Below are 132,358 nucleotides of genomic sequence, written 5' to 3' on the forward strand. Positions count from 1 at the left end.
GTTGATTTTATATTAAAATGCAACCAAATAACTTAATTTTCACAGTAGCTGAAGTTTAAATATTACCGCGTCGAATCACAGCGTTGAATCAATACTACGCGCGCCAGGGTCGTGTGAGCACGTGCTCAAAGTGGGTCCCGGGCGTTTTTTACCCCACGTTGTATGGGACGTTGTCAAAAAAGTATGTACCTACTTCTGTATTTTTTTGTTATTTACTGCTACAATTAGTGTTTTATTTATACTTTTTTATTTTTATTGTAGGTATAGATAGTCAATATGAATAATAATATGCAGGATGATCGTATTGCGGCGGCCTTATTGGATGAAAATAAAACTTCGTCGGACGACGAAAACTTTGGGCCAAGAAGTTCCAGGACCACCGCAAAACCAACCAAGAAGGTCTCAGCGATGTTCTTTCTGTCCAAGACACAACAACACAAAGATAGGAAGACTCTGAACGGATGTTTCAAATGTAACGCCGCCATATGTAAGGAACATATGCGAATTTGATGTGTCAAAATTGTACTATTTTAGATAACGAATAATTTCGCTCAAATAGTCATAAAGAGCCAATTATTGTTATTTTTTTATAAAGCCTTATTGTCTTATTTTATATAAGAAGTAAAATAATTAAGTTAAAAAAGAATAAATATTTTTGTTGATTTTTTATTTCGATTTAATAACATTTTGTTGAATGCACGGAAAGGTTACGTGATTTTTAAGTTTTTTTTAATAATAAATGTTTAATTTGATACTTTTTGTTTTTTATTCATTAGCTTATTAATGTACGTAACAAAAAAACCCATTCAAACTTATTGCACATGATGCACACATAAAGTAGAGACAATCTCTAATGGGGTTAGTTTAACCCCACGTTGTATAGGTGAGGAGTTTTTTTCACCTTGTATGCCGAAGGTTAATAACATATGTATCTAGTTCAATCACCCGAAATACGACTTTATTCAACCACGTTACAGTCCACATTTGCTCGAATCGTAAACCGTATTTCTCACCTGAATGCCCACGCTAATTTAAGCCTATCTCGAGTCCACTACGGACACTCTTCATTCAATACTTTAAATGAGATTCTTATCGCGCGTCCTTAAATAGATTAGTAGATTAATGATGTCTGTAATAATTAATAATGGATCGTGAATTTTACAACAACAATAAAAGCAGTTCGGTCGCCGTCGTAAAATGTACCTTGCATTTTGCGTTGTTCTGAATCCTTTAAGTTTACGATGCGTCAATATGTTCCATATATTTACTCCGTCTTAATTACAATCACGTTATCGTCTTCGCTTTATGATGGTACAGTTTTTTTCGTATTATCAAATTGTTCATTGGTGGTACGATGTTCATTTATGGATACGATAATGCTGTAATTTTAAGGTTGTTCGTGTAGTGTTTGTTTTTCAATTTATTATTATATTGATTGTAAAACTGTGATCTTGATGCGAGACTTGATAATGTTTCTGTCGGCGTCGCGGTCGTAATAGTTTTTTTTTATATATTCATACGAATTCCCTACGACGTCCTTTTACCAACAAATGTAAATTATATTAATGAAACATGATTTCTAAAATAAGTAGAGTAAAGCTTGAAAGGTGATGTTTGCACCCATTTATCTTTTTATCGACTTAATTGAAATCCATACAAGAACCATTGAGATTGATCTAATCAGACGAGTCAGTAAAAAATAACGAACGGACCCGAGCGCATCTCGGTCAACGTACAAGCTTTAAAAACTTAAGCCCTTTTTCGAAAAGAAGGAAAAAAGAGCGCCCCTAATTGATGCGTCGTCTTTGTTTAGTTTAATTCTAACATGCTTTTCCCATTAAAGTGGTCAGGAATCGAGCTCGTGTTGAAGATAAGACGGACTCTTTTACTCCTTACACGTTATAATATTATAAGGTCGGGGCAAATCCCCAATGCTTTTAACCCTAGTTTAACTGGCGTTCTACAATGCCCGCTCGCCGCACAAGACACCAAATAAGTGAATCAGCGTTCAGCTCCATCGCGTTTTTACATTGTCACAGCGTCCCTGGGGTGCTGAGTGAGTATTGAGAATCGATATGTTTGCGCTAAGTGCTTAAGTGCTTGCAAGGGATTGCGTTTCACTGATGAATAAGCAATGCAAATTTATTGGTACGCACATTTGTGTACTTTTAAAGTCGTAAGCCACTTTGTCCTGGTTGTTAATATTGTATAAATTTGCAATTCAAATTAAACAATAGTTTTGATTGAAACCATTACAATGTAGCTTAATGTAACTGTGATTTTTTTGCTAAACACATAATTGGAAGTTATCGTTTTCTTGGGCACGTTAGCCTTCGTTTAAGTGACTGATAAGCGGCAGTTAATGAGTCGGTGTGACCCGCTCGGCGTGGTCCGTAAAGACGGCTCGGCATCTTTTGTGCTTTGCTGAGTTTTATGGATAATCTTCGTTTTACGTGTATTAACATGGGGACCTGTGTCCGGTCGCACGTTCGATTCCCGATCCACACCCACTCACATTTTATCAGTTCCACGGTCAATGTTCGATAATTTTATTACAGAAGTTTTGTCAAATTACTTGAGTCTTCAAATTAAATTAAACGATACTTGTCCTTCGGTGATATGAAGAATTAATTTATATGGGGATTTGGTTTTAACTTGTTACGGTGTAAGGGAGTGCTATAACTGATAGGATAGCTCGAATGCTGTTATTTAGGAGATTTCGTATCAAAATGAAAGACGGATGAGTGCTTTTATAATTTAATTGTTGGAATTATTGAATATTTAAGAATGTCCGACAACATCCGGTGGCATAAAACGAGACTTACAATACAAACAGTTTATTTAAACCTCACTTTTATGACTACCTTTCATTCCGTCCATTCATGGCGTAATAAAAGGTCTCGTATTCTTAATGAAACATGGATTGAACATATACTCGACTTTGTTTATTTGAACTACCCGAATTTGTTGTTCGGTATAACATTTATTTTAAATTTATTATATGTATTGATTAAAATAATTGCATTACATTTTGTTTGAATACTTACTTCAGACTTAATTAACATTTTGGATGTAGTAGTTGCGTGTAAAATATTACCGAATTTTAATATGTACTTTCTAACAGTCAGTATTGCAATAATACGTATAAATATTTTCGGATATTTTACGTAAACTATAATTACATCCTCGTTTCCTATATTCACTTGCGTTGTTGCTTAATTAAAACATTTACAATGACGTTTGTATTTGTATGTAAACAATACGAATAGGATAAACACAAACTTAGGAAATATAGTAGGTATAACTTGACAAGAAGTGGCCTGTGTCTCTCCAAATGTACTCTATTAAAACGCTATTGAGGCCATAGTAAAACAGCCCCGATTTCCTTACAAAATCTCCCGCGTTTCAGGAGTGACACTGCAAACAAAAGTATCATATAAGTTTATTAATTACACGGCCCCTCCGACTCGAGCCTCCATGAATATTAATTACTGGATACCGAAAAGCTTTAGAAAGCTCAAGGAGGGAAACTTTTACAAAGAGCTTTTATTATTTAAGATGTAGCGTCTATGCGTTGAAATGAATTATGCTCGCTTGGTGTGTTACATCGATTTCGACTTTATTGTGTATGCACAGGGTCTCTTTTGTGTTGCAGGGAGTACAATTTATCATAACTCAATAAGAATGTGGCGGAAGAAAGTCAATAGTAGGTAGGGTAGGCTTCACTTCGCTTGCCACGCCTCTATGAACAAATAACACAGCTCGGAATTATACTTTCATAAAAACAAAGTGTTATAGCTGTAGTTATTATACTTCAGAAGGCTGGGGTGGACATTTTTTAAGAAGTATGTTAGCCTAATTTAGGTGGTTGTGATTTTAACTGTTATGCGCCACTGGTAATTTTCTATTCAAGGAAATTTTTCGTTTGATTGTAGGTAAATGCTTTTTGGATGGGCGGGATTGTTTTTAGTTTATTTCTATTTTCTACTTTTTTGCGTTTGTAGTTATACTTAGTGGAAAATTAACTATGCTTTATTTTAAACCCTTAAACAAGAATTCAATAGATACCAAAAATAGTAAAATGCTCATATGATATGGATAATAGATAATAATTGATCTTTTCAAATACCTAATGTATATAAAAAAGTGTTTAGGTATTGCCCGGCGAGATCGATTATTTAACACTTTAAAATTAGCGAGTGAGAAACCGATTAGCACTTTTTATTCATATATCAATCATAATTTATCGATATTCTGTACTAAAAGGAACATGAGCTCAAAACTTTAAAATAAAATTCATCTTGAACCATCTTGACCATAATTTCTTTTGGTTCTGGACATAGGTACATATACAATAATTAAATTAAAAAAAATAGCATCTATTCTAAAATGTATATTTAAAAAAAATTTACATAAAGTTACTATAATGTAAAAAAAACCTTGAATCATCTTTACTCCTTTTAATATTTAAACGATTCATCCTAAACAGAACTCATAATATCTGAAAACCAAACATCACCTACCAATTTTCCAAACAGAAAAATGAACAAACCTGATTCAAAGTTCATATTAATATCGCCTTACAAAGCACTACAGTGTGTCTAAGAGTTATTATATAAAGTAATTATTTAATTAACACGCTGTAGCACTGTTACCCTCTTAAGCGAGTCAGGACAACAAGGAATTAAGTATGGGGCTAATGTTAACACGAACGTACGTAGCCGTTATTGTTCCGACGCTAAGGCCCCCTGTGGCGGTATTTATGGCTCCTATACCAAAGTTTTGGCAAACACACCCGAACCCCTACTACGATACCCAAAGTGATTATAGTACAGCAACGACTTCCATTGACTATGCGTCCATCGCGGGCTGTTTACTACTGTTAATGTAAATAGATCGAACTCAGAACGCAATGTATGTAAATCTATACAATGTTGTGTACGCAATTGTATCGCTTTATTCTCGTAGTATATCAGTCGAACTATGACTGTTAACAACGTTACTCTTACCCTCGCTTTTAACGTCATTAGTTGTGCGAGATTTCGTACGAACGCATAATGTATTTGTTTTCATAACTGTATGTAGTACGCCATTTTCAGCCCTTTGTATAGCGAATCAGCTTAATCGCTGTGGGAACGTAATATTTTAATATCCTAACTTATTTTATTAATTTTTAAAGGGTATTTTTAATGCTTCGTATGAATAAAATAGAAAACAAATTCCAAGTTGTGAAAATCGTTAAACGCAACTCTAACTCTATTTTACGTATATATAATACCTATTCTATTTAATTTTTAATGTCCTTAATAACAATCTATCTCATTACGTTCAACATAAAATATAATTAATATTAGTAGCCACATCTACACCATACACTTATTTCATAAAAATGACGTTCACAATAATTATGATAGGTATTTTAATTCTATGTCGTTATCACATATTAGGCTAATAAACCTTGTTTGTAAATTAAATAGTCCATAATACGTCGCCATGAAGCGTCGCACATAAGAAGCGCAATAAGTATTTTATCTCCTCATTAACAGTAAGCAGCGTTACCATAAATAACAAACAATAAAAGAAATTCATTACATTCAAAACGGCTCAGAGTCGGACGGCGAACGTCAAAGCCGTGTTAAGCTTTACTCACAAATTCATAACTTTTAATTAACTCAAACGCTTACACAATTACAGGGTTTATGGACGTATCAAAATTCTACGGACTGTACGATGTCGTAAATTGTTAGAATGATTACAAATTTTATAAAACAAAGCATTGTAATGTTGAATTTAGTGGTGCGAGCAGCTGGCGTACCGTAGGAAGCTTTGGGGCGCGTTTGAACTGGAGAATGGTTGCTTGCAATGATTCAGCTTTCTTGAGACGGTGTTAATTTTGTCACGATGGTAGGAACAGATGTTCGGAGCGCTACGCCTCGCTCGTTGCTGGTATGCCTTCGACATGCCCTGGGAAATAATCGACATTTCGCTCCACTACGCGTTACATTGCTCTCTGTACCAGCATTGTAGAGTCTGGGCCCCAATACGTGCAGCGATGAATTGTATATAATCCTTTTGTGCAAATATTTTATAAGACATAAGATTCAGATTTTAGGTTACGGTAGAATGAACTTTGTTTGTATTCACCGTTTATATTTAATATATTATGTTGTCTCTATGGAAATACCTACGTCAAATTAGAAAATGCATTTATTGAACAAATAACATTTACTACTAAGGATGCTTTTAAACTAATTCAATATTAAAAATATAAAATTCATTTATTTATATTGTAGAATAATTAAACAATGATATAAACACATATATTGATACTTATAATATAATACTTATTAATACTTAATATAATGCATCGATTGTAAAAAGAGTATCTATTTAATAAGCTTTTCCAATTGTATGTATACTACAAGAACTTTTCAATAACAGTCTAAACAATAATTAATTTAAACCGCAAACGCAAAGCCAAATTGCAAACTGCAAGATCGGTAAGCCAAACAAAATAAAAACAGCAAAGCGAGCTTTTAATTCGAACGTTAAAAATGTGAAAGACATGCAACGCATAATCCGCGAAAATTGAAACGTACCTTCACCTAAATCCCATTTTGTCTTTTATTTCAGCGAGGCGTTCAGAAAGGCTCGGATCAGGAATGGCGCCCCTGAATTTCCGACAGTAATCCGCCGGTCCGAGGGTTTGTTCAATCAAATAAGTTCTTGCTTTATAATTTAATTCCCATTTACATTCGAACTAGAGTCGGCTCGGCGTCGACGCCAAAAATTTTAATAACAAAATAACTTCACAACTCCGTCTCGTCAAATATAATAGCGAAGTTGGAAGTAATAAGACAAAATTTTATGCATAACAAGGGGACTCGTCGAGGGGTGTGAGGTGGTACCACTTGTCGGCCTGCCTAGACAGAATTGAAACGTCAAGCCTTATGAAGACGAACAACTTCGTAACAAATATAAATCTCTCTTTTCATCCCGCGTATTTTTTCTTACACTGGTAAGGGTGACGCCAATTTACGGTCTATTTTGTTTAAAATTATTTACAAGTTTGATGTTCTTGTGAAAACAGTGTGAAAGGTCGGTGAAAGATATTTATATTTCATTCCTATATCTACTGATGGCTTCTTAACCACAGTTCTTAACAAACCCGTGAAGGTAATTTATCGTGTGACAACCATTACTTCATATAATATGTTTAAGTTCAAACAAGTAAGCTTTATGCTTCACTCATTTGACACCCAAGCAATAATGCATTTCCCAAGAAACCTTTGCAATATGAATGACAATTCCAACTCGCAATATAAAATTTACCGTCACGTATCCCGATTCGCAGATTGCGTTACAAATCGCGTGGCGTGTCACGCATAGCTCAATACAGCAGCTGCATAGCGATTTACATACGACACCGAAATATATTAAAATGCTGTCATCGTGCGCTGAAGCGACGAGATGTCAGCTACACCAGGCGCGGGCGGTGATTAGCGGGGGAGACAAGGAAAAAGGGCTACCCAAGCAATAATTACGCAACGTACCTACTCCCTGTTAATAATTACCCCGGCAGATCAATTAGGAAACCCTACTTAAATTATTTAATGAGCCGGCAAATTTTTATTTCGCCAATGCAGCTTAAATCGCTTTAGAACCCCTCTATTGCGGTGATTTCGAATAATGAAATGTTTTACTAATCCCGACATGTCAAGATTCATGAAATAAACTATATGTGTAAGATCATTATGGACTCTTCGTATAATTGAAGCAACATCAGTGCCTCGTTCATTCAATGAGTGCATTTATCAATTGGCCTTTTTTCGCGCTTCACAAAAAATGGAACGCATTTAGATCGCAGGATGGCATACGGGAATGGATCGGTTTGTCATAGTTACTCTCACAAGTCGTAAAACATTTTTTCCACTTCCTACTCGAAACGATGTAACGACTTAACATATGGTGAACTAAATTATGTTACCTACGTCTAAACGACAACAAAATAAAAATGTCCAAACATTTGTATACATTAAATAAATTTATCATCCCCGTGTCGTCTATAGGAGCGTCAAAAGGAAGCTGCCGTGCGCACATGGGGGCCGTCAAAATCCCAAACGTATTATTTTTTCAATATCACCTCACGGGCTAATGTGAGATAACGAAATTCGCGACAATCGCATGAATGTTCGCGCCGCGTGAAATCAGTTCCTTTGTGCGAGCTGACGAGCAGTCGAGATCACTATGAGAACGCACGAACACTTGTATGTGGGCAGACGAGGGTGCGGACGAGCGACTGTACGTGTCAAAATATGACGATTCTCGTTCAACTACAGATGTCACTATTGTCATCGGTTTTAATCTAATTTTGTGATGTTGAGCGTAAAAGTGCACGTTAGATTAACACATTTCGTAACGAATTATTGGGAGGCTGTCAGTTTTGCGTAAGCCGTGACAGGAGATTGGCAGTGAGGGCGACGGGCTGACTTCTGAGCGCCCATGCGTGGCCTGGCTGCAGATTGCTAGTCTGACATAGTGGCCGGTGGCCGGCGACGCAACATGGTCTCTTGTCACTTCGGTACTACGCAGCTTGTGCAATGTTTTATGAACATCTATGCAAATTTTCTTGATTTGAAATGAATGCAATCTTACAAGTTACAAAGATGATTTATTTTAAAGTACATATTATGCGACTTTAAATAAAAAGTCGTCTATCAGTAGTATTCTGTATTAGGCAAATTAAATAGTTGCGTACCCTATGTAACAATGTTGAACGAATTAATTCGATCATATTATTTTATTGCTATTTAGTATGTGAATTTTCATTCGTTTTGCATACAAATTAATACATAATATTAAAATAAATATGTAGTAGTTTAACATTATACTTACCCAGTGGAAGTAGGTACTAGGTAGTATACTAGGAAATATATTATGTTACTTATACCTAATTATAAGTTCTACATACGCTAAAATCTTTAGGGTATATGGTACAAAATCGATAGGTATACCTATGCATGAATGAAGCTATTTCTGGAGCGTCATCACTATAACCTTTATTTGATGTTACCTCATCACCTTCACGATTCAATAATATTGAATTGTAATAAATTAAGTACCTACTTAAAATAATATATCTACCTAATCATTCGAAATATTATATCAATAAACCTCATAAATTATTATTTACTTACGTAATTTCATTATAATGGTGATTTCATAGAGATTTTATTTCAATTTAGAATATAATATTATTTAATTCATAACTAATATTATATTGTAAATGATCAATTATTGGTTGTCTTAAAAGCAATGGATGACTAGGTATATATTGGTTGCATATGGTTATTTTTTTCATTATTTTTTCATTATCAAGCTTTCAGGGCATAGTAATGACTAATGAGAAACCAGTAAAAAAACTGCACGTAATTTCCAACATAGGTACTATAATCAGGTATTGTGATATAAAACAAAAAGATTTTACAAAATTGTCAAAAACAAAAGAGCGTAATGTAACATCGCAATTCAATATCAGTAGGTACTATCCCACAAAATAACACTATAGTCGAGCCAATTTAATAGGCAACATTTGACGTCTATCAATTTTATCTTCGAAGAGAGGTAACCTGCTTAAAAACATCGATTAAAATGTATTAATCGATACGGATTTGAAACATTTGTCAATCGAATTTATTAATTTATGATGATTTTTATTCACAAGTAATCAATGCATTCGATTCTAGATGTCAGATTTCGATTTTTAGAGTAACGTCTCTAGTATTTAAAAAGAAAAAAGGTTTATTGACACAAAATTGTAGCGACGTCAGTTTTTCAATTCAGAAATTGTTTATTATGTTTAGGATGGTTTATCAGTAAAATGAAATCTTAAAATTACTTGTATCGGTCATTATTATTATAAAATTAATATGTAATCGTAATTGAAAAAAGTTAAGCAAATGTGCAGTTCTAACAAAACGAAATATCATGTTATTCTATGTCGTCGTTACTAGGTTACGTTGTTGAATTTTGTTGAACTGTCAAATGTTGCCTATTAAAATGGCTCTACTATAAATGAATACATCCCTCAATTAATCCCCTTATTAACATTCAACTTAACCCAATTTGAATTTATAAATTTAATTTGAAGATTGTAATGATACAGCGAGCGGTGAAATGATCACATCAATCGGAGTAAACAAAATCGGTACTGGGGTCCCTCCGAGTGCAGATAACGCTACTTAGTAAAATTAGAGGGAAGGGGAGAAGTGTCACACAAAAGTTATTTAGATGTTTACGTGTGCATCGTTGCATTAAATAAGCAACGAATCGTTGTGGGGGCGAATAGACCTGGCACAATGGATCTGACACCCGGCCTGCGTAATATGATTAACTTTTATATATTACAATCGCGCTCGGTGACGCACAACATTTTCCCAGTTCGATAAAAACTCTTTTAATAAGCGTTGCTCTCTTCACAAGATTATGTGGCATATCACAGAATTCCAGCTTCAATTCAACACGCATTTTGAATCGCATTCAATTGTCATTCAACACTCTGAATAACACCGAGCTTAAGGGAAACGCAATCACAAATATACCTACTCAGCGATACAAATACATGTGGATTCTGTTACGAGGTCTGCGATCTAATGGCAAGATAATGCTCAGACAGGAGTTAATTGTGAGCACTGCACCACATTGAGGCGTTAGGGTCCTCACACGCTCCCTCGAGACTTCTCCGTTCCCCGCACGAGCCCCTTTATAGACGCAAGCAGACAGTCTACCTCTTAATCATTCACTCCTAATGGAAGCCCATACGACGTCTATCGCGTCGCTAAAATACGCATGAAATTTAAATGATTCACTCGAGAGAAATCGCATGCTAAAAAAATTGTCGCCCGAGTAATGTTTGGCGAAATGTGTCTACGATGAACAAAGGCGAAGCCACCAACGCCGTAAGTTAGCTCCCCACGGCGAGCCTTATGAATAGCATAATGCGAGACAGCACAAAACCCGAGCGAGCGAGTGTCATCAATCAATGTATTCCGAAATGTTTCATTAGTAAACATTAAGATGTTTGCTTACATGTCCGAATGTTGTCCGCTGCGATACGGCCGGGTTCCGTGAAATGAGCGTCGGTGTATGAAATATTGTATGTGAATACGTCGCTGTTCGACAATGGCCGAAGGTAAATAATCTCATGGTGAGAAATAATTGTGCCGGTCGTCGCGGTAGGTGTCTTGACCACTGGCGAGGTGAGAATCATACAAATACAGTTCAAACATTTCATTCGAGGCGCTCCAAATGTGCCACGCTATTGTGTGAAATACGACTGGAAAGAAGACATCAGTTATAAAATGAGCGTCTATACAAATGTAATTTTTTGCGCGTTATTGTTGCAAATGATCTGTTTATTTTCGTCGATTTCACGGTTGGAGTGTAACGGGAGGTTGAAGCTTCCCACAAATTACGCCCATAACTGCGTTTGTGGAGATGTTTTTATAATAAAAAATAGTCTTTTCGTGTATCAGATTTCTCACCTAATCAATTCAAATGTTTCGAAGTTCTTGGTTGTTTTGCGTAGCTGCTCTATCGGACGGGGACTTTTTTCATATCTGCGTTTGTTTTTTCGCAAAACACAGGTAGGTGTTATAATGGCATTTAAAGGCTGATTTTTATTTTTTTCATCGTGGGACAGACCAAGATTGTTGAATTCCTATACCTACGTCCATCTATAAGATACCTTCAGACACGATGGAAACAAAAGGCGCGTCAAAATATCTGAAGTTGGACCAAATAAAAATAATTTCAACACAATTTTGATACGTCAAATTATTTATAACAGCAATAAATAAAGAATACTACCATATTTGTATCTCATTATATTAAACATTTAATGAATTCTTATTTCCAAAACGTTCGGAATGGAGAATTTCTATAAGAAAGAACCTAAACCTACCTATCGTTAATATGCAAGGGAATTTTAATTGTGAACGCCATAAAAATGCCTCGCATATTACACTGGATTTTGACATGAAAACCGTTTCACTGGGCTGTATCCAAATGTTCCAAAACGATGACCGAAAAAAAAAAACACTTTACGACGTTAAACGAGCGAACCAATTCTAATTTGAATAAAATGCTTACTTTACCTACGTACGTATATTTTTTATGATTTTTCGTTGAAAGTAAATGATAGCGTACATAGGGGAAGTGGGCCCAAAGAGGGCACCTTACCGGAAAATTAAAAAAAATGAAGTTTGAAAAGAAGTTAAACCATTTATTTTTTTGCAAAAAGTTCCATTAATAAATACTTTTGAGTGCTAAGTGGTTAAACTTGTCAAAAGTTAAAGTATATAATAATTATTAACAGTTTACTAAAAGCCTACGATTGCCTGCTTTGCCCGAAGGGGAGGCCTAAAGCGGGCTTTCGTTTAGGGCAAAACGGGCAGTAGTTGGGTAAAGTGGGCAGGCCTGGATTTAAACAGCAGATTTCAAAATATACAGCCACAAATAATATATATATCTAATAAATAGAGTAAAAGACAAAAATATTTTATAAGTTATGTACTTATTTCAAACAATCACACAATTATTTTTAAATTTAAATATGAAACAAAGGAACTTAAAAAAATAAAAGTCTCATAAAGTCTCATAACAAAATTAAAAATAAATTTATAATTGTCATTAATGATGAAACATATTATAAAGGTCAGCATAACATGTGAACGACAAGTATTTAAACAAAATAAATCCTAAAATAATGTAGGTAATAGGTAGGTATACAAGTTCCATAAATTCTTGTTTAGACAGCCCGTAAAATAAAGAGTCCACGTATTCCAAAAGCTCCATACCTTGTTCCGTAGAAAAGACAGTAGTAAACCTAACAATTAGCTCATTACACGAACCCGATTTAAGATGTCTTTGCAATGTCGTTCTTGGAATCCCATATTTAGTTGCTACTTTTTTGACAGGTTTTCCTAACTCTTGCACTTCACGCATTGCTTGCTGCATAGTTGAGCATTGCCATGAGGCTTGTGATGTTTTACGCTTATATTTACTAACCATCTGAAAGGAAAAAGCAAATTCTAAAGCAAAAAATTAACAAAAGAATGTAACATTTTAGCGGACGGGGCAAAGCGGGCGCGTGCCCGCTTTACCCTGCCCGCTATGCCTTTTTCGACATTTGAAAGGTTCAGACGAAATTCTAGCCTCAAGATTTTTAGACATGTGGATTTTTATGGAACCAAAATACAGCCAGATAGCCACTTAATAACTAACAAATTTTGGTTAAAGGATTGTAAAGACCAAAATAAAAAGAACACATATTACATACCTTGCAATATTTTTCAAAAATCATCGAAAAACATTTATTTGTTGCAGCTTGTAAATGCATGCTCGCAAGCGAATCGAACGAATGCCGCGAGGTGGGCTAGGGGTTCGGGGATCGTGCTCATGTGTCGCGCGCGCGCCATTATTTAAAATTTCTATACTATACTGAGTGCCTGCTTTAGGCTCTATGCCCACTTTAGGCCTCCTTCCCCTACTCCACGCTTATAATTAAGTCAGTGTAAATTAACATGATAATATGTAATATTATATTAGAAAGTTCTACGCATGCGCACCGCCTGTTAGGAAAAGGTCGTCACAAGTTGTAAACTATAAAGTTGCTCCGAACATTTTGTGAGGCGTTTAAATTTTCAACAAATTATTGATAAGTTCTGATGAAATAAATGGCAGTTTTGTATATTTATAAGTACTTTACGATTTATAGAACATACAAAAGAATAATATTGAACATCATATTAATAAAAAAATTATTCATGTCATAGAAATTAAGATGTGTGGACATGAAGAATACACCGATACCTACTCTCCATGAAAAAGACTGATGATGATGACACAAAAATTTACACATACTTTTCGTTCGCTATACTTATGCTATATTATGCGCTAAGTGGTTTTAAATCTTATATAAATACTTATGTGTTTATGACCTAAATCGGTAACCTACATATTGATAAACACATCACAAGAAGTTTCATTATAAAAATTTGCCGTGCAAGAGTTGAAAAGAGTTGCTAATATAGACAAGCACTATATTACACGCATTGTTACGGTCAAGCAAAAGAGTGTAAAATTAGTCTATTTGCCCACACTGTGACATTTTACGTGCAGTGTCAACAACATAAATGATCGATCGGGGACGTAGGACACCCACGAAATCCTGCGCAGATGTTACTTTAACTGATGAGATAATTATCCCAATAGAAAAACAAACAAACGAACATTTTGAACTCGATATTCGTTGTAAATTGAAATTAGTATATGTACATATTTAATTTCGAATATTAGTATAGGTACATATTTAATAATATTCTGGTATTTGTGATCTCTGGTATAGGTACGAAATGTTTTGCAGAATCTCCTTTTATACCTATTAATTAATAGTGTCTAGGTAATAATTATCAAAAGATAATTAAAAAATAATAAGTACCTATATAATTTTTTATATATTTTAAATAACTTAAAACAGACTGAGAAAAGTTAGGTAGGTATTAAATTAATTAGAAAATTAAGTTTTTAAACATTATATAATTAATAACTATATTACGTAGGTACTTATTATAATGTTATTAAAAAAAGATAGTACATCTTTAATTGAAATGTTAAATGTATGTGTTTATGATTTAATGTAGAAAAATAATTAATAATAAAACTAAGGTTTTACAGCTGGTCCAACCCCTTTAATGTTATCTTATTCTTATGCCTTATATTAAGTTTTATTAAGACGTAATACATCCTGAACATGTCCTAATAGTTATAAAAATCGTATTATGATGTAGGTAATTAAAAACTATAATAGTTTAATATTAGTTATACTAAACAACAAAATAAAGTTCTCTGCAATCGGTATCTAAGGTTTCCAAGAAAGGAAATTGTTTTATTTCTATGATCTCATTATAATTTTTGTTGCAATGCATCTACTAAAGGCAATATAAATTGAACATCAAAGGAAATAAAGTTCAATTGAGAAAAATTCATTTAAATGTCTTACAATATCTAGACTCTATCTCAGTATATCAGCTGTTAAATATGACTGAGGAAATGGGTTTTTATAAATGGATGAAGTTATCTAATTTCTGTGTTTAGATAGTAGAGTATGGAATTTTTTAGATAGTAAAATATTTAGTCACTGCTTCTTTCTTAAAATAATTCATCTACTTATATCATTATTCAAGATATATGCGAATTGAAACTATTGATAATAACATTTTCATAATTTTTTTTTTTCATACAAGATGAAATTTTAGGTTAATCTTTGTTGTCATTAATTATGAACATCTGTTCCATTTTAGAATTATTCTATCTAAAGATATTGCAATAAATAAAAAAGAATCTAGTTATGTACCGAACATCATTATAAAAATAAATACTGTCCTAAAAACTACGAATAAACATCCCAAACTGTTCCAAGTTCTAATAAACAACAACTTCTTACAACTTTCTTCACCCACATTCATAAAAATAAACACATTAATAATGATATCTAACAAGAATTGATAGTTAGGTACGTTTAATTCTATTTGTATAATATTTAATCATGGCCGAACATAACATGCATTCCTCGGATTCAAATATACACAGCGTCCTCACGACAATTATTATTAATATTAATAATTATAACAACTTATGGTCATTAATCTCGAGATAAATTATAATTTATATCTCCGAGCGGCGCATTTATAAAGCCGTATTGAAAAAGCCTATAATAAATACATGGTGGAAGGCAAAGCAAACAAACATTAAGATCTCCCGGTGATCGGGTCGCGTGCTCCGGATTAGATATTTTCATAACAAAAGCTTCGCTTAGTTTTTATAAATTATTTATTCAACCCCCGCCCAACGTCTCTCTGTTCTAAGCCTGGACACTCGCGTGGGACATTTTTACCACTAGACTTCATTAGCTATATCTCAATTCACGCACTCATCAGCGATTTACATAACGTTTTAATGTTTCAAACTTAACATATAAATGGATACACTTTTAACGTAACCTTTTAAAAAGTTATTAAATGCGTTCGGGTATGTCGTAGCTATAAATCGTTATTATTTTATTAAAGCTGAGCGGTGTTTATTTTAAAAAATTTTATTACCATCAGATTATGTTTTGAACTTATCAAAAACCAGTTTTATCGATGCTTTTATCTCTGAAACGATTTTGACCAGCCGGTATTGGCAATGATTCTTTTAACGACCGAATTATTGTTTTGATTGTGTATTGCGGCCATCCCTCGCCCGCTCCTAATGTTCTTTACGTTTATAACAGCCGTTACTTATGATGATGAATTGATGCATTGTATTCATTTAGTATTAAAAAAGGAAATTGCAAGCGTAGAATTACGAGTGTATTTATATAATATAATAAAAATAATAATTGTAGTTATAAGTAGTTATTAGTTACAACAGTGATGCAGTTTATATATCCTGTACCTATAATAAACGTACTGAAATGAATTAAATGCTTATTTCAATTCACGTTACTGGACCATAATTTATAACGTATGTAAGAAAAATACCATTATACAAAACTTTTGTTGCCAAAATGTGTTTAATCGTAACATTTTTCATACCATCCCTTAGTGTAGTGACAGTGACTATTCAGTAAATGGCGTTAATAAAAAAATCTTTCACTAATACGACACTGGTAAATGATAATTCTATACGTGGCTATTATTTAACATTAAAGTGAGTTATGAATATACTGGGGTACTTTTAGCCACAAAGGGCAAGGGAGGGTTATTCGGGCAATAGAATACTTTGTTTGTAGACAATTCTATCAACGTTACACAAATTTGTTTAAATTTGTTTTTTGTGTGTTCAATGTTTAAGTTATTGATAGATTATTAGTACGTACTAATTAATGGAAGATTTAAATAATGGAAATTAATTGCTTCTAAGCCTTGAAAATAGTTTTTTTTTTGTATTGGGTATCAAAATAATAGCACCATGGAAAAATTGAGATTTACCAATTTTTTTTTATTTTGTTTCTTAGAACTATCCTGCTGAATGAATGTTCGTATCTAAATTTCACAGTTTTCATTAAAAAGTTAGAACAGAATATTATACCAACGTATCAATCACGTTCACGAGGAACTAAGTTTATTTACGTACCTACCTAGTAATACGTGGTAATGTCATGTGTTACCAATATCTGGTTTAATAACAATCTTGGGTCAGTTAACAATCTACACACTATATATGTAGATACCTACCTATAGTGTGTAGTTGTCAATGTACCTACATTGAAATACAGAGTAGACAAAGCAATAGATTGAAATGACAAAAGAAAGCGAACAACTGTACCTAATTCGATTAAAAATAATTGTTAACAAGCAATGTAAGAAAAGCTAACGGAACAAAAAAACACAAATACGAACACCGCCTACAACAGTCATAACAACGATCGATAAAAATATATAATCATACAAAAACACGTGACGCGATTATAAAATCTATTTAACACTCATCAAGAATGTTATTAGTGGTGTCAACATGAAGTTTTGTTCCGATCAAAATTCCCCAACACCTCTTGTAATGATGAATTTATTTATTAACGTCGAGACGGTATGAGACAAGTTGACAACACATGTAAATGTTATCTACGGAATCGCATCGGACTCCCCGTCGAGTTGAGGAGCATTACTCACAGTGACCTGAGTGGTTGAGAATAAATCACGTAAAAACAGTTAAAAAAAATACGGCTATTGAATAAACAAAATTCATGGAAATGAGAACAAATATGACAATGCTCGGTGCCGGTGGTCCGGCTCGCGAACGCAGTAAGATGTTTCAATAGTCGCGGAATTCCGAGACGCAAAAAGTTAGACATCGTAATCGAGCGTATTTGTAATTGCGTATGCAGTTTTAACTGTTACTTATTGTGGACCAGTTAATCAAGATAAAGTATATAGTAATGACGTGATGAATATTAACGTAAAACTAATATAAATTTAATAAAGCAATTTAACAATAATTTCAATGTGAATATAATATCACGACTCTATGTATGCCCATCTATGATATATTTATAGTTTGTTTGATCTGTCAGAAATTATTGTTTGTAGCCATATTTACCAAATACAAAAAATACACATTTCTCATCATAAAAAAAAAACAAATTTAAAATCGCCTGAGGGAATCGGAGAAAGGAGTTTATAAAGATTTAGGTCTCTTTCTCCCATTCAAGCTTTATCAGACTGAACCAAGTCATACTAAACAAGTCAGGTAATTGTATTTTTTATTTAATTATGCGTGTTTTTATTATGTAGCTCTATGACTCTACCGAAGATAATAAAATACCTATATTGTTCTCCAATAATGTAAAGTTTCACATAGTCCTTATATTATCTGGTCTATTCCCTGTTTGAGACTATAATATTGATGTCTTCATGAAACAAATCCATATCTAACAGCTGATTTTCATGGATGAGGATTCCTTAAGGTCATCTTATCAGCCTATCAAAATATTAAGTTTAATTATTCTGATTTAGTCGTTAACGACATTGTTGCTACCTTTAATAACAAACATATATGAATGATTTTAAATTAAAGGTAACATGAGATTACTTTTCAGAATCAGTATTATAATATGCTTCGATTAAAACACAATAATAATTAACAATTAGCACGCGTGTCAATAAAAACGCATCGGTACAAATCACGAGACCTCGTCTCACACGTCCTAACCTCCAACCCCATACAAATTCAATAACTTACACAAACACGCGGACAAACCGCAAGTCATCAGGTGTAGGAACATTCATAAACAACAAACAAATCAACGTATATCATAAACAAAGACCACTTGTCACCCAGAGTAAGCGTTTTTGTTGTTCTTGCATTTTTATTCGAGACTATGTAGGAAGGAAACCTCCGCGGGCGGTCGTAGCCCCCTGGGGCTTACGTACACAAAACATTTCGTGATCCATAAAGACAAAAGAAAAATTAAAATCTCCGTCTCCGAGCGCATGCGCCATGATAGCATTTACTAGATGACAATAATCAGATCTACGTTGCTGCGTCGCTACTCAATTCCGAGTGTCAAATGTTCTATATCCTTCGTTCTACTTACTTTCAATGCTAGGCAAATAACAGTTATCAGTAGCAAAGGTTAAACCTGAATAATAAGCACTACATTTAACATAATATCCGTACTAAGATAGATCACAGCGAACTACAATAAAATTTGTAAACCGTTTAATGTTGCACCATGTTACCTAATCATTTTCTAGTAACCTCCACATTCATCTAGGGATATCAATCTTGTTGAGACTTACAAATAAAGTGAGTAATTCCGAGCGAAAAAAAGCCTACAAATTGAGGGATCATTTCTGAGAATCTACAACGGCTGAACCATTAATCGAATCGACATAACGTATGCTAAATATTCACTCATCTATTTTAAATTCATGAACAATATAATAATTAATAGATACAAGAAAAGACAATATTAGAAAGCGAACAAAACACGAATGATAATAAAAAATGTTTCATTGTGACCAGTATTAACAATAATTTAACTTCTATTTTTATCTGTTCCGACAACGTTCGCCAAATATTACAAACACAGGAAAGCGAGTGGAGTGCACTCGTGTTTATAATAAAGCATTTACATATTATTATTCATGGAAACAAATGTCCTCTGAATGGTTTTTGGATTTGTTGACTTAATACAAAGTGCTTATAGGGAGGTGGCCGATGTCGGCGACATCGTATAATGGATGGCCAGACGTTCGCATTTTGCACAAATGTTCCTCTTATTTAGAGGATCGTGAAATTTATTATCATCGAATCAAATGTTGTATTGTCTTTATGGAATTATTAGTCTCGATGCCCGCTCGTATGTATGTTTTGACTGCTACGACATGAAAAATTATTATGTTGTATCTTTGCTTATTCATTAATTGATGGATATTCTAAACGGTCAGTCGGAAGACGAGCTACGGTTTTTATGAACAGATAAATATTCAGCGTGCTCCTTCAGTGAGCGGCGCTACGTTTATTGCTATAGTTTACGATAACATATAATCTAAATACAACGAGCCCTCGGTTTTTAAGAGTACAGAGATGTAAACTGCGTCCGGAAATCGTAGTAGTAATAAAGAGCTAAGGTAGAAAGCGGCCACTCGCTGCGTGATCGATGCTGTGCTCGAACGACAAAAAAATAACAAAATCGACTTAGCGAACATGTTTAATAAAATGAATGACTCCCCCGTATATCTTCACCTGCTTAGTATGACATAAATTATAATAACATTATGTTGTACACGTTCAAGAACTCCCAACAAATTCTCATTCACTAGGAAATAAGACATTTAACAAAAAATATTGTCCGAGTTATTAAGATGAGACGAAAATAGAAAAAGTCCAATTCTAACGTCCCGCTGGACGCCGGTCGGATGTCTTTTGTGTTTGTTTACTTGACTAATATCATATGAATTTGGATTAAGAATGGAATAACGTTTTAATATATCAGTGCCTGGACCAATGCGTCACAGCGAGTTATCTGGGCCCGATGGGTATTGATTGGGATCGAACGGAAATTTCTTTAATATTTTAGGAGCGCTTAGCGGTCGGCATAAAGCTTCAGTCACGAGATTATTCAACATTCAGTTTTGTGCGTAGGTAGTTAGCTTTTTGAAACGTATCCACTAATGTAATTGCGTTAATTATTTCGGCGCACGAACCCTCATTGCAGAGGACACCGCATCCCTATTTCAATTAGCACTGTTCCTCAATCGATGCAAGATGTCGTAAAAATCGATTAACAACTCTCATGATATGTAACCGCACGCTTTCGAATTCCTTTTATTATCAATTAGATGGGTTTATGTGTGGAGTAGGTGAGATTAGGCCGTGTGGTCGTGCGTGTCTCCATCTGAGGTCAGGGGCTTAGTCCCGAGGGACGAAGACCCTTTAGCGAGCGATGACAGCTGCCTTTGTCATGTCCGAAAAGGAATTTTATACCGCGAAATTGACAGCAACGTAACACCGTAACTCATCTCAGCGTGTAGTTGTGATTCTCAATAAAGTATTCTTTCGTACGAACACAAGGCGTAAGGCCGAGCGTTCTCGCGGCGGGATCCGATTTATGTTTTATATGAGCTTGTTCATTTTTGTTAATGTGAAAATTAAATAAGGGCTGGCGTTTGTTTCGTGAGAAGAAACAGCGACACGGCGCCGTCTTAATGTTGCAACCGGCGAGTCTATAAAATCAGTTCACAGTTGACGTGTGAATTCAGGTACATTCGAGTTTCACGTTTTAAATTTTATAAGTTTACTGTTTATGGTTATAGTTTCAGATCTTTATTATTTATTTAATTCACGGGCCAATTTCAAAACGATTTGCATAATCACGGTGGATATTCAGAATTAATAAACACGAAGTTCTAGATTCTAAACTCGTGCAGATGGAATCTTCATTCCACGTTGGAGTCGTGAAAGTATTTGGAACTTGGATATTTGATTCGGGAAAATATTAATGAGGCAAATCTTGGATGTGGATTCTCTGAGCCCTGGTGTGAATAACCTATGACTTGACGTTCCATTAAATATGTAGACACGTGGACCTGCCGGCCGCGAAGGATTTTAAGTGACGGGTGTACCAGAATAGAGAATTAAACCTGTGTATAATTTAAGGAATATTTTTACTGAGAGCGGTCGATGTATAAAATTTACGTTTGGTTTAAGCCGTTGTGTTTTAAACCGTTACATATTAATAGATAAGCTTTTACTGCACTGACATATCAACTTTGGCACCAAAACACGATGATAAAACAATGAAATTTAAATCAGTGTAAATTTTTGGGTAAAATATTCAGCGGGCACCGGTAAGCGCTGCGAAATCTGTTAGAAGTAATAAATAACTAAGAGGATATCGATGCATACAAAGGCGTTATTACGCAATAGTTGATTTATCGGTTTCGCAAGGTGCAAAAGGTCAGCCCTCCCTTACGTGATGGAATTCCTCGTCGGCAATTTTCTCTACCCCCAACTTTGAATATTTGAAATATGGGAGCGTTTTGTTTTTATACGTGTCCAAAATATTGGCTAGTGGAGGCTCTTGATTGATTAAGTATTTAAATACATCACAACTCACAAGACGTGTGTCTTTAGTAAGAAATGGCAAGTCGATATGAATTCGAGCTACAGTTGATATTTGAAAGCCTAATATGGCATCATTAAACATCAAGGTTTTAGGGAATTAAAAAACTTTACTTCTCAATTATAAAGGCGAAACTTCCAAAATTGGAAAACATTGTGATCTAGGTATTAGATTTCCTTAATCTGTTGAAATATTTAGAGCAGTAATGCTTTATTTCTGTTCACCTATTCCTAACTAACCATCAACTTTTGTTTTATATTGAAAATGATAATACCTAATACCTATGTAACTGTATAAAAATTGGATATAGTACTTAATTACACCTTTCCTTTACGCTTCTCAATTAAAAAGGGACGCGAAATTTCCCTGATTGGACTAAACATTCTAATCTATGAGGTATCCCAGGGAATAGTGAAAATTTAGTTCAAGTAATACATATTTATTTATACTAGCAGTAAGCTCCGGCTTCGCCCGTGGTACTTATAAAACAAGCTAGAACACTCATCGATGGCGATTATTATCATAATAATTATATCAGTAAAAGAATCTTTGAAATCAGTTTAGTAGTTCCTCAGATTAACGCGTTTAACTCAGCTCTATAGTAAAGAATACCTACATGTAAAATACAGCGAAACGTTTAATTTAAAACAAAACAGAATATAATAAAAGGTATTAGACAATAAATGTCCAAAACGTATCTCAAACTAGCTGAACAAAATCCCAAAATCGCACATCCATTTACAGCAATCCTATTTCAGATTCACGAGCGTGATTTTTTTATATATTACTTTCAATTGGATTCGTTTTAGAGTAATTACTAGCGAATGCATTCGGTTTAGTTCGTTATTTTTGAAACGTACGTGGTTCAATCGTTTCTTACTTCCTCACTTTTTCTTTACCTACTTATAAAAGCTAAAATGTGTTTGTTTATCTTTCCTTCACGTTGTTTTCGTGATATAATGATTTTGTCTAGCGATAGTTTATAGCCGTCTAAAGAGAGATATATACATATAGGTAGGTTAGTTTTTTTTTTTGCGGTGCAAAACGTCATAAGGTTTTAAGTATTCATTTAAAAAATACATTGTTACAAAACTTTTATACCTGTCTAGGTATCATTATATTATGTACCTACAATTATCTATATTTCCCAAATATAGTCGTATAAAAATGTAAAATCGCTGTCTGCAACAATATTTTCTTAATTTACTCATAAATTGTACCAGAAAAAAAAAACACTATTGATGGCTTGAATTATATGTAAGCTGTTTCTTTATTTCCAACATACCTTACCTTATCCAGAGCCAGTCATTAATTTCTTCCGGTATTATAATCTTTGAATAAAAGGACATTAAATGCAAATTTAATTTTCCAACGTTTTACATAGCATGATTAGAAGTTCCTAAGGCAAAACAGGTGATTTCTGTTACACGTTGCAACTAATGTGTAATAAATTTATTCCCGTATAGAGCTTGATATAAATTATTAATACGATAAAATGTTAAATGATAAACAGTGAAAAGGTTTAAACTTAATATAAAGTTTAAACTATATAAAAAACATTGCACTAGTAGGTATTTCAGAAAACTCTATATCGTCGATTGTTTTAAAGTGTATTTATCTATACTTAATATTATAAAGAGGAACGGTTTGTAATTATGTATGTATGTATGGTTTTCACGCATAAACTACTGGACCGATTTCAGAAATTCATTCACCATTAGCTGCATCTTCACTGAGCAATATGCTAATAATAATATCATATTTTATAAACATAAATGCATACTTAATATCTATTTGGCGAATATTCCCTAAAAACGGAATAATTCGTTCCCGTAAACGGTGTAGGAAGATCCAAATATTTATTTAAATAGCTCCAAGTGGGAGGGTAATTCGCAACCCTTTACCCTTCGGTTCAACCGCGAAGTTGAGGCTGGACGAGGTCAGAATTAACCCAAAATTATATTTTATTACTTAACCCAATGAAAAAGGTGTTTAAATGCGTTATCCAGCCATAAAATGTTTGATCAAAACCCTATAGACTACAGTTTTATGATCTCTTTTTTTGATATAAAATTGTATTTAAAGTGATTATCATTAATACAATTTAAAAATTAATAACATAATTTAATGATTCAAACTTAATGACATCTCACCACGCAACTCGTATTCGTTATAAAATAATATAACGAATAAATATCATAACATTTAGCGAGCGTAAAAAATATATTTTATTCACCAACCCTTTTAATGATGCGTCCTTTTTTAAGGCGAACACAAAAATCGTGACAAACTGCGGCGATTATCCAAACGAAGCCAGCGTCGCCATCTGGTGCACTACAGCGGTAACCTGTTTAGTTGATGATAAACCAACTTTCACGGTGTACCTGCCTCCTTACGAAATAAATCAGATGGTGTGAACTATCCTACAGCTTAACACTGAGAAATAATGACATTATGATAAGCGATCAGTTGAATACGTTGCATTTTTATTATTAAATTGAGAACGATGATTTAAAAGCGCTTGTTAATATTGCGTTGTCTCGATATATGCTTTGTACAGCTGAAATTAATTAAGAACTGTAACAGCAAACAATTTTATTGCGGCAATCATGTGCAATGCTATCTTCCCATAAAGGTGAACTATAAAATATATTCGGATTGGCCCCACTCTGATTGGTCCTGTGGATTATTAGGCTCTATTTGAGTTGTCAATGTTTATGACCATTTTATGAGTACTGGCGGTTTTATTACATATTCAATTGCTACAGACAGAGATTTGTTTAAGTAAACCGTGTATTTGTTTATTCTATTTATTGGTTATATTCCTATTAATTTAGTTTTAAGACTATTTGTATAGACTAAAGAGTATCCTTTTTAGCATGCACCTACTTACGTAAAACTTAATTGCCTCTTTATTTCTTTTTATCTAATCTTCTCTATTTATATTTATTAAGAGAAAATAAATAATTATAATTTTTAAAACGTATCTAACATCGTTCTTAAAGTTCGACAAATTCTGTCTTCTATTTTTAAATAATTTTGATATTATTTTATTAGCAGCCAGTCTATTTATTAGTCCATAGAGCGAAATATCGCATAATAAAAGAAAAGGTTTTACGGCAACTTTAATTTTGTTCACTTTAATTACATTTCGTAACCAGATTGTAGAGAACAACTTCATTCTTACTTCCTTAAAGATTTCCAATGGGTTCATTAATTAAGCTCCTTTTAATTAATCCAAATTACTAAACTCTTAACTCAGTGGGGTCCGTATCTAATGCGGCTCTTAAAAGTTGAAAAAAGCGGTTCTTTTATTAGCCTTTAAGCATTGTTTAAGAGTTAAGAGGTAAAGGGAGGCACCCTCTTACAAGTGACGACTTTTACTGACTCGTTATCGACCCTTTCAACAATTTATACCCACATTTTCAACCTTTGTACATTAATTTCTTAATTTTATATACTTTTTGCGTCATTCTACGGTTTTCTTTATACTTCTGAATGCTAAAGAAGAGTAGGACTTTACATTGTGGAAACCAGTTATCAACGATTGCCTAACTCATCATAATATCTTGTTAGAACCAATGTTAGAACTCGATTATTTAAAGGATTTAAAGATAAAATAAAATAAACAAATTTCAAATAAAGATTTAATTACAATCGTTACATAATTTTAATCATAATAATTAATAGGTACATTATTTAGAAATATCTATATAGGACATTTAATATTAAGCAAATGTATTCGATTTGGTCACAATTATTTTACATACCGAGTCTTATAATTTTACAAGCCTCAAAATATTGCAATTAAAAACGTGTGACCTATACTTTACATAATATTATTATATATAATTACAAGTGGTGTGTTAAGACAGATATTAAATTATCTTAAAAATCTATCAATCAACCCTATTTGAACGCCCTCTAGGCAGTTGTGACGATAGCGAAATGTTGTGTCCAAGTAGTTTACACAGTGCAAGCAAACGTAACAATATGAGGCCCATTTCAAACAAACATCGGTTTAACCAACTCTTATACTCTTACTTATTTCAATTTGAAGAAGGAAAGGTAATCGATATAATATATTTTTCGATGTATTGTTATGTAATTGACACATTGCAATTTGGAAACTTTATAATTCATTTATTTACCCTAGGGCCATAATATACGCATATATTTAGACTCGTTGCATTCGCTACCGCCAAACATAATCGAACATAGTCTGGTACTGTGGTTTAAGTACATTTAAAATATAATATTAGTTATGTACAATTAACTGAACTTTCATATATTCTATATAATATGACAACTTTTGGTCATAAATAATTTAAAAGCGAAATTATATGTAGTTTACAATAAAATCAAAATGTAGTAAACGAAAATTGCACTAAGTAATTAACTAAGGAGATATTATGTGTGTACTTAACTAAATTTATAAATATTAAAATTTAGGCTGATTACGTTTAAATGCACATTTAACCTGAATTAAACTGACTCGATATAGTATGTAGTGGTGACAAATATAGATACTTATTTTACTATTGCATTTAACATGAAATAATCCATCGTGAATTCATCGATAATATACGAAATAAAATCGATTTTATATTTTATTTAATTATTTAACACTCGACGGAAAACAACACCGAAGGCATGCGCTATTCGTATCGGAACATATTATTAGGATTGCGATCGATTTTAATAAAATATTATTCAGTATATACATGTACTCTAATAATACTTTTAAAACAATATTTATAAAATTCGTTCAGATGCTTCAAAATTTGCATCAAAGTGGAAAAAGCACTAATTACTTTGTACATTTGATGTGAAACTAAAATAGAAAATCTACAAAACTTTACTTATATACAAAGACAACAACAATAAACGAATCGACGATTGCCAATCACTTATCTGCGAGACCTTTCAACAAAATAAACAATGCGCCTACTGCGGACCCCATCTCGTCGATGGGCCCATAAAATTATACACCTTAAAATATATTATGATCAAAATCAAATGGAAGAACTGATGAAATAATAGGAAAATAGTTTAGTTTAGTCACAAACGTTTCTTTGTTTTTCACTAATTAATAATTTACAACAATTCACTAATCCAATGGCTAGTTTACGTTTCACATGACCTTCCAATTTCGATTTCTATAAATAATTTGGATAACAATACATCCGCAATATTCTTAAATCTATAAAAAAATACTGAGCAATGTTGATTTTCGTACATTTTTACTAATAACAACCGTCGACACTCTAAGCCAAGTGAAAATTAAAGTTAACAATGTACTTTTTACATTATAATAAAACGTGCCATAATTTATTATTTCAAAAATTATTATACTACAAGATAAACAAAAGTATGAAATTAATTTAATACATATTAATTCGTGTTCGAGGCGCCCGCTTCACGTTCAGTTAACTTATGTATGTACGTAAAATAATATGAATTATTAGTGTAATAATCACACTGCGCTCTGTGTCAAAAGTATTTACTAAAACGGTGACAATTATCTATAGTAAACAAACTAATCTTAAGTAATTGCTTTATTATTTCAGTACTCCGTGAAGCAGGCGGTGTATTCTTTCGGCAAAGTGTCGCCTCTACGTTGTTTGCAGTTTGTATCAAATCATGTAAGCACTGTGCCACTGTAAGTTAAATTGTCCCCTAATGGTTGACGGGCGAAGCAGCGACCCAGCTTCCACATGCTTTATCTGTAACAACAACGATTCATTTATTACTAAACAGTTCATTAATGCACAATAGCTATCTTAACCCGCGGTCCCGAAGCGATTCCCCCAAATCCCATTCATCCATTTAAAAGAATAGCTCGAGTAAATTATCGAAAAATAAACAAAATTAGTTTCGATAGCCGCTTCGATTCTATCGTTGCCCTCCGCCGCGCTCACACATAACGGCCGAAAAAAAAAGATTAAACCAATCGAGACGAGGTGACGAAACGTTCAGTCTCATTATCTGAGAATTTATTAACGAATCGGCCCGACCGGAAAACCGAAATGTGAAAGAAATAAAAATTCGACCTCGCCCGCGGTCATCTAAACTTTGTACGGCGTCAATGAAAAAAAAAAAATATAATCGAACAGGTTAGCTGGACTCGCGACTGAATGAAACAGAGAAGGACCCGGGGATCGAAAGATAAGAGGAAAGATTAGAGACTCGAAAAAAAGCGGTTTTAATGCGGAGGTAGTGTTGTGAATGAAGTCCCATTGAGGTCGCGCCCACGCATGTTCAACTTATCTGACTAAGGGCTCAGGGCTCGGAGCGCAGGAGCGTCGCCGGCCGACTGCTGGCCACTCGGCGAACTACTACGAACAATGCTTCTTTTACATTCATAAACTTTTTGTCTTAAGAACAATTCCTTTTAGTAGGTATTATTCAAATGAGACGGTCTGAATGGAATTAGAGCTAGGTGTGCCCGGATTACAAAGCATTGATGATTTTTACTAGATTTTTATGAATCATGAATTATGCATCGGTGCGTAATGGTATTGTGTCGGGGACAGTTTTCGTGTTTGTTTTATTGAGTAATGTTTATCTTAGTTTGCTTTTGAATATAAAAATAATATATTGAAGCGCCACTGAAAGTTTATCCGTTGTAATATACTTAATTCTGATTAAATTTTGAAAATTTATGAGGGAGAATCGATTTGGTAGCGACATTATTTGGCTAAATAAAAACGACACAGGTATGTTATTTAAGCCGAAAACAAGAACTGTCGGATTCGAAGCATTCTTTTTGGGACTCCTTTAAAGGAATGCCGCGATAAGGAGTTATTTTCGCGTCAAGGAATTCACTGGGCAAAAAGGCGTGAAAACGAAAATAATACAAAAAGTTATAGATGTGAATTTGTGAGCGTTTGGTTAAAACAGAATTCTTCGCGAAGCCACCGTGTGGGGCGATGTCGACCTCGCAATTTATTGTAATGAGACCAAGATACCGCGGTTAGTTCTAAGAAATCCTTTGTCGACTCTTAGAAAAATGCGACTAGACGTATCATCGGAAATTTTTATAGAACCCGTCTTCGCATGGTGTATCCACTTCTCAATTAATAGTACATGTGAATGTGTGTAGGTATGTTCAAGTAGGTATTAGCTATGCGCTCTGATTGAAAACAGGATTCGTTTTATTTCAAATCAGTATGTAAGGTAAACTTAGCACAAGAAGAAGTCAATTAGTTATTCGTAATAATTAAGATATTTCTAGGGATTTTTAAACGGGTATTTATTTAAGAGTAGATACGTAAAATTATAATGATAAAACGAATATTATGTACCCACCTAATCACATTAATGTTATTTGAGAGTGATATTTCAACCATCAATACAGACAAATAATATCTTATTGGAATTATCCTCTATGAAATATTGTTATCGGAAATGAAATGTGTGAGTCTAAAATGGGGTTTAGGGGTTTAGGTATAAACGAGTGTACTTTTTCAAATCATGGAGACGTCTAATTTTGGCAGGTCAGCTCACGTAGCCAGGTTGGTAGCGCTGACACTGACAAATGACACAAGATTGCAATCTCCCGCCCTCTCCCCTCGACGCGCCTCCATTGTTTTCAATTACCAACATGACACATCGGTGCGAGCCTCCACTATGAAACCGCAACTCTGTTTATGGCCCTCTCGATATCTCTACTACAATCATCCATTTGTTAAATTTTATTTGCATGCGAAATCCTATCACGGCACTCCATTTGAGATGAGGCTTTCAACACTGTGCGGATGAGATTAATGAAAGTTAGACGTTGGATACTATAGGGGTGGGCACAGGTGACACATTGCAGATGTTTTGCTAACGTTTGTTGCTTTGTAAGGTAAACACTATAAATAATACAACAAAAAACAATTACCTTTTATAGAACGGTTTGAAGGCAGCTGATCCCTCGTTATGGTGTTGATTAGGTTGATGGTTGTTTCCGTGATGAGGGTTGTGGTACGGGTCTCGTTGCGGCGACTGTTGGTGTCTGGGAAAGCAGTAGCCGGACCCGCCGCTGCCGAGAGGGTTGGCAACACTGTGCACCTTCATGTTTGGAGGCGTTTGGGGCGGAGTATCGGTTTGGACGTCGGGGAAGGCGGCCGGGTGTATACAAGGATGCTGGCCGCTATACTGTCCTCCAGGGAAGCCACCGTAGCGCCCGTAAGACCCACTGGCGGGACTCGCTGCGGCGGTCGCTGGCAATACGAAGCCATTGGAACTCCCGTCAGCGGCAGAGGCTCTTTCGGGGCCGGCGCCGTAGCCGTGCTGCGGCCACGGTTGGGCGGCGGGTGGCGGTGTTTTGCAAGCGGCCGTGTCGGCTAATGACCATATCTTAGGCTTCGACGCTGGGATTGGCACGCCGCATTCCGACGTACCGCGCTTCGACTCCTCCTTTATTCCATAACCGAGCAGCTGATTGTGCATACCCTGTAGCAGATCGTCACCCTTCCGCTCTTCATCTGTAAAGATAATGAAATTCACGTTCATATTCCGCGTTCGAAGCGTGTGTGTGAAACATAACATACAGATTTATCGCAATAGCCAATACCGTTACTAACACTATGACTATAAAAAAGAGCTTAAAGTATTTATGTTCCCGAACCGATACGATTCACATTGTATCCGACGTGACCGTTACACCGGGGACGTAAGTTTCAGCTCGTAAGATGTAGTTGTATCTCGTGCTCCCTTCGGGAAAGTCGTGTGAAAATACGTTTGGCGTGCAGTGACCCATTCGTTAAGTGGTTATCCGATTAGCGAAGTGAAAATACCACTTTAGGGCGCGACTCCCCCGCCGCGGGCGCTGGCCGATCCCTTTCATATTGAGCTGAGCATTTATTTCGCATTTCCCGGCTCGCCCCGCGGCTCCGCACTCCTCCGCGGAATGTGCGCTCGACCCACACAATTAATGGTCAACCTCGCTCCTCGTCCTTTCTATTTCGCCCTTTGTGGGAAATTTTCTACATTTCTTTTTTACAAAGAACGGCCCGGAACGTAAATTTTTCCAGTGTAAATTTTGAAATTTATTACGGCGATATCGTTGAATCGAATCGAGTCTCATATTTGGCGGTGAATACATTAGTGTTTTACAATTAAGCCGAAATATTTATTCAGCGAAATTTTATAAAGCTCCAAGTATTATCATAATACCATTTGCCGTTGTAAAGTGGCTTTCGGGGGCGTGAAGGGCTCGGGGAGTCTAATGAAATTCAGGGACCGTGCGCGGGGCACGGGAGGGGGGGGGGGGACGACCGCTCGACTTCATTCGCTTTATTCCATTTAATGCTGACTGCTCCTAGCTTTTAAGAGGGGTTATCCGCATTGCCCTTCACTAGGGATAAATGGGGATGCCACTGATACTGCGCGCGAAGATATTTATCCGGCAAATTGTTTTAATTTTCATTGTATTAATCTAATATAGACCCACAATGCCGAGAGATAAGCGGGAATTTGATTATTTTGTAATGTTTGTGCCATCGCAATACGTTTAACGTGTTCATTATGGCAATTGCTTTACAAATTGTAATGGCTGTTTTATAAACACTATTTATTAGTTATGAATTGTTTGTTTTCATTTCATTTTTATTATTTTGAAATTGTTTCAGTTTAGAATATTTATATTTAGGCAAGAATAAAAACTGTTTAATACAGTATTTATGAATAACGTTAATGCTTGTTTTAGGTATATTTAAAATAAAATTTCAGTCGGGACTAGGTACCTACATAACATTAATATGAAGTCGTTTTAAAAAAGTACAAACACCTCAGTTGTATAAAACTTCGCATTATATAGGTATCCGTATTTTAATGATCAATACGACGTGTTTCAACAAATGAACGCTAACCAGACAAAAACGTTCCCCTCTATCGAATATGCAAACGATAGATTTATCCCGTGGAACGCCGCGGGCGAACGTGAAAATCGAAGTTCTGCTTGATACAGAGTGGTTTTCCCCTTTAGTCACCGAAGCCAGGGGCGAATGAGACATAATAAAAAGTCGTCTCGGCGTGGGGCGACCCCCTACCCCACGCTGCACTCTAACCGAGAACACTGCAATTTATTACATCTCGAGCGACGTCAGCGCAGACACTTGTGTGTATTCCTGTACTCATTTTCCATTAACGCGCTGGATTAATATTTTGTTTGCGATGCGTGTACTTACGACAAAAATTAACATTTATCGGTGGGGTCCGAACGCTTTTATTCATGAGTGGCTTAACCCGAGATAGTTCTGTTTGTTTACCGACGACGTACTGGGGATCGCGTGTGAAACCTTTTATATTGGCTTTGTTTGCTGCGACTTAAAATGATATATTACATGTCGCGAACATTGACATTTTTGTAGAATGTGCGTTATGCTCGTCGGTTATGCGTTACGGTTTGTTTGCTTAGGCCCTGGGAATCGCGTTGAGATGACGAGATTAGGATTATAGGATTAGAGTCAGCACGCTGTTTGGTCAACGTGCTTATTGAATTTTGCCATCGCCAATACTGCATTTATGAGCGCATTAGCGAGCGAGATTAAGCAATGCATGTTTGTGTCTCATAACGATGATTTATTGTTTCCGTTAATGGTTAAGGAGGTTTTGATACGCTGTGGGTATTTTATTTTTTGTTATTATCAAATTTAAATAGGAAATTTTAAATTGAAAGTAGAATTATTTATTCATGTACCTACCTGGGTATTGTGTTTTTATTTAAATGAAATGTTTTATCATCTTTTTATTTTTAGGCATTAAAATAGCTATATAATTAATTAATTAGCTTGTTTGTTAATAATCTTTAAAGCAAAAACTAGCGGACAAAATTTTACAAGTTATCAAAAAATAATTTCGTCAATTAAGGGCTGATTTTTAAATCCTTGGTTAAAACTTATTCATTGAATAACGTATTAAACTACCATTTCAAAAATGTATTCTAATTATCCGTATATGACAGTTTACAGGTGACATGTTAAAATGTTCGTGTAATACTTTATTGAACGGATAAATTTTAACCAAGAATTGAAAAATAAGCCCTTAATTCATATAAATCTGAGGGATAGTTAGCGCTTTAAGAAACTGTCACTTCAAATAAAAATCGAATTACCATATCCCCAATAATTAAAAGAAAATAGTTCCGTATACAAATAATATAGAATTATAATGCACTAAGTACGGAAGTCGCACTGTGAGCACGTGGCTATAATCCGCTACTATTGTGTCTTGCCACTTTGTGACGTTCCCCCAACGCTTGCCTTTTGGATATGACTTTATAATTAAACACCTCGTATTTCCTATATTTTTTAATTATTACAACTAATTGTTTACGAATGTTTATTACGTACGCATAATTGTTTTTTCTACAGAAAGTTCTTTCACTATAATATTGTACAATCTTGTTTACGATAATGCCCATTTTGGTTATGTTTATTACCTACGCATAATTGTTTTTTCCTACAGAAAATTACGGAAGCCCGAAAATTTATATTTAAGAAAATTTTATTATACATATATGTGAATCATCTACATATTTACGACATACATTAGATACTTTTTATAATTATATTTAATAAACTTATTTGTATCAGCCCTAGTTACTACAAAAACTACCCATTAAAGTTGGACAATTTGATTAAAATTATGGAAAAACTAGATAATTATCTTTTAAGTTTATTACACTAACTTGTACACTGTATATTTGCATGTAATTTTAAAAAAAAATAGCATATTTACATATCAAACTGGTAATTACTTGTGTTTAATTCAGAAAATTTAAATTTCTGCTAATTATGTTTCATAAATTTTATCTGATTACATTAAATGTAAGTTTGTAGGACAACTGGCTGGATATGCTCCATTAAAATGGCTCAGTTCCATATAAACAATGTTTGTGATCAAAACATTAGCGTCGTTCACATCGACACTGTTTATTATCGACATTTTATGACCCCCGGCGGTGTCGGCGAGGACAATGTGGTTCGCGGACTGAGTGCACTTCTTTCCCAACAATAGCCAGCTTCATTAGCCAGCGTATGCCACGCGTTACCCGTGACCCCCTCCATCCATTAAACGCGTGAAGTTTTCAATGAAAACACTCGTCTCACGAACCGTCTCTGTTGCAACAATACCTACTTATAATTTATGTTGTCGACAACCGAGACTAAAAGCGCTCGCACGCTGCGCCTGAATTTTATGTCCGACATTACCGACACGCACTCCGCGTTACTCCAAACGAAGACCGTCACGTTACATCAGCCGATATTCAATTGGCGCACATTATAAATCCTACAAAGCGTATTTACTTACGTTCGAAGCATCATAAAAGAAACGATCCACGGAGTCGACAAATCCTTCGGCGAGAACATCGAGTAGGGCAGATCGTCAGACAAGCTGAACGGGACCTCCGAATTTCAGCCTGTACCTACGTAACGGAAGAAACTTTATATGAAATTTGGGTGAGGGCGCCGCCCACTTTACTACAAATAGGAAATCCGGGAGCGAGCAGCGGTTACGCACAGTTACACGCCTGAGACCGTCCCCCCTGCGCCTCGCACGCCCCACCCCACCCCGAACTCCTCTGCGGAGCCCGTACACCCTCCAGCCCTCATCTGGGTTACGCTCAATTCACTTTACGATTTATACAACGACAAAATTACAACAATTTTAAACGATACACCGAGCACAGTTCGAACGCTGTACGACACGCAATCTGTAAAAGTACATTAGTAACAATAATTCGTTTAATTCGCATTCGCATTACAGAGCACAGGTTAAATAGTTGTGTTGCAATTCGCGAGGCAATCATCATCAATACATTGGGGACATAACGTAAGCACGAAATATGATTCAACATCCGACAGTCAACGGTCCGATGCATTATCCAATTTGTATCGCTATCGACTCGATATTGACTGTTGGATGTTGAATATATGACAGAACTTAACGCACCTTTACTATTCTTTATTTTTTCGTCTTGTTCCTTTTCTTCGTCGGAGAGCATCGCGTCGTCGTCGTCGTCGGTTTTGTTCTTGGGCTCCCACGTCATCTTGTTTTCTTTCTTGAGGCGTCTGCGGGCGTTCGCAAACCACGTGGACACTTGTGTTAAAGTCATCTTTGTAATGATTGCGAGCATTATTTTCTCGCCCTTCGTTGGATATGGATTTTTCTTATGTTCGTTCAGCCACGCTTTGAGTGTCGCTGTGGATTCCCGCGTAGCATTTTTCCTCCTGGCGGCTAAATCGTACCCAGCACCATATCTGTTAACAAACATAAATTTATCCATACACCTAAAATGTGAAAACGCTTCTCGCCCTTATTCTACAAATTCGCAAACGGTGTGCACATGTTATTTGGATATGAGTCACATTTTTAAGATGATACAATTAATGTGGTCTTATGAAATGATCTATGGAAAAGCGAAAAGAATGTAGGTACTTTAAAAAAATGTGTTAATATAATTGATATAAATATTAAAATATATTTGTATAATACAATGTAAAGAGAAAACATTAGAACATTCTAAGAACATTCTAAGTTTGTACATACAAACTACATCTACTCAGCGCATACAAATATGTACGAAGTATAAACCAACTGAAAATAAGAGAAATCTCATGAGAAAATCAATGTATGCCACTTATTAGGTACAAAGCTTTACATAAACATCGATTATGCATTCAGTTCCTTTCCCGAAGCGTTTATTTCCAACGATCAATATTTAAATTCGAAGCAGATAGACATTTTATTGGGAGTAATAGATATCGCGGTAAAAATAAAACAGCTGCGGCATTGAAAGCAGCTTTAAGGCCCTCGGTTCCATTTGCATCCGAATTTCAGGAGTAATTTTGGGGAGAGGTGAATTTTGATCCCTCAGCGCCGAATAAGATCGTACCTGACTTCGATTTCTTTGCCGACATGACAAAGGCGCAATAAATAGGTACCGCGGGTGAAAATAGTTAAAAAATAGTCCCGTGAGCTCATACGTTCACACAAATTGATACCTTGTGCGCCGTTTGCACGGTCGTATGTCGAAAAATATTGCACGCGATCTTCCTACGTGACACGAATGCGAGTTCGCTTGTTGTGACGATTTGATTTAGGTAACATTGAAAGAAACACACCTTTAATGTCCGCACGGAGACACGAACTTTTTATTTGGCGCTATAAAATTTAAATGTCCGAAGTTTGTGTTCCCCTCGTTTCAAAATGGCGGGATGAAATTCGTGTCGAGTTTTCATTGAGGTACAAAGGTGACACTTGTTAAAGGTAATGGTGAGAGGGCGGTTACTTAATGTTGCACTTCAGTGCAATAGGGCGGCGCAGCGCACGCGTGGGTCGTGGTAGTGTAGGCGTTAGAGCTCACTTGCCATCGATCGCGACGCCATCTTGCGAACTGGACACAGGTTACGTCAAGTCATCGGCTAAGTTTAAAGGTGGACGCGCGAAAACCCGTTCCAATTTTTGGAGTCACTTTTCTTTAACGCTTCTCGTATTCGACTTATTCCGCCGTGTTCATATCGAACATTTACGTATCTTTTAGAATTTATTTATTTATAAACGTTTAAATGGGCACGTACCTGTCAATTGTCGTTCATGTCATTCGTAATTACAGCCTAAAATGGAGCTATTTTAAAACCGACATTACACCGATTGCGAGAGTGAAACGATTTATTTTTATTAACAAGCGCATTCAATAAAACAGTGTTGAAACATATAAATGCTTCTGTCAAAGCAAAATCCACACAAAGCCTTTGAAACTAAACCACATTAGTTTTACACGAATAAGCTCTTCAGAATTCTGCGCGGTTAGCGAAGACAGCGATATAAAAGAAAATCACAGCGCTTCAGTCGACGGCTCTATATTCCGACGAATATCAGTACAGCGGCTAAAAGCGCTGTTTTTGTTAGGCTCTGTAATTAATTTAGACAGTCCACTTACTCGACGCGCCCGCCCCGGTACGTTTATTTACGAAAGAGCTTAAACATACTGAAAATTTATTCGATCATATACCATTGAAATAAAAGAATTTGAATTTATATCGGTTTAACATGTAAAAACACGTTTCATGCATTTTTGTTAACGTGAAATAGATGTAAATGAATATGAATTTGAAAGTATTCAGTATGGTTTTAAATTAGTTTGGGTGCCACATAAATTGGATTTTCTTTAGTGAGTAATGTTGGCGCGGTCGGGGAATTTATTTTATGTATCAAGAATATTTTCCTAATATTAATGAATAATGCAATTGAACAAAATAAACCTACACATGCATTGAGTTAATATGTTACTATACACATGACAAAGATTTGACGTATTAATTTTTCTCGATATAAATGTATATGTACGTCATGCGATATCTCATATCTCTGAAACCAGTTATTGATTTCATACTCGAGCGTTGTTTTATTCAGGTCTATATATAAAATATTAAGTTTTATCTATATTCAGTATTTATTTATAACATTCACAACCACCAAACGACATTGTAGACGTATGTCAATACAAATGCTCGTTTCGCTATTATTTAGAGTTGATTTAGAGTAAACATGACATTTTGCACGTTATGGAAATAGCGGTTTAAACATTTAAACGCTACATTCAAACATTGTTTTAGAATTAGACGAACGTTTATTAAATTTAGCATAATTTGTTACTTCTCAATATCCTACCTACCTAACTAACGAATAGCAATAACATTTTACTAACAGTGTATCATCACTAGATATAAAATATAGTGGGTTTAATCATCTATCACAAGAAAGTTAATGTTTATTAAATTGTAGTGTTCAGTACAGTATGTAGGTAACATAACAAATCCAATTTGAAAATAGCCGAATGATAAAAACAATCTAAACTTCGCATCCGGAACATAACATACGAGTTCGATCGACTTAAAAAGCTTTTACAAGTAAAATATAGCGTTATAATAATGTTCAGCCATGTTTCAGGGTGATGTATTGGAAGCGTTTGCGGACGGGCGGTTAGCAGCCTCCGTTGTACGGCGAGTACGCATTGAATCCCGGCTCTATCGCGTGTACGATCTGCCGCCGGGGGAATTGCGGCCTACGTACCCTCCCCGACCCGCACTCCGCTCTATGTACGAGTACGTACATAAGTAATTCACCCCCTCTCGGGGAGAAACCCTATTAGGATTCCTTACGCAAACGTCCCACCGCACCTTCCCGATACTTTTTGTCTGCGCGCTCCAACGGTAATTATGAACGATCGCATCGCTCACGACTATTTAGGAACGGTCAAACGAACCGAGCTCGCGACGCAAACCTTCCACGATTAATTGCACGTGTATCGGATTTATTACGTTACTCCGATGGAACTCAATTAAGATTCATTAATTACGCGACACACGTCTCGTAAATACGCGGCGTTATCTCTATGCCTATTGGTACGCACAGAACGAGTCGCTCGAGATCCGCGTCTCGCTAACGAGCGCTCCTTATTCGGTTTATTTAAAATGTAACAGCCCAAATCGTTGGCACACAAATAATTCCCTTAGAACGTCGCGAGCCCCGAGCGATGTAATTTCCTACGTATTTTGATCTCAATGGTGCGATACAAGTGCTCCCTCGGCTCTTTTCTCTAATTTTTGTACGTTTTCTGTGCTCGAGACTTGTGTTAAAAATAGCCGAGTAATTTTTCATTTCGACGCTCGGCGGGCGTGGCATATTACAGGCTCTTCCAAATAATACGCTAACGGTACTTAACTGAAGCGCCCACCGACCGACTTTTGTTATTCTTGCGACGGCTCGTGCACTTTTATTTGTGCCATTCATAATTCCACCGGGTAACTTATTGCCGCTCTCGAAACGGTTTATACCCTTATAATTATTCAGCGGATAAATAAAATTTTCCCATGAAAAACCCCATGAAACTAAATGTTTACTGATGCAATTTGTCGTCCGTAGCTGGTGCGCAATTACGCTTGTTTTTGTTGGCGCTGTTCCGCGTGTTGTAGCGAAACCGCTGTTTGCGATTTAATAACGCTCGTATGAAGATCATCCTGTATACGGTGTCAGCGTGGCTCATCTAGCGAACTATTGTGTGTGAGCGGGGAACGCGATATATCACGATGTATTTCCGTGCTCGTCCCATTCCGACGCAATCATTTCGTCTTTTTTACGCATAAAAACTAATGTCGCTCCTAATTATTTTTAGATTATAACGCACCGCCTGCTATATATTAAGTCGAACGCAGCCGAATTGTCAGCATAACTTCGCTTTGATGTACCAATGATTTGTTTTTATTTTCAGACGGTCGCTGTGTGATTCATGGCTGGATAAATTTTCAAGTGCGCGTGAAGCTCACTTAAAATCGATGCGTCTACAATTCGTTGATATGACACTGACGATTTCAGAGATGTGTTCATTTGCTACGGTCGGTTTCGAGTCGAGATCGTGTGTTGCGGATGGGCGCGTTTGGCGCTATCGAATGAAAAATGTCAACGCAACGCGTCGTGTTCGCATTTCGAATTTTCGAAGAAAAACTGTGAATTAATCAAACCCCAGCGCGAATGGATGTGGCGTCATTCGTCTCTGTCACACTTGAGGGTGGCCATGTATCAAAATGAGACGACGAAAAACCCGGCGGTGGTTACCCAGTCATTTGTCCCTTGTGGCGGACACCAGCGCTGTTCGAAAACTGCAACGATGTTCGCGAATCGATATCGGCATCCATCATGCTAAATTATTTATCGCTAAAAACTGTTTACGTCGCGTATTATCACAAGAACTGCTAATTGATTGTGTGGAAACAAAATAATCTCTTTATAAACACGCATTATGTGGCACTTATCTAGGATTATTTACTTCTTACGGTTGTATGTGAGCGTTAATAAATTAAGCTGTAGTAAAAAGCAAAAATGTCTTCCGTAATGAACTGCATATGGACAGCGACCACACAGCTCGGTACCACAAAGCTTACAAGATCTGTTACAATGCCATTCAGGTTTTTAATTACCCACTGCTAGAAAAACGCACCAATGATGGCGCGACTTTACGATTTATGATATCCTGGATTGAAAAACTGCGCAGTAAGTAATACAGGTACATTAACTCGATGTGGGATGGCGTAGGCTCTTTATGGTAAGGACTTTTAATTTATTATTGTGCACCAGGTTTTTAGAATCGTGTTCAAACGATGTTATTTGTTCCGATTTTAATTGCATATCTGTGCTCGCTATTTCGTATAAAATAATTCAAACATTCATCTCAACAATTTAACTTTTATGCAATTTAAATATTTAAGCCAAGGTTTCGCGTTTCTTCATCATAAATTGAACGTGTATTATTTTAATTGCACGTTCCCCAAATGCCTTTGTTCGATCATTGCTTATTTAATTGATCACATTAAATAAAAAAGTATAGACTACCTATATTTCGATATTAAGTAAGCTTGTGTAATCCACTTAACTGTTTTAAGAGCAATTACAATTAAAAATTTATTTTCGTATAATTTAGTCACATGCCATTAATTATTGCGTATTTCGTATTACATGTGGAATTATATAATTGTTGCAGTTCCAAATTGAACTATTTGAAACATTGAATAAGATGCATAATAAACAGATTTGTATCGGTCAAAAAAACGTGACTCAATCCCGAACACAAAGGGGGGTACATGTGCACAAACGATACAATTCGTTAAAGTGAATATGGATGTTAAAAACAAACATGAGCCTTTCGCAATGCGACTATTAGAGATATATGTTTGTCGAGGGCGGTGTTATGTTAATCTGCGCTGCGCTGGCTTTATCTAAAGCGGTAGGGCCGTTGGACCTCGGCCTGATAGGCCCCTGGGACTTACCCGTAAGCAGCTAATGTAGGATCGTACGGGTAGTAGCCCCCGGAGGGTTGCAGGCCCGCGGAGGTCCAGGCTGACATCTCGCCGCCACCTTCCTTGAGTGCGTAAGGGTTACTCTGGAAAAATTGGTGCATATAATGAGTGTTATGATTCGTGTGTACAGCTTTCAAAGGCGATACAGTTTGGTTGGTGTCAAATATTTGTGCTTATGTTTGTAAAAATAAGAGCAGACGACGTTAACTTATTTTAAACCCTATTATTGATATCTAGTGCTACATAATAGAACCTGAAAAAGAAATGAGTACTAAACAACATGTTGTTTTCATAAATCTAATGAACATATTGTTTAGTTAAAAAACTGTACTACGTCATTAAACACGAACAGATTACAAATATGAAATATTACTTGTCATATTACTAATTATCACATCATCCATCTACTCAAATCCATATCTTACATTGAAAATTCAAATGCGACTACAAATCCGCGATATCCATTTTGATATCAATACAAATCCATTTAAGAACACCACTCAACATATTAATAAGTCCACAGAACCGACAACGCGTGTAAAGCGAGATAAATCACAACACATAATTCCTTTCAGTCAATCGGCCCAACAAATACCCCTTGAATTTAATTAAAGTTAACTTAATAAAAGGGAATAAACTCATGAACAATAAAAGTCCCAAGTGTACGGGCTGACATATCACTAACGTATTTGCATAATGTATGGATGTAGGAGGGAAAACTATTAAGCCTTACGCACCCTCGCCCGATAGTTGTTTAGCTGCGAGGGAATCGTACCCTCTTTACTGAGTTATTCGCATACATTAGGAGCAACTAAATTAAAAGTGTGAATGATTCGCCCCGGGACCTTATCCCTTGTCTCGGGCCCTCAGGTCTGATAATAAAATGAGAAGTATTACGATACATATGGAGTGGTGTTTGCGTCGTGATAACTGAATGAAGGGAAGACTGTTTACCCTCCGTTTTTGGCGAAAGTGACGAGATTGTCTTCGAGCTTTTTTTCACTTCCGTGCGTTGCTCTTTTACAGTGGTGTGAGGGAAAATTTGTGCATTACTTTGTAATTTATTCGGTTTGAATTTTATTATTGTTTGTGTTAATGTTTATTATGCTTCATTAATTGTGTTGTCACACTCAGCCGGGCTTGTCCAGTCAGGTGTGTAACTATTTACTATAAATTAATAACTTTAAAATTTATTGATTTGTAAATAAAATTTATTTATTTTTTGTGTTTTTTTTTAATTTAATCTCGTCGACGTTTTTGTCTGATTCATCCAAAGAATTATTTATTTATTTATTTTACCAAAACATCAATGACACAATCAAAATATCTTTAAAAACTTTCTATATTGCGTTGAATGGAGTAAACACACGCAATGATAATGTAACAGCTGAAGCTCACAATAACCCGTTTATATAATTAGTAATGCATATAAAAACGCATTGGTTCATTAATCGTTCTTAATTACTGGAAATCAATATGCACGGCACAGTTAAAGGTTAGCTATAACTGTAATTAGCATTCAAATCATCGTAGTAGGTACTCGGAGATAATTGTCAGATTATTCAGAACTAGCTTGTGATAATAGTCGAAGCAAATTATTTGTTATTTCATTAAGATGATCATCTGGTACCCCCATTTTTGAATTATGTGCCCATTGTCTATGGTAATAAACATTTGGTTTCTAATTTTCGGTGTAACTGACATCTGCTAAAAACCCGATCAAATATCATAAAGACAATTTCCATAAAATGTTACCTTTGCTTCACAACAACACAAGTAAAATAATATAAACGGCTTTATAAATACACATGTTCAAATAAATTAAGGTTCCCATTAACAAAACCAAAGTTGCTGATTGTGAAAAATGAGAACACTCGGATTTCGGGCCGAATCATTAATATCTATCATTGCATGGCTAAACATAGCGCTTTTTTCCCCAAATAAGCCAGTGACAAATTCGTGAAGGCAACTCTTTTGTGGGGGCGAGATAAAAATTGTGTCTTTCCGTGGTCATGACAGCCAGAAGACTAACTATAAGCGATGAGAGCCCCAGCATTAGAGGTCACGTGTTCCGCCTAACGACCTCCATGATTGCAATACGGATGTTTCTTATGAATTTCCCTTGCATCATTATTTATTGTCACTATGGGGGTGGCTTTGCGGTCAATATTTTTTACGATATGATTTCATTTTTATTAAAAGTAGTTCTTTGCTGTTGTAGTATTCAATGATCATATTGAATTTAATTAGCTTTATTATATGTATTAGCAAAACTTTGCGCCGCATTCATAAACATTCTTATTAATATATAATGTAACTTTGTAGGTTACTGTTCGCTGCTCGTTGGTAATTTAGCTATTTCACCCACTAATTAAATCTATGTTCACAATATTGTACTAACTCTTTTTAGACATTGTCGACATTTTCATTTTACTAGCATGAACTACCATTAATTAATGAACAAAACGAGCACGCATTCGACATAAGAAACACGCTCAAACCGCTTGTTTATGCGTATTTTAGGAGCTATTAACGGCCTTAATACCTCCTCCGAGTTATATAAACCGTTATTTTGAGTTAACTGTGCGATAAAACTCATTTATTAACTCTTAAAAATCTTATCCGAGCCAATTCACCCCACTCTTCCGTAAGACTGAACGTAACAACGTTTTAATCAATTCTCCACAGAGTTCGCGAGTCAGCGCGTTAGACAGACTCATTACGACGACCCCAAATAAATATAAACAGTAGTGGAGACTGGAGGGGCCTGCCCCACTATTAACGTTATTCACACGCGCCACTCCGTTCCCGAATGCGCGTGCAAAAAACAAAGTTAGAATCAGTGCGGTTCATAAATTAGCTTCATTTCTGTGTATTTAAGTGTTAAGTTATTTGCCGGTTCATAAAGCGGTACCCTCTCGCGTCGAGCGGCAGGCGTCGGGCGCCCCGGCCGAAGCGCCCGAGGCGCCGCCGCGACCCGCGTCTCTGCCAAATTGTCGCCTCTCCATCATTCGCAAACTTGGCTTTCTGGCTACTGAACGCAGTTAAGGCCCTGATTTTACTTGGGGCCGTGTTGTGTGATACCATTTTCTGGTTCATAAACTGCGTATACAACGACGGCTCTCGGCGCGAACGCCAAATATCGCTTGAAATTGGCCAATAGATAAATTTTACTGTGCACTAACTTTAAATAGCGGACCAATGGCTGCAGCTTAGGTATAGTGTCTTTGTAGAGGCACATTATCTGTCGGTAAATTAGCTTCAACAACACTGTCTAGGTATTTAGATTTTATCATCGAACATGCGCATTTTAGAGCACACAATTCAAATTTTATTTGTCATTTGTTTTTGCATTAAACATTATTTTCACAATATTAATAAGAAGGGAGCCGGAGGATCGTTGTAAAAAATTATTTGTTTACGGTTAACCCTCATAGTCGGTTGTTCACTCATTAGTTTCGAGCGAAACAAATTGATAAGAAAGACTAGCCTTATGTAGATTGCAATTTATTGCGTAGAATTTTAAACGAACGCAAAGGTGTTTTATAGGGCGATAATAAATTTAATAACCATGCGAACATATGTGTCTCGGCGGGGGTCCCTTGACCTTGTGAATACGAAATTAATCGTTGGCGATATTACTATTTATTCAAATAAATATTTAGCGATATTTTAACATACGAAATGTGGATTGTAAAGGGTTCAGAAGCCCGTAGATTGCGCGGCGAGATACGGGCGCGTGTAGTCGAAAGGGCAATGCATATTTTGGTTATCGCATTAGCATCAGTGCTAGATTACTGATAAACGAGCTGAAGACAGACGAACATGCTTAGGCTCGTGTAAATATATTGAGTAAGTCACATCCCGAGAGTGAACAAACACTGGGCTTTGAATTAGATAACTATTTGATGGCGCAAGGGAATTAGTCAATCAATTTATACGATTAAGATACTTTGGTTATTATAGATTTTAAAGTAAGGGATATTTGAGTAGTTTAGCAGTGGAATAGTAAGGAGAGTATTTTAGACTTTTTACTTATCTTATCTTTGAAGAAACTAGGGATTTAAATTCGCCATGTTTTTTATATAGAAGAAAACATTTGTTGTTGCATGTGCACTGTACAACTTTAATTTAATCATTAGTTAGAGTCTATTGAAATATGCTCTACCTAATGGGAAATTGTCAAAAATAATGTATGTAACGCTACATTTTTTGCTCTATGATTCACAACTATTATAAAATAAAGAGTATCTACTTATAATCCATTTGTTCTTCAATCCGATAATTGGACTTTACCTAATTGAGGAAACATTTCACGTATCTACCTACTTTCTAAGTATATTTAAATTATAAATATAAAATAATATATTCAAAATAATTATTCGAGTCGAAAACATGATGGGTTTTCTGTCCCTTCTGGAATAAACAATGTCTTTTTATTTTGTATAGATTAATACGGTAAACATAAAGATATATCTAATACATCTTTTGAAACTAGACAATTAAACCACGTAGGTAGAGATAAGTGGTAGAGCTTTTTAAAAATAGAAGTCAAAAATTATTAATTGTTACAATTTATTTTTCTGTGGTTTGGTTACTAGTGATTTCATCAATTGTGCATTTACCATGTTGTATTTTTTACGTATTATAATTCGTATCATTGGATAGCATAAAATAAATCAGTAGATAATCCGCCAATCAGATTTGAGCGCCCCCAAAACTACCAAAAAGGCAATATTATTCATGCCATAAAATAATAACGATACACAGCACGACTAGCGAAATCTGAAAGTGAATTGTAGCGAGTGGAAAAAAGAATGACTATAAGTGGATAAAGAGCGAATACAAACGAAACAGTCATTTCATGCCGCACGGTGACGCAAATGGTTCACTATACACAACTTTGTGTCCTATCCGAGCCAAGTTTAAGGTCTACATTTGTCGAACAAGCAGACAACGTGGCTAAGTTCAATAAAGCTTCCCCCAAATAAGCTATAAAACGAACGGCATCGGGCCGCGGCCTTTCGGGTAGGTACGTTCCCAGTACCAATTATTTGTTTGTGGAGATGGAGGCACAATAATTTTATTTTACGTTTTATTTAACATTTATTTCGTTACGGCAATTTCACGGGTATCAAAGTATTGCTAGATTGTGATTTAAGCGAAATTGCTCATTTTCCACTTCGGTCGCATTATAACGATGCGATTTGGCATCGAGTTAATATTATTTTATTACGCGTGATATTGTATTTTTATTCATGGCCGAAAACGTTTTTTTACGTCTCGTTTGAAACGCAAATTGAGTTTTCTATCGTTAAATTATGTCGTAGCTTATAATTCGACGATATCGGTCGGAACGGCGTCAAATCGAGCGCCTAGCTAATGAATTAGATAAAAATAATTTATAGGAGCGGAATATAAATATAGATAATTAATCGACGGCAACGTCTGTCGTTACCTGAAGAGGCGTCGCGACAGGCAGACGGCCGCTCGTAAATAAATAAACAATAAACTGGGATTACACAGTTCAATTGGAGATCACAGACGATGTGCGGTTTCGGTTAACAACCGAACCCGACGGCAACCTATAGCCGTAATTCAATGATCGTAAACGCTCGCAATGATGTCAATTAGACGGGGCTCGGGACCGATAAAGTTCTGCTTTAATTAGGAGAACAAACAACAGACGGTATTTAATGAGGCGTACGCGTGCGGGAGTGAGGTAATTAGGTCGAGGGAGCACCGAGAGCAATCAATTATAGAGCTGCGCTGATTGATTCTCTCGTCGCCGCGCGGCCTCCGACCGCCGCGCGACCTCCGCTAATCCGCCGCCTCCCGACATACCTGCTCAAGACTTTTCGCTCCGTTTCACTCCCAAATTATACGGCGCGTAATCTCACCACGCGCCGCGGCCGTAGTTCGTAATCAATCGAAAGCTCACCCATCTGAATTAATAACTGAACAATCGACTCGAGTTTCCGGATTGATATCTGATGTCTCGCTAATAGCCGTCAGAAGGGTGAGCGCCGAGCAGCTGTAAACGACGTAGGTATAAATTATCTATAAAATAAGGACATTAAAAACCATTTAGAGCAATAACTATTCCAGTTAATGGCTATAAATAAATTGAATAAATAATTTGGATAGTGGAGTGGTGTTAGAGGTGTAACGGTGGACGCGGGGAGGTCGGGCGGGGACAAAGCGCCCCCGGGGCGCTTTTGTTGCCGCGGATTCCCTGTTCGTGACATCTGTCCGAATCGCTACAATAACTCGCAAAAAACTCACTCCGAATTTACCAAATGTAAAGCTACTCCGCTTATTTTCCACTGAGCGTAAAATATTACGCGGCAGCATTCGCAGGCGTCTTCATTGACGGCATTGTTGTCGGTGACATATTATCATTTATTCTATTCCGAATTAGGGTCGTCGGTACCCCGGTGGTCCGCAGAACTAAATTGCGAAGGCTCCGGAGTCACCGTGTCACAATATTGTATGAGGTGATAAATTTTGCAATTTCAAGGTAGATGATTGTGATTATACGAATGACATGACGGCATTTGGACGACTTTATCCTATTATTATATTAAAAATGAGTTGTGAAGTTGTACCTTTTTATGTCAAAGTACAGGCTAGACATTAAAAAAAAATATTGTCCGATTATACCTACCTACACATTAAATTCTACCTGAAGGTTTTTCTGATTGATGTTTTGACAAATTGTTCATTTAAACAATGAATGGACAATGCATTGTATAAAATTAATTATAAAATTAATGACTACAAGGTGTCATTTCTGCACAAACACCAGAAGAAAAACGTGCTACTTTTAGACAAGGCACAAACACAGAAGGCAAACAAAAAACAATACTATTCAATTATTATCATATACTTTTATGTAAACTCAATTTGAATAATAATCTTCTCACTTACTAATTATGCGCATGCTACGTAAAAAATTACATGTCGTTTACTTTTTTTATATTATTCACTTTTATCATGATGAAGTTTAGAAAGTGGATGATATATTCTTAATTTGTATTATGTTATTTAAATACATAAATATATAATTAAAGAATTAACCTGTCCAACGTGGTACCTACATAGTTATCTTTATAGATAAAACTTTTAATAAAATTATACCTATCAGAATCGTGCATTTGTTTAAATAACATCTTGATATGGATTTAAATAGGTTTTAAATATGCAAATACATTATTAATATGACTTATAAAATATGTGGCGTTTATCTTTTTTCTTTTTAAAAAATCGTTTTGAATAGATAGATACCTACCTTCCAAATATATTATAAACAAGTTATACCTATGCCAATGAAAACTAATTTTTCTTGCTACAGGACCAATCAAACTTCAAATCGTTATCAATCGTATAAATAACAAGGTGTGTATCCATTCATAAGGAAATAAACTTTAAAAAGAGCCTTCTAAATAACCGGTTCCCCAAATAATAACTGTGGGCACACGAATAAGCAACGATCATTATTTTCGTCGCTATAATTCATTACACTTCACACAGCTTCGTTAATAGCTAATAAAAACGTTTCTTTAAACCCACAACACAATTCTAAAACAAACTCAAATGAAATAATAACGCAGTAACAAGCTATCTTACGTTCAATCGACACCTCGTTTTTTATCCGCCTAATGCCTGTTGAATGGCCACGGACAAAAATTATGCTCGGATCACCTTTTTTCAACTTCCGGCCGAGATAACGGTCAGAATAAGCACCTTTATGTCGTTAATAAGGGCCTCGAAACGCTTAGGACGCCACGACTCATAATATAATTGTTTATATTAAAATGAAATCGCTCCCTTCCCTCCGAGCTTTCAATTAGCCTACATTAGAGCGGTTTCCGCGAATCGAGAATAAATCGTTCGATTAATCGCAACGTCTCCGCGCGGAAGACACGCAATATCCTCGATTCCGGCTCCAATAAAAGGGTCGCAGCCAGCTTCCTGGAACTGGGACTGCTTCGTCCGCAAATCGAGCTATGATTGCGGAGCGCGGTCAGTGCGGTGTGGGAAGTGTGGCCGAATACAATAAATGCATTTACCAACAGCGCCGTGATTTATGGTGGAACCGTGTAGGTAATTTATAAGAGTTGTGAGTGCGAGGGCGCGCGGCCACCGCGGGACGTCGGGAAATCGGGGAAAAGCCGAAGATTTATTAGCGGGCGACCGCAGGCCGACTGACCGCTCCACTGTTTGCGTAGTCATTAAAGTCGGCAAGTAAACGTTTAGTGCGAAGATGAGTATATTTGCGGAGCAATTAACGCTTCGAGGTGCGACGAGGGTAATGGGGCGGTCATTGTTTGCCGATGATTACGCTGTTAAACCGACGAACTGACAGATTTTGTTTGTCCACCCATGTACACCGTACGGCGGGCGCGGATAAGCGCAGCGCTTATGTGTCGCCGGTAGATAACGCCACAGAAGTGTACGTCTGGATATCTGTGTGTAAACATGCAAAGTGTCAATCACGGCGAGGCGGTGCCTTACAACATTTTATCAGTTGTCATATAATCTAACGCATTTATGTCAAATCGTCGATGTACCTAGCGATAAGCCCACCCACGGCTCTCGTTGCGTCATGGCGAAGACACGCTGGTGTGCGTACGGAGTACAGACACGAGTACATTATGTGTAACGTGTAAATGTATCATGGCCGCATTAGAGAACCTATGTCACGAAAGCGAATCGTACTATAATTGACAGTGTTCTAGTTATATCATGAAAAGCCTGTTTATTAATGTAGAGCGCTTGTAAGTGTGATTTATTCGCTATATTTATTTGTATCGCTTTATCAGATCGTGTATATAATAATAATTAATCTCAAGGCAAATCGCATAGATACGGCTTGAGGACAAACTGAGAATTAGTATAATTTGAATACAAGGAAATAGAAGTCACACCTACAGCAGTATTTAATAGGTAAGCCTATTGGTTATTTAAGCAAAAAATGTTAAAATTTACAAATTTATTTCGAATTTAATATTCTGCAAATTTGCTGAAAAAATATCCTTCTATTAAAATTGAATTTAATGAATAGGAATTAGTAACGTACATAAGTAATCTGTTTCTTATTTGAGTTCCTATACACTAAATGTGTATGTTGAAATAGAACACACTGCACACATATTTAGTATTCAAATCAAATTACAAAATCAACCAATATAAAAAAAAACATATCTATTTACTAACTCTACCATGTCAAACTCTCTATTTACAACATACAACAACATTACAACTCATTTTTACTATTAATTGTACTACTCATTCTATACTAAAATCTCACACACAATTTCCTAACATAGTGAAAAATATAATTCACAATTAGGCCCTTGTAACTGTACCTTTTATAATTAAAACATAACCAAGTAACGCGTTACATTTCTCCGTCGGCCCATTGAATATAATTAGACCTAAAACCATTACGAGGAAAGCAAGGTCACAACACTAATTAATTGATGAAAGATTAATGCTTAACTGTATGCACTTATTTTTGTCTAATTGGCTATAATGCCTTTAAGAAACATTTTACTTTCGCATCTGTGTATTTTATAATTTTTGTAATAGGTCATAAATAAACGCAAACGTTTTATTTAATTAATTACATGACAAAGTAAATTAATTTAAAATTTATATAATTGTGAAGAAATTAATTATTTATTAATCATGAAATAATAAATAAATATAATAATTTAGAAGCTCTATTCAAATACGTGAACGTTTAACAACAATTATTCATTTGTTACACCGTTTAATAACTGACCTTTCATTTTGACCAATTCATTACTACAATAATACATAATTATTATATTTCACCGCAGTACAAACTACGTGTACAACTAAACTAGTTGTTTTCATGTTAATTTGATAATTAGGACCAAACTTAATCTGTTGTGATTAATGAACAAAAGAGCAAAGACGGACCACCCACCGGGAGACGGCTTAATAAGACCCTCATTAACACCTTAATGGCTATTTTCAATTCGCTTGATTTCGCTTCAGTTTTATTTATTTTTTTCATCTCTCTCCCACCGCCCGGGGTTGCGTGACGCTGTCCTGCTCGGTCGCCCTTTAATTGAAATTCTGGTCGACTTTTTCTAAACTTATTCTCTTTGACATAAGATTAGTGATGTATTTAAATTGGCGTTTTGTTACGAATCTGATCGGCTCGCTCGTTGTGAGTTTCGTTTCTCTTATCGCACTCTTAATTTAGTCATGATAATGAGTTTAGGAGAGTCTATTCGATTTGGTTGAGAACGCGAAGACGCTGAGATTTAAAGCTTATAAACTTGAATAAGGATTTTATAACAGAAGGATGTCAAAGTTGTATGTCAATCAATGAAGGGATGCAAGGTAGGGCTTCAAATATTTCCGTTTGCAATAAGGGAACGAGAAATGCATTGCAGCTGCACATCGCTTGGATTTGGTGAAAGATTTTATAGTTGCATTCGCTACATTATTGCTTGCGTTATTAAATATTGTTGTTATGCGCCTTTTAAATATAATAACGTATTTTAATTTATTATTCACAAGCATGAAACATTGAATGTCATCTCATAATTAATTCATCATTACACTTTAACACTAATATGATTGCTAATGATTCATAAAGCGCGCGTTGAATTCAATAAAAGCTGGCTACAAAAAAACGAAACTGTTTTATTGATTATCAAAAGCGCACAATAGATAAAAGATGGCGCTGCTCATTGTTGTTAAGTCCATTGCGACAGACGGCGCCACCGGAGTCGCTCGTATACTAAAATGGCAGTTGAATATTTTCACTCGCAATGGTTTGTAGCTCGTGTTGTTCAAAATTGGATCCTAAATGCGGTACATATAAGTCGAATATCGTGTAAAGCAGAAGGAAGACTTATGAAGTCAGACACAGTATATTTGTGGCGGAGCGTCATCATTGTTCGCTAAATTGTCTCTTGCACGGAACCGGCCGGGCTTGTCGTGAGTTAGGTATGAGCACACGGAACACAATGACAGTATACATACATTTAAACACCTGTTATTAAACATGCACAGGGTCACAGAGCGTAGGTACTCACAAACCTCGTTAAATACAATGACAGATAGAGATCTCTCTGCCGGCGATTTAGGATGCATCCACAATTACCGAGCACGGTGATATTATAATTACGCGCAGAGTTGAACGAACTCATATTTTATGCGTATAATCTTAAATAATTTTCGGTTTACGCTATCTGCCCCGAGCAGAAAATCGAACCGAGAACAACAATGAAGGGAACAGAATTATGAAGTCGAATATCGCACCTCAAAACTTCCTTGAAATATTTCACCTCTTCAAGATTAAGGCGAGAAACTTCCTCTTAACACTTGACAAAAACCGGATCATCTTTCGTTCGATAGGATTTTCGGGGCTTAGTGGATTTCACATGTGCTACGTGTCATGAGCTTAAATCGTACGAATTGAATCGAATTGATCTCCATCACAATCTCGCTACAATCGTTTTTAAAGTATTCCCAGTTTTTCTTTATAGAGTGCGTGTATGTACAGTGCGATGCGGCCGAAGCCCCTTATAAGGATTAAGGATCCCGCATACAGTAACCGCTCATTTGTCCCCTTTTCAAGCAGACAAGGTGCTAAACCGTTGTTACCCATCTTGGACGCGACCGCAAATTGAATTTTATGACACAACGGAATTGACGCTACTGAAAAATAACGCGAGAAACTTGGTCATGTCGAATAGCAAGCGTTCAAGGCTGAACGGTGAAGTGTAATTGGTATAATAATGGCGGTCGCTTTTCGAATTTATTTTCAAGTTTAAATATTAATGTTTCGTGACAGGGCGGCGGCGCGAGTTTCGAGGTGTCGGTGATTTTCTGGCCCAGCGCTCACGGACCGGTTGGACGCCATGCACGCCACGCTATCGCCAACTCTGAACATGTATCGGACTGGAGAACGATACACCTCGTTTCGAATGAACCTATTCGGACCAATTTGCAATGTTCACTTTTGGTAATAGTTTCAAACTGTATCGCCATTGAATAGGAAAGTCGGGCCACGTGGGCGGAGGACTTACCAAAGGTGAATAGAAGGCTGAACTGTCGACGCCGATGCTGGGGTACGGGTTTTGGTCTGTAGATGGGTAGGGAGCTCCGTACACACCGACAGCGGCGCTGGAGAGGCGAGGGTACGAGGACAGGGCTAGTCGCGCCCCGTCGTATTGGCAGGAGCAGACCGTTTGGCCTGAGACGGGGTCGGTGATGATGGGCCGAGGGGTGTCGCAGCACGAGGCGGCTGGAGTGCTGGCGTGGCTGCCCGCGCCGGGCGACAGGGCGCCGCCGACGACGCCAGAACCTCCCGGGGACAATGGTGGGGCAGAACTTGAGCCACCGTCTGGCGACGTGGCTGCCCCGCCATTGCCCGCCCCGCTACTGCCGACCAGCAACTGAAAATAATAAATCCTTATTAGTTTTTTGGAACTGCTTAAATATTATAAAGAGACATGACTTATAATATATTAATGCCAGCGTATCATTTATTTTAAAAAGGTAGCTTTTAATGATTTAAAAATTTAATCATTTCATAGGCTCAATCATTTCTCTTATTAGAGACTTTTGTCTGAACTATCAGTAGTACGATAAATAAAATTTTCAACGCTAAAGTAAAAATTGAAATATTGCTACTAAATTCCCTATCACTTAATTATTGAACAACAGAAATGTGCACATAACAACATTTATCAACCGGTAACGACTCATTTAGCCGGTTTATTTTTATCAAGGAGAATATACATTCAAATTCGATTCTCAAACGGACCGTTTATTCTTATTTGATTTCACAAAATAAGAATGGACGACATCTTTATTCGTCATCACAAAGGCTATTTTACGATAATGTATAAACTTAACCTCTTTTGAAGTAGACGAGGAAGATAAGATCAGAAAAGTGAAAACACCGTTCATTCAGACCGATGTTTATTGTTAAATTTGAGAGGCATTAAACACGTTATAAAAATAAATAATTGTCGTCGTTATGTCCAGTTCTCATTTCATCGACATCGTTAGATATATCACGAAATTATAAAAACGTATTCGTATTGAAGTTATGGGATTTATATTGCTGGATTTATTTTTGATTTCCAGAGAATTTGTATCAAAGAATTGATTTTGTATTTTTCGCTTGTAGAAACTTCAGGCTTTGGTATTTAAATAGTATGAGCATTTGTTAGTATCCGCCTACGCTCGTTAATTTATTCCTATTGTTTCTTAAATAAATATGTAGTTTATCTATGAATTACATTTAGTATAATATTAATAGCTTAATACACAATAAACCATTTTAAATAATTTAAACATTGCCTTTATTGTTGAAGCTAAGCATCAAACCGATAGCAAACAAAATAAAAATACGGTGTCAATAATCTCGATAGGTTTGCGGTTACACACCTGCCCACTTCTTCAAATGATTTCACGCTACTCTAACCATTAATGTTGATGACATAAGAGCGATTTTCATGTAAAACAATTTCACATTATGTCGGAATTTTTGACGTTTTTGTAAACAGGATCAACTTTTTATGCTTTATTTCAAGTCCGTAAGTTTTATCTTGATCGGTAAAATATTGTTAATTAAAACTAAATTTGCATTATATTAAAATATCTTGTAATTGATTAAGATGTCTGATTTCGTTTATTAATTTTGAAGGAGGAAAGGTACATTGAGTGTGATTATTAACACCTGAGTATAAATAAATATCTACGAACTTCAAACAGTAAACGTAAAAAAGAAATAAAGTTCTACGAATTATAAAGAGAAAAACTGAAAGGAAAGAAAAAATAAGAAGAACAAACACATTACAAAACAGACAAATTAACTCTAACTAGTCCATCGGGCAGTTTATTAATTAATTGTCTGCTCACAGCTACATCAAAACTTATGAATGACCATAACAAAACAATACAATGGGCTTATTTTTATAAAGCCTTCAGCCTCGCTTGTAAGGTATCAATTTCCCGCATTGCACTCGATTAATCCTATTGATCATTGTTTTTGTTGTAGGTACCTTGATCTGACAATAAAACTGTTATGCAACCACATTGCCCGAGCGTCAGTACGTCAGCACATCCTCTTTTTATACGGCTCTGTGTTGAATACCCACTCGTTTAGGTAAGTCCATTAAGGCCCAGTCCAAACAACTATCGAATTTTAAAGGTGTTAGTGCCTTTATCAAATTATTTTGTTACGTTAGGCATCACTTTGAAGCGAGTTTTAAAACGTTTCAGACAACAATATTCCAGAACGGTTTGAATAGATTTATATCGATTGAATATTGGAAAAGAGAAAGAAACTTTTTACTTTAAATTGAAAAAAGAATTAATGAAAAGAGGAACGTTTTTTAAAGATAAGAGCAATTCATCTTTAACCAATAATGGATCATTCCATTTCTTATATTATAAATTCTTATATTAAATAACATTATGGGTAATTTAACACAGGATACATAAATATTTAAAGTCATTTAACACTCAATGATTTAACAAATTATATCTTTAATTATTACGCTTAATCAACATTCGTATCTACAATGTAAACGATTAAGATTTATCTTAATATACTGTGAAATGTTTTTGAATATATCTGGAAATGGAACGTGGTAAATAATCAGGTAATTATTATATGAAGGTCCCTCTACATAGTATCTATTAATATACACTGGTTGCCGATGAACTGCCACTTGCAATAAAAACATCCTTTATTCTTCTAAGATATGGTATTATATTAATTCACTTGAACCACAAGACGAACCGAACACAGCAGAACATCGACTAATACAAAATAATTAATTAATTAAAACCTAACAACATTCAACAATTCGTTACATTATCAACACCATAAATATCGCAGTATTACCCAATTCTTAGATTTCAATACGGAGATAAAGATATTTTAGAAATCGACCCACGTCTTTCATTAATTGTGATATTTTCTAAATAAGCTGACGCATTAACAGTTTTAAATTAATTGAGATTTATGGATGGTTAAGATAGATGTTACAAGTTTTGATAACAGTCTCGCTACCGATAACAGTTTAATAATCTTTATTAATTACCTAAAATTGCAATTTTGCTATTATGCAGGTTGAAGTTAGTAGCAATAGAGGAAATTGTTTACAAAGTATACCAAATTAAAAAAAAACCGAATCCATTAAATTAATTAGTAATCGTACACTAAAATCTAAGCCCGTTAAAACTGTTCAATTTGAAAACGCAATATTTGTGGAGTGCAATCATACTCCAAAGTGCCCTCCGCGTCCTCCAGCCCAATACGACAAATAAAAACATGTTTATTTAACATATATACTTAAACTTTTGGCGGTAAAAGATTAAAGGGAGTGGTGAGGTCGAAAGGACGTCCAAAGATTTGGTCAAATATTGGGGTAGAGTTGAAATAATAGCACAAGTAAGTATGTACACACTTGAAGCACTAATGCTCCGTTTGTAGGCCGATGTTTTCTTTAAACAAAGTGAGACGTCTTTGAAGATTCTTGTTTAATATACTACATTATGGATGAACGGGTCCTAACGTACCGTGTACTATTACGATTTTGTTGATGATGTAATGGTTTACTTATGATTAGCATAATTTTAATTACCCTCATGCGCGCCTTTATTTCAAATATTATCTAACAGGTTAATGCGATCTTCATCTTTAATGATATGGAAATTAGAGCGATAATCAGAGACGGATAGATAGACATAAAATAATTAAGCATATCTATGACTTAATCCACATATTTCACATGGAGATTTAAACGGGTCGTAAAAATTTACACAAAGTTTAATCCTATAAAGTACAGAAGATCGAGGGACCATAATATTATCTGTTGCATACTGAGCTAAGAAAATGTTAATGATAATTAAGTGCCTATTACCATCTAAATATCTTTGATCGGCTATTAAAGTTTAGTCTTTATTACTTTCTATCATAACCAAGAGTTCAATTAAGTGGATGAATTAAAATAAAATGAAATATCGTTTTGATATTTGCGTAAGCTGTCAAAAAAGGTTCGAGAATGGTAACTATGGAGTAATCTAAGTGATTTTGAATTAAGATGCCATTGCATTCTCCAATGAATCTTAGAGATTTATACAAAAGTGATAACTGTGCAAAACTTCAAATAGAAATGTCAATGTTGCTCAGAAGCTTCTGGAGATAATCTGCTGAAGAAGTTGCTTGAGTAAAATCAAATTTATGTCTAAGTCAGATAACTAGATATTAATTATGGTTGGAGGATAAGTGCTCAATACTGGATTCAGGGTAATGAACTCTTATAGATAATCTATAAGACGCAATTCACAATGTCATTCTGGATTTAATTCACTTTTTACTTAACTTCCTGTGAGTATCTAATTTTAAGGTCGTCAGAAGCATTTAACATATCAAGAAGTGAACCATTTACGGTAGTATTGCAATAACAATTAACCGTTCTAAATATCAATTGCAATAATTGGACACTAAGCCTGCCATCGATCGGATAAGAGTGGCACCTAACAATTCGAATTGCCTCGATGCCTTGTTTGTGTAATATCATTCTGTATAGATAAAACTGCAGGTTTAAGCTCTAGCATTTCGTCCTCGTTACTCGTGATAGTTAGGCCAAATTGAATGTTAGGGTATTGTAATAAATTTGAGGTTTGTTTGATTTCTAATAGTTTTAGATGTTCTATGTCTAGTGTGCTTTGTCTAGTTTATTGTAGGCTCGACTTTCGGTTTTGCTTCTTTTGGCAATCTATTCATTCTATGTACTTCAGCGAAACTAACAATTGGCTAAATACGCTGTAAAGATCAGCAAATATAATTATATTCCTGAAATCTTTAGTTGCTTATTAAAGTGAATCCCAATACTAGCAAAGACAACTTTATTACTCCAAGCCAAATATTAAATATTTATTACAGCTGAGAAAAAGACACCACGGTGACTGGTTAATGCCGTTAAATTTACTTTATAATAAAGGAGATAATTAAATAGGTTCATGCTATTGAACTCAATAATTACAGCCGCTGTCGTCGGCTTATTACCGCTTAATTGAGAAAACAGAGCTGTTAGATATTATCCCTACTTATATGTCTGTATCTTTTTCACAACTAAACCACTGAATCGATTTGGATAAAATTTGGTACAAAGATAGTTTAAGATCTGAAAAATAATATAGATTTTGTCCCTAAAAGCGCACGGAAACGGGAACTATGCCTGTTTTACTTACGCGGATGGAAAGCTAGTAAAAAATAAAAGTAATTCAATTTTCATCTCAACAATTGCTGCAAAAATTACCTACTAATAGGTAGGTAGTTGATGTGATTGTGGTGGAAATTCAGATTTTCAAAGCCGAATCGATAGTGTTCTTGTAAGAGCACTTTCTGTATATTACTTCGAACAGCAGTGTTCGTCCTAGGGGAAATAAAATAGATTTCTAGAACACCATGTTTACTTTTGGGGCTTGGGGCATACAACTATTGTGGAGAAGTTAAAGTTTTCTAAGCTTTATATGAACAATAAAACATTCATTTGAAGTTTGAATTCATATTCAGATATGGATTTAAAATTTAAATCTCAACAGAAGAAGTCAAATACGTCATATTGTGTAAACTATCTATTTATGTATAATTCCTACAACAACTGTCCCGGCAAACTTTATTCTGCCTTGCTCTTGTCACTTCAGAATAAAAAAAAAAGTGTTTGCCCATTCTCAGATCTACCCAACAAGCACACCAAATATCATGAGAATCGACCCAGCCGTTCCGAGTGTGGTAACTAACATTGTGGCACGAGAATTTTGTATATAGAGATAGTACCTTATATATAGAGCTTCGATAAGTGCGTCATGAGCTAATACCCCTGCGACTATCGGTTGCGTGCATACCAGTAATTAGTAATACGTGGTAATACCATGCGACACACCACGTTATTACGGCCTGTGATATTTAGGTATCACTGATTCCGTTGTCATTCAAACACTGATAACGTTATACAAACCATCACTACACAATATCGACCTTATTAGTGGTGAATAAGGTTTGTATTTGAAAGGGTTGAACGTTAAAAATGGACCCATATATTGGCTGTTATATAGCATGTGTAATAATAGGTTAGATGTAACGGTGTCATTAGTGATAGTTTCTATGTACTCGTTGATATCAAACAATCGTATCGACGATCGATATGCGGTTTGTATTTTCCCGCTTTAAATAATATAATTATTTTTATAAATACAATAGACAGTGTACAAGAGAATCAAACATGCGATGTATTGAACTGTTTCTATGAACCTTTATTGATCTGTTTATTTTACTGAACGCTAGCAAACGTTTAAGGAACTGTCATATGACAATATTAGATAACTAAAGACAATAGGTAATATATTAATTTTTGAGACAGTCTTACGAAACTCACATCTCCAAAAAGATAGTCAACAACTGTTACGCATAATTTTTAAAAAGCAGAACGAATAAGAAGAAAAATGCAAAAATTAAATACTACAAAAAGGTTTATTTCTTGTTTCCATTGCAAAACAAAAAATAAAGAAATATTATGTAGATTTTATTATTTTTAGAGCACAAAATTTAGCTTAAGAAGATAAGACTAAATATAGATAATTTTGCAAGATGTTTATAATATAATTCACTTTTAAATAAGTCTAAATATATTTGAAAAGCATACATATCGCTTTTGAGATAATATATTTTTTAGGATTTAAGCACAGGTCGACCTTGAAGACAAGAGGATTTGAGATTTTTTTTGTAAATTCTTTGATTAAGATCTTATCAGATTTAAATCTTAAACAACGGTATCCACGCATTTAAGCCAAATTTATACGGTTTTGATTCCTAGATTTAGGGTTCGAAAGCTTAATTTAAAATCATGACACATAAAAAATAAAAATTGACAATTTTTTAAAAGGCCTCATTTTCGAATGCACGACAACCCTTATAATCAATATTATGTACTATAACAACTGTGCTATAACGCTAATTATAAAACTCACCATTTAATTTACCCAAATCAAACAAATAATATCTAAGAACGATCAAATCAACGCGAAGCAATATCAGTCAACTGGGGGTGACTCTGTAAACACAATTTTCAATAAAAACTAGCAAGAGGACAGAATAAACACTAGCATCTCTATTACTCTTAAATTAAATAAAAAAGCTGCAGTTATTCAGTTGAATCTGTCAAAAGGAAAGTGTTCAGTAAAGAGAGGGGAGCGAATTAATGTTTTATGGGCGTATATGGGATATTATGGGGTGGGAAACAATATGTAGGGTACGTGTGATAATCGGAATGGATTTATTTGTTATTAAGTTGCTTTGAAGCTTTGTGTGCTGGCTACTTAATACTTATACTGTTTCTGTTAACGTTTATTTTTGTTTTCGAAATGGCTAATGTAAAGAGTTGTTTTAGATGTATGGTTTTTACGTTGGTTATGGTTTTTAGAAGTTAAAACTTTATTTTTGTATAATACGCAAAAAATATATTATGACGCATACAAACTTTTCTTAATTACAAATATTTTTTCTAGTATATACCCTTGCTTCGTTAAAGGTGAATTTTAAATGAGTAATTATATAAGATACATGTGACTTTATGGATTTTATAAAAAAAAAACAAAAACCAAAAATGTACGGAACTACAATAGAATCCTTAAATTGGATTAAAAAACGAGAGTGTCATTTTAAAATAAACATAATCTAGGAAAAATAATTGGGCGATTAGAAAATGTCAGAGATGTTGTTAGATAAACTGTAAATCTAGTTCTAGCAAGGACACATGTGATGTTATCGAGTTATCTTATAAAACGATCTTTAATAGACTTCCCATGTCTTGTAATTTTTTATTAATTTATACTTTAAAAGTGCTAATGCAACTGATAGAGAAAACATTTATTGATATTTTAGATACATGGGTAGATATATACTATCACATGTATATTTTTATGATACAATTAGCGATTATTTCTATTATCTTGCACGTCATAAGGATTATTTATTATTTTTTTTTATTTGACACAAATGGAAGTTTTGTATTAAATAATATTATGTAAAATTCTTTAAATATGCCAAAAACATAAATAAATTATTAAATAGTTTATTTTATATTTGGATTAATAATAATTAGGTATTTGGTTGAAGTGGGCACGGGCCAGCTAGTTTTCACACGCTTTTTGTGATATTTTATTTACTAGCTTTCCACCCGCGGCATCGCCCGCGCAGTCAATGAAAAACCCGCATAGTTCCACTTCCCGTGGCATTTCCAGGATAAAATCTATCCTATGCCCCGAGGTAAAAAGTAGCCTATGTCCTTTCTGGGGTATTAAATTATCTATATACCAAATTTCATGCAAATTGGTTCAGTAGTTAAGGCGTGATTGAGTTACAGTCAGACAGTCAGAGTTACTTTCGCATTTATTAATATTAAGTATGGATTTAGTTTATTTATCAATCAAGTAGATACCCGAATAATGTAATTTTTTTATTAATACATTTATTATATTTTTATGTTTATAACACAACCATGGACAACGATTAAACTGATGACTCAGACATAAGTTTTCTTTTTTTTTTGTAAATTGATCTTCAAACTTCTAGAATATTTATGAATGAATGACACTTCAGGTGTTAGAATACGAATTTTCCACTAAGTTCAAAAATTCAAAATATAACTATAATCTTCGTTTCAAGCTATCGAAAAAATCAGCAACGTCATTGTTAATATTATGTAGAGTCAAACCAAAAACTGAGATTATCAAAAAATTAACATAAATGATCACGTGACATTAACCTTTGTTTCACATGTTATATATAAATTTATGGACAAACAAACAAACTCGTATGGACACAATACAGGATATGTTACAGCCATCAGTCACCAGGTTCGCGATCAGATAAAAATTCGAATAATTTATCACATTTGAAGGTGTTATTTTATTAACAGCTCATTAGTATTAATGATATGTTGATTGGTTTTATTGCAACTTTTAATGTTACAAGTGGTTATTTATAAAAAGTTAAATTTTAGTAGATGGGTAATAATAAAAATGTACATATAGGCTACATGTGCATTTGGGTACCTATGCATGGTTAGGTATCGGTTCGTTAGTACATACCTTAGAATAGGTGTATCAAACTCAAACATTTATTTATTCAATTAGACTTCATATAAAAGCACTTTTGAATCGTCATAACATTTTTCAACATTTACCACCGATTCAGAAAGCAGTATCTATGGAGAAGAACCGGCTATCGATGGCTAAGTCCAGTGTTTATACAAGTGCAAATGCAGTCAAAGAAATAGTTGTTGAAAACTTTCCTCGAAATATTGAGGCTTTGTGGACGCGCAAATTTTGTAGCATTACTATATTAAGTACTATAGCTTACCGCCCGCGGCTTCGCCCGCTTTGTCTAAAATCTTATAAATTATATACTAAAACCTTCCTGTTGAATCACTCTATCTATTTAAAAAAAACCATATCAAAATCCGTTGCGTAGTTTTGAAGATTTAAGCATACAAAGGGACATAGGGACAGAGAAAGCGACTTTGTTTTATACATACTATGTAGTGATGATGTATTCTGATTTCTGTGGCATTACCATGTTTTAGTAGTATAGGTTACTATTTACAAATCTGTGGTATAGGTTATCACACTGTGGCCTATTCGATAGTATATTGTGATCAGCAATTTGATATGCTTTGGGTTTATTGTATAACACTGTGGCTTTGCTTGTTTAGTACCTACTCAAAACAGTCTATGTAGTTCCGGGTTGTAATTTCTCTAGGTACAGATATAAACATTAATCAAATCAGATTTTTCTGTGATTGAGCACTAAATATAATATTTAACATTGTTCGAAGGATTACAATATTATGGGGTCTCTTCAGTCTTCACAATAGGCAGAGTTGGGCGAGAAGAGGCAATCATGATAGTGTAGAGGGCCTAAATATCAAGCGGCCCTCATTGTAGATGTTCATCCAAATTCGACGATCATTTGTTGGGCCAACGCTGTCCATTGTAAAGAGGGCCCGTTAGATGCTGTTGTGTTAATGTTATAGATAACCAGGCGTATTCGCGAAGGTGCTAGGAGCTATACTCGTGTCAAACCCGCGACAAAGGTTCGTAAGGAATGCAAATACGAATGAGTTGGGGCCGTCCATTAATCACGTGATGTTTTTTTTTGCATTTTTTGACCCCCCCTCCCCCTTGGTGATACGTGGTGAGGTTTAAGACTACCCCTCCCCCCTCCCCCCTATATCACGTGTATTTTTTCGTACCTGCAAAGAATCTATTTTTTTATTTATAAAAAAAATACTGGTATAAGTATCTATCATCTAATTTTATTATAGAAAATTAAAGGCTAATAATAAACGTTCAGAGGTAGACAGAAAGATTGCAGTTTGTTTTTGAATGACATAAAAAATAATGAAAGAAATGCGAAAAAGTTGTACGCGTTTGACTAAAAATAAATACACGTGATATATTACTTTACCCCCCCTCCCCCTGGTGATACTTCGTGATTTTTTGATGGACCCCCTCCCTCCCTTTTGAGCCTCACGTGATTAATGGACAGCCCCTTGATTGATTGTTAGTGAAACTAATGATATCTTACACAAAGTACAGATGCGAATACATTATGAATGTTATTGTAATTTAAACTTTATTACAATAAGTAGTAGGTACTAGGTACCATATTCTTTATTTATGGATATAAGACGTAAGTGCAATAAAGATTAATAATAAGTACCTACTTAGTACTTATAGCAGGAAAAATATCATGAACGTTTGTATTTTTCTAGCATTTTTCTCGTAATAATATGCATATGTAGGTATTATATTATTATATGTAGATACATACATATACATTTAAACAACATATTTTATATTTGAATAGCAGTTTAAATTTGCTTTATAGATAACGTATTAGCATTTTTGAAACGATTTTTACCATATAAATCGAACATTTTGTATTAAATGTATTTAAAAAACCAGTATAAGTAACGTTGTTAAAGCAGAATAAGCATTGAATTAGGAAATCTAAGAAATCTATTTATTCTAGTACCTAGTATGTATAATATAAACATATTAAGGAAACGATATTGATTTAAAAACACATTGATTTTTAGCATTTGCCATTTACGCGTGTTTTTCGATCTGCGATTACAAATTAGGGGTTATAATTAATAACTTCAACAACGGAAAACAACCATGTAGGTATTAAGAATAAGAATGGTGCAGAGCTCCACACAATACATAATTTGTTAGAGCGGGGTCTATTAAATAATCAACTCTACTCGGGCTAGTAATTACGAGCACATCAATTCGTCTAGTCAAGTAGCTCAGCATCAAAACTTAGTAATTGCGTCTGGGCGTGGTGTGGGTACATTACAAATGCGCCTAGTGACGTAGGCAGTGACGTAGGCAACCAATGGCCAGGCGGAGGCCTTCGATCCGTCAATATTTGATGAGATCCGCCCGTCCACTGCCTCGACTGAAGGCTGACCATCGCGTCTAAATAAAATATCAAGCAATATTCACTGTAGTTTTGCTTGCCTTGCATTTTTAATGGAACCCTTCTCTGTTTCGCATGTTGATGTTAGGTAGTTTTATAAAAAATGCATTGTGTCTTAAATCTCAAAAAATAGGATAACTTTTGTTTATGATGTTATGATCCATTCATTTATCACCATTTTTTCATTTACCTACCTAATTCGAAATCTGTGAAGTTCAAGATAGGTCAAATCATTTAAAAATGGTACCTAGTAAGTTTTATAACTCAATTAAGAACGTTATTCAATACCTACCTTAGGCTATATAGTTATTATACGCTATGGTTGAAATAAAATTGAAACGCAAAAAACACAACAATAAAACCAACCAATAACATCATGAATAACAATTTTATACTCAAACAAAAATTGTACCTACTGTGCAAACTACATTAAATATTACGTACTTTAATTGGAATATAAATGCAAACCACGAATTCACGAAGCTTAATTAACCAACTGGATTAAAAAACAACTGTTTCAGATTATTTTAATTGAATTACAGACTACCTCCTGTGTTATATTACAGGCACCATTTTACACTATAAAAAACGTCGAACACTAAACTTCGAAAGCAGAGCTAAAAGGTATAGAGACGCTCGTAATTATAACTATAATACCCATTGTATTAGCGAACGCATTCCCTCCACTACAATTTTGTCCCGGTTTGTCGACAAACGGGATATGTTAAATAGGACGTTATAATAATTAGATTGTTATCAAACGTTATTATATGAATTTCCGAAAATTATAAGAGTAAGATAATATATCGTGAGTTGCCGTAGATTAGGAATAGCCGTCGGCAACTGCGTAATCGTACGCTCTAAACGTAGGTCCTTTTAAACACGCTATTCAAATCGATAACCAATCATTATAATGATTGGTCTGTATCAACTCACTTTTTTATTGTGCGCCGCTTGACGAACGGGAGTTTGGTTTAGTGCAGGGTTCCATGCGTGCACCGACTACCCACAAAATGACGCCTAACAATTACTACTTTCGTCGGAAAATTATAATGCATCGGAGTACGATTTGTGGGAAGGTAAATGAATGAAACATGTTCGTACGATTGTTGTAAGCGCCAAAAAAGTTCATGTTCACTTCTTCAAGGCGCACCTACACAATGGGGAATTTATTAAAATGTTCATGAATATTAAATTATTTTTAATTGTGAATGTCTACTTGGAAACGAGTGATAGTAAAAAAATTGAAATTCGCGTTAGTTATCAAGATTGTTGCAAAAATTTATTGTTTACAATCCGGTGTTTATAAATCGGAAACTTATCAAGAGAGTGATAAAATAAAAATTAAGTGATTAAATTCTTACGTATCGTGGGCTCATACGATGGAATTAGTACGTCACGATTTCATTCAAGATGAGGATTCGAGGTAAAAGCCAAGTAATTTTGGTAAGCAGCGATCTACAGTAGCCGCTAACGACATAAGAAGACATACGATTATGGCTCTCATGTCAATTATGAATACTTATTGTAATGTGATATGAAGATGAGATGCTTGGCCGATTATGTTTTTATATATATATTTGGCTTTTAGTAGTGGATATGTCTCACGAATTATATTCTTAGTACGAATAATATTATTTTTTAATAAATCTTCGTCACACATCGAAAATTGAAATATTACACAAATTTTCTCATAATAACACGTCATCTTGATATCTAATCTTACTGTACCTATTTAATTTATTCATTAAGAACGAATTGTAGGATATTTCCTACAATTGATTCTTCTGCACAAAAATGATTTTATTCTAATACATACCTACTAACATTTTAAAACCATCAGAATCAGATTTTCATATCTATCAGGTACCACCAATGATTATTAGATAAATATTTTTATAGACCAATAAAAAAAATAAAAATGTTTACTCTGTTACAATTTTGCAATTTTGCAGTTACAGAAGTTACCAGCACCAAATTTTTTTATTTTTATATTTTTTAACATAATATGTACTGTTTAGCTTCTAAATGTCAATTAGTTGAAGAATTGAGGCCTTAATGTTCCTTGAGGCGTTTCAGATTGCTTGGCATACCGCCTTTGGAAACTTGGCGTGATTCTTAAAGGGCCGGTATTATCGTAAAATATGGGATGATTTTAAATGAAATAAAGAGATGTGTTGATTCTTAACGTTTGTATTGTTGAAAATACTAATCACTAGATATAATAAATTATTCTTTTAAATCCATTTTTTAACTTCTGTCAAAAGTTCAAACATTAAATGATTTTCAGGCTATGTTTAGAAACCAATAACATGTGTGGCTGAACCACAGAAACGTCTGTACCTTGACAAGCAGTGCTGCTACTGTTTCTGCAACAATTCGACAATCTAATTGCATGCATTATACATCTCACTGCTCACACCGAAAAGGTCAGAACGAAACCGTGATACATTATGGTCACGACTATAGTGCGTGAATGACGCGCGACACGACCGCCATCACACCGACACGCGACAAACAACATTAGCAATGCATGCAACGCGCCTGTCGCCCCGGGTGCCATCGCGCGCTGATAAATATCAATCGCGCCCGAAACACCAATTAATGGTTATTTAACGCGATTCCATTCAATTATCGGCAGGCGTATTGCATCGATAATACTAATTGCCAAATTCCCAATAGTTAATACTCAATACTTCATTTATGGATCCTCCGACGTGCGAACCACTCAACTTGTTTGTTTGACGTGTGTCGCCCACTCAATTCGAAGTTTACAGAGGTCGAAGATCAATGCTTTATGTCTCTGAGTTAAATATTAATTGCTATAATTTAATTAGAATAAATATTTAATTTGACAGCTTTAACAACAACGTAAAACAAGTTTATAATTGCAAAAAAATGGTGAAAAAATGTAACGTATTAAAACGTAAAAATCAACTTACTCGAATCTGTATCTGCGAATAATCGTGTACGTCATTCATATCGAACAAGTAAAATGGAAAAGCGTCGAGTAATCGATCGCGACGAACACAATCTAAACGAAACGCAATCAGGCGAAACACAGCAATTTGAGAACCATGTTCCATCTTAAATTATAATCGACAACTGCGCTAACAAGCTTATAAATGCACTATGAATAATTAGTGACGTAAACGAATAAAAAAGACAATATAGCACGTAACGCGTTCACATTTAATTTTTTTCAATTAGCAATTGAAATTAAGTATACCAAATTGGTAGGTGAAACTTTAAATAGAACATTTACATGGGTGTGGTAAGTTTAACTTGTTTAAACAATAATGTATGAATAGAAAACTATTGTGTTATTTTGCGGCTTAGGTAATATAATAATAAGTAATATCTACTCAATAGGAAGTGGGTTTTGTAGAAGACTGGAAACTCAGATAAATATTATTTACCATTATACTTACTACACAAAATAATAAGAGCTACAAAATAATACAATGTAACTATCAGCAAAAAAAGAAGTGATCAAGAAAATAATCAATCCACACATTAATTGCTAGTTCACGTAAGTTAGTTACATTAATTAATCACATACCCGCGCAAATTGTTAAAGAAAAGCATGTAAGTAATTACTATTACTACAGAAAACATGTTCAAGTCAATAACTTTTAGCTGATTAAAAAGTGGGTAAGCTGAACGGTGTAACAGGCGGCCGACCCGTGGAATGAAATAGGCTAAAATTTATTTGTTGGTAAGGTACCTACCTACTGGCCGGCGGGTGTTTCGAGTTTGGTTTATAAATAACATTTAGCGGGAGGGGCGGGAATGCCGGATTATGAGGTCGGAGGACTCAATTAAACTGTGCTACCGGACCCGGCTTTTATTGTGGACTTTTGTGACCTCCCACCGGATTTCCAAATAAATGGACTCACTTTACGCAGAGTGCGTTTGCAAAATCTCCTTTAATGTCGTACTTACATATCTACGTTGTTTTGCGATGTCGTAGCGTGATCGTCGAGTATAAAATTATAATATTATTACCACACCTGTGCACTATTACCTTGTTAGTGAAATAATAAAAATACATGCTTAAATTAACTCCATAAGGACATTTAAACGTTCCTTTTAAATGACAGCGCATTATATGAAAATTTAATTTGTTTCAACACATCTGCAATGATCAAAAACTATGCGAAAGATGAGAGTAGTATTGTTGAAACTTTTTTATTATAATAAAGAGTAATTAACCCAAATTTTCAACTTTTGTATTAAATTTATGCACCGTAGTATTTTTGTTTTGTAAATAAAATTAACTGTTAATTTTGTTATTCGAAGAGACAATGCGCGACAATGACTTTCCTCTTTCATAATATACCTACCTACGTAGGTATTTACAATATACCTACCGAAGTGCCATTAAGTGTACTATATCAAGTAATACATTTTTCATACAGCTAAGAAGATACGGTATTATGTATAAATAATTCAATACATGTTTACTTTAAAATAAAAAGTAGCGACGAGGTGTTTTACCATTAATATTTCAGTCGGATTCCGTCACTCAAAGTAAATGGACATATTTTTTGTTAAAAATATAGAAACCTAATAAGGTCGTCTGATGCACTAAAGGTAGATACTCGGCATTTATGGACGCAAAATATTTTATTTATCTTTCGTTAATATGATGATACCAGCGTATAGGTACCTACTTTTTACTTGGCTCTCAACTTATTTAGTTTTAAATTAATGTTTAAACTGATCAACGATCGATCATAATTAGTCATTCAACAGCATCCCTTAAAAATTAGTTCTCATATTTTTTTGAGTCAAGATGTCTTAATCGATGCATCTTGATCGATAATTTATATGACGAAAATTGAGTAGTTTTTTTTTAACTCTATAATCACCTTTACAAGTCCTACTCTATATTGTAAATAGATTATTGCTTAGGGCTATTTCCATACCGTATACGGATTAAAAGGGTAGGATTAGGTCCAACTATATAGGTAACTACACAATGTTGTTTTGTTACATAACATGAACTCGATTCAACCCGCAGTTAACGCAGTAAAAACTTATCAAAACGTAACAAGCAATTGGAGGCGTGTGAAATTTAATGCGTCATTGGTTCCAGGAATGCTAGTCCAATCCTACGGGTTTGTTTGCGTTTACTTCTGAATCGTATAATCGCTATTAACTGCGCCGAGTCAAATTGAATGCTCAATTTAATTCGTTCAATTAGACGGAAAATTGTTACTGGTATTACCTTGTTTATACTCATATGAAACGTATTGTGAAATTGTTCTTAGCTTTCGGCTTTGTAGCGGATATTGGTTTTCTATTTGCTATGTTACTGAATTGTTTTTCTTTGTTCACGTGCTAAGTATATTGATGATAAGAATTATTTAATTAGGTATAAAATTTACTGTAAGTACTTTTTATTGATTAGTAGATTTGATTGGTTTTTACTTTCTTTCTACTTATTATTGACTAAAGAGAATTTTTAGAATAATCTCCTTCTAATGTTTATATTTAGAAGTCAATGAAACTTTTAATTCTGTAATTAATTTAATCTCAATTGAAACGGCACTTCCCTATGAAAATTATATACCTATATAACTTACTAAAAATAAAACATACCAATAGGCATATGGTCGACTCCAAGCTACAAGTAATATAGGTAGGTACTTACTGAATACTTACACAAGTCACAATATAGTAAAACTTTGATTCAAAATCTTCAATGATACAGCGGCTCCATTCCTCCGCTATCTATATTTCTATGAAACACAATCATTACTTTTTACACCAATCCAGATTAACAGAGAGCATTTTGTCTAGACACATAATAACCGCAAAGCGCAAACTATTCAATTAACATCGAAAACATTGGAAAAAATGCATCCGTTCGGTAGTTTTTACTTGATGCGTTGTTCACTTCATAACTCTCTGACAACTTACGCGAGTCTACATGGACCAACGATGCATTGTATTAAAAATATTTTAATCACCAATCAGTACTGGGAACAGCATTGTGTACACCGTACAAGACATCGTAATATTGCAAGGGAATTCAGATAGGTAGTAAGAAATATTGTTCATATACGCTCTGTGTACCGTGTTGGTCAGGTTTTTGTTCGTCACGAGGCGTGGAATATGATATTAATATTAAACACGTACATACAGTATGTATGTGGTAATCAGGAATACCATTTTTTTAGTTACGTGACAAACATAATATAAAGTCTATGAGAAGGTCAGGATAGTAAATTCTTCGTGGTAGAGCGATTTGCGCTCGCGTAAGAAATTAATTAATTCTTATATCGAAAATAATTTTTCCTTTCAGATGGATCTTAGTAAGAAATGTTTTTTTTTTTCTTTTTTTTTAAAGGAAATTATACCTATTTAGAACAAACAAAAACTACGAAAGTGAAGGATAGGGTTCTACAATAACTTGATTTATATTCTTCTTTCCAAAACTGCCTATAGCAGGTACTTAATAATCAAATATCTCATATTTTTCTTTTACAACAACAATTTCATCACATAAAGTCACATCACATAAACATGTTCATATCTATATAGGTAAGTATTGTATATGTAGTACGTACATACTACATATGCAATACTTACCTATATACATATTTAATGGTAGATAGATAGGTAGGTACTTACAACTTATAAAGCTTACACATATAGGTATGTATATTATCATTCCATATCAAATGTCAATAGACATATCCTAGAACAAATGTATATAACGTAGGGATGTATATGATAAATAATAATTATCGATAATTTCATATTAAGTGCTCTAATAACACCCTTTGCGCAAAGCCGACAAGATGGCGTCCTGATTGATAAAATGCCACGTCAGATAACTGATAAAGTAATTCGATATACAGAGTGGTTTGTATTGAACTTGTACCCGCAGCCATTTTGTGAAATATAATGTTTTGGAAATCGAAGAAGCATCGTACGGTTCGCGGCATCTCGGGTGACGACGACGAGTTTCGTAATTCTTTAGGGAAACATTATATTTGCAACTATGTATATATTAGGTATAACGAATATGTATTTAATAATGTATGTCTTAATAGTTATACAGAAACAGAAGAACTTGAAAAACATGTAGATAAATAGTAGATAGGGAGTGAAATGAAGATGTAAAACAAAATAAATTAAAACGTCACATTTTTAATTCTTTTACATTACACAAACACAAACATACGAACACATACACACACACACATAGAGACACATTAATTCTACCAATTTTACATTATTTTTATGTTAACATTACCTTATTTTTTAACCGACTTCAAAAAAAAGGAGGAGGTTATCACTTCGGCCGGTATATTTTTTTTTTTTTTAAGTATGTACACCGATTACTCCGAGGTTTCTGAACCGATTTACGTGATTCTTTTTTTGTTCCATGCGGGATGGTGTCGAATTGGTCCCATAAAAATTTTATTCGGATAGGCCCAGTAGTTTTTATTTTATGAGCATTTTTGTCTGTAGGTATTTGTAAATTTTGCAAGTGCAAGTTTGAAGTCGGTTGTTTTTAACGCAGTTATCACTTGTTAAGCTTTCTTTTAAATTTTAATGCCTTCTAATTGTTATGGAAGAGAAGCACCTTCTAACACAAGTGAAATTTATCACTTAAATAAAGGCACTTACCTCCAACTCAAGATGAAAACTTGTTTAAAAGAAATATTTTTTTTTTTATTTTTTTTTATTTATAGATATAATTTATTTGTATTAGTAGATACATTGATAATTTATATTTCCAAATAAATAAATAAGTGGTAAAAATATGAAATGCCATACACTAACTTAGGGACGTATATGAAATGCATGTTACAATAATTGAAGCTTTAAAAATAAATGTACCTATAGAGTTTTTATTTAAAGAGCTCCAAAAATAAATTTTCCTTCATATAATAATGAAAAAATAGTAATCAAATAAACTAAGTCATGATGTCAAAAAAATCATTTGAAATTAAGTAAAATGCCACACGAGTAGAAAAAGTTTATACAAAAAATTACATGAGTTTTAACTTTTAATTTGAATGTTGTAAGAAGATGCAAGAACATCTATAAAATAATTACGAAGAATGCGTTCGAAACTAAGGTAACCTATAGGTATATTCACTACATAGTATAAAACAAATTCGCTTTCTGTGTCCATTTGTCCCTTTGTATGTTTAAATCTTTAAAACTATGCAACGGATTTCGATGCGGTTTTTTTTAATACCTAGATAGAGTGATTCAAGAGGAAGGATAGTATATGTATAGTTTATTAGGTTTTAGACAAAGCGGGCGAAGCCGCGGGCGGAAAGCTAGTTAAAAATAATTTGTTTATATCTGTTAAAACTCTCTCTTTCGTCTATTTAATTCTATATCAAAAACAGAATATTTTATGTTCAGGTATAGCTAAATAACATAATGTTGTCTATTGCTACGAAAACCACAGAATCAATACGGTCAGTTATAATAAGAATGGTCAATGTCATGGGATAATATTATATTTAATATTATAAACACAATGTACTATAACTAAGCTTTTTTGACACTATTCACCTATATAAATAACTAGCTTACCGCCCGCGGCTTTGCTCGCTTTCTCTAAAACGATTTGAGATTTAAACTATCCTATCTCTCAAGTTGGATCGAACTGCACATGGTCTGCGAATTTTATTATAATCGGTTAAGTGGTGTAGGAGTCCATTGAGGACAAACATTGTGACACGAGATTTATATATATATTAAGATTATTTCAGGACATTTTTCACGCACAATGTATCAATAGAAAATACTAATATTTTATACATGCTTTTAATTATTTTTGAAGTGAAAACTTCTTTAGCGGCGTTGGGTATAAAATCTTAAACTCGCGTCAGGACACGTGGCCTGATCAAAAAAGCGTAAGACGGATTTTTTTTAGCCCTTATATTCCATGCGTAAGACGGATACCATTCCAAAATATCAAACATATTATACAATGTAAATGTTCCAATTAGATTTGAATAAATAAAGGCAAATCAAATGAGATTTTTTTAAATATAAATTGAATATGTTCCAAACGAACAGCTAAAAATAATTAACAAGTTAAATAAATAAATATCATTATATTTGTATCTATTAGTACACAATTTACAAGTAGTTCATTATTTTGGACCGCCTCCTTGGTACAGTGGTTGACGCGTGAGCGTAGTACCGAGGGGTCCTGGGTTCGATTCCCGGTGGAGACGAAGAAAAAAAAATGTCTCGGTCTGGTAGGACACAGAAGGCTGATCACCTACTTGTCCCTAAAGAAAAATCGATCAGTGAAACAGATGTAGGTATGCATATAATGCATCTGCCCCTTACCCCACTACGGGGACATGGGACTTCACTTTCTTTTTTTTTTCATATATTTATAATTTTTTTTCAATTATCAATATATATTTTTACTTAATCTTATTAACTTTTTTGTAAGTATAATGTAAGATAGGTAGGTAGAGTAAATTTTATTAATACCTACTGTATTCCGCGTATAAATTTATTTTTATATTTTAACTACTTAGGTAGGTATGTGTTTTAAGTACCTTTTTTTTTGTTTTGTTATCTGTAAATACTTTTAGAGTTCATATTATAAGATGGAAATAGCCGTTAGTTGTGCTCTATATAAAAACACAATATTAAATATGTTACTATAATACTTAATAACATAGTAATAATATTCAATTGTTTTAAAAGAAATAATTAATAAAAGTAATATTAATTTAATAATTCCATAAATGCTCTTTAATATCTAGAGTCTATAATATCTCCAATAAAAATAATTTACTTTTTATTCGGTTTGCTTCTAGTTTTAGGTAATATATTTCCAGCATAATATATCTATATGTATATGTAGTATGTAAGACAATAGTCTTAAATAATTGATAAAAGCTATATACATAGATATAATAGGTATGAATATTAAACCCCTTTAAAGATTTACTACGTGCGCTGCCTATTATGTAGGTATATTGACAAACTCAAACATTTATTTATAAAATTAGACTTCTTCTAGAAGCACTTTTGATACGTATTTTTAGCATTTACCACCGATTCGGAAAGCAGTAGGTAACTACGGAGAAGAACCGACAAGAAACTCCATAGTTGCTCTTTTAAATCATGTCAGTTTTACAAAATACATATGTAACATCATATATTATAGTATTATAATTATATATACCCTTAATTAGGTATTTTAAGAATAGATCACTGCTTCACATTAATTGAGAACTATCACTGCTTCACATTAATTGAGAACTACCTAAATAAAATAAAATTACTTAATTTTATTTAATAACTCTATTAGAACTACTTTTGCTTATTAATAAAATAATAATAGTGAAATTCTCTATAGGTATTCCAATTTATCACTTCATATTAAGTATACTCAAACAAAACATGTTCAAGTAATTTTCCAAGAACACACTTTAATTGCAAAATATTTTTAATACTTACTTATTTAAATTAACCATAAATTATAAGACCTCAATACCAATAATTGCTATAACACAAATTAATTATTTATGATCATTTGACATCATGTAAAACATAAAGAATAGCATTACTTTTTTTTAAAAACTCCTATTTTGTTACAATATAAATTAATAATTAGGTATTTATAATAAATATTATTGTAAGAATGCTATAATAAACTGTTCTACAACACTATTATAAACGGTAGAGTTTTAGACTGCAGAATATAAATTCAAATAATATAATAAGTATTGTTAAAACCATTTAGGTTCTTAAGTTTATAAAAATAATGCTTAAAATCAAAATACCTATGTGAAATGATTAAAATCCAGTATGTATTAATTAATTATAAGTTAGTAATTATAATGATAATGCTTAAAGCCTCCACGCGTCCGTCGGTAGAATTTATCACTAAATACGCATTATGCTTTAAATGACATTATTAAACTTACAATTGTAATATTGTATTTAATTAACTGCATAATTAATCATCTATAATAGTTATCAAATTTAAAATTGAACACATAGGTACCTACTGTCACAATAAAAATAAATTATAAGAACTCTACATGCGCTACAAAACTCAAAAGCTAAAGCTTGCTCTATACCTTATTTCTGTACAAGTTTTACACTTGTTGAGTCCTTAAGATTTAATAAGTAAACAATATATATTTATTTTTACTCATATGACTATTTACTGATAGTTACTTATATAATAATAATTAAGACGAAAAGTTGTTACCATGATTGAATTAGGGGTAAATATAGGTAAATAACAAACCTGCGAGGCGGGCGGATATGAGTAGCCAAACTGAGCGTACGCTGCCATAGGGACGATCATATGGGCGGCTTCACAATACACTGTCTCTCAAAGTCTATCACGGACGGTTACGCTATGTCTATACGGTAAATAATTTATATTATCACAGTTTGTTTGCGCGGCGGGTTGCGCGCTGCCATCCCCGCGCGTCAGGGTGAATCTCGCACTCGCATGACGGACCACATTCGTCCGACCGACGAACACCTTTACACGTTTAGCTCTCAACACAGACTGGCGCGCGTCAGACCGTAAACGCCCCTCCACTGTAGGAATAAACTATTTACGCCCCACCCACGAGGCGGAGCGAACGCGTATCGCCCAATCACGGAACCAGTTTTCTATCCTTTTCGAAGTGGCATCAGAAAATACGCGCGCCGATTGGCTGAGATATCCCCACCATGCACTGGCTCCGCCTTTCGCAGCCTTCCCTGCGTGCAAGGTGGGGGGTAAAGAAAAAAGCGGTATAGTCAGAGTGATGTTTATGGGTTTTCGGCGACGCAGTCGTGGAGTGTTCGACGAGCAAACAAATCTGTAGTGGCAAAAAAATGACTTGACTCAGGACAAGTTTTTTCACCATGTCAGATGTATGCGTCGTATTGTCTTAACAAGTGAAACACTTAAAAAGAAAATTCTGTAGGTATTATAAACAAATTTAATTCATTTTATAAGAACTCTACATTTTGAAAAAAAAGTTGATTTAGATATTTATTGTAATAAATTGTATTTCGGATTAGTTAAGACTATTGTGAACTGTGTTTTCGCACATATTGAACATAAAAGTATTTTTTAAACATTGTTAATAATTGAATTATGATAAAATAGAGTCAGTTAATTCAATTTTCATAATTAATAAAGATATAGTTATGTAGATATGTTGATATGTACCTATTAGGCTATTAGATACATTATTATTTAATAGCACATATTAAAATTTATTTAATAATAAATCATGAAACTTAATTAAAAATTACATTCACACCCCTCAACTTTCAACGTTCACAAAATCTCTACAAGCTCTACATAAAAACTATGAAACGTAGAGTCGCGTTAAAAAAGATTTTCCGTACGACGGACGTTTGAGTAAATTTTACCAGTTTTCAATTGTTTCTGAAATCAACTGTTTCCAGCTGAATCAGGTAGATGGCGCTCTATCATTTACTAAAAATCCAAAGCTCCTATTGCGCAACTCAACTTATTTGCAATGTATATTGCCAATATAGGAACGTACCACGGCTTTGGGGTGTTTTAAAGTTGTCCGGATTATCGCGTTGTATTTTGTGTTTGTGGGTAGGTAAGTGTTGAGATAAAAATATACGGGAAGAACTATACCCATTGGTGATAACTTAGTTCTCTACTAATTATATAGATAGGTTATTTTATGAGTAGGTATTATAGAAACCTATAAATAAAACATTATTATTTTTTGTAAAATGGAAATGAAATTTGAAATGTGTAATGGATGGATTTAACAAATTATATCGATAAATAAATATGTTCATGCAAGCTTTTGTGTCAAATTTACACATAATAAATTAAATAGTTTATTTCGCGAGACCATAAATGCAAAATTTTAAATTATAATAAAATTTTAACATCAGTGAGATTTTTGCATTTTACAGCGAGACTAAACAAGATTCTTTTAAAACAATAAGCTTGTTGGAATGATCTAGAAAAAATGTACACTCCATATTAATATAGCAATAATTCCATTGCATTTGAAAACCGTTTTTACAAAAGTAAATAATATGTAATTTTAACATTACTAAAGTTTCGCGTGCAGGCCTCCCGGCGAAGTATTGCAGCCTTACAACAACTTGTATTTTACAAAGTGGTATTTTGAATACGCATTTAATTACAGCACTTGAAAATAGGTGATAAACACTGAATACAACATTTACAAATGTATGCAACAATACATCATAATTATGCACGCTATAATGTACCCTGTTGCACTGTAATTAGAAGTAAATTAGGTTTACACTAAAACCGAGCACTGTTAAAATACATGTGCATATGTAGGTATATCGTTAATAAGGATGTGAGATTTTGTATTGATAAAGCTCTCGTTAGTTTGTGGCTAACTGTTGAATACGTAATTGACTTATAATTGCTTAGGAACTTATTTTTTTATTTAATTACATACATCGGTACTTGAACGGCACCAGTTATAAAGAATAAATTGGTTCTTTGTTTTTTATTTAGAAACGTGGAAAGATCACTTGAAACCAATTTGAAATTTAATTTTCGAGTGTCGTTTCTTGAATATTATTTGTGAGGTAAAAATATTGTTTCTATGTGTAGGTATTTATTATTTATTCGCCAAAATCAGCTTGTTTTCATCAAGTTTGTCTTTATCGATCAATCGATACATGTGTTAGATTGCTAATGTACAGATGTTACGATAACCGTATCTTATATTTTCGTCCATTTAATGTGTTATTCTTAGATAATCTGATGACTTTACCCAGTTATGGAAATGATTTGCTAATTATTATAATTATAACATGTGTTACTATATAAGTACCTAAAGATTAATAAAAAGTGATATTACATATGTTTATTTAAATGTAGGTTCATGTGTATGGTTTTATTCAAGGAAAACTCTTGGTAGTTTTGAACGCGACTAAAGTTATTTAGGTAGGTATCTATATATTACATAGATATCTACTTTATAGAACACCCATTTTTTTAATCTACCCACCCTTTATCTTTATAATTGATTAAGCATAAATATTTATTGTAATTTAATATTAATTTCCTATTTATTATACTTAGGTATAAGTTTCTAAATTAATTGAAATGCAAGATCTGCGCTCCTTTGCGTTGCATTCATTTAATCATGAAAAACCTTTACAGGCTTTTAATTTTTATTGGTTCTGTTTATACTATCGCTTGCTTTATGCAATAACAATATATAATTGCACTGTATATTATTCTTTCCAATAAAAAACAAACCAAAGGTAATAACGCCATAACTTGATGTAGCGGTTAATTAAAATATTCATAGTGCATGCATTAAACGTATGTATAGCATTGCCACTGGTTTATTTAAAAAATAAGCAGAAAATTAACTTCAAAAAACATATGTTATCACGAAGGTGTGCTTCTTCACGCGATATTTGTGCCGTGAATTAATAAAAAAATAATATAGTGCACTTAGAAATCTTATTGGACAACTCGATATAATTAATACCTATGGTAATTAAGTATTGTTTTTCCAACCTTTGGAAGGGTTAAGGAACATTGGTTTAAGTAAACAAATATGACGGTTGATGATAATAGCTTCGTGAAGACCTGTGTTCTTATTCAGACATGTGAATTATTCAGAATTTAGATAGATAGTTTAATAAAGTTGTAGTGGGCGGATTCTTCTTAATTAGATAAATTTACCTATTTATGGTATTATAGCTGACAAATAGTGCACAAGGTTAGGTAGGTATTGCCGTATTGGGTCTGTATTTTATTACTACCATTTAGTGTACCTAAGTAGGTACACATTTAAATATTTCATATAGATTGATAGGTTTAAGAAACCCATAGATATAAATATATCAAATTATTAAATCACTGTAATATTCATCATCGTAATAGACCTATGATGTATCATTATAGGTACACCAAAATCTAATAGAAGATAATATTATAATCATATTATTTGTAAAAATATAAAGAAAGTCATTCACATTAGCGCAAATCATTCTAGACCAAAAAGGTCAAAATGAGTTTATCGAGTGAACTAAGTCCCGTATTGTATGCATATAAAAATATATGCGTATTCTATAATGGCCTCCCGCGGCTTCGCCCCTGTGGTTCCATACACGTTGATGCAGGGACAATAATTTATATATATTATAATACTTCAAAAATATTTGGATGGACTTGTATGTATGTTTGTTTTAGTTTACTGTTTTATGAGATGGTTTTAGATTTTTGAATGTTTTGTTAGTATTAGGCCGGTTGCAGAGCTTCACCGACCATCAGTCTGTACCTAAGCGTACGTCAGTCGCGATTGTCATATATGTATGGAAATACGCGTCGGTATGGTCGGTCTAGCTATGAACGGTTTTATGAATTTCCAAACATATATGACAAGCACGACTGACTTACGCACTAATGGTCGGCGAAGCTCTGCAACCGGCCTTATAGACCAATTAAACAGTTACGTTTTTAATTAGAAGCTTATCCGGATTTTTTATAAATATTTCACAGATTTTTTAAATTGAAAGAAACTACTTTTATAAAGATTGTTTTTAAACATAGCTTTTAAACTTTTGTGAGGTTTGTTAAAATAAGACAGACACAAAAAAATGTTTATTGATCGAAGAAACAATTACCTATACAATGTTTTGGAAATATATAAATCAAAACATTTGCTATCATAATAACAAACATCTATTAATTTTATAACTTAGCACATAATCACCTTGAACTGGATATCGATCGGCGAACAACAAAACTATCGAATACGATAATAAGCAGGTGCGCAGTGAAATGTATGACACGTCTAAAGCAGCGGTAATGAAGCGTCCTGTGACCACAACATTAACGTAAGCGTCCCGTCGACCACGCTAACTAAACATATCTTTACATCTTACTTCCAAAGAAAAACAATAAAAAAAACTTTGTCACTAATTGCATATCCATAGCCCCTAGTATCAACACATCCGATCGCTCGCTGCAAGAGATTTCCAGATCGCACCCCGGTAAAATGAACCTAGCGCTCATAAAATAGGGTCGGTAATTACTTGGTGACGACCGCGCGCCTGGCGCCAAGACATCTGTCATCGTTAATAAGAAGCAATTTGAGCTAATTTCGCATTTTTGGAATTTAACTGAGCGCCCATGCGTCTCACTCTCACCACAGGAAGTTAAATAAAAACAAGCATTAAATAATACGCCGGTTGACAACTCGTAGTTTTTGTGTGAAACGCCTACTTGGCGTTTGGAAGACATTACGAGTGGTTATTTAGTGCTGAGCTTGATAAAGATATTTGCATCTGTTGCAATGAAATTGAATTATTGCAAAGCGTTTTCTATAAGATGTGTTTACTTGTAAATTCACGGTCCAGAGGAATTTGCATATAAACTCACATTTACCATCAATTCCTTATTGCGCTGGTGCCAAAATTAATTTATATCAATTTTCTAGATATGTATGTACCTAGTTACTTGGAGTTTATCAAAGCGTCGCAAATGAAATGTAAATGCAAAATATTTTTATGAAATATAGAAATTCTAATTATTATCAGATAATAGCTGATATACCTATCTCTTATCTAAAGAGAACTTAAGAAAATCTGTTGATTTATGTGTGATTTGACGCTGAGAAAATACAATAAGAATTGCGTGAACAAATTGATTTATACATACCTAGTCAAACAAATCGTTCAATTTCAAAGCGGTTTTGATGTTAACACGCTGTGAATGTAGTCAGATTTTTAGCTAATTATATTAAAATTGCGTGGCATCATTAAAATAAACATGTACATTATAATTACGACACATAATATTAATTATTAAATAGTAAAGACCCGCTTCACAAGTAAGATCATTTATCACCGCTCCAATTTCGCAGCAAGTGCTATGACATTTGTTCGAGATATTTTTCACCAATCATTTAACATGACAATTTTACACGAACAGTACCGTGGGCGGCTAGCTCAACTAATTATAAAACAAGTGTTAACATTATGCTGTGTCTACACCGTGAGGCCTTGGTGACTTGGCGCTCGCGGTAAAAGGACACCAGAAATGTGAGGTTGCGTTGCGAGGGATGTGTTTTTAAAGAACCAATTTTGTCGCTTTATTTACTTCGCCTCTGTCAGCCCAGCTCTGGTTGATGCGATACTATCTATTGGTTCTTTACAAACGCGTCCCTCGCAACGCATCCTCGCACATCTCTAGTGGAAGAGCACCCTAATTCACGGTTTCACAAGAGTCGCGCCAAACGATCGTCGCTGATACGAAACCATAAGAAACGCACCGAGGGCAGTTCATGCGTTCACCTCGTCAATTCCGTGTGGACAAAGCATTAAGGCTTGCGTGAACGGACGTTGGAAAACGCTCAGCTTAGATATTTATGAACATGTGTACATAATTAATTTTTACGATGCATCAGATAAGGAGCAGTCGGCTGCTACGCTTGTGTTGTAAAGGTCACTTTACGAATCGCCGAGACAATACAATATCGCTGACGTGTAAGCATGTTTAGGAAACGTTTTTCCATAAATGTAGAATACGTTTACTAATACTGACGACGAATTTTAATGAGCTTTTAAATTTACTTATTTGTTTTTTTGTGTGGAAAAGTTGGACGTGTGACTGGCGTCGACGGAAGAAAGTCAAGACCATGTCAAGAAGCTTCGGGGTTAAGGTCCCTTAATGTATTCCAGAAGAGTTTAATAAATGCCAAAAAAGTAACTACATATTTAATCATCATATAGATAATAAACAGGCTATGAATATTGTAAACTATAAAGTTTATCTTGCTAATTTTACTGACGCTATTAAAATATTTTAAACTACAATAAAACTGTACATTCAAATTTAGGTTGAATACTGCATTCCAATCCAGAGTTAGTTTATATTTTAAAGATCCAATATTATGTACTTGCTATATACATTTTCAATAGTGAAGCTAAATTATTCAGATGTTATCTCACTAGTCCAAGGCAACTGATACTTCCTCATACTGTCACTGTAAGAACTTCAGCTCTACATAATTCACCAATGAACAATGAGCATGCCATATTGAGAATCAAGCATGCAGCAGAATAAATTAGTTCACGCTCGTATGAAAGTACCTACAACACTAGGTAGGTTATATTGCCTGCGTAATCTTATAATATAAAAATGAATCCCAAAATGTGTTGGTAAGCGCATAACTTGAGAACGGCTGAACCGATTTCGTTAATTCTTTTTTTATTATATTCCTTGAAGTACGAGGATGGTTCTTATGTAGAGAAAACGTAAATATGTACCACGGGCGAAGCCGGGGCGGACTGCTAGTACTAGGATAAGTACTAGGTTAAGTAGTGTATGTTTGTAAGAAAAGGTGACGCTAAACCATGGACGTATAGCAAAATGTTTTCCTGTATCACAGAATAATAACTAGTACCTATAGTTACCTACTACTATCGTTACATATACCACTGCTTATAACCCTCAACTTATAATAAGTCCTGAATCGGAATAGAGATACGTTTTGTCATTAATTAAAAATCATATCCTGCTAGTATAAACGTTGTTTTGTTATTTTCATACTCCTTTACACAACAATGCACAGTTGAAAATGTAAAAAACTTGGAAATAGACGCCATCTAGATTAGGTACTCTTTTCATTTAAATATAGAGAAATGCCGCAATTTGAAGCTAGTTTAAAGAGTCCCCATTAAGATTTAAATAATTGAACCTAAAAGTCTGCAAATCAATGTAGTCAACACCAAGACTTTCTTTTATAGTAGAGGAAATGCACAAATTCTTTAAACTGTCCACAAATCTTATTGTAACTTTTGACAAACCTATTTTTACAGATCACTCTTATGATAATATTCTGTATAGGATAAAATTCTAACTATTTTAACGGAAAATTTTGTGAGAATAAATCGTTATCGTAATTCGTTATCTTTCAATAATTGGCCGATATCTTATTAAAATATTTTGGTATAGATGGATGGATACAGCATGGAGAGACAGTCTGCTACTAACATTATCTGTATTCTGTATGAACATAACATAGCAGGGGAAAGAAGCCTTGGACTTAGGACTTCACTGTTTTATATAAAAAATTCATAATATGGGAAATTTATGTAACACCTGGCAACCCGCATGGTCATTTCCTTGCCACGTCTAGTTGTTGATGCGATGACCTTATCCCTGAGTTTATACATTTAATATATTATGTATGTAGAGGCTAGACTGGACTGGGAATGCTAACTGCTAAGTAATATGCTTCTAAGTTTGAAGATACCTAGTTATACAATTATGTCGTAAGGAAATGAGTATAACAGAGATTTCACAAAATGTGTCGAAATCAGGGAATATTATTTACATCTTACATTTTACTAAAAATATTTAGGTACTTAGGTATATGTCGTTTAAACAAAGTAAATCTAGTAAGATGTGGATAGAGTAATAATATGTAACTCTACTTTTGAAAATCAGTAGAGCTGTTTCCAAACTTGAAATAAAGAATTAAAATGTGTAAGTACAATGTACATCGCGTATTTATGAATATATTTATCGCAGAAAAGCTCTTAATTACGAAATAACTAACCTAAATTAGATTGTGATGGACCGATTTCGATAATTCTTTTTTAAAATATTCCTTGAAGTACCTACGCTGATGGTTGTTATGGAGAGAAAACTAAAATACACGTATATACCACGAACGAAGCTGGGGCGGACTGCTACATATTTATATATATTTATATGTATGTACATATTGAATTGTCTCGTTCTTGTCTAATCCATTTGACAGTATTAGGTACTCTGAGAGCAATCACGTAGACATTAGAGTAGGTATTATTGTGCACTTGAGTTCAAACCTGTCTATTTGAAATTAGTTATTTATTTCATTAGTATAATTTGAACCTTTAATTGTACTAATACGTAGTATGAAAACAATAAACTCAAACATTTATTTATTAAATTAGACTTCTTCGAGAAGCACTTTTGAAACGTCATTACATATTTTTAACATTTACCACCGAATTGGAATGCAGAATCGGCAAGAAACTCAAGCAGAAAAAGACTAGACTAAAGAAAAAGACTAAAGTCAATTTTTATTTTTAGTGTGTAGTACCTATGGAAGTGTTCGATTAATTATAATATATTTATTAAACAGAGAATAAGATTACATTTATACATCTTTCTACAGTAGGGCCAATGACCTATTATACTATGCTCTTTTATATATCATAGAGTAGTGCACTTAAAATTTTCAATTGCATGAATAGGCACTATTATAAATAACTAAACAATGCTTTACCTAATAATATGATTATTTTGCAAACGCATTTAATTAGATATTTTCTTAAGATTTTATAATAGATTCATTAATTCTTCAAAATAATAAACCCAATGTTCATGAAGAACAAGAAAATATTATAGCATACGATTTCTACGTTTTACGAAGAATTATTTTTAACCAATCGATTCTTTTTATATCTCCGCCCTCTAATGAAGTACAAGGTACTTGAAATCAAAGACAGAAACGTTTATTACTTAGTACATACATAAAATATTTAGTACTAATCATTTTAATCGAATAAGATTCTGTTAATGCAAGTATTTAACAATAAAACAACATTTCACAATAAATGTTAACGAATTGAACTATATTTCATGTGAATTTAACTAGGTGATTAATAGCATTACTTCAATTTTATGACTTTTAAAATGTATTTCCTTAAAACGAACTGAGGTACAATTAATACTAAGTATATGTTTGTCTGATTGATGTTTAGTTTAAACTATCACTTTAACATAAAAACTAAGATCTTTATTTATTAAAATATGGATAACTCAATAAACTATCAAAGTTGCGATTTGTTATTTTTATTCCTTTTAATTTGTCTTGTTAGTCGAATTTAGCACTTTTATACACTCAGTTATACAGACAGACATATTTAATAATAAATAGTCGGAACGTTGACTATATTTCTGAAAACCAGCGGCGCAGAAACTTTCTCTACGAAAAATGTAAATATGTGAACCATTTTGACATTTGAATATGTTTGAATGTTTGTTGTAATTCAATTAACTTTATAATAATTCATTGTGTTCATCTATACTAATATTATAAAGAGGAAAACTTTATAATTATGTATGTATGTAACTATGTATGTACCTCTCAACCGATTTTGATGAAATTTGGCACAGACAATCTTTACCTATTAGACCCTGAGACAGAACATAGGCTACCTTTTATTGCGATATATGTACCACGGGCGAAGCCGGGGCGGACCGCTAGTACATCTTATAGGTATATTATACAATATATAAATCTCGTGTCACAATGTTTGTTCTCAATGGACTTCTAAACCACTTAACCGATTATAATAAAATTCGCACACCATGTGCAGTTCGATCCAACTTGAGAGATAGGATAGTTTAAATCTTAAATCGTTAGAGAAAGCGGGCTAAGCCGCGGGCGGTAAGCTAGTAATAATATATTATGTAGGACCTTTCGTGTTCATAAAGTTTTTCTTTGACTATGCAGACATGTTGGACCTATTTATTATTTGCTTCTGTTTCTGAACATAGTATTATTGGTATTATAATAATACAATCATCTCTTCTGAAACGAATTTAATGACGTTTCCCTAGTTTTTATATTCTACAAACTTGCATAGAGAAATATTTAACAAAGTATTAAAAATGAACGGAGCGACGGGTATCGCCTAGTATTTGATAATTTTCTTATGAACTCAAAATAAATTCAAACTTATAGATAATTCATATATTCTAATATATTATCTGTGATATAACCTCCATGATACCGTTACTATGGATATGTTCTCAATTACAGAATACTATCAAACAATTTGAGTATAATTTGATTGATTGGTTGTTAATACGGAATACACGTACCTAGGTAGGTACGTATATTGCTCCGTCTATATATTCAGTCCATGATAACTATTGTTTTAGTAATAAGCATTTAATTCCTGAGATAATAAATATTGCAGGACATTTTTTCTCATCATCATCTGATCCCATACTAAGCTTTACGCTTGTGTTATGGCTGATAAACATACATATTATTATATACTAGCTGCTCCGCGCGGTTTCACCCCCATGGCTCCACTCCTGTTAGTCGTAGCGTGATGACATTATATAGCCTTCCTCGATAAATAAGCTATCTAACATTGAAAGAAATTTTCAAATCGGACCAGTAGTTTACGAGATTAGCACGTTCCAACAAACAAACTCTTCAGCTTTATAATCTTAGTATAGATTAACACCTAGTCACAAATCAAACATCAATGTTTATCACACAAATATTTGCCCTGGGTAGGAATCGAACCCACGACTTCTGGCTTTGAATAAAGTCTATACCAACTAAGCCAACCGGTCAGTCAATACTTAGGAATTACGTATCTATTAAAACCCGGTTTATGCATTAGGTTTTATTTATTCTTAATGTATAAAACTTTAATTCTTAAAATCTCGTAAAATAAACATAAGATAAAACTAACTATTATTTCAATATAATTCAAAATATTCTGAAAACTGCAATTAAAATAGATATCTACCTACCTACATAATATAATTAATGTATTTTATAGGTCTATGAAAGTAGGTACGAAAGTACCTATTTACGTGGATTACTAACATTAGTAGGTATCTAATAAAACATTAACTGTAGGAGTAATATTTACAGACTAAACTAAAAGTAAGTTTTAAAAGGCCGGCTTAGCGAAGGGTTCCTTAGATACTATTATCAATAAATATATTGTATGGGGACCCCCACTAATTTTTTTATTGCTTTATTTTTAGTATTTTTTGTTATAGCGGCAACGGAAATACATCATTTTTGAAAATTTCAGCTTTCTACCTATCACGGTTTATGAGATACATCCTGGAGACAGACAGACGGACAGCGGAGGCTTAGAGACCTTAGAGTATAATAGGGTCCCGTTTTACTCTTTGGGCACGAAACCCTAAAAAAGGCTAGGTACTATTTACAAATTTGGACTCATGATGATTATCTTTAGTTAAAATAAATATAAATACAAACAAAATTATAAACCATATTTTTTACCTACAACTCGCGTATCCAACGCATAGGTACGTTATTAAAATTAATATTAATTATTCAAAAGAACCGCTTGCCAAATATTTTTTGTATCCTTATTATATTGTAACAATGAAGTATTGTAATCGGAAAGTAGTTTCTACGGAAAGAGCCAGCAAGAAGCTAGTAATTACAGTTTCCTTCTAATCTACATAAAGTAATAATGATCCTTAAAATCGTTTTTCTTCAAAAAATGAAGTAATCCTTAGATCAATAATTCTTATCACCTACTTTGCACCTTTCATATAACATATTATTATTTTCCCAAGTAGAGTAATTATATTGCAGGAGCTTATTTACTTTGCACCTTTCATATTATCTATTATTTTCCCAAGTAGAGTAATTATTGTATTGTAGGAGCAAATTCAAGCGAAAAAGTACATCAATAACTCTTGTTACTTTGCACCTTTTATAATTATTTTCTCAAGTAGAGTAATTATATTGTGGGAGCAAATTCAAGCGAAAAAGTACATAAGTAACTCTTATTACTTTTTTATTAATAGCTCTAATTACTTTGGACCTTTTATAATTTCTTCCCAAGTAGTATTGATAGCCACGACAAAGAGCATATTCATACTTCTACCGAAAAAGTACACAACGTTGGCTTGTAGGCGCTGCGTGTTTATTCGTTGATTAAACAGCCGCGGCCGCAATGCGTATGCAAGCGGACGGACATATTACTAGGGCTCGAATTCTGATTGTTTAGAGAATTTATTACCCCCGTGCCTTGTACAGTTAATTGAATTCGCCTGTAGAATAGGCACAGGCTGAATTGCGTTTCGACCGTTTATCGTGTCTTCTCAGAGCGTGCTCCGGCAGCCATTTTTGTATCTGTTTTGGTTATTAGAATTTGGAACATGTTTGTTTTTGATATCGTGAACGTTATTTTCATATACGTTAGTTCTTTCGTAGATATGGTGTTTTTATTTACAATTAAATTGGAAACTAAGTGATTGTACATGGAGGTATTTGTTTTATCTTTTTTTTATATTACACGTGGATTTGTTCAAGTAGGTACTTTAACGATGGTGTACTTATCTTGGAAATAATTATGAAAACAAATTACCTATTGTTAATTTTCTACTTCGGTGATGTAGACTCTATACCTATTCATTTATTTTATAATAAACGTGTTGTATTTTAAATTCAAAAATACTATTACTTTATTACTTAGTTGATTATATTTTATATTACCTATACCTAGTGATGTAAGATTAAAAAATCTGACTTTGTAAATAAATTAATCATCGCGGTGAAGAAAACCATTTTTCAATTCCCCTCAATGCATGAAATGAACTGCATTATGCATTATTCGTAATTCTTCATTTCATAATGTTTTCATAATATCATATTTCTATGCCTTGTTAAGTTTTATCTAGAAACCTTCAACTTTCCATCAAATAGGTCAAAACATATTATACCTAGTTTAGTAATTAATTTAGTAAGGACAATCCGTCACATGTACATTAAAATGGGCTATCGATTATTCTAGAGTTATCTTCATTAATTTTATCAAGTCAACGCTCATTATCTTGGAGCGTTACACATTTTTTTCATTGTTTAATAAAGTGATCATTAATCATCGTACGAAACAAGCACTTAGTTGAGATTTTAGGATAATTTCCATCGCTATAATATTATCATGATAAAGTGAAAATGTCGTAATTCATTACGTATGGTGTTTTGATAGATTTATTGCACTATTGTATTACTGTAATAAATTGATTTAAATTATTAATTTGTACTGGACATTATAAATCACCACAAGAACGGAACTGGTTATTTTTGTTGTACATATTTTAGGAAAAAAATCAATAACATTCTGATAGCCAATCTATCTTGTCGGACATAGAAAAATACGCTTCGAGTGTCGGAAACAAAGTAGCATTTCACTTAAATACACAAGGGCAAAAAACATAAGTGGCTAGAAGTTAGGACGGGGTGTGGCAGTGAGCATATCAAACAAACACCAAATCGCAAAAAAATGTACGCATCTGTGTTTTTAGGTTATACTTATGTTGCGACTTGTTATTATTATAATTTTCTTGCATGCTCTTAAGTCGACGGATATCAATTGGTTACGTATGATTATTATTAAATATATGTTTTATTGTAGGATAGAAAATAAGTAGTTTATATAAGAAGTCACGGCAACCTCATATTTTTCCTTAATATATGTAATAAAATATTGATATTTTTAAATATATAAAAACAGATTAACAGTAAGCAAGACACGTTTATCTTTGCTAGTTTGTACTTTATGAGAAAGTTGCTTCATAACATAACATTTTAACAATAAAAATTCATTGTACAATCGTAATTGATTCAAAACTACCGCAGATAACCGGCCCGCTCCGACTGTCTCCCGTCCGCGGTCAGCCTTATCTCCATTGTCCCTAACTAAATGAGTTCAGGAAGCGCTCAAAAAAAGCTCCTTGTCGCATATTCCACTTACACGTGTTAGAAATGTTTACACCCGTTACCTTATCGTGTCTCAAAATTAACATAAGTGCGTAAGACTGTATTTATCGCAATAATTGCCTCGCTTCCATCGCGTGTAAGTAGTTTTTTTGCATCGATAATTACATCCCTAGGTATATGTTTGGATCGATACACGAGGTTTCGATACTTTATCATATTTTTTACCAGCCACATAATATATGTTAAACGTGTTCCGAATTAGTTGAATGATTTTTATAAATAGTTTGCGACACGCGCAAATTGGCTCAATGATTATTTCTATAATTGTATAAGGTTCAACGACAATTAAATACAGTGTCTAATTTACCTCATAGACGTTACGTTACTTCTAGTTAATTTAAATTGATGGAAAGTTTAGCGTTTTCACCGAAAATATCCGGAATAAAGTAGACTCTTTTCTGTTGTCTATTTGGTTATACACGGAAACTTTTTGATGCAGACGTTGATATAATTATGTTGTAGGAATTCAAAGAGTTTTTTAACATAAATTCACAAACATCTTCAAGGAACAAAGTTACAAAGGAACAAAGGTCCACTTACTAATTATCATAGTAGAGTATAGGTATACTAGTCATTTGATTATTATCACGTGTAATAATATTTAATTGTAACACACAGTAGGTATCACTGTTGAGAATCGTAAAACATCATAAAACGTGAAAACTTAAAGATCGGTGCATCAAATGCAATTTAACTGTCTAGACTAAAATGATACGAAATAATATTTGCATCGAGATTCTGAAACAAATTACTTTTGATTCTTCCATCGATAGTAGGTACCTAGTACCTACATACTTTCAAAGGTATTCAGAAACATGAAGTTGGCGAGGTTTGGAGATAAATAAGCAATGAATGAAGCTTTGGTCCTGTGCCTAATTTCACTCTAGTGATGCCTGATATTCCTACGATGTTGAGAGTGATGAGAGAATATTGAATACTGGTTAGCACGACATAAGATGTTTGTTGGTCAAGACAAAACTTGTTCTTTAATGAGGGGGCATTATTATCTTAATCTTAATATATCTCGTGTCACAATGTTTGTCCTCAATGGACTCCTGAACCACTTAACCGATTATAATAAAATTCGCACACCATGTGCATTTCGATCCAACTTGAGAGATAGGATAGTTTAAATCTCAAATCGTTGTAGAGAAAGCAGGCGAAGCCGCGGGCGGTAAGCTATAGTAATTTAATAATAATTTTCTGCTAACTCTTGCATTTTTGTTTGTAAAGGAAACTAAGCAAAAACGCTATTTCGTAGTTACAAGAACATCTAATATTATCTATATAAACAGTATTTAACATATCTTAGTGTAGTACCTAATAGGAATCTTTATTACCATAACATTAAAGTTTCAATTCTAATAACTCTTAGAAAATATATTCGAAATAGAACATAATTTCTCTTTCAAATGGAATCAACATTAAGTCGCGTATATGTTAAAATATTCACTTCGCACTCTGTGATAACGCACGGTAAACGTAGTTAATATATAAACAGTACATACGAATGCTTTAACTGCGAATGTTAAGGGAATTTCAAAAGAAACAACCGTACGAAATGTCTATTCGAATAAACTATTGACAATTGTTTGAATTATACCATGAATTATACAGGTAGCTCAGAGAAAAAGTACACATCTGTCTGCTTTCATAATAAGATAAACGATATAAATTGAGAACCGTCTTTGAAGATGTTGGTTAAAAATTATAATATTACAAGGTCAATAAAGGTAGGTAGGTAGGTACTTGTCTTGCGTAAAGCAAAAAGAGAGGTCGCTAAACACACAAGACAAAACAGAGTTCTAACCAGACTTATAGAAATCAATACATTCTTCCTCCAAGGCTCATAAAAAACCATCTATCCTATAATAGACTACATACATAAACACGAGCTACAAATATCACTAGACACGGACATCTTACACGATAATTAAATGGTGTTTATTATCCAATTAGAAGAAAAGCTAACTCTTTGCGGACATAAGCCGATTACATCTCATCGCATCGCATGTGAGCCGCTTACTCTGGTATTGGATTAAGAGCGGTTACGCGCAAATCTCATTACCTAGTTACTCAGTTCATTGAAACGCATAGGTATGCTTATACGGTAATGGTTTTCAGGTGACTTCAATGCTAGCTTCACACTGTTATAATATAGGATGTGCGTTAATAAAAACATTTTTTTTAATTTTTTATTAATTGCAGTTTCGAGATAATAAAACAATTTTGTAATAAAACAGTGCTGACATAATTTTTTTTTTCATCATCCTATCAAGTGAAAATAACTGGTACCGACATACCTGTTTATACCTGCCAACCTAGCCGTTTGTCCCGGTAAATATTAGAAAACGACTATGACTGCACATTCTGTAGGTTCCATACTTTAAGTCTATTATAATTTTTTTTTTATTATCTTGATACTGCAATTAATTCTTTTTTTTTTAATTCATTTAAAATGTCCTGTCCAGGATTTTCCCAGTCAACCCATTTTTAATACATTTTTAATAGACTAAATTTATTATAAAATTGGCCTCATATTATTATCACGCCGTTGAATTTCGCCTTATGTTCGGATCTGACCAATAATATTGCATATTTTTAATCTGCTGCTGCACTTGGGCTTATTTTATGTGTACTCTTATTGATAATATTATGACATTTGAACTAAGTAATTAAGTAGGTATGCGTTTTCATGCAATTTTTTTGTGTTACAAAATTGAATGAAATAGTGGAAAGTTTGGACGGAGTTTCAGTCTGTATTACTTAATTACGTTCCTTTTTAGTGTGGGAATGTTTGATTTCACTTTGTACTGTTTTCTCCAGTTCTACGATGTACACAAATTAAATCTGTTTAATTCAACCAAATAAAATGTATTTGGTCTATACCCTATAATATATTTTATAATTAATGAATTGTCAAATTATCTAGGAAATGAGGTTAAAAACATGAGCATACGAATAATAATGTAGTTTATTTAAAAGGGAAAAATAGCATTTAAAGGGCATTACTCGAAGTTAAGCACGGATTAACGACGCACAGTGACGTAGATAATATCAGGAATATTATAGAACTGATTCTAAATGTTATTCACACATATAATAAAAGCAGATTTTTTTATAAAATATACCTAGATAGTAATTTGGTATAATACAAATACTTTATAAATTATACAATATTACCGATGACTATAAAATTCCTTCCATTTTGCTATAATCCTACATACATATTATGAAAGGAAATACATTCGGATTACCGTAAAACAACCGAAACAATATTCAAAAACAAGTCTCAATATTCTGTAAATAACTCGCTAACAGAAGCATTACAAAGAGGTGTCGCGAACAAACTTTTTACAACATCGAGATTCGAGTGAAACCTTAAGGTACGCGTTTCACATAAGAGCTTTTGAGATGATCGTGCCGGGACTGCATTTACATGTCACAAGATCCTCTGGGAGAATGTACACTTGCTTGATTGTGTCGTGTTCTATGTATATGTGCCGTTATTGATCTTACTTCATTTCGATTTGCCCTGTACACATGTCTGTGTTTTGTAGTAATAGGTTGAGGTTTTGCTAGTGTAGGTGCGAGATTAAACTAATAATAAAGACCTATACATAATATTAAAATGTTCTCGTTATAGGAAGGTTATTATTTAGTATTTTTTTAATTCTTTACCTTTAATATACCTATGTACAAATTACAATTAACTGCACCTTTTCTCAATACAATTTTGAATAAAGTTTTAACTATCACGTGACTCCAGAAATTAGCATCTTTGATGACGCAAATTATATTTCAAACTGGTTTATAGATGAACGATAGGTAATAATTAAAATATAATTTCTAGAATAAATAATTAATGACTTATTGCCACTATTACATCCTTAATTAATTATCATAACATATGTAAAGCGGAGTACCATATTTATGAAATATACCTACTAATATTATTCTATAATACTTTGTCATCGTTAGATATAATTGCTTTAATTTCAACTCGTTATGTCGATTCTTCAATATTTTAATCATTAGTTGATATCTTCAAAATATTTTTTACTTATAATTCAATTGTTAGTTATCGTTTAACGATGACTTTGCCTGTGCCTTTTTTTAGTTCAGTTTAGCAGTGATATTGTAACATACATCTACACAAACTATCTCCTTTAGCCTTATTTATGACTAATAATAATAAATCAATTTGTCTGCCTGGAAGTTGAAATTTGGTTGCCTGGAAGAGATCACTGTATTAGCGATAGCCTTTTTGTGCGTTTTTCTATTGTTTGTGCTTTTGTTATTATTTTGTTACTGGTGCAAATAAAGTATCCAATCATTCATTCTATGTATCACTTATCATCAATATGACTAGAACTTCAATAAAGAACTACTGGAAGTTACTATGCAAAATACTACCAACTTAATTTCCCATACACCCTTCCTCAATCGGTTCACCCGTCAGCCTGAGCTACAACTTAGGCCGGAATCTTCTTAATATATTCCTTGTTCAGAATAAGATTATAATATTAAGCCGGGGTAGGGACGATTACTCCATTATAATTGGAGATCAGATTAATACAAAGCAGGTGAGACTTTCAATTCAATTACTTAACAATTCCGATGACGATAACGTAGTTTCATGTTACACATTAAATGTTTATAAAGTTTTAATTACACCGCAGACTAACGATTTTGAAGCATGTGTTGTGGGGTTAATATCGATTTACATAATATCCACTTGGCTACCTAAAATATTTGTTATAAATACAAGTTGAGATGTGAGATAAGGAGAAATGTGGTTATTTGTAGTACCTGCAAATAACGCAAACTTTTCAACAAAAGTTATGATACGAGGTATAATTATTGAACAATTACATAAACTCCATTTTTAACTCCATTTTTGGGCAAATTCAAAATATAATTACTTAATTTGGTTTGAACAATTTGGAGTTTATATACCCCAATATTCATTATTACACTACACTAAAATGGCGACTGTAAAATTGGCGCCCATTATTCGTCCAAAACCAGTCTGTAGGTGTCTGCTCACGTTAATTTTAAGTCAAAGTTCATGTAGCGTAAAAATACGTGTCTCTGTAATCACACTCACTCTGAGAAATTTTATTTCATTCACAAAAGGCCAACATGTCGCGTCTCGGGCCAGGCTCCCTTCATCTCCGCTTATCTACATTCATTCATTACCATCTATTTTTATAAGACGCGACGGGCCGAAAACACATAACGCCTACATTTTTTGTTACACTACTTAATTATCTGGATTTATATCACGATAAAATCGACCATCGTCTCCGGAGATAAAAAACGGATTTTTGTAAAAACAAAAGAATAAAATTACCTACTAAAGTGGACCTTTTACGAGTTTACTTTGATTGATTATGAGGTGCGGGCTGATTGAAAAAAACTTTACGTTCGGGTACAGTTTTGTATTTTAAATCTGAGTACAAACGCTGAAATTGTGATGGTTTCCACGAGTAAAACGCACATGGAACGAATAAATTTCATCACTTTCATAAATTAAAAAAGCAACGCTATCTTATAATCTGACACATTAATGTGTTAAAATTTTGAAAGTGCCTAGATGATCAAACACATAAATTTAAATTAAGTGACCCTTGTCAAGAGCGGACTAAACTAGACGACTTAGATATTTTCATTACTAAATGATAGTATTAAGTAGGTAAAGGTAATGTAGCTAATGTTAAAAAAATTTTTTTCCTTTTTGCGTTGAACAATATGCGAGCAAAAATTTAAAAATAGCGCATTAGACCTGCAAAGTTAAGGAAAAATGCAGTGACTATAATTTATAGCATGTGCAGAGGCGCAGCATTGTCGCCGCGTTTTATTCGAGTTGCACTCTTTGTTATTTGGTGCGTCGGTTTTAGTTAATTATTGAGAACAGCTAAGCCCTGCCTGCCCTGGTGGCCACGACACAACGCCGGTCGATGCCTTCGATAACCAATCCTGTTTTTATCTTCTTATTTTAACGCTTTTAATTAGTTAGAAAAATATTCTTAAATAAAACTGCCCTGAGCGCGTTGGCGAACCCAGAATTGTCTTTGAAATGTGAAGAGCCCGGGGCTGTATATAATTGAAGCCAAGTCCGTTGCAGAGATTGGCTTCTGTTTCGATCTTTTATTATTGTAACTAGCGGGCCACGGCGCTTTTGCTGCATTATTAAATATCGCCCTAAGTGCTCCTTGATACGTAATTTCCAATTTGTTTTTATAATTAACGTCTTATGTTGAGCTCGTTTAAGTACTTCTATATCATAAATATTTATGATGCAAATGAAATTTGATTTATAAATAGATTTGAATGCTTTCTACTCATAGATATTATAGACATCGAGTACTAAATGATTATGTAAGTTTTTGATAAGCTTGATTTATACGATTCTTGTTAATACTCTATCAAGAAAACTGAAATAATGAATACCTTAATACAATAGCAATAAACGAAACCCATTAATACGCAAATTATTGCGTGACAGAGTTAATCAAGTGAAATTTAAATATTAATATCTTTAATAATAAGCACAATAACATCTTAAAACAAGTACATGTGAATTTCATTACAGCATGATTGAAGATGTAGGTACCATTTAAATACACAAGCGAACCATTGCGAACGGCAGGTATTAATGCGAAGAAATTATAACCCCATAAAAATATAATTATCGAATACCGCGCGCAATCAATAAAATAAACTGCATACGATACGATTTTAATTTTTAACCTCCCGTATTAAGTAGCATAATTAGACTTACAACGTCAGTTGGACAGATAATTAAAATTCATGAATAATAAAAAATGTAAATACTCAATTGTAGAATAAGCGTTAAGTACACGTTAGAAGTTCTCGGCAGATAACAAAACGGTACTTGTTAATTTTCGTTTCAATATTCCTTTGTTTTCAACACTATCGGCGCACGTACTTACGTGTATGAGCCGGCCGGTCGCTAGTTAATGACATTGTATAAAATAATAACATATAATTAGTACCTACCTGCTACAAAGATAAAGGAGGGACAGCGAAGTTTTAAATGCTGTTTACAATAAGTGGGGGTACAGTCGTCGACACAACCGCTAACAACTTTACTACGTTTTGGAAATTAATAAGAGGCTAATTAGTGGTCTGGCGTTTGAACACATTTTGAACGGGCGGGAAATAATGAGGGACGGTGTGTTCTAAATTTATATTCTAATTACGTACCACAATCTCTATATCTAACAATAAGTGGTTTTAAATATATCGAACGTTACTATAAATTGGTGTATATTAAAACTTGTATCGTGTTTGTTTGTGAATGTTTTAATTATGTCTATTAATATTTTATTTGAATTGACATAAGATGTTAGATGTTGTTGATTTTAAAAATAAACAAAATTTTAGGCACATTTCGGAGGGAATGTAATAATCTTACAACACTTGTTACTTTTCATTTAAATGTTATTTCAACACCTCAATTCATACTAATACATATTATAATTAATGCGAAAGCTGCTCCGTAGGTTTAATTTAAACTAAGCCTAATACTACATACATACGATTCGAATTAAATTTCAAATAATACAATTGAGGACCTAATCAATCTAGGGTGTGAAAGTTTTTTCCCTAAGTAAGACGTAACTGAAATATTTTTCATTATTATTATTAGTTTTCCAATATAATATATTATAATTAATTAATTATAATCACACAATATACAATTTAAAACTTTCGCGCTCAAGCATACCCTAGCATAAATTAAAACGTCACTTTTAATTTCTGCGGGCGACTGTCCGCTAGTTACCGGGTTATCACATGAGATGTTTATCGTGACGGGCCGGTGACTCGCTCGCCTCACCGACGATCTGCTGACCTTGTTAACCTTATATCACTTTTGGATGAAGTACTGCAATTTTATTCTGCGGTACTGTGTTGAATTTTCTTTTTGATAATTTTATAATATACTGCGAATATTTTCTTTCTTATGTGTTGACAAAAAACTGCTACCACGAGGTTTGTTGTTAACACAATATGATAGGAATAATTAAAGTATGTATAGTATATGTACATTATACATATACACATAGATACGAAGAGAGAAACTGTGTGTATAGATAGGTGATCGTAAATTATATGAGTTATTTGAGAAAAGTAATTTAAGTGAAGTCAAAAAAGAGGGTTTAGTTGTCATATAAAAGCTTGGAGGACTTTCCATCTTATTGTAATGTAATTAGGTATAATAAAGACATCTAATTTCGTCACCTCTCTTCCCTTTTCCATACAAGCGTAGAAAGAAACCTCAAGTCATCTCAAATTTATCATAATACTAGCTGTTGCCTGCGACTTCGTCCGCGATTAGGTCGTTTTTCGTCATTCGTTGTTTAAAAAAAAATACGTGACACTTTATTTTAAAATTTTCTTAATTATTGTCTCTTATAAAATTTAACTACATTAAAATTGAACACTCTGATAAGTAAATCTTAAAATCTGAAGAAAACATGAATGTGGTTTAAATTCTACATTACTTAGTATCAAATAATAATCTAAATTAAATGTAGATTAACAGTTTGAGCACACCATTATAGAATATGTACCTAAGTATTAAATTACGTTAGTTTACATAGTAACTTTACTAAAAACACGATGACTATCTTTCGCGCTCGATACCACAAACTAAGCATGTTTGTGGTACGTGGCCCGCGTCACTTGACCCCCATCTGGATCCATGATGATGATTCCATCCTGAAGATGATTCAGAAGATTATTCTGAAGATGATTCAGAAGATGATTCAGAAGATGATCCAGGATGATTCCATCCTGAAGATGATTTCTTTTGCCTGGAAGAAATCACCGTCGCCTAACAAATATAATGTGTTTTCTTATAAAACCGTTACATAATTTATTTTATCTACTTAAATAATGAAAATGATATATTTATAAAATATAAAACATATTATTTAAAATGATTAAAAATAAATAAATGAAGCAACTACGATTCAAAGAAAACATCTTTTTCAGTGTGAAAATGCTCTAAGCAATCCTGGATGATGAACTGTATATCATGTACCTACTCTGATCCCAGTACGGTCGGTACGTCGATACTCGATAGCCATAACGATAAATATTATAATCAGATAACCGCAAAGTCAAAATAAAAACATTACTTGTAAAGTTGTGAGTGCAAAATTTACGTTTCATTTGGCAATAACATTTTTTTCGGTACTAAAACGTAGTAGTTTGATATGTGGTTGGCTGCCCCTCCTCTCCTTCCTGAAAAATATCCTCCAAAATTTCCCGAGATACTTCCAATGATTGAACCATTGGACGTTGGACATTAACTTCAGTCAAAAATTGACGAAGCGGATGATTACTAATTTCCACTTAATCCTCGCTGCTACTGTCTTTATCATCAAATCATCAATTTTCAAGTGGTGTAGTAAAAATATCATCAGAAATCGTCTTCCAAAGGCGATATAATTTTATTAGCATTGAATAAAAAAATCAAAAGTTAACTGTAAATCTATAAAAAAAGCTACTTACAAATAAAATTTTATCAAAAACTTCTGTTCCCAAAGCACCTCAAAATAATAAAAGAATCATTCATTTCAATAAATACCTGTAAGTAACAACTTACCTTTTGTGGGAACGCATGATGGTGAAAATTCACAAAACACGAAGATTGCATTTGATATTTTTCGTTTTATGGCATTCAATTGCTTTATAAATATCACTACATAGTATAAAAAAAGTCGCTTTCTGTGTCCCTATGTCCCTATGTCCCTTTGTATGCTTAAATCTTTAAAACTTCGCAACAGATTTTGATGTGGTTTTTTTAATAGATAGACTGATTCAAGAGGAAGGTTTTAGTACTTAATTTATTAGGTTTTAGACAAAGCGGATGAAGCCGCGGGCGGTAAGCTAGTAAATTTATAAAACACGAAGATTTTAAAAATTGTAACTAATGAACACAACAATATATTATTATACTCTTTGGAACACAATCATTAGATTAACTGTAGATAATGGTGTCTATTTTTACTTAAAATAATAAACATCCAAGTACCCTCACTTTAAAAAAAATGTAGTTTATTATTTACACGAAATATATCATATAGGGAACGGAAGATATGGGTTAAAGAGTTAAATAAATAAATAACATAATTATATTTAAATTATTAATTTTCAACATTGTGTTCAGTAATGTTAACATGTAAATTGATTTGATTTTTACGAAATCTCATAGATGGCGCTGTTACAAAATTAACATTATACAACTTACATTCTTTAAGCTATGTTTCTCTTCCCAAGTTACATAAATGGCATAATTTTTATAGTGTCAATCTAGATATTGCCAAACAACATTTATATATGCGTCATTTGATTATTAATTTCCAATAGATAACGTGTAAATTCATTTGATTTTTATAACATTTAATAGATGGCGCTGTTTCTAATTTGTCTTTATACTACTAAATTCATTAAACTGTTTCTCTGCCCAAATTACGTAAATGACATAGTTTTTATTTTGTAAAGCTAGATAATAGCATGGCTTACTCGAAACCAACATTTAAACATGAGTCTTTAGATTGTACGCTGTCGTAATACACGGAATACGTAAGAAAAATAAAGGTTCACAGCTCCTCCCCCGTAGATGATAGCTTGATAATATGTAGCCTATAGCCTCACCCGACCTGTTAGTAATATTCATGCAAAATTTGAAGTCAATCTATGCAGTACTTTTCGAGATTAGCTCGGACAAACATACAGACAAACAGACAAACAGACAAACAGACAAAAATTCTAAAAACTATGTTTTTGGCTTCTATATCGATTATAGATCACGGCCCAGGTATTCTTTTAAAAAAATATTCAATGTACAGTTTTGACTTTCCTACGATTTTATTATATGTATAGATTACAATGAAAATAGAATAGTTGATATGTTTATAAGTATTTCAATTATCATTTAGGAAGGATTTTATGAACTAATAAATAAGGGATTTTTTTTTAATTTAAGCTAATTACAACATCTTTGATAACGTAAGGTTGTTGGTTGTCATGTTTGTGTGTATTAAGTTGAAAGTTGAAGTTACAAAAAAATATCATCATAGAAAATATTGTTATTATTACGATAACAAATCTTTCTAAATTCAGTCAAACATGGTCAAACGATGAAAGCGTAGGTAAACAGTTTTAGACTTGTATTGAGTCACCGCATTAAATGAAAAATCCTTTTTCGAGTTCGGCTTTGTTTAAAATACCGTTCGCAAGTACCTAATTCGATTTCCGTTCGTACATTGCATCATGCATGATTGTTATAAGTTTATACCAAGTTTATACCTACTTTATAGTTCGTTCTTGCCAACTGTAGGTAAGGTTTGTTTTTATAAAAGTAATTTTTTATTTATTTTTTTTTATAGCAATCGGGCGATCTGATTTGCATTGCACATTTTTTTTAGGAACTGTTTGTTAATTAAGTATGGTTTTAACTTTTAACATGCAGAGTGTGATTGTTTAATGCTTTAGAATAGTGACTTGATTAATTGTATTTTTTGTGAAATTATAATGCTTAATATGAAGTGCACCTATTATATAGCTCTATATTTTACATATCTTGGTCGCATTTGTCTGAGTGTTTGAGGTGGAATAGAAGTAGTTTTTGCTCTACGTAAAAGGTTTTATGTGTTATCCTTCTTTGTAAAGAAAATTGTTCAACTAAACAAGTGATAACTGCGTTAAAAACAACCGACTTCAAACTTGCACTTGCAAAATTTACAAATACAGACAAAAATGCTCATAAAATAAAAACTACTGGGCCTATCCGAATAAATTTTTATGGGACCAATTCGACACCATCCTGCATCGAATAAAGAAAGAATCACTTAAATCGGTTCTGAAACCTCGGAGTAATCGGTGTACATACATAAAAAAACATAGCGGCCGAATTGATAACCTCCTCCTTTTTTTGAAGTCGGTTAAAAACACTGTTTCTCTTTTCTTCAGAGATTGCAGGTTTATGCATTTACGTATAAATATCGAGAATTTTAATTGTATAAATGGTTCGTTTTCCTTGGAAATAAATAAAGTTCTTATGCTGCTGGAGCTATGAAGCTGAAGGAGAAAAGAGTCTACAGATTTTTTATTAAAGCATATAGCACAGCCTCTTGGGTTCACAAAAACACAAATATCCCCCCCACCAAACCGTAATGGACCAACTAACACCATCCAAATAGATGATTCAACCACAAAATATAATAAACGTCGAACTAAATAAGAATAGTCGATTTAACACAGCATTAAAATGGTTTTATTTCGCCACGAATTCAGTTTATCCGCTCGTCTCACTATAAATCTGACAATAGGTACGGTATTGTATAATATACCAATGACGGCCGCCCGGCCGCTCCGAGGCTCTACTATAACATTATTCTTGCAACCAGCGGTTCCAACGGAATAGTACGGGAAAAGTACGTTTGACAAATTTGTAGTTGTACGTTTTTATTTTCCATACTTAACATCTTAATATGTTATTCACCAAACAAATAATTAATTGAACGATGTCTTAATTATACTTCCACGCCATGCAAAGGGAGAATAGGTAATTATCCTTAATATCAAGTGCAGAATGGAATTTAACATTAGTAAATAAACTCTTACCAGTAAAAAACTTAAATCCTTTCAAACAGTGTTAATCGTATAAACAAAGAAACCTTAACTGCACTGAAAAATACCATAATAGAGATATAAAATAAAACCACAAGTGTGGAATAAAACATTCAATAAGGATAAGAGCGCATTAATTTCGTGATTAAGTGGTGATCGAACGCCGATAGCAAATGGTGAAAAACTAAACAATGTTTAGCCAACACTGACTAGCCAAGTTTTGGAGGTACAACGTTATTTGTAATGCCACTCCATACGATCCGCGAGCTTGGAAATATATTAAAGGGCTTGTAAATACTAAAAACGTTGTTTATACTAATGTAACAAAAGTATTACTTAGTGAACATTTTCTAGATTTGTGATTGAGTATTAATAGTAGAAGGGTAATAAAATATTTGTGCAATAAAACCCAAACTGCTTGTATAGACATAGTTCAATACAATACAAGTCTACACAAATCTCCTTCATGCGAACCGACGATCTCGTGTGAACACGGCCTCAGCACTAACTCCCGAGGAAAACTGATACAAAAGCGGTCTTCTGTCTTCCTCGCTTGTTTAATTCGCAAACGGAAAAATCGAGGCTTGTCCACTCCGGGCGTACAGGGCAGCCACAAATACGCTCAACTCACCGTCGACTCCTTATGAATAAATTATCAAGCCACGGCAGGTGGAATGACCTGACACAAAATGTTTTGATGGAATTGTTTTAATTGGGCGTTATCTCGCCCCGTCTATCAGTCCTATACTTCATTTTAAAAATATGAATTTATTTATCGACCATTCACACCATCATTCGCATTTAATTATAAGTTTATCGATCTAAATATTGATTAGAAAACAAATATCCGGAGTCGATTAATTGTTTCTCATTACACGTATTAAATTGTATGTCAGTTTATGTTGAATCGTTTTCAATAATTCATGTTTAAAGAACAAACAGTTTTTAATCGGTCGATATGATCTCATAATTGTAAAACTGAAATGAGTTGGGAGTTTGTTTGTAATTATAATGAATGACCAATGTAATGTCTTTATTATTTATGTCGTCCGAATGAATAATGCTGACCTGTGTAAATTCCTCCTTAGACATATCTAGGTATGTCTGAGGAGGAATTTGGAAAGTAGTGCTCTACTAAAAGGTAAAGCTGGCATGTTAATCGGACTCAGTCTGCTGACTCATTGAAGTTGCAATAGTAAATGTGGCCCAAGCGCTTGAATCAGTTTGATCTTCAGCCATATGCCAGATATGCCAAACTACAGCATTATCTCAACAAATTGAGACTCCTAATTTACTTGGTCCTTAGAGTTCCTTTCAGGAAAGACTACCTACTTAATATTTTTTCTACTTCATAACAAATATCAACATATAATTTTTTATGTAACTACCAGTTGTACAACCCCAATAATTATTATTCATTCAGAACTCAGTGCAGCGGAAAATAAATATTATTTATGTTTGTTGTTTATCTTCAAGTGTCACGTAATAAAACTGTTACGCGCAAACCGAGAATTCCTGACCACAGATTATTTGTAAATTTCACATCATTATTGAATAATTTTCGTTATAAACTTTTCATCAGAAATTTTATAAATGAATATAAGCCCTAAATAAGCTCCACTTTAAGTATAAATGTAGCTTTGATAGCGGACGATTCTCTGCAATAAAAAATTACCACTTTAATCTACTAAAAGGCTCCTGTCAAGCCTACTTTGCAGACGTTGCTAACTTTAGAAATCTAACCACTGCTGAACAGAACTTCACTTAATCAAACCTTTATAGAACTGAATTCGAACTAAATATAACGTTTTCTAAAACCGAAATATCTGAAAAGCCAAGCGAACAGATGCATATAACACCTTAACGCGAAGTCAGGTAATAATGTTGGTCGAGTAAACAATAAATAAAGCCCTCGATACTACAAGGGCCCAGTGATTAAGGTATGTCCTTAAGGCCCGTATTTGTCGTGACTCGAGAATACATACCCCGCTCTATTATACGTAATAAAATTGTGTGAATACATGCATTTTTATTTTAAAGGGTCCTATTAAGTATACTTACAAAATTCAAATCAGACGATAATTTATCTGGTAATCTCCGAATGTCGAAATTAGCAATGGATTTAAAGACAATCAAAGTTCGCAATGGAAATACTTATATGGTGCGGTGGAAGGAAGTACACGGGTCATTAAACTTCGAGATCCTAAGAAATATATTATCTTCAATGAAGCGTGGGTGAAACTTACCCACAATTCCACAATCGTGTTGAGATGAATTTGTATAAATCCTAGTATTAATCTTAAAAATACAAAGGCAAAGCGCTTTTTGTTTACATTTCAAAGCCTACTAGATATAAATAATAATGTTGAAACTCTGAACGTGTAGGTATGCAAGGATTTTCTGCTAAAACTATTTTGGATTTGAGTAAAGGAATAGATAAACTATCGGAGAAGAACGTTTTACCAAGTGAATGATAATATTTGATATGAACGTTCAATCAAGAACAATCAATTATCCCGATTCTTCGAGAACCGCGTCGCGAGCAATGTCTTGTATGATAGCATTAACTAAGTGTTAATTTATTTTCAATCGACTCTCTCCAAACTTGTTAAGTAATAAGTTCAGCTGCAAAAACCTTCCAGATCTATTAATATCACATCAAGAATCGTAATTCTGGATACCATTGTATTTTAAAACTGTCAAACTGCAGACAAAAAGTCGATAGTAAATATTTATGTGAATCAAATTAGTGGGAGCGTCGCTGGCGCGTGAATCGACGGCCCAAATGAAGCTATAGATATTCGATAATTGTATAATTTTCGTAGTTCGTCAAAAGGTTCGCTCCCAGACACGCATTAATAAGAACACTCCGGAAGTACGTCGCGTGCTTCTACCGATAGGCCTTTGAATTATTTATACCTTTAATATTGTAATTACCATACACCAGGCTAATTATCATTTATGTTATTATATTAAATAACACTCACGGAAAGGTTAGGTCTCGATAAAGAGATAACAATACGAGTTTAACGTCGAAGCCGATCCTGGACTGGTGAATGCTAATTCCGCCAACGAGTTGTCTCCCGTATAATTTACACGCAACAATATTTTTTGTACCCTCAATTTGTAATCGTTTGTCTATGTTGACGATCTCCTGTAATACATTGTTACTCGCCTCGCTGTGATGAGAATTCGATAATAATGAAAGTTTATCGCGGGATCTACTAAGTGCTCGAGCTTTGTATGATAATTATTACAAGTATTATGCGAATTAATATGATCGCTATCGATCGGATGCAGTTTGTAATTTTGTTTGCATTTTAATTAACTGCTGAATTGCGATGGGTGTAAAAATGTGAGGAACTGTCTATAGCTTTGCAGCTTTGCTTTGCAACTAATTTGCTCTTCGCAACTATTCCATAGCCTCTAACTCGATTCCTAATACAAAAATGGAGGATACGTAGTAACTTTATTTGTACTTGAGATAATACGTTTTCTGATCTCTACCAGTATATCTTGTTAAATATTTTAAGAAATATCTCTTTTTGACTAAGCGTTGACTATCTTTTAAATTATAAAGACAATTCTATAACTAATTGACCATATTAAATCGTTAATTTATGTGCTGACAAACTCGTTCACTAGATCATCATAAAATAGCCGCGCAAAGGACAAGCAAATTGTATTAATCGTACATGTAAAAGTCATCAATGTTATTTAATATTTATTGAATGATTCCATAGATAAGGTCCCCGTTTGTTTTTATAGGCATAGCATTTAGGTATGCGCATCGCACGCAATGCTCCCTCCACGGCAATATCTTATGTCATGCTATATAAAAGAAGTCTGTCAAATAGTTTGTTTGTAATTATGGATCAGTAATTCTTGCGTAGATATCGGCTATTTTATGAAACTGCATTTTCTTTGGAATTGTTTGTAGTTGTTGTTGCGTTGTGTATTATTTTATTTGCACCCTTTTGATGTGATGTTTATTTTGAATTAATAATATCTAAGATAGAAGATATTTGCTATTGTAATATTAGCATTGAATTAAGGATGAACCGTCAAGTGAATGCACATACATATCGATATAAACATTTAAAATATTTTTGTTTTATTCATCTTTAGTCTCTGTTCGTTGTTTTTATACGTGATGATTCTGATACAGATTAATACATTTTCTTGGCAAAACATAATAAATTTTGAAAAAATCATCTCTTGGTTATCATATAAAAGGAAAAACGGAATTTAAAAAACAGTGTTTAAAAGTGGATTAATGTCAGTTGTCTATATTGGATTTAAAATTCAATGTGCGTTTTGATGAGCAAGAAATTAATTCGCCTCTGCAAAGATATTCAGCGGAGTGTGGCACAGCTGCACTTGGGTGTAGAATTACATTAAAATTACCGGTTCTCGAGTAAAAATAATGCGGGTAGTCGATCGGTTGGCGGACACACGTGTCCAAGGAACATTTCCTCGTGCCACCTGAATGTATAGCACAGAACTTTCTCACGCCAGTGACCGCTAAATATTCAGTTCACTAATGAGTTAGACATAATGGAAAACTTAACTTGCCACTTAACCACTTCAGCTATATGTATACTACGCTGACAACTAATGTGAAACGAAAGCACCGTTCAGAATGTTCGTTGCAAATTTCAATGTATTTCGGCGGTTGAACCTTGATATGTTCTAGATTGTTCCAGAATATTTCGGTTATTGCATAATTGAATGTCAACGGTCTAAATAGAAAATGAGATCGAGCTTAGATGTTGAATTCTGTAAAATATAATCGACAGTGAAATGCCATTTGCTGACTTATCACGATATCTATGAACCTACGCTATTAAGTTTGCACAGACAGATTTTATTTTAGCTATTTCTCTATAGTGAAAACCGTTCGGAAAAGGTTCCCACGAAAACAAGATCGTAATTTATTATATCGAGTATTATGTATTCGTTTGCACTTATTTATAAAATGAAGTTGGATCAAACGTTTTGAAAATACAGCCTTAAAGCTATGAATATTAAAGTAGATTTTTTAATGACTGTAATAGAATTGAACTCTAGAATTAACACAAACAATTACTGGCTTGGTAAATAGATGATACAAATACAAATGAGGATATATTTTATGAAGCATTTAATTGTTTTGTGCAATTAGGAAAAAAACGCGTTTATAAAGATGACATGAAATAATAAGGTGTTTTACAAAAAAGGCTTCCTTACGTAAACATTCTTATATTATGCAGAAAGAAGTGCATTGGAAAAGGGACATAATATTATAATTATAGGTTAGTGTAGGTAAGTGATAAATGCTGTGTATTTTACAACAATGAGGCAATGAGATTGAGGTTGGTTCAGAAGGCTGTTAACCTAATACGATTAAATTATTTAGAACAAATTTTTTAGCGAGAAAAGTTTAAAGATGCTTTACTTACCTGTTATTTTTTGTTATGATGACCATTTCGATACGGTATCATCATTAAAATCATCAGTGGTGAATTTATAACATGCGCAGATACATTGAAAAATCTACTTATTTCCCCCACTTATTTTGTCTCGAAATACTGACTTACTGCACGTCAACACATAAACGTAACTAATAACTATCCTTTGTCTACAATTTAAGATAAATTATTATTTACTCGTTTCCATGTTGTTATAGACAATTTAAGCTCTATGGAAGAGTCACTAAACATTGCGAATCTATACTTGATATTATAAAGCTGATGAGTTTGTTTGTTAGTTTGAACGCGCTAATATCAAGAACTACTGGTCCGTTTGAAAAATTCTTTCGATGTTAGATAGCGCATTTATCGAGGAAGGCTATACGTCATCTCGCTAAGACCAACAGGAGCGGAGCACTGCGGGTAAAACCGCAGAGCACAGCTAGTCTTTTATAAAAAGAAATAACCAGTATCACCTTTATCAATAATTCACAATTGATAGATATAAATGCACTCCTGTAACCATAAAGGTTTTCTCTGAACACAAGAGAACTGTTAATTTCATATCGCAAAAACGAGCCGACGAGATGTGATTAGCAAATTTTCCAAAGAAACGTGTTAAAGTATTGGCGATTGTTAACACTAAGTGGTCATATAAATGCGTCGGTCGCACACCTTCGCCACCGGGATCACATACGACTGTCACTCGTCACAGAGCGTCACTTCTATGAACCTTATGCCTCTACAGTAAAGCTCAAATTACCAACAATTTAACAATCAAACCATGTTACATATTGATAAACTTTTTTTGGTACAGAACTACGTTTGTGAATGGCTGGTTCATGGAATAACAATTACCTATGTGCTTGTATTTGTTGTCATAAATTAGGTATGTTCGAAGTGTCAGGAATGTGTGTCATAAAAAGGCTCTGTAATATTATTTTTATTCAAATTATAAATATTTTATATGTTTCTGCAATGTTCGTTAATTACACGTACTTACTCGATCGTCTATTTATTGTCACATAACTTTTAGTTACAGGGTTTATGGTATTTTCTAATAATTTCAGTAGATGATAATTATAATCGCGTGTTTGTGTACTTTAAATTTAGATAGCGAATTTATAAATTCTAATAAAGTGACAATTAAATTTAATTAAAATTTAACGCCACATAACGTAATTGCTAATCAGCCGTAGGTATCTACTTATTGTAATTGTTATACAATAAACAAATAAATAAGTGTTGCGTGGAAACAAATAAAATTAACATTTAATATTAGCGAGTTACTCTCATAAAAATGTATTGAACTTGGTGTCGATTGTTTTATTGTTTTTATTGGCTTTTTCGATAAGTTCTCGAGCGACAGTTAGACTTTTTCTGGACCTCGCAAGTCCGATAGCAGTCCGGACACGCAAAGTTTAAGGCTCGCTGACTACGATTTGAAAAACCTCTGTCGTTTTATGATTTATAGCAGGGATAATAAACCTTTACAACGCAACATACAAAACGTATGTTTATTACGACGGCCCGATCATAAGTATGTATTTGTGCGATTTCGTGGAAGTACAAGCTTATTTGATGGGGCTTTATGAATTGTACTTATAGGAAATTAAATTTTGTGAGACTCGCTATCAATTTTGAGCAAATGAATTTTTATATTATATTATGAGCTATATTTAAGTGGGCTTAACTTAAGTGGAATGATTGTACAAAAGCAAAAGTTGAACCAAAGGTTTACAGCCCCGCCAATAGGTTCATGCGTGTTTTATTCTCGTAATTCCACAACAGAGGTGACTTTGACAAGTTGTTTATGAACAAATACTAAAAAACAGTAGCAACGATCTGAATGGCTTGTATTTGTTATACTTTTTCTTTCTCTTCGAAGAGAATTCTCATTCGCGATAAGCATATAACTATGTTTTTATCTTGCTATTTAAAAAAGCTGTTGGTTTGTTGAAATCAAGAACCTTACATAAATCGTCAAATAAAAACTGATATGTCCACACACAGGTATTATTTATTTAACGCCAATTTATTTTTAAAAGAATATGTCCAATCTATTTTAAAAGATTTTTTTAAAGAATTCATAAATATCAAAGATACGTGAGACGTACCGAAAATATTATCGACACTTTATTCGTGGAAATAGTATAAGTATATAGGTACAAATTAGTTTTATTATCTTGCAAAATATTTAGAATAAATGTAAGTAGGTATGTAAAATGGAATTGTATGTAAACCTTATTTTTATAAATATTTTTTGTATTACAGCCTAATAAATAAACCAAAACATAAATATCTTATATTGTAGAGCAATATATCTCTACTTGTATTACCTACTGAATCTCTAACTTAAAAAAAAATTAAATTAATATTTGGTGTTTATATTCTGTATATTCTCCATACTATGTGAAATATCAAATAACCAATTACAGAAGCTGTGGTAAGTATCGATTACTCGACTACTGTTCCTTCCTTCAACGGCGCAACGACCCAAAGAGGGTCTTGGCCTGCAACACCAAAAGTTGCCCTGGTGTTGAGGTCTTCTACTTGAAGGATGTCCAGATTTTTATGGACTTCGTCTCTCCAACGGTGACGAGGTCAGCCGACGGGGCGCCTACCGATCGGCTTGCTCATGTATACGATATACCCTCTTCTCAGCGTCGTCTGGCATCAATTCTAGGTGACCGATCCATCGAAGGCGGGCAGCTTTTGTCTCACCAATAATGTTGGGTTCACGGATACGACTACTGTTACACATTGTTTATATCGAATTAATGAGTTAATTATAAAGACTTTTAATTATTTAATTCCGCCTTTCTGAAGCTAGCTTAAGAAAATAGGTAGCGATTAGAATTTCGACAATGAGGGACTATAACGTAACAGTCACAGAATAGACAACAAAGATTTTTAATATTGGTTGAGTAGGTATTACCTACTTGCGTAAATATATTTCCCATCTCCATAGATTTTCACGTGAACTTGGTTGGATACAAATACTAAATACCGATTAATACGTTAAAATGAAATAGGTACACACTACACACCTACAATGTAAGTACATACATAATCCGCTATACTAAAAGGAAACAGGTAGCTCATAGCTCTCGTTAAATACCCATAAATTGCTTGCTATTTTCCTATACGTTTACGTTTTCATCAGCTTTTAAGTACAAATCATTGTTTTGTATAACTAGCACAAAACTAAAACCACTTATTACAAAGAAATTATAGTTTACTCCAAATTACTAAGCAAGGCTTTTTGATGCTATCAATGTTTGGTAACAGTTAATGTTGGTTGAAGGAACATTATAACATGTTGTATTTACTCTTTCAGTGTTGTAACTAGGGGAATTGAACTATCAAAATATACCTACACCTAGCACCTAGGTAAGTTGAATATTTTTGTGCTTTTAATTACTTATCTTTGTATTTAGGATAAACGTGAATCAATTGTAATTCATTCTAAGCAGGTGCTATTTTTAACCGACTTCAAAAAAAAGGAGGAGGTTATCAATTCGGCCGGTATATTTTTTTTTTTATGTATGTACACCGATTACTCCGAGGTTTCTGAACCGATTTACGTGATTCTTTTTTTGTTCGATGCGGGATGGTGTCGAATTGGTCCCATAAAAATTTTATTCGAATAGGCCCAGTAGTTTTTATTTTATGAGCATTTTTGTCCGTAGGTATTTGTAAATTTTGCAAGTGCAAGTTTGAAGTCGGTTGTTTTTAACGCAGTTATCACTTGTTATTAGATAAATATTTACGTTTTGCATAAGCGAAAAAAAAAATACATTATAGTGCTTCAAAGTTCAATAATTAAAATCATAATTTTCATTTTTTAAAAAGCAACTCCGTACAGAACATTATTTTATGTAGTAAATCATCTAATAACGTTACCTACTCACACTAAAAACTCAAATGTTAAAATAATTACTCAAAATGTTTATAATTTTTAATACCTAATTTAGTAATTACATAGTTGGCCACTGCTATGCATCATTAGCCAGTTATACACAGTTGCAAACATAAGTAGGTGTGTTAAGTAAAAAATATATCATGTAATTAAGGATACATACATGTTGGCTTAATTACACCGTCATTTTTTACTCACTCGCAGCGACAAAAAGCAAAATGTAAATAATATGTAATGAACTTTCTCGCGTATGACTAGTTTTATGATAAATGTTGTTTTTGTTATAAAAGCATGTTAATTTATTACTATGGAGCGGCACGACTACAAATAACTTCCTTATAATCCAAGTAGGTATTAAAATTGGCACTTGTACCTACGGAGTTAGGTCATTTTTATATGACATAAAACTGTATTTATTTTTACACGTGTAAACCCATAAAGGATATTTTAAAGCACCATGTAATCACCATAAAAATAAAGACAAAATAGTGGCGCGAAAAAGGGTCCTTTGTCAACTTGTGGCAAATGCACAATTGTGCGATTAATGTTTAACAACTTTGCGACAGTTAATAGATAGTCAAGTGAGTAATAAAGGTGTAATAATACTTTGACGGTAAGAAAAAGTCAATCGTCATTGCGCATAGCAGTTATTATACGGGGAAGACGCATATCCACGCGTGGCTGCGTTCAACGTTTTTCCTTCAAGGGACAAATAATCATTAATAGTAGGCACTTAGTAATCGACTTTACAAGAACTTAAAGATCTTTAATTGTTGTAAAACACGTTTTGCATAATACTCGGATATCAGTATTGTTACAAATGCACACCTACTTTTGTTTTAATGTTCGAAATTTTGTAAATACACGTTAAAAAATTCAGCGATTTTCCATTCACTTTTCGCTTGGATAAACGAACACTAGCGTGTATTCACTTTGTTAAACACTTTCCAAGTTTATTCATTGCGAATTTATTCTAATGCGATTGTTCATGAGAATTTCGACTGCTTTTTTAGTCGCCACTTGTAAAGTTGCGGCTATTGTTTAAATTGCAATATATTTCTGTAAACTTTCTATTAACATTTAACACGAGAAATGCTACTTTGTAAATTAGAAGTGAAATAACTTGGACATGTTACAAGATTGTCATTTGATTAGTGAAATTTTAGAGTTGTGTAATTACTTTTATATCTACGTGTTGTGTTAGAATTGAAGCAACAAAACTAAGCATTAAAACACATAGGTACAATTATTAACATACAACATCACATTAAAATGTGATTTAAATATAGATTTCAATTACATTTATGCCAATAAAAAGAACGTGTGATTACAGATAAATATATGACCATTTCCAACTTCGCTCAGTCGTTGGCAATATTTTTCAAGACAGAAAAATGTATTAAAGCAAACAGATATTGTGATAATAGCTAAGAGATGACATGTTCTCCTTTATATTCAGTCAAGAAAGCTCGACTCTGAATTCCTTGAAATATATAAAAAGCATCAATCTTTAAACAATGTTTCAGTTTTTATTGTGAGCTTGACATCTTGTGTTGTAAAAATTTTTACATGTAGCAATCAAAGCATTAATTTTAATTACGGTATTTTATGACTTTCATTTTGGGTCACGCTGAAATATTTTCTTTTATTGAAAACGTAATATAGATACAAAGCAAAGTAATAAATTATCGTGACGTAAAAAAATATTCTTTCAAGTTAATTCCTACATAATTTCTTGATGGCATTTATAAGAAGGATATTTGGGTATTTGAAAATTTGCCAAATACCTAAACACACTTATTAGGTACTGCTAGTTTCTTGTTGGTAAAAACTTATGAATGTGAATAAACATTTTTTATCGAAAAACTATTATTAATACACGTTGTGATAACCATGCTTTTCAAATTATATGCTACAAGCAATACAGTAAATGGTGTGTAAATTTTATAAAGGGTTATAATGATTTTTTAATTGTTACAAAACATATTATGTGTTGTGTAATTACTAATTACTGTATTTACCATGTTTTCTATTTTTATCGAATCATATATTAAATAAATACTTCAATTTGTACTGCATTTCATATACATATTATAGATACCAAGTAAGAGTCATAACGCTTAAAAAAATTAAAATTTATAACCTCAAACTTTTATAACTACCAATTGGGTACTTTACTTACAAAAAACCATTAAACGTTTTAAAATATGAAATAATAAGAATCAAACTTGTGAATAATATCTGATAGGCTCTATCTCTACTACAGTCTATATCCGCGCCTAGGCGTTGACCAAAGTAATTAAATATTAACATGAGATAGGATAAAAATGGGATCGCGTGCCGTGCCATGATAAGCATTGAAAACTTACAAAAAAGTATCCCACAAAAAATAACCGGTTGTCTCTTTCACACTAACGCTCTTTAGATACTGTAAGAAGAACAAGAGAGTGATTTATTATACGAAAAAATAAACATATTTTTTTCTGCATCAGACGAACCTTTCATTGCAGTTTTTCATTTTTTTTACACATACATACACATACACATATTTTTTTTTCTCTTACTCCCTATTGTAACCAATTTTAATTTATAATAATTAAGTACTTGCTAAGAGGCTTTTTGTGTATTTATTTTAGAGGCAAGCTGTTTCTCCTAAACACAGGTTGCCCAGTAACCTAGCTAGGGAAACATTGGCTTGTTTAAATAATTGTTTTGGTAGCCTTTTTATTTACATATATACTTTTACATGAATATTATTTGTATGCCTATTGTAATAAATTGTAATTGTAATTTTGAGACTTGTTCGTGAATTCTTACTTAGTCTTATAATTATTGCCAGCCTGTCAATTATAGGCAGTTCGATTCACTTAATAAGCCAAGACAGAATAAACCTATTAAATTAGTATCCGTTAATAGTAGTAGGGCACTTCTAGTTCTAGTCCCTTTGACGACAACCCGCCCTTTCTGTGTAGGTAGTATACTATACCTAATAATAGAGAACCATACTTAATGTAGGAAAATCCAGGTTGTATACAGTTTAAATGAATTTCCACTGATATTGTCCTAATGGAAAATTGCAAATTAATTGTAGCCAATTGAAATAGAGCTTTTCATTTGATTATAGTGTTGTGTTCGATTGTTTGTCATACCTTATACATATTTTGTTAAACGCATTAGTATAAAGAACAGTTTTTTTTTTAATTATTCAGCAGATGACGTTTCAAGTAAGTAATAGGTACCTATCTACCTAACAATATTGAAGATAAAAAATAATTACAAATTTTAAATGATTGATTTATATCCATTAAATTGTTGTTATTTTCTACAATTATCATTCTGTATATTGTTTTTATAGTTCAGGATACATCGGCCATTTTTGCAAGTGACTACTATCAAGCTGATTTTCCGTTTGTAGCTTTATTTTGATGAGACACCGAATAATTTCGTGTACGAAACTCTCGATTGTGGTAGCTAACAGAGATAACAAGGATAACATTTTTTGATTTGATGGTTCTCAAATATTTATTACGCAATTTGTAGGACAATATGTCTGTTGAATTATATAAACATTAACTAAGTGAAAACAAAAAAATCAGCTTGTTAGTAATCATTTATGATGACCTTGTTATCGATACACTTTGGAAAGGGGGACTCTTTGAACCAACCATAGATTTTGTAGGACAAATATTTTTTAGAATAATTTAGGTAATTATCTTGAGATTGAACAAAAAAAAAAAATTCAGTTAGTAATAAATATTTGAGAACCATCAAATCAAAAAATTTTATCCTTGTTATCTCTGTTAGCTACCCAGGGCCGGACCGTGAACTTGTGGGGCCCTGGGCTGAAACTACCCAGGGGCCTTTTTTTTTTTGGAAATGTTTATATTTTCTTAATACGTACTTTCGCAATTTTGTTATTTTAACATATTCAAATTTGATTTTAAATCGTTTTATTAATTCAGGAGTCTATTGCGGACAAACAAAGTACCTAACACGTAATTTTTTTATACATATTTAGATAATAAAATAATGTTATTCATCCATACTAATATTATAAATGCGAAAGTAACTCTGTCTGTCTGTCTGTTACTCAATCACGCCTAAACTACAGAACCAATTTGCATGAAATTTGGTATAGAGATATTTTGATACCCGAGAAAGGACAAAGGCTACCTTTTATTGCAAAATATGTACCACGGGTGAAGCCGGGGCAGACCACTAGTTTATTATAAATTAGTAAAAGAATCTGACAGTTATGTTATTTAAATAATAATTTAGAAATTAACCTTTCTCCATTTTTATGCTGCAAATTCTTTTATTGGTCATCACATTGCAAGTCTTTTGTTAGATCACAATGTAAATAAATATGTAAATAGTAGTAAAACGTAAATAGTTATATATTGACACCCTAAAAGTTGTCTCAATACCTACATATGGTAGGGTCTATGCAACTATTTAATTTCAAGGTCAAATGAAAATTCAAAATGAAAATTCCTGGAAAATGTCTGGAAAATATCCGGAAAATGCCTGGGAAATATCCGGAAAATGCCTGGGAAATGCCCGGAAAATGCCCGGAAATATCCGGAAAATGCGTGAAAATGTCCGGGAAAAGTGTGGAAAACGCCTGAAAAATGCCTGGAAAATCCTCGGAAAATACCAGGGAAAAGCCTGGAAAATATTCGGAAAATGCCTGGGAAATGCCCGGAAAATGCCCGGAAATATCCGGAAAATGCGTGAAAATGTCCGGGAAAAGTGTGGAAAACGCCTGGAAAATCCTCGGAAAATGCCTGGAAAATCCTCGGAAAATGCCAGGGAAAAGCCTGGAAAATATTCGGAAAATGCCTGGGAAATGCCCGGAAAATTCCCGGAAAATATCTGGGAAATGCCCGGAAAATTCCCGGAAAATATCTGGAAAATGCGTGAAAATGTCCGGGAAAAGTGTGGAAAACGCCTGGAAAATCCTCGGAAAAGGCCTGGAAAATCCTCGGAAAATGCCTGCAAAATATCCGGAAAATGCCTGGGAAATATCCGGAAAATGCCTGAGAAATGCCCGGAAAATGCCCGGAAAATATCCGGAAATTGCGTGAACATGTCCGGGTAAAGTGTGGAAAACGCCTGGAAAATCCTCGGAAAATGCCTGGAAATCCCCGGAATACAGGGGAGGTGTACTTATTACTAGAAATGCCCGGAAAATGCCACGGAAAAGCCTGGAAAATATCCGGAAAATGCCTGGGAAATATCCGGAAAATGCCTGGGAAATGCCCGGAAAATTCCCGGAAAATATCCGGACAATCCTCGGAAAATACCTGTAAAGTAATAAGTACACCCCCCCTGTATTCCGGGGATTTCCAGGCATTTAAAACGCGTTTCCCGGACATTTCACGCATTGTCCGGATATTTTCCGGGAATTTTCCGGGCATTTCCAAGGCATTTTCCGGATATTTCCCAGGCATTTTCCGGATATTTTCCAGACATTTTCCGGGAAATTTCTTTTTCTGGGAAATACCTGTAAAGTAATAAGTACACCTCCCCTGTATTCCGGGGATTTCCAGGCATTTTCCGAGGATTTTCCAGGCGTTTTCCACACTTTTCCCGGACATTTTCACGCATTTCCCAGGCATTTTCCGAGGATTTTCCAGGCCTTTTTTCCGAGGATTTTCCAGGCGATTTCACACTTTTCCCGGACATTTTCACGCATTTTCCAGATATTTTCCGGGAATTTTCCGGGCATTTCCCAGGCATTTTCCGGATATTTTCCAGGCTTTTCCCTGGCATTTTCCGAGGATTTTCCAGGCATTTTCCGAGGATTTTCCAGGCGTTTTCCACACTTTTCCCGGACATTTTCACGCATTTTCCGGATATTTTCCGGGCATTTCCGGGCATTTCCCAGGCATTTTCCGGGAAATTCCCAGGCATTTTCCGGGGTTTTTCCAGGTATGTTCCACTTTTTCCCCGGACATTTTCACGCAGGCATTTTCCGGGGACATCCAGAAAATGCCTGGCAATGCCTGGATAATTCCCGGAAAATGCCTGTAAAAGTCCCGGAAAATGCGTGAAAATGTCTGTAAAAAGCGTGGAAAATGCCACTTCAAATTTGCGAAGTAATTAAAGCAGAAAACCAAAAAAAGAAAAAGAAAGCTAAAATCTTTCATATTAAATGTATATGGGATATTCATATTTCATACTTAATGTATGGGAGGGTTTAAAGATAATTTTTTTGATATTTCTCGATTTATTTTTAAAAATTTATTACGGCCATTTTACTCATAAGGTACTTTCGATATCAGTTTAAAGTTTTTTGTTATCTGTAATACTTACGGAAAAATCGCCTGTGCACACTTCGATTACACCCTGTATAAGTATTTACAGACTTACAGCTGGGTATCTCGAATTCCGAGATTCTTACCTAATTTAACCTTACATGACTTGGCCATAACTCGTTCGGGCTCGTATATGTATAAGAGTTAAAACGCATTCAATAACGCATTTCGTTAAAAAATGACAAATGTTTATAAGTATATAAATTTTTAATAGTACGTTGATAGTTATAAAAAAATTATTTCGGTGTTAGATAGCCCATTTATAGTGGAAGGCTATTATATCATCAGGCTAAGACCAACAGGATCTGAGCCAAGTGAGTGAAATCGCGGGGCGCAGCTAGTTATTATTATGTATAACTACCTATTATATAAAATAACCAAATAGTTTCAATAAATGAGATTTATTTTCTATAAGTTGAAAATCAACATGCAAACATCCTTTTAGGTACATGTTAGCAAAAGTTATTGAAGTAGGTAGTTATGCGATTTTCATCAATTTTTTTTTCGAAAACCGACTACAGATTTTTTTTCAAATTATCGCCCATTGTTTTTATCGGGGTATGGGGGCCCTTTTAACCTCGGGGCCCTGGGCTGCAGCCCATAAAGCCCATGGGTAGATCCGGCCCTGTAGCTACCACAATCAAGACTTTCGTACACGAAATTATTGGGCGTCTCATCAAAATAAAGCTACAAACGGAAAATTAGCTTGATAGTAGTCACTTGCAAAAATGGGCGATATATCCTGAACTATTATTTTCTTATCAGATGTCAAGTCATCAAACATCGTCCGGTATCTAGAATGCAGAAAACATTCGTCCTTATAAGTGGCAGATGTATTACAACTTTTTATTTATATTTATTTACTAAAATAACGTTCAATTAATTATCAGTTACAGAAGTTGTTTACAACTTCAACTGTATTGTTATTTTTCAATGAATACATAGGAAAATATTATTTTAACTATACCATAAAATAAAATGAAACTCAGGCTGATATAAATTATGAGAAAATAATTTTGTTAAGCTTGTAAAAGAAAATAATTGAGTTGAGAGTCTAATATAAATAATTAAAGGACACAGATTAAATAGTATCTACATAAAATAGGTAAAAAGTAAAGATAGAGTTCTTATGTGAATATAGTATACATGTACTTAAGTACATATATGTATTCCCCAAAAGCGAGTGATCGAGTCTGTAGTAGAGAGTAGGAGAGGTACCTCACAGAGGTACTTGTGACATTTGCTACGACATTATCTGCTTTAAGTTTAAATTAAAACCCACCTCCCTCTCCCTGTATTCGGTCACTTGTGGTTATTATCTATGTTTAGATTATTTTATGGATGTTTTGATTATTTTATGGAGGTAGAGCAAATTCAATAGCTGTATTTTATAATAATTAATTATTGTATCTTTAATAATGATATTATTATAATGATATCTATCTAAGAATAAAATATATTAGGTATTTCTGTAGGTAGGTAACACTTTATGTGTATTTACTTTAAAAATAGGTATGTGTTGTCGTGGTATTAATAATTTATGACATATAAAATTAAATGAATTCACTAATTATAGAACGTGTAGCATTGAAATAAACTATGTTAGATGTTTTTTTTTTTTTTTAACTTTTTTTTTTGAAAAATTTATAACTTTTTCATGATCTGATATTTGTGTGATTTAACTTTTGATGTTATTAGTATCTGAAAATGATGAAGAGCAAATAAAAGAAATACATCATACAGGTAAAGTGGTTTGCGTTATCACTTACATCTTGTTGATTAAAGAAGTCATCTTGTGGCTCCTCATTGGAGCAACCCATGTCCTGCAGAAGGGGAGTCACGTGTCGCTCCCAGTCATCCATTATGATAAACTCCAAGCCAACAATGCCAAAACACAACAGTCAGCTCAATCTTCACTCATAACCAAAGTCATCGTATCGGCTACCACTACAGTCCGACTCGTGGCTTTCGCGCCAAAAACTTTTCGCTCACTTTTTTCGGAGCTGGGATTGGCGGGAAAATGGGGCAGTTCGCACGCGACGCGACCGTCACGGGGTGTGAAAGAGAAAATGTTGCGGCCGCGGGCTTCTCACCTGGCCGCCGTTTAGCGCGCATTCAAATATCGTACTTGGAAAAGTCGTTGTAAACAGCTTGTACGGAATCAGTGTTGCGAGGAGCGGGATTCCGGCCGCCCGTCGACGCGACCGGAACAGGAGTGCGTGGCTATCCGCGAAGCCAAACGCCCTCTGCGTCGCGCCGCCTCGCGTCTTTCTCTTTTTTGCCGCTCTGGTGCGTATCGCTCCGTCCCTCTCCCGCAGTTCAGCGCCTCACGCCTCCCATGGGCGGCAGCGATTTGCCGTCCGAGGCCGCAACATGGCCGTACCTCCGCTGATCACTTACCAGCGTATGACCATCACCGACCAACTCGAAACAGCAAAAAGATCATGCCATATTTCGCACTAAAGTGCGGAATTTCCATAGGCAACTTTTCGCGAAAGCTTCTTCAAAAGTTTTCCGAGTTATCCGATGAAACTATTTTCCGACTTTAAAAGTAACAACTCGGAACGTATTGTTTCTAGCCAGTTTGCAAAACTTAGTTCGCGATATTATGTAGGTAAGGTATATCGTATTCAACTATTTTTTGTCCAACATTGTTATTTATAAATATATTGATACTGAAACAGCTCTTTATAGCTCTTTACGTTATTTATTCAGAAAAGGCTGAATACAAAATAATAAAAATAAATAATATTCTGCAAATTTTTAACAGTTTCCATTTACAACTATTTTTTTATTTAATGTAGGTTTAATATATATTTTACTTATTAGTTTGGATATTAATTATTAAACATACAATATCGACTCGATCATAATACTACTCTCTTTAAACCATAAGAACATACCTAATATTAGATATGTAATAGGTATACATTACGATATTAAAAGTACCTAAAGTAGGTATTTAAAATAAAAATTATTACAAAACACGTTGTAATTTTCCAATTCTTACAAAAACATAATATCGAATTAGGTATAATAATATTGTGCTCATTTTAAAATGTAGGAATAATTTAATTATACCTATATTCTTATCAATATTGACGTTGTTAATGTCTTGTAAAAATATTAAAATTGAGAGCTTTCGTGAACATACTGCGCTATACTTGTAGAGTTGTAGAGCAGTGTTTAAGTAGGTATGTTCCAAATTGTTTTTGCCGAAACCAAGAATTTTTCTTTGATTTTTGTGTTGGCTTATGATATTTCCTTTTTGTTTAATGAATTTAAAATTAAAATTAATATCATATAAATATTAGGTAGATACGTATAATTTTTGCTTTGTAGTTACCTACTGTGGGGAAGTAGGTAGTGAAAAGTTCAATTTCATAATCTTTAATATAAGTAGATAAGTCTGCTTTAACTAACTTGAACGCTAATAATTTTAAATATAGACAACAATATTAAAATGGATAGAAATAACTTTTATATCTTCGGTCCTGTGCTCCAAAAATGATTTCCAATTAGTTTCAATACATAGGTACCTATCTGTAATAGAGATGACGGTATAAAAAGTTTTAAAGTTTTATTTTAATAAGTATCATGTAGGTATCTACATATTACAGTTTTTACTTGGTAATTGTGCACAGCATTTTCTAGACAAATGAACAGTCAACAAACCAACACAAAAAAGGGTTTTCAATAATTCTAATAAGGAGCTTCTGAGTTTAATGGCTACAACCAAACAAACAAACTAACACGGCTATAAAATATTAGAAGAGAATTATGAAAGTTTCGTATGAAAGTATCTAGAATATTAATACACTAGATTAGTAGGTACCTAACTAAACGGCGTGTCTTCTCTCGTATAAAATTCAGAAAAACCATGATTTTTCTGAAAGGAATAATTCAGAATCAGATAGGTGTAGGTAAGATGGTATTAATGAAATTTAAAAAGCTTCAAATGCAAAAGAAAATGGTCTAAAATTGCGAGGCTTCGCTCTATGTTTACCATACAAGATGAAAATCGTACCTCCTGGCCAAGATTTAAAATACTGTTTTTTATTAAATATTATATTTCAAAGCAAGCAGTAAGCTATGGACAATGGACATACTGATTAAGTAAAGTTAAACATAAATCATAATTTTTTCGAATTTAAAATATATTTTTCATACGGTAAACACGAAAGCGAAAGCAGGACCTTAATAATGGAATGTCTCTACTAAAAAATATTTATCCAAACAAAAATACCTACAGTCTACACTAAAAAGAGCTGTATGGACTTTGGCTCGTATTATGACTTATGTCCAAAAGTAATACCCCAGAGTCAAGAGTCACAAGATAATTCTGATTTCTGAGGACAATTGAAATAGCTGAGATGTACCTAGTCCTAGGTATACCTACGTTCTTCAAATTATTCGAAGGTTAATAGGTAGCTTCTATTAAATTGTTTGTACTTATTAAACTATGTAAATGATTATAATCCGTTATCCGACTGAAACTTAGACCAAATCTCTGGTCGGTTGAATTATCTAAAACAATATTTCGTTACGAAAAAGGTACGACCCGGGCCAATTAATTACAGAAGCAAACAATGTATTTTTAGTGTCACTACGTAGGTATAATAAAATAATAACCTAACCTAGAAACGGTATATTAACATATTAATTAGAAGGTATTGTATTTTATTGATAATGATATTTCGACATGTGTACCTAGTGTTATGTCAAGCAAATAGACCAACTGCCCACCTAAACAGAAATTTTAGGAAAAATACTTAGGAGGATTATTAGCTCTAAATCAGAAAATCAGAACTAGTTAGGTTTTTTTTCGGTGGGAGCAGAGATAGAAGGAAGATTTCAACTAGGTATAAAACAAAATGTAATGTCAAGTTAAACTATAAGAGTTTAGAGTTTTATTATTTACTAGCTTCCGCCCGCGACTCCGTCCACGCGGAAAAATTAAGAAAAATTAAGTTTTTTTTTTCTACGTATTTTTCCGGGATAAAAAGTATCCTATTTTACGCCCAGGATAATAAGGTATAATTATACCAAGTTTCATCGAAATCGAACCGTTAGTTTTCACGTGATGCCTTCACATACAGACAGACAGACAGACAGACAGACAGACAGACAAAAATTTTTTTAATCAGATATTTGGGCTTGGTATCGATCCAGTAACACCCCCTGCTATTTAGTTTTTCAATATTTTCAATGTACAGAATTGACCCTTCTACAGATTTATTATTAACCTATGTATAGATTATGACTAGTGGGTAAGTATGTTTTCTGTGATCTTCTTACACTTATACCTATACGATCGTTCTGCTTTTTTCGCGCGCAAATTGATTGGAAACTTTTTATAAACTAATATTATAAAGACGAAAAGTTTGTTTGTTTGGACGCGCTAATCTCGGGAGCTACTGGTCCAATTTGAAAAATTCTTACGGTGTTAGATAGCCCATTTGGAAACCTATAGTAGGTAGGTATATTATAAGACGAGTCGTTAAGGGTTATCTGTATGAATTCAGTATTTCTGAAAAGATCGAATTATAGGTAAATATGTATCTACTTAGGTACACAATTATAACGTTTATGATATGGAAAGAAAAAAAATATCTAAAAATATATATCTAGCATCTTAATATCAACATTTTTATGCTGCTGATATTTTTAATTTTTTGATAAAAGGTTATTTATTGAATCAACAGGTGTCAACAAATTTATAATCGGATATTGAAAAAGAAGAGCACTAAATATCTAGACATATAAAAAGTTTAAAGATCATGATGATAACTTCTCAAAACGTGTCAACGAGATCGATCGTTACCTACTAAAATAACAGTCTATCTTTCTATCTAATCTATGCCGCGAATAAACTTCGAAGGCTACGATACCTATTAGTTCGCAACGCTTCGCTATCCAACTTTTTCCGCGGGTATTTTACCCCGGTATTCCATTTTGCCCCGGGCTTTCATATAGACATTGTACCCCTCGGAAGCGTTCACCGTAAAGGTCATACCTACATATTCCCGCTCTAATATTATATACAGACATTAAGGTTATTGGATCGCTATGATTTCAGGACAAATTGTCCGTATTTAAGCAAAAAGGAACCACCCAGCAAACACGCACTTCTGAGATATCAAAGGATTTACAAAAACATTTGCAGCTCTGTTAGATGAAGTAAAATTAATATTTATTTTATTTAAATTCATTGATAAATTACTTATTTAAGTATGTGTATATAAATTTGCTCTGAATACTCTTAAACTTTCTAGATAATTAAGAAAATGTGCATGTGGTTCCTTTTAACATTTATCAATTGATAGGTTTTCTCTTATACAAAAAAGAACCACAACCTAGGGATTTAATGATATAAATGAAACTATGTATTTATAATATCGTAATAAAGCTTTAATTTAAAAGATATATAAAATAATACATATAGAGGATGTTTATTCGACGTTATCATCAAATTGGATTTCGAAATCCACCGTGTCTAGTCCATCTATGTGGTCTTCTATTGCATTATCACTAATAAGATTGTTATAAAAACTCTGTGCATATTGTGGAATGAGATGTAATATGGCCTGAATATCGCTTGAAGGTGAAGAAAGCTTCTCCAGAGGCATCGACGTATAAGGTTCTTCGTTATCTTCTGTAATAAAAAGAAAAAAGCTTTTAATGAAAACAATAAAGCCGCGTGGCTTTTATACGTAGATATAATATGACGACAGCAAAATATTATTAGTTCTTATAAAGCCGTGTCCCTACTAGACGACTAAGTATGTCGTATGGTACATGCGCCATGTACAAAAAACTGGCTAAGTGCGAGTCGGACACGCGCAACGAAGAGTTCCGTACCATTATCTATAAAAACGGCAAAAAAATCACGGTTTATTATATGGGAACCTCTTAAATATTTATTTTATTCTGTTTTTTAGTATTTGTTGTTACAGCGGCATCAGAAATACATCATCTATGAAAATTTCGATTGTCTAACTATCACAGTTCATGAGACAGAGGGACAGACAGACAGACGGACAGCGGAGTCTTAGTAATAGGGTCTCGTTTTATCTTTTGGGTATGGAACCCTAAAAATCACACGCAACAGTGACCAAACCTAGCAAAAAATTAATTAATAAACTTGTTAAAATTTTCAATTTCGCGGGCTATGGCCTTGTTCCGGTCAAAACAGTGGCAGCGCGACTTTTAAAATCAAACAAATAATTATATGCGCTGAATGTACTGTACTGAATCTGAATCTAAAGGAACGTATTTTACCATAATAGTAGGTAGGTACCTAGATCATCGACTGTTGTTTTTAAAACAGGGGTAGTTTCATCTCACAATGACAGATGAATCGTAACAAAATGACTCTTTCGACTCGCCTTCGTGAACAACAACAGTGTCGATTCCTCTTGTACTTACTAATTAATCTTTTTAAAATCACTCCACAATCGGGAATGAATCAAAAGTGGATAAAGCGTACATACCTGCATCTCATAGATTCAATAAGTACTTAAATGCATTAAATAAAACAACTTACCCGTTGTATCTTCATTATTATCTTCGGTGTTCGTCTTCAATGATTTTCTTACCAATTGCTTCCTTATTTATTTATTACTAAACATATTCACATTTAATTTTAAAGGTAGGTAATTAACAAAAACAATAGAACTTACTTCGCGGAGAAAAAAAACGGCCGTCACGTATTCGAAATACTTCGCTGAATGTCACCTATAATGACAGATGTTCGACGTTTTACTTTAAAAATTGGAGTTTTGCACTTTGAGCTATTTAAGACGTAGTGAAATACGTTGTTTAAAGATGAGAAGCATTCTGCATTGTGCACAAGTCAAGGCATTTGGTTCCGTATAGCGATGATGGGTTTCAGGCTGTTTTACAATATTTATTTATGCATGATAGAACCGAATGCTTGTGGTTTTATTTTGCAATAAAAAATTACAATAAAATTATGAATTTATTTTACGCTTATCCATACCACAGAAACCTGGTTCCATTTTGTGTATTAAAAATAATTGTTATTAATAGAAATATGTGTAATGTATAATGGTACCAAGTATGTGCGGATCTGTTTTGTATAAAATGACATGATAGTAATATCGTTTATTTGTTTGAACAAAGCAGACCCGTGGTGCTGTGGTTCGGTTTTGCTTCATATGTATTATTCGTTGTTGCTGGTGGTTCCTTTCTGCTTTTAGTATACCTTGTTTCCAAGGTAAAAATCATGTGGTTCTTGTTTGTATAAGAATTTAGACCACTTTTAAATGAGTATTCTTCAAAAAACGTAAAAAAGCAAATTTGTCGAGTGGTTCCATTTTGCATAAATACGGACAATTATAAGTAGGTATCTTTCTGACAAGTATCTTTCTGATAAGTACTAATTCAGTTTTGATTAACGTTTTTTCTTATCGGTTGTCTACAAAGCGATTTCTTATTCTCTAAAGTTGAGATACAGAATACCTACTAAGTTGATGTCTGTTGTCACCTAGATAATTATAATTATTCTAGAAAGTAGAAATGGGTCTTTACAATATTAAAATAGGTAGTCGAATAAGTTTACATACATTAAAATTCAATAAAAAATACGATCCGTGCAAGAAACATGCTTCTTATCTTTTCCGTTTTTTCTCGCATTTAACATCAAACCTGACTGTAAAACGTTGGTAAAACGCAACACGTGACGTCCGTCAGCCTAGCCGGTTAGTTAACAGATCCACGAGTTCATTAAAAAAACCGTAGCGCATAACATAATTAAACACTTACGGCGAATGAAGTTGTGAAGACCTTACAAGCGTCCAATTAAAAGTTTAATGTCTAATTCTTGTTAAACTTCAAGTCCACAGCTAGTCGGTTAGGTATCGGAAGTTTGAGCTCATAGGTACGGCACGTCCGGAAACTTTCCTAATAAGAAACTAACACTCTTTCCGAAACTGTGCATGTAATGTATTGTCTGTAAATTAGAGATGTAGAAATAACTAGACAATTCTGTGTACTTATATCTGAAACACACCTGAAAATTACAGTTTCATTCCATATTATCTATCGCATTACAGCACTAATTAAATCAATGTTTGGTTTGATAACAAGGTAAATAGTAAATACGTATTATGCTTTTCCTACCTGAAATTGAATTTATATTTAACAGACATTTGATTGCACATAAAATATGTTTAAACATTTCAATAAGTTGGTCTTGAAAAGTACTGCCCTTATTATCAATCATTAAAATAATTATACTGCAGTATAGGTACACATTGTTAGACGATTGTACTAACTTATTGAAAGTGATTCTAAAATCTTTTATAATCCAGCGCTCGCGATGGGCACTAGATTTTGTGGGTAGCTACCGACTACCTACATCCTATCCTAACGCGATGAGAGGAATAACTATTATTACCACAGATCACAGAAACTAAAGGGAGATATGGTTAGGGGGCGGGGCCGGTGTCGCAGCAATATGCCCAAAAAAAGAACACATGCTGTTTGTTGCATTCAGTTGACGTTCGACCGTCGGCCGGGTATTATTTAACAATGCCGCGTTGTTCCGTTAAAGTTTGTAAAAACTGAAGTGAAACCAGCAACTTTAAGTCAAATGGAATCACATACCATCGGTAAGTACTGAAAATTATACGATTTTCTTACTATAATTTCAAAAACAATATTACGTTGAGTGATTTCTTGGTTTCATTATGTGACAGAACGACAGTCACATTAATTTATGTAAATAGTTTACAATGCTTCTTCTGTACGTGACTCTATTCAAACGCGGAGTTCGAATACCGCAATGTATAATGAAGATACTAAAGCTAACAAAAACGTTCGATCGTGTAGTACGGCCGCTGCTCGCGGTCGTTACTTGAGGATGCGCGTCGAGTGTGTCCATGTCGATAAGATTCGGATTTTTTATCGTATTATGTATTATTTTACTACCTTATTATTATATCATAATGTATTACTATTAGCTTAATATCTGAATGTATTATTATTATTTGATAGGTACTCGAGCAATAATTTTATAGTGATTATTATACATGGATTAAAAAAAAAATCACTTATTTCATACTTATTTTACTTAACAATAAGTCAATAGGCAATGCTTTATGTACTTCATCACCATGAATGCTACCATCAAGGTGTCCATTTCTATTTTCTACCTAGTTACTGTATTGCCTATAAATTGTTTTAATTTTAACGTTTCTCATTTTATCGACAAGCAATCCCTATCGTAAACGCATATCTTGCGGCTGTGTGGTGCTGTATACGTACGTTACTTACAATCTAGTGTGCGAACGAATAGTCGCTCTCAAATTTTTGTGTGATGACACGCACACAACGCGAAGTATTGTTTTTATTTTGTTTACTGTTGTGTGCGTAAATTTGTTATGAGACACTGGTTTCGTACTCAGCGCAAGCGATTGGCATCTCTCTAGATCTCTATGATTATTACTATACATCATGAAGTTAGGTAGGTACTCTAAACGTTAAAATAAAAGAGTATGGAATATATATATCTAAGTATTTAAAGATAACTCATATTTTACGATTTGTAAGAAGGAAAATTATTTAAAAAAATATGTGTAGGGAAATAGAGCTGATAGGTACAGAAACTTCTAAAAATTAACTGCAGATAGAGACTCATTGCATATTATGGGGATTTTGTTACAATCTATATACGTAAATATGATAATTCATATTATAAATACACAAATACCATAACAAAAAAGTTTGTCAACAAACAATTTGAAATAATTAATAAAATAATTAACCATTTACGTTATTTTTATTTTCTTTTTTGTTGACCCTACCATACGTCAGTGTCAGCTTTGGCCGCCATTGAAGATTCGTTTCTTTATTGAACTGACTAATACCTACAGGCAATGACAGACTACCTACCTGTCTAAAATATTATGTTTTTTTTTTTCAAAGCATACTATAATCTAGACACGCGGCAGCGTGTCAAGCCGAGTTCAAGCGAAGAGAACTGGCGAGCAGCGTATATTTACACGAACCATTTCGAGCTACTTTTCACCCCCTTATAACTCGAAAACTATTTATGTTAAATAAACCAAAATTGGTACATATCAAGAGGACCTCAAGATAAACAAGATCCTTAAATTTCATAAATACAGATTAAACAGTTCGTAGAATAAATATTAATATCCAAAAATTGCAATTTTTAAGACTGACTGACTCATAGATATATACAAAACCTAACCCATTTCAGATGACCTAGAAAGTTCAAATTTTGTAATCAACTAGGTAATAGTGAGTGTACAAAGGAAAAAATCAGAAAATACTGAATTTATCTGTATTTAATTTTTTTCAATGACATAAATTTTGTTTGTATGGAAAAATGGAAAAGTTTATAAAAATAGAAAATATTATATTCACCTTAATAGTCTTAAAAAATAGATCAAAACTAATTAGTGGCCGAAAAAAATTTTTACAGACTTATTGACTCTCATTCTCAAAGATATTAATTATCTAAGATATTTTAAGATATTATTCTCTCATTCTTAGAATACCTACCCATTTTAAAATGAAAAAATAGCATAAAAATTTGCTAATTAGAATGAAAATTTAAATTATCAACTTGTAGTCTTAGTCAAAAATTTACAATCTATTTTAAATACATATTTTAACAAACAATTCATTGCTACGTAATGAAAAACAACGTGGACGCAATATGTTCTATTGTTATGCACTATAATAGGTATAGTTTGCGCCCACCGTGGACGCAAAATGGAAGTTGTACAAATTCGGTAAGTATAGTAATAATTATTCGCGTCCACCTTATTTTAACTATTAATTGTAAAAGATATAAGCTAATTTATAATCCATACTATTCCATGTTTTGTTAGCAAAGTAAAGAAACAGTTACATATTCAAAAATTCACATTTAACAATAAGATACTTACCGTCGAACGCGACGCTGCGCAATATTTTTTTCTCAAAATCCCGCGCGTTTTAGCTCTTTCGTTTAACCTCCTGGGGCCTGCGGTCATATATATATTACATAGACAATAAAAAAATATTTCAACGCCATCTTTTGCGTATATGCGGGAATAATACCTCAAATCGATGTAGTGGTATGTCATCCGCTATACTAAACGGTTTTTGGTTTTATAAGTGACAGTGATTTGAAGTATTCTCATTTCGAAGTTGACGGTGGCTGTGCGACGGCAAACACGTGGTCGGTAATCTTACATTTCTAGTGGAACCATTAGTATATTGCAGTATATCTTTGTATATCTAATTATAATAGATATTATTTCTGCAACCACAATAGTTATTTTGTAAGATAAATCTAAAACTTGTGAAAAATATGAATTTTTTCTTTTATGTCATACTGGTAAGACATTCGGTCTCAATTCTTGCCAAATTGGTATTGGTTACAAGGGCCCCATGTATTACCTATATGACATTCTTTAGTTTATGTTACAGATTTTATTATAATTTTCAAGGATTATAAGATACTGAGATCTACCAACACCTGGATGAGTCAAATATTGACCTATATGATGGACCTATGGAGTTTCTTGCCGGTTTTTCTCCATAGATACTGCTTTCCGAATCGGTGGTAAATGTTATTACTGTTATGACGATTCAAAAGTGCTTTTGGAAGAAGTCTAATTGAATAAATAAATATTTGAGATGAAGATAATCCCCCAAATGATACCGATGAAGCCGCCCAAATAACAAAAAATGATTCTTCTTCCATTCGTCCAATGAGTATGAGTCATGTCAGAATAGAATCGTCACTATGTATGTCATCTTCAGTTGTTGGCAGACCATCTCGGGGACGCACATGACGTGGACCAAGCATTAGAGGAGGCTGACCGAGAGGATGGATTAGAAATAAGACCTAGGGGTGGACGTGACAATATAAATACACCGACGCGCCGGTGCAAAATACTTGTACTGGTCGTTTCTCACCCTTAAAAATACCTATCTTTGAACCTAGGTACATAAAATAGACACAGAACAATGGATAGAATAATAAATATTTAGATTCAAGTTTAAAAATATATAATAACTAAAAAACCATGTAGTTTTTCTTCATTTTCATAAACTTATTACACTCGGAACTGGGACCCCTTGTAATATATATATGACATAGAGAAAACCCAAGTTTTCCACGAAAGATTTTTTTTTCCATTTTTTTTAATATCTATAATTGCATTAGAACAGATACAGCTAATTTTTATTAAAAAAGAAAGAAAAAAAAATCCTGGGTCTCAGGAGGTTAATAGCCAAAATAAAATATTTTTTTTTAAATAGGATAGGATAGGCGGTGCGCAGGCTTTTTTTGAATATGTGTGCATGTCTCTTATACATTGAGGTATTATCGGAAATTTTTCTTAGTACAATTTTACTTAAAGTTTACTTATTTTCGTGAATTTTCTAAAAGATATCCGCAAAATGGACGCGAATAGGCATGTGGACGCGAACAGGCGCAATGACCCTAGGTCATTAGTTGTTTGCTTTGTGAAAATAATTATAATTATTATTCAAATTAAAAAAGTTATATTTTGGAATAAACATTGTCAACAACAGTCAACCTCAGAACTTAATACTTTGTAAATAAATTTCTGGACTGTCTGCAGAACTTGGCACACATTTAGATCTCATTTCTTTTTTTGGCAAATTAAGTCAACGATTGAACTCGGCTCCAATTTTTACATAAAAATGTTTTTGGTGGGATATTATACCTACTACTGCAGTGAGAAAAGGAACGTAGATCTTCAATTTACAATATTATCGTAATAATAAAATAATAAAAAAAAATATACAAGAACTGT

General features: G+C 33.7%; 1 protein-coding gene and 2 long non-coding RNA genes across 6 annotated transcripts; 1 reads left to right on the forward strand and 2 right to left on the reverse strand.

Moving 5' to 3' along the window:
- Positions 1-26,055: 26,055 nt before the first annotated feature.
- LOC123704947 (homeobox protein araucan-like) lies at positions 26,056-120,731 on the reverse strand. 4 transcript variants are annotated; one of them, XM_045653452.1, is made up of 6 exons: positions 120,302-120,731; positions 53,097-53,465; positions 40,990-41,102; positions 35,117-35,424; positions 30,060-30,645; positions 26,056-27,897 (listed from the first exon to the last, which is right to left on the reverse strand). In XM_045653452.1, the coding sequence occupies exons 1-6, from the start codon at positions 120,392-120,394 to the stop codon at positions 27,894-27,896; spliced, it is 1,473 nt and encodes a 490-aa protein (XP_045509408.1). In that variant the 5' UTR covers positions 120,395-120,731; the 3' UTR covers positions 26,056-27,893. The 4 variants fall into 4 exon arrangements, with proteins under 4 accessions (XP_045509408.1, XP_045509409.1, XP_045509411.1 ...); XM_045653453.1 differs by lacking the exon at positions 120,302-120,731 and adding an exon at positions 75,849-76,100; XM_045653455.1 differs by lacking the exon at positions 120,302-120,731 and adding an exon at positions 67,525-67,574.
- Positions 120,732-124,921: 4,190 nt separating this feature from the next.
- LOC123704951 lies at positions 124,922-126,114 on the reverse strand. Its single transcript, XR_006753233.1, has 2 exons — positions 126,079-126,114; positions 124,922-125,187 (listed from the first exon to the last, which is right to left on the reverse strand). It is a non-coding gene; the product is annotated as an uncharacterized LOC123704951 (long non-coding RNA).
- A 4,427-nt stretch (positions 126,115-130,541) lies between these two features.
- LOC123705267 lies at positions 130,542-131,395 on the forward strand. Its single transcript, XR_006753283.1, has 2 exons — positions 130,542-130,749; positions 131,337-131,395. It is a non-coding gene; the product is annotated as an uncharacterized LOC123705267 (long non-coding RNA).
- The last annotated feature ends 963 nt before the right edge of the window (positions 131,396-132,358 follow it).

Source organism: Colias croceus, chromosome Z, assembly GCF_905220415.1.
Source record: "Colias croceus chromosome Z, ilColCroc2.1".
Taxonomy (NCBI): domain Eukaryota; kingdom Metazoa; phylum Arthropoda; class Insecta; order Lepidoptera; family Pieridae; genus Colias; species Colias croceus.

Bases quoted from the DNA above. Each gene is read 5' to 3' on its own strand.
- LOC123704947 (XM_045653452.1), bottom strand. From the start codon at position 120,394: ATGGATGACTGGGAGCGACACGTGACTCCCCTTCTGCAGGACATGGGT. The intron at 41,103-53,096 runs GTAAGTCCTCCG...CAATTTTTCCAG, and splicing joins CAGCCTTCTATTCACCTTTG to AGTAACCCTTACGCACTCAA. The intron at 30,646-35,116 runs GTGCGTTAAGTT...TTATCTTTACAG, and splicing joins AAAAATAAAGAATAGTAAAG to ATGAAGAGCGGAAGGGTGAC.